At 37.5% G+C, this 144,179-nt stretch overlaps 6 protein-coding genes across 19 annotated transcripts in view; 2 read left to right on the plus strand and 4 right to left on the minus strand.

Moving 5' to 3' along the window:
* On the plus strand, positions 14,149 to 56,704 carry MYPN (myopalladin). Its single transcript, XM_021399909.1, has 19 exons — positions 14,149 to 15,047; positions 24,383 to 24,558; positions 26,163 to 26,214; positions 27,884 to 28,031; positions 29,442 to 29,513; positions 29,864 to 30,005; positions 30,912 to 30,935; positions 33,017 to 33,133; positions 33,889 to 34,258; positions 36,304 to 36,888; positions 39,016 to 39,163; positions 47,858 to 48,079; positions 48,569 to 48,718; positions 49,425 to 49,504; positions 49,983 to 50,112; positions 52,087 to 52,294; positions 52,965 to 53,130; positions 54,799 to 54,932; positions 56,457 to 56,704. Exons 1-19 carry the CDS (start codon positions 14,149 to 14,151, stop codon positions 56,624 to 56,626), a joined length of 3,993 nt encoding a protein of 1,330 aa, XP_021255584.1. The 3' UTR covers positions 56,627 to 56,704.
* On the minus strand, positions 67,198 to 67,653 carry ATOH7 (atonal bHLH transcription factor 7). Its single transcript, XM_021398714.1, has one exon. The coding sequence runs from the start codon at positions 67,651 to 67,653 to the stop codon at positions 67,198 to 67,200; it is 456 nt and encodes a 151-aa protein (XP_021254389.1).
* PBLD (phenazine biosynthesis like protein domain containing) lies at positions 75,900 to 98,539 on the minus strand. The gene is made up of 9 exons (XM_021399213.1): positions 97,982 to 98,539; positions 95,894 to 95,993; positions 94,713 to 94,811; positions 94,219 to 94,328; positions 94,037 to 94,066; positions 93,438 to 93,526; positions 92,106 to 92,284; positions 90,359 to 90,421; positions 75,900 to 83,539 (listed from the first exon to the last, which is right to left on the minus strand). Exons 1-9 carry the CDS (start codon positions 98,063 to 98,065, stop codon positions 83,427 to 83,429), a joined length of 867 nt encoding a protein of 288 aa, XP_021254888.1. The 5' UTR covers positions 98,066 to 98,539; the 3' UTR covers positions 75,900 to 83,426.
* HNRNPH3 (heterogeneous nuclear ribonucleoprotein H3) lies at positions 98,656 to 105,333 on the plus strand. 6 transcript variants are annotated; one of them, XM_021399211.1, is made up of 10 exons: positions 98,656 to 98,870; positions 99,797 to 99,932; positions 100,434 to 100,572; positions 101,100 to 101,287; positions 101,665 to 101,751; positions 101,971 to 102,086; positions 103,053 to 103,188; positions 103,453 to 103,533; positions 103,617 to 103,703; positions 103,976 to 105,333. In XM_021399211.1, the coding sequence occupies exons 2-10, from the start codon at positions 99,815 to 99,817 to the stop codon at positions 103,987 to 103,989; spliced, it is 966 nt and encodes a 321-aa protein (XP_021254886.1). In that variant the 5' UTR covers positions 98,656 to 98,870; positions 99,797 to 99,814; the 3' UTR covers positions 103,990 to 105,333. The 6 variants fall into 6 exon arrangements, with proteins under 6 accessions (XP_021254886.1, XP_021254885.1, XP_021254882.1 ...); XM_021399210.1 differs by having other exon boundaries at positions 101,100 to 101,242; positions 104,011 to 105,333; XM_021399207.1 differs by having other exon boundaries at positions 104,011 to 104,087.
* Positions 107,118 to 132,062, minus strand: RUFY2 (RUN and FYVE domain containing 2). Of its 7 annotated transcripts, none has more exons than XM_021398204.1 (18): positions 131,947 to 132,062; positions 130,071 to 130,244; positions 129,525 to 129,642; positions 128,370 to 128,471; positions 127,075 to 127,198; positions 125,548 to 125,609; positions 124,961 to 125,026; positions 124,158 to 124,227; positions 122,902 to 123,003; positions 120,125 to 120,241; positions 119,362 to 119,529; positions 117,902 to 117,999; positions 113,867 to 113,986; positions 111,971 to 112,100; positions 111,285 to 111,379; positions 110,269 to 110,317; positions 109,465 to 109,542; positions 107,118 to 108,727 (listed from the first exon to the last, which is right to left on the minus strand). In XM_021398204.1, exons 1-18 carry the CDS (start codon positions 131,948 to 131,950, stop codon positions 108,584 to 108,586), a joined length of 1,821 nt encoding a protein of 606 aa, XP_021253879.1. In that variant the 5' UTR covers positions 131,951 to 132,062; the 3' UTR covers positions 107,118 to 108,583. The 7 variants fall into 7 exon arrangements, 5 of the variants coding, with proteins under 5 accessions (XP_021253879.1, XP_021253880.1, XP_021253878.1 ...); XM_021398205.1 differs by lacking the exon at positions 131,947 to 132,062 and adding an exon at positions 131,677 to 131,917; XM_021398203.1 differs by lacking the exon at positions 131,947 to 132,062 and adding an exon at positions 131,475 to 131,661 and having other exon boundaries at positions 124,158 to 124,224.
* Positions 132,763 to 144,179, minus strand: part of DNA2 (DNA replication helicase/nuclease 2) — a 15,111-nt gene continuing 3,694 nt past the window's right edge. For 2 of the 3 annotated variants that reach the window (XM_021398199.1, XM_021398201.1), the window contains 16 exons: positions 143,582 to 143,801; positions 142,955 to 143,072; positions 142,478 to 142,643; positions 141,686 to 141,880; positions 140,638 to 140,868; positions 140,164 to 140,280; positions 139,960 to 140,069; positions 138,656 to 138,765; positions 137,478 to 137,702; positions 136,772 to 136,965; positions 136,579 to 136,668; positions 136,288 to 136,480; positions 135,702 to 135,791; positions 134,902 to 135,084; positions 134,614 to 134,760; positions 132,763 to 133,993 (listed from right to left, as the gene is read on the minus strand). In XM_021398199.1, coding sequence (XP_021253874.1) covers positions 133,937 to 133,993; positions 134,614 to 134,760; positions 134,902 to 135,084; positions 135,702 to 135,791; positions 136,288 to 136,480; positions 136,579 to 136,668; positions 136,772 to 136,965; positions 137,478 to 137,702; positions 138,656 to 138,765; positions 139,960 to 140,069; positions 140,164 to 140,280; positions 140,638 to 140,868; positions 141,686 to 141,880; positions 142,478 to 142,643; positions 142,955 to 143,072; positions 143,582 to 143,801 — 2,446 coding nt within the window. In that variant the 3' untranslated portion in view covers positions 132,763 to 133,936. Of the gene's footprint in view, positions 133,994 to 134,577; positions 134,761 to 134,901; positions 135,085 to 135,701; positions 135,792 to 136,287; positions 136,481 to 136,578; positions 136,669 to 136,771; positions 136,966 to 137,477; positions 137,703 to 138,655; positions 138,766 to 139,959; positions 140,070 to 140,163; positions 140,281 to 140,637; positions 140,869 to 141,685; positions 141,881 to 142,477; positions 142,644 to 142,954; positions 143,073 to 143,581; positions 143,802 to 144,179 lie in introns of all 3 variants that reach the window. The other variant, XM_021398200.1, reaches the window with a different exon arrangement.

The following is a 144,179-nucleotide window of genomic DNA, read 5'->3' on the forward strand; positions in this document are numbered from 1 at the left end:
CTGTCAGCACTACTTCCTGCACTAACCCCTAAAGCCAAAAAATAAAGCTTTGAACATGTGTAACTGTGAAGTTGAGGTAGCTTGAAGCAGATAATTTCTCCTTACAAACTAATATGGCAAATATATACTATATGCTAGGTAGATGAAACTGTCCTATCTGTGGAGTTAATGGTGACCTTGGAATTATTGCAGCCTTATGCCCCAAAGAAGTGCTTGTGTGCTTCTGTTACTCTGGGACAGCAAGCTAAGCCCTGCTTCTTCTCCAAGCTGTTTCAAAAAATGATTAATGTTGGAAGGGACAGTGACTTCTTCAGATCTTCAGATGCTTTTCTTTTTTACTTTCCAAAGCTCTGAAATTCTCTTATACCATGTTTCAGAGGGTACTTCCCAGCCACAGCCATATTTGCAGGCTTATTGTCAGTCCAGTCAATATGTGTGGTATTAAGGGATGTTTTCAAATGGCCACCAAAAAACACTGCAAGCTCTTTACATAATTTTGGGCAGTCCACATGAATATCTGCCAGTTGTCCTATGCTGAATAATGTGTAAGCTATCTCATTTCTCAATGAATGGTTCAGCACATGCTATTAATAGGATTATACCAACTCCATCACAATATCTAGAAGATCAAGTATTTTCCAATAATCATAAATGGTGGAGGTTTACAGTTACTGTCTGATAATCCTACTGTGGAATAACAGCCAGCCAGCCACATATCAAGGTCCATTTTAAGACTCACTCCTTGCACTTTTAAAGGTTCTTCGGGCTTTGACAGACAAGATCTGGTGAGAACTAGTGCTCACGTATTTTATTCTAGAACACTAAGCCTAATGGCAGAGAGATAGACGTTCCCTTCCGCTAGCCAGCAAAGTCAAAACAACATAAAGCTGGAGATCATGATATCTTCAAGTGCCCCAGTACGACTTCTAGTGCTCGAAAGTCAAAGGCCGAAGCTGACTGTCCTCTAAAAACAGTCTCTAAGGTACATTAGTATTTTCATGGACTCTATGCTGTTATTTGCAAACTGAAATTTTCTGATGTTACTACTCTCTGAAGATGATGGCTCTGTAGTGACCTGCACATTTAGCATATGCCCTGATTTATTCTGCTTCGTGGAGGTTTTACCCTTGTACCACCTGCTGTTAATATGCTCGGTCTGTTAGTCACTCAATTTTAAGGTTTCTCAATGCTGTGCTTTCTGCATAACCCTTAGTTAATTTGTCGTACAGGTTGTTAAATGCTTTTGAAATTCTAGCATCTTACATAAAATTCTCTCAAAGTAGAATATTTTTGTGGGCTTTTTTGGATCAGATTGAATAGCTACTTTAGATTGCTTAATTTTGTGTGTTATGCACAAACACCAGCTCACAGCTCCACAAGACTCCCTGCACATTTTTTAATAATTCTGTTTCAGCCCAGGTCCATGTGGATTTACAGCTATTTTATCAGATATGCCAAACTTTATTTTCGGGCTTCAGACTTTGTAGCTTTCACGTACAGATATTTTAATGTTCAAGCCACAGTAGTATGCAGTACTGTATCCACGTGTCATTCCTGCCAGCACTGTATGGATCACATCTACTGTTACAGACATTATAAAGAATACATTAGATCTCTGATCCAGGTGTAAAGTTACATTAGACATCACTGAACCCATAAAATGCCTATCCTGTCCCCAAAAGAAGGTCTGAGTTCAACTATGCAATTCTACCATATCACTGAAGAAACAAAATCACAAGATGATGTTCACGAGCTGTTCTGACAACGGTATTTACAAAAAGAGAGAAACAAAAGATAACCACCTGCAGCACACCAAGGAAAATTTTCAGAAGAGAACTGCCTTTACCTTTGATCTTTCATACTGCTACGCCTCATAAAACTTCTCTCTGAAGAACCACAGGAGAACTTCTTTTCTGGCAGGAGAGCTCACTTGGGAGAACTAAGATCAGATGGCCAGTTAGTTACATCATTAGTTGTCAAAATGGCTATAATTCAACTCTTCACTATATATGCATATCATTTTACTAATATTTTAAAACTAGCATTGTAATGAGAATTTTTAGTAATATATCAACATTCAAGCAGCATTTTTTGTAAGCTGAATGATGTAGAATTTCAGATTCTGCTGTTGTTGTTGCTGCTAAGATGAGTAAAAAAGAAAAACTATTCTCTGCATTTTCCACGTGATGTGGCAGGTTTTAGTCACTCATGGTTTTAACTGGTAGCTCAGTTTTGTAAACTATATTCTTTGTATTGCTTAAAGTATTTTTAAATTCTTTCTTTTAAATTCTTCCACATCTCAATTTCATTTAAAGCCAAGTTTCATTTGTCTCTTTTAATTACTTTTCCCTCAGGAGTTTATTCCTGTGCACTCAGTAACAAGTTTAGAAACAATATTTTTTGGATTTGTAGCTCAAGGATTTCTGCATAGTTGTTCTACGTGTTTATTAAATTAAACACTTGAAGTCAGAAATATTCTACTATTAAATCATGTTTGCTGAGTTTGCATTTGGATTTACAGAACTTTTATGTTGTTACCCACTAGTATGTTTCCCAGTGACTATAATCTTAAAGTTCTGATCAAATTGTAAAGACAACAGCAGTAATAAGTAATTCTAAAGGCTGAAGTATACACCAGATGACAAGGTGCCACAAAAGTGCCTCTTGGATGCATCTGCAAAACCCATATAAGCACCTGTAGGGTCTGTTTCATGGGTGAGCAGAAGGCACTCAGTGCCCATAGGTGCTGTCGGAGCAGTGGATTCCCTGTGCTCGATATTCTCCTGTCCAATGAGGTGGAATGCTCTGCAGGCACATGGTTTACGCTGCTCAAAATAACTTCGGACCTGCGAACTGACAAATGCTATTGCTCCGGTGGTGACAGGTTGTCCAGCTTCTTACAGCCATCCTCATAACAACAAAGGTTAACTTCTTTCGCTGTATGGACTCCTAGCTGTTTCTGTTCCTGAGGACTGGAAGAATTCCCTCGCTTCCTTATCTTTAATCTCACACTTGTGGATAATTGTCATCGCTACTAACTGCCAGCTTTGAGCAGCAACACCTGGAGGAATTAAAAAAGGTAATGCTTCAACTTTAGATTGGTCTACATTTTGATTTTGCAGCACAGGTGCAGAGGGGTTTGATGAGCACGTATCTTTAAATGCTAATTATTGCTGATAAGACATGTACAGGGAACAAATCATTTTTAAACTGATGGACTTAAATTACGCTGAGACGTGTGTATTACAGTGAAAGAGAAACAATGTTCTGCAGCATTAGAAAGGGCTTGAATAGCATTGGTGGGGTTCTCAAAATCCCTTGGAGCCAGTCTGACTCCTCCAGAGTCAACGGAAGATAATAGTGACCTGAAAAGTTCATTGCCAGGACAGTATACTTCTTTCAGCCTTTTTTCCCTCCGCTTTCTGAAATATTTACAATCTGCTGTTCAGCCTTAAACTGAGATGCCGTAACTTGGGTTTCCTTCTTAAACAAAATCAAACCTAATTTAATGCGACCCCCATAGTTAAATACTTTTTATTTATTTATTTATTTATTTATTTATTTTGTCGTGTAAAATGACCCCACTGGCTATATTTAGTGCTGGGAGATCTGCTCTCTGGATTAATGTACACAACAGCTGCAGAAACAGTCCTGCTAGAAGGGCATAGCTCTCCCCCTTGAGCTCTGACTATCTCTCCTGCTCTCTTTCTCTCTCTCAGAGAGAGTATTTGACTGTCAGTAGCAAATGTTTGGCTCAATATATTGCAACATTAAGCAGTAATCAGAAGCCCATCTTAAGTTTTACAAAATAATATGCCAACAATTAAGAAGACAACAGAATAGCTCGAGTTTACGTCAACAGAACATTATACAAATCACATTAAAGACACTGATTACTTTATCAATAGTTTTGTTTTGGTCATGAGGCTTAAATTTGTGAAGACGCTGTAGGGTGTAAGAGTGGAAACAAAATCAGCAAGTGTTAATGGAACAATTTCACAAACTTCAACACTGCTCTTCTCCCACTTCTACACCTGCTGAAGGTTTCTAAGGTCAGGATATTTCCTTCTTTCTTTCTGTTTTTCGTGGCTTTTTTTCAGAAAAGGCTAACAAAATTAAGCAGTGATAGGAAGCATGTTAGTTCCCATAGCTGAGCGGTATGATATTTACATATAAAAAATAATTTATAGTCAATTGAAGAGTTAGCTTTTATATTTGACAGACTATCACGGAGAAAGAAATATGTGCTGTTTTGCTATTCTTATGCATTCTCTGGAGTTTTTACAAAATGTCTTACTGTGCTACTGAAGAAATATTTCTTATAAACTTCTACTAAGAATTAGCTATCTGGTAGTGTTTGTAAATAAATACAAAATTAAGATGACTTGATAAAAATGTATTCAGTACTCTAAGAGCAGTTGGACGGTGCAACCTAAATAGTCATCAGAATAACTGGCCAAAAAAGAGAGTTTACTTTGCTGTGTTTGTTTTCATAAACAATAATATCCTATGAGGATGAGCAAATTATTCCACTTAAATCTCATTTAAGCATGATAGTTTATAAATATGATTGAAAACTGGAAGTTTTTATATTACAATGTTCTGATTGGTGAAAAAGCGTAAAAAAGAAGAGCAGATAAAAAGTACGAGAGTTTGAGAAAAAGAAAGGCACAACTGGGGCTTGTTAGAAAAACTACAACCAGATTTCTTTTGTATCTCATTTAAGGCCTGAGTTTCCTTTTTCACTAGGAGCCAATATTTATATGAAAACTGAATGTCATTCTAAAAACAAAATGCCCAATAGATTTAAAATTACCAGACAAATAGATGTGCAAAGGCACATCTATTTTGTTTGCATACCATTGCTTTTAGGGCTTTTCTTTGTTTAGTTTGTGCTTGTTCAGGCTGGCTACACAAGCACTCATTTGTCTTGTCTTCAGATACACGTGCACAATTCCTTTGACATCAGTGCTGTTTACACGCATGGGTAGAATAGAGAAATCTGCTCAGCATTTAAGTTGTGCAAATTCTCATTACAAATAGCTTATGGAGTGTTGTAATTTGTCAGACTAGAGTGAGGCTACGCAGTACTCAAATCACTTATTAACTAACAGAGCTAAGCTGTCCCAAAATAAAACTTTGCTGTAGTCCTCAGCCTCATGCACATCTGGATTTTTGCACTGCTTACACATACTGATATCAGGAATAATAGAAATGACCTAGTTTAAATCATTGGGGTCACTGTCCGTGAAAAGGGATTTGCAGTTTAAGCCATGAAAGGTTTGCAGTCTAGAGTGACTGTGTCTGGACCCGGATAAAAGAATAGTGTCGCCTGTTCATTTTATTTTCCATTGTGGACTTTTGTATGCACATGTAGCACCAAACTGTGGACTTCTGCTCTATCTTTTTGGGCCTTTTGTATAGACTCTTTCTCATATGGGCAATCTCTGAAGGAATCTGGGTTGCATACTTTACTTAAATTAATAAAAACTTGTCCTGCATTACCACCATTTGAAGTACCACAATCAGAGCTTGTCCTAACAGCTCTGGCCCTGCCTTCACAGGTCAGTGGGAGAAGAGGATGAAGGAGCATCCCAGTCAGTCCTCAAAAACTACCGTCATCTCTTTTTCTTTTTAACCTTCTGATTCAAAAGTCAGATGAAATTTCTTTCAGTTTCAATTTGACTTCGCATGGAATTTAATAAAGATATTGTTTAACCTTGTAGTTCAGGCAGATTCACTAAGGAGCTACGAGAATTTGAGGCATGGCTTAAGAAAGGGTCTATGTTCTCATTATGAGAACTACTGTGGGATGATACTAATTGTTTACATATAAAGAGTTCTTTGTGATAAGAGTAAAAAAACAACAGTCTTTTCATTATGATAGTATGAAGGAAATGTTGACAAAGTTAAAAGTCTTTGAAACTGCTTTTTTCCTTGAAGAAGGGATGGTTATTTTAGACTGTTCAAGGTGCCCACTACTGCAACACTGAGGTCATAGGGCAGGTGAGCAAGTATTCAAGGGCATGAGTCCAAGAGCACAGAGGCCTATTAGAGGGTCTTCTGCAGAATTATTTGGAGGTGGGATTTATCCCCTCTCATTTCTATGTTGATAAATCCCATTTTTTTCTTTTGTGGGCTATGCAATTATGCTATCAGTAGGAAATGGAAGAGAAATTAGGGAAAAAAGTACAGTAGTAATTAAGAACACATTTCAACTCTCACATTCCTAGCACTATTTGCTTGCAAAACTGGTGATCGTAAGTCTCATCAGAAGTTTCTTAAAGCAAAATAGATGCTTTTAAGTCTCCAACATCTGAACACTTTGAGTTACATTCAAATTTCCATGACTGAAATAGTGAACTTCTCCAAACAAGATAAAAAGAGCTGTGTTAAAGGAGACCAACATCACCACAAAAAAAATCAAGGTAGATTCTCTGCTAAAGAAAGAAGAGTCTAGAAGTAGCTTGGAATATTTAAGTCTAGAGTCTTAAATATTCCAAGCTACAAATCACTTGGATTTGGTTTGATATTATTTACATCATGTTCATTAAAAAATCACATTAAATTATATTTGACTACATTTACATTCTAATTATTACTTCAGCATAATATTGTTTAATATAGATTATGTATAACTGCACGTAGATAATAATTCAATTCTATATTCTTCAACTCCCAAGCCATTAAAGATTTATTAAAAGTAATAAATTTTCCCCCAAATTCTAGAGAATGGATACTCTATCACTACTTTTTTCCCTTCTTTCCTCCCTTTAGCTATACATAGATAACACTAGATTTGTATTTGTAAAGAAGAATTTTTCTCATTACCTGATAAACAATTAAAACAATTAACTCATTGGCATTTACAAACACAGAGGCTGTGAGGCCAGCATGGGTAGTTCTGTTCAAAGCTGCTTCAGATAAATCCTGGGCAGTTTAAGGGAAGTCACTCCAGATTTATGCTGCATGGTATCCAAGGGAGAAGCTGGCCTATACAAAGTTTTTGTTTACAGAGGGGAGTCTGACACTACTCCTTTATTGAACAGAAGCAGTAGTAGCAATATATCAGTTATAACTGCAATTAAAAATCTTTTAAACTGTCAATATTTACACAAAAGCCAGGTGCAGCAATTTGTGAAGATATTTAAAACACCACCACTGTTAACAAAATAATGTTACAATGAGCAGTATAAAGCCACCGGCCTCTTTCAGTCGTGCAATCAAATGAAGCTTTAAGATCTAGAAGTTATTAAATGGATTAAATGGAAGAAAATAAAAAATATACTTAGAATATTAACAAGATGTTAAAAAATACACATGAAGAAGTAGAATATTTCCTAAACATGGACCTGTAGCATGCTTGTTTTCAGAGGGATTTTATTTCCATCAGAAGCTGTTATACTCTTGGGCATGGAGGTTCTCATTTTCCGTTATTTAATTGCAATATTTCACTTACTTGATTCATTAGAATGGAATGAATGGAATGAATGGAATTTCTCATTGGAATGGGCTGCCCAGGGAGGTGGTGGAGTCACCGTCCCTGGAGGTGTTCAAGAAACATTTAGATATAGCGTTGAGAGACATGGTTTAGTGGGGTTATTGGTGGTAGGTGGATGGTTGGACTAGGTGATCTTGTAGGTCTTTTCCAACCTAGCTAATTCTATGATACTATGATTACAAGAAACGGAGTCCAAAACTACTAGTGTGTCTAAAACAGAAAAGTCAATCAGCTTTCTAAATGCAATTATTAAAAACTACCATACTCTCACACCCCCAAACACACACAAGACTGCTAACCTTAGTCCTCAGTTCCAGCCTGACCTTTCATCTTCTGGAGTCTCTTCTCCGTCCTCCAGCAGCTATAGCACATCAACAGGCAGTAACTGGAAATGGTGACAATGGCAACTGCCAAGTAAGAATTCCTGCAAGCACTTAAGAATGTGATTGTGATTTTTGAGCATGTGGGAGATAGACCACTCGTGTCATCTCTTAGCTTGCTTTGCATCACGCACTCCTACAGTTGAAACACCCATCTAACTGTTAGTGTTTAACAATGGATGTGTAAGTGCAATTTATTTGCAACTAAAATAACTGAAAAAAGGGTATAGCCTATAAGATGCTAAACTTTCTAGTTTCCAAATGGCAGTGCTGGACATACAGGTCCAGAATCTTGATGTGTAAAGCCCACAGAAGTGCCATTATGCAAAGAAAGAAGCAACAGTTTGGTAGCTGTTCTGATCCTGGGGTTTCATACAAAAGCAGCCACAAAGTAATGGTAGCTTGAAAAGCTAGAGAGAAGCAAAATATTTTGACTAAAACTATTCATTTTTTAACTACAACTGAAGGCCAGAGAAAATGTTTAAATTTTTTTTGCATTAAATCTGCTATTTGTGGATAACCTATTTTTTTTTTATTATGGTTAAGACACTGCGGCCTTCCAATACTTAAAGGAAGCTTACAAGCATGAGGGAAACCAGCTTTTTACATGGGCAGATAATGACAGGACAAGGGGGGATGGCTTTAAACTAAAAGAGGGGAGGTATAGGTTAGATGTTAGGAGGAAATTCTTCACTCAGAGGGCAGTGAGGCCCTGGCACTGCTGCCCAGAGCTGCGGGTGCCCCATCCCTGGAGGTGCCCAGTGCCATGGATGGGCCCTGGGCAGCCTGAGCTGCTGGGGGGCAGCCAGCCCACGGCAGGGGTTGGGGCTGGGTGGGCTTTAAGGTCTCTTCCAACCCAAACCATTTGGTGTCTCTATGTTTCTTTAAGTGAAGGAGTGTTTGAAAAGAACATCTTTAGGGCATTAAGCATTCAACGCTGTTTCAAGCCAAACAGAATATAGGACCTGCACTCAGATATACCTGTGATTCCCTTCAGTTTCGCTGAGATTTCACTACCACAGTTTTGTTAAGAAAAAGCTTCAATTCTTTTAGTGATGACTTAGCAATAGGAAATGAAAGGGTACAGCATCCTGCTGCATAAGCTCCCCAGGGCAATTTTCCTGCCTTCCATATAATGATTTTCAAGCCAAACCATTGCCTAAACAATCTTTGGAATCTTATTCTACTTCTGTGCATATTTTATCTGAAAGACTGCTTGGCTAATGAAAGAACATTGCTGTAAGTGGAGGCTCTTAGAAAATCTGAAAGCTTATGCAATTAGTTTTCTCATGGAAACAGATTTAATGAACTGAAGAAGTACATGCCGTCAGTTTTTGCAGCCAGTTTTGTTCATGACATTCTCTGAGGCCTTTCAAGATGACAGGTGCCCAGTGTCACTGCTGTTAGTGTCCTGGGAAAGCAAAAGAAGGTGCCCCCAGTGTATTTGTTTGCTGCTGTAGGTAATGAACCAGTCAAGACTGGAGAACTGCTGACTGCTGGAGTCAGTCATCCCATTTTAAATCCTAAGCAGCTCCAGTTTATTGCTATTATTGACAACTAGCAACGCAATTCCTCCCCTTGATACCAGTTCATAAATAGTGGTATTTTCCCAGCTCGCAAAATTCTTGGTGCTTTCATTGACACTACAGATTGCTGCTTACTGTATTTGTACTAATGTCTGTCCTTCCTACTGATTATTCTTTACAGCTCAAGATAGATACCTGCAGTTATGGTGTACTTGTTGCTTTCCCCATGATATTGCAGACATGTGCCATGCACTGACTCGCTCCCAGCAATCTGTGCCACTACTGAGGGAGCGTGGGATGGTTCCTCTGTAGCCACAAAGAACCTTTTGTCCCAAAGTCCCAATTAGGAAAAATTAAAGGGAAGACTCATGGCATATTGAGGCCAATTCCACATCAAAATCTAAGCAGTACAAACAGTCCAGCAAAGAGAAAGACTGGATTCAAGCCCAGGTCTTAATTTTGGAGTTTAGATTTCAACTATATAAAAGCTGAATTGTTATTAGAAAGTATTAATCAAACATGTATAGCATAGTTTTGCTTTTGGCGATATATTTTTGCTCTCAGGAAAGACAGTCTACGTAGGTATTTTAGAAAATATATTGAATTTGGCGTTATTGCTGTCTAGCCCCCAAACCTTGTCAGGCTGTATGCTTGGTTCATTTCAAACAAAGCCAATCTCCACTGACTGTGAAATCTGACTGGCTTCAGCCTACCCAGTGCTTCTTTCCACCATCAACCTTCTGTACTGCTTGAAGAGAATAACTCCTTGTAGGAAAAAAAAAAAAGAAAGAAACTGGGCATCTTGTAAGGCGTGTTTGTAACTGGATTGTCTCTCAGTCTCACAGCAACATTAGAAATATCACATTATTCAAAATATCTTAAAACTTCTGTTGCCAAGTACAGCTTCAAAGTGCTACATTTGATTAGTACCCAAGTCCTCCCCTACTAAAAATAGAATTTAAAATTGTCTTCTACACAAGCTGAAAATAGAGAAGAGTTAGATATATTCTGATCCTGAGTGAGCTCAAAAAAAAAAAAAAAAAAAAAAAAACCCAAAAAAAAAACCAAGGCTCTCTGAGCTCTAAGAATTTGGCATCAGATTTGTTCTCATCAGTATCTTGCTTCCCAGCTCCAGAAGGAGCGGTCTGCTCTTTTCTACCCCTGCTCCAATGGGTATAAGGAAGGAAGTTGTTCCAGCTCATTTCCTGGGGAACTGTTTGTTTTCTTCCACCCATACCTGCTCAGCTGTCCTCAGAGGGACAGAGACAAGGTTGAAACAGTGATTTGTTCATTTGCTTTCTACATGTCCACTCAGAACCGTGACAGACAAATGGGTTTTACTCTGCCACATAAAGCTGTGCTGTCTAGCCTGGTCATCTGAACAGAAGATGCTTTGTCCAACTGTATTACAACTAGTCAAAATGAACTATCAGTGCAAGGAAGTTTTGATTTGATCACTTTCGTTTCCTTTATCATTTTATATTTTCATCAGCTATAAGTACCCCAATTTTGTTATTTTGCAGTAATTTATATCTGTTTTCCCTCCTTTGGCTATCAGGTACTCACTTATTCACCCTACTTTTTCACAATCTTGAATTATAAAACTATTTTTCCCAACTAAGCACACCTTCTTTGAGAGTGTCTCCCCATACTGCAGTAATAGCCCTTAGGGAAATTAGCAGAAATTATTCCTTTCATGTTTCAATGCTTTGTTCGAGAGATTAATAGGAGACATATTAGGCCCAAAACAAAATCTCAAATATACAGAGCAAACAGTTGCTTTGCTACGGTTATGTGCAGAAAATCTGCACTGTGATTAACAACCTCTGCTGAAATAGACTTAACCCCTACATGAGAAATTAATTCAAGCAATGTCTTTACAGCAGAGGAAAATGAAACCCGGAGAAGCCAGTCAGATGATTTTTATACACTCTCTCAATAACATTAATGCACAAGTTTTTCACTTGATTTCAGCAGGTTTTGACCACACAATTGCATTTCCTCTGTAGACTTTCCACTGTTCTCTAAGGAACTGCATAGCCCTTCATCAGCTCTGATGACATTTGCAGACACTGGGGATCAAATTACAACATGCCATTCTGAATGTTTCAGAAAGAATAGCCAAGAAAGCTAGCAATTCTGCAGTCATGGTACACGTCTCCAGCCTTGTAAAACACAACCTGCAGCTGCAGCATCTAAAACTACACAAAGATACCTAATGCTAGATGTTACCATTTAGCCATTGCCACATGTAGAGGTTACGGTGGAGCTGCATCCTTCCAGAGGAATGCTGAGAGACTGTACTTTCTATGACATCCCACTAGAAACACATGCTGCTCTCTTTTTTTTCAGGCTAAAACAACTGCATAGTGCAGAGAAAAGAGCTGGCTGTGGCTCTGCTTCTTTCCCTCTGTTTTTAAGTAGAATAGAAGAAGGCACATGGGAAGCAGATCCAAAGCCAATTTGGTCCTACATTACAGCTAAACTCTAGGTCTCCAGTTCATGTGCAAGCAAGGTTTGCCTCCCAAGCTGTAAACTCCTTATGTTAGAAGGTATTTAAACCCTTCAGAGCTGAAACCATAGAATTCGCTTTGACCTTTACAGTACAAAGCGCGCAGTCAGCACATAAACAAGATAATACAGCCCCTTAAAAACATTCAGCTACAGTAAGGTTGCACAGCTGTTTAAGAAGTAAAAGCTGAGCAAGCAAAAGTGGTGTCCATAGATCTGGAACTGTATGCCTTAGGGAGACCTCTGTTCTCTGATGAGGTTACATTACATACTCTATCCAGTCATGAAACAGCTTATAGCATTACCTCATGTGGGCTTCCCAAATCAATGTTCTCTTATGCACCACAGCTTCACTTCAACACTGTGCCAGATAATCTAACACCAAGCATTTAATCAGTATTGCAGACCCTGGCTCGGTTGCAGGAAGCAGGTGGTGCTTTAGAGCTGGAGTTTGCACTGGGGACTAGATTGGTTGTTTAGAAGCATATAATTTATATGGTATTTGAATTGTAATATTTCCTATAGGCACAAACTTATCAATATCATGGTTCGGTGCCTTTATTCTCTTACTGAGCTTGATTGTTTAATATTACCAAATCAAAACAATGAAATCAATACAAATAAGTTGTTAAATGTTTACATAGGAAATAGAACTTCATCACAACAAATTGTGCATCAGCCAGAGGCATTTAGGTCTCGAAACACACATCAGAATATGATAGCTTTACAATCATTCACTGATGAGTATAAAAAGTTTAAACTGATGAGTATAAAAAGTTTAAACAGAAGCTTTCCTTTTTATAAATAAGGAAGAAGGGCTATTTCTCATTGTCCCGGAACAGATACTGTAGCAATACAAGCTATTACAATCTCATTTACTTTGTACCATCCCTTTTCCAGGGACTCTATTCCTCCAGCAGAGCAGAAAGGCTTTCACAACAGAGATACCTTTTTTACTTCTCTTTCACTGGCAGCTTAGGCTATCATATAAGGCTATGAATGGAAATGGCTGAGGCAAGAGCATGCATGTTCCCTTTTCTTGATGCCACTACAGGAACAGAACCTGCAATGCGACAAGGCAGATACCTTGGAGTAGGAGTATTTGAAACCACCACAGCAAGGCTTGCCAGGCCATAAATGAAGAGATCCTATAAGAGATACCGTGCACTGCATGTTCTGAGAGACAGATTCCGTAAAACCTCATGCACTTGTTTCAGCATTTGTGAGGTATCAGCTCTGAAAGGTTGTGAACATTATTTATTTGCCTCCATATTTAAGCCATCTTCAGATGACCATGTTAATAGGATATCTGAATCACTGTACATTTAAATTGGCTCTTGTGCAAATAAAAAGAGAGAATAATATACAGAAGTACTGAATTAGGTATCAAAAGGAATGACTTGGCTTCACTTATCAGGAACACAGGTTAAAAATGGGCTTTCTGTCTTCTCATCTGTGGTACATTTTTTTCAGAATCTGGATGACCTAAGATAATGATTTTAAAGACCCATACTACAAATTATGTTTGTATTGAATAAAATTCTCTACATTACTTACTTTAAATAGATAGCTTATTAGAAATAACGTTTAATTTAAGAAGGCATAGTACATTTAACATAATTATTGCTTCCAATAATGCAATATCTTTAAGAATTTTAAATGAAAAATTGTCATTATAGAATATATTTGTTCTTCTCTCCCCCTTCGTCTTCCTCCCCTCATCCCTCAAATGTTTTTTTGAGGGTTCATTTACTTACTACTTCAGTGTCTTTCAAGCTCAGATTACTTAATTTAAAAGTACTGTTATTCCTCCACAACTTTCAGTCCTTGAAATACACAGCATTTAATCTATCTGATGAGGTTGTTTCTAAGCTCACTCATCAGCAATGGTAAAGATTTGACATTGAAACTCAGTTAATAGCTCTGTAGTTGTAGTTTTGCCCAGAACAGAGTATAAACTATCACGCTTGCAACTGCTTTAGCAACTCAAGGCTACCAGTGGTAGAAAGTTATAAATGATGGATTTCACTGAGCAGAGGTGATAGTATCTGGCAGTATGTACAGAAACAGGCCTTTAAAACAAGGCCATACTTGCAAGTTAATGTCTAGCAAACAGCAAACAGTTGTACTTTGAAAATGTTGTGTTCTGCTTTTCAGAAGCCTGTAATTCTGTGCAATCAACAAATTTGATATTGATAAGGTGGTCCTATTTGTCCTTTTTATCGACAGCATGCAAGACGACAGTTTAGAATCTTCAACTTCAATATCTCAGCTTCTGAGAGAAAGTTATTTAGCTGAAACTAAACATCAAGGGAACAGTGAAAGAAGCAGATCGGAACCAACTGCACATAACTTTCTTTACGGCAACAGTTCTGGTGATTCAGATGAGGTAGCTGCCCAAGATGACCTTCCAGATCTCTCTGCCTTTTTGAGCCAAGAAGAGTTAAATGAAAGTGTAAACTTAGCAAGACAAGCTATTGATCAGAATCCACTGGAAGCTAAACAGGATGAGCTTCATCCCCTGGATCAACTGAAAAACACTGGAAAAAACAAACAAATGGCCCACTCTACAGCTTTAAAAACATCAGACAATGGCCTGCCTGCAAACTTTTGCCAGGACCATGGCACAGATACAAAAGGTTCCAAAGGGTGCCCTCAAGATCTAAAGAAGCACCCTCCATCTGAGTCAGAATCAAAAAAGGAATTCCTAAATAAGGCAGCAGATTTTATTGAGGAGCTCTCTTCACTTTTCAAAGCTCACAACTCTGAAAGAATAAGACCCCGAACATGCAAAAATTACCGGAGCAAAATGGATTCTAAGAGTAAGTCTGCTCAAAAAGCTAGCTCTAGCCTCTCTAGTACATCAGAAAACAGAGAGAGGCTTTCCATTCCACTACCTCTAGACTTGGAAAACAAATCAGAGGAAACATTTGAAAAAATAGAAAACTTGGAATCTATCAACCAATTGACAAGTGCGGAACTAAAAACAGAGTCTGAATCTGCATATTCTGATGAGCCTATTGGACAGCCACCACGCTTCACTCAAAAACTGAAGAGCAGGGAAGTTCCTGAAGGAACCAAAGTGCAATTGGACTGCATTGTGGTAGGAATCCCCACACCTGAAGTCAGGTAAACATATTCTGCATAAACATATTGTCATTTTGTGTATCTGTGTAATGGTAGGTATATGCCTTACTCTTTCCAGATATTTTAATGCATTTATTTCAGTGATCTGTGGCAGAAGTGCCTTAATCTTGGTTATTGAAATTGATAAGAGCAAATGCTTTCTTTAAATCACAACAAAGGTTATTTACATCTTATGACAGCACATTCTGAGGCACATTATTTTCTTCGAGTTTTAGAGAACTGTTTTTAAATATTGTGTTTCCATAATAAAAAGAAATACTAACTTCTGAGTGAGAAGTTAATGGAAACCAAGACTGACTGCGTAAACTGGCTAATAACACCAATGACTGTGAGACCTGTGGCTGATGTCTGAAAGTATTTGAGATTATGGCTTTGAGATGATGATTTGAGATTAATGGCTTTAAACTGGAAGAGGGTAGATTTAGACTAGATATAAGGAAAAGATTGTTTACTGTGAGAATGGTGAGACACTGGGACAGGTTGCCCAGAGAGGCTGTGGGGGCCACCTTCCTGGAGGCATTCAAGGCCAGGCTGAATGGGGCTTCGAGCAACCTGGTCTAGTGGGAGGTGTCCCTGCCTATAGCAGGGGTGTTGGAACTAGGTGATCTTAAGGCTCCCTTCCAACTCAAACCGTTCTATGATTCTGTGTGTGAACACAGTTTCCTATAGGCCAAAGCCAACCATAAACAAACAGAAAAGAAAGGAGTGCATCTGAGTTATTAAAAAACCGTCAACAGTTCAGTTCTAAGTCAGATTCTGACAACAATTCTGCTACAAGCTCAGAAAAATCAGTTCTGTTCTATCAAGAGTAGGACGCTTATTAATTGACACTTATCCATGTTGTGTGACTAGCCTGCTAAATCTAACCACTTAGTTTTCATCTTTATCTATGAGGATTTTGAAGGTTAAATAGGTAACATTTGCAAAGATCACTGAAGATGAAATATGGAAGAGCTACATTTTATTCATCAATATCATAAATGAAATGAGAAACAGATGATTATACATTTTAAATTCATCTTGAAAATTCTCAATCTCATCAGCATTTCTAAATCTAAATTTGTTCTCAGAGATAATTAGCCAAATTTACCCCTCACTGATATTGGTGGAATTACATTTCCTTTGTTGGGATTGTATCAGTACAACACAAAGGAAAATTCTATCCACGTTCTACAGAAGTACTCTACTTATTTGCGACCTGCTGTCTGCAGTATCAGAAAGAGATTCCCTTATAGGCGTTGTAGAGCTGTGTTATTTTTCTAAACATTGAAGAGAACTGATTGTGTTCAGCATCTAATTAAGGGACTGGGAGTTTCACAGATGGTCCACTTTTTCCAATTGTCAGCTCATTACAACAGTCCTTGTCTTTCTTATATACTCAGACAATGCTGGATACAGCACTACTTCAGTCAGCACTATTATCATCTTTCTCACCAAACTAACAGCCATCAGCATCAAATGAAAAATACTTAATTTTTCAAAGATGGAAGCTCCAAAGATTTCTGTGGTAAAGAATCCTTGTCTTCCACTCCCTTGGTTTTCCAGCACATCAGATATTACTTTTCAGAAGGGAGAAGCTTTTACAACACATTATTGAGTACATAGGAACAAGGATTTACAAATGAATGCTCTTGTATTCACCTGTCTGTAGTTATGGACAATCTTGTCATGAAGAAAAATTACCAGATATATAAGATCCCTGAACTGTGACAGTCAGATCATTTTGCCCCACTAGTGCCTTCATTAGAATCATGTAGGTTCTCAGTCCCTAACACGACCTTGACCCATGGTGCCATATTTTGTCTCTTGTCCGTGACAGCAGTAGGAAGGACTCAATGGATTGGTTTTAAAAAGAGGTGTCTGTGTTGAAGCTGTAGAAATACCTTGTTTGGGAAGATTATGCTTTCTACTATGCTTCATGTTGAAAATCACTGCTAAAATGAACCTTTCGAGGCATACTTTTGGTAGAGCTCGTGCCATTATAAATTTTGTATTGCATTCAGCCATTAAATGCATAGAGGAGTCTGACCAAAGAAGAAAACTGTGCCAGAAATTTGCTTTTTTAACGGAAAATAGACAGGAAATATCATTCCCCAGATACTAGCATGCTTCTCTGAATACATCACTTACTTATAAAGGCTTTGAGACTTATCTGTCCAGGCACTTGCCTTGATAAATCTTTCTGATATTAAAAATGCCACCGGAATCCATGGACATGAGCAAGAATTTCTTTTTCTTCTCTCATCATCCATAATTTATAATACAAAGAGAATAAAGAAAATTTTCTCTTATGTTTATGGACGTGTACACAAACTCAATCCAGCTTTCTTTGTATTTAGAAAAGGTGAACACCTATTTACTTGTTACTAGGCACATACTTTGGTGCACAGTATTAATAATCTGTTTTCCTCCAGAAGGCCACAACATCGTCCTTTCAAAAGCATGTTATATTCACTCCTTTGACACATACATAAAAATGAAAAGGTATTCATGCCATCTAAGTTTAGGTGTTAAACAAGTATCTGAATTAGAAGCTGACACTATAAAGTTACTGAAACCTCACAAGGGCAAATCAGAGAGCCCAAGAACAGTGACTCATCCTATGGAGTATCCATGGACATTCAGAATGCCTACCCACCTTATTCAGGGACCATTTGATTCCATGGAATTGGATGATGAGTATCCTTTTAACTTGGTTTTATTTTTGTTCAATGGAAAACTTAAGGTTTTCCATTGAAATTTCTGTTTCAACATTAAATGTTATTTTAAATAATAAAATAATCTATGTAAGTGCATGACAGTCAATACAGGAGCTGTTACACTTTCATAGAACAGGTATCTGCCAGAGTTGTCCAGTGGTAATACACTGCTGTCAGGCACTGTACTGCTCCATCAGAAATGTGTACATGGTTTACTGGCTCATGCTTGTAAGAAGGGTAGGGTTTCAGAAGAACTAATGCAGAAGACCAGAAAAGAGAGAATGTCTGTGTGTCCGTGCCCCTAGAAAGGCAAGTTACCAGAGAATACGAAGCATCTATCTGCCAGTTGCATTAACTGCTCTACTGAATGCTTTTACTGTGAAGTAGATGACAGAAGGGAAGGTACCTTGCATTCAGCACAGCATGTTAGGGCATGAGGGTTTGAGTGCATGACAAAAAAGAGAAGTTATTTCAGAATTACTCACATGCTGAAGTCCCAAGGCCAAAGTAAATAGAGACATGGAGAAAAAAATCCCATAGAGAAAGTAAGTCCCAAGCAGTCAAGCTCAAGAAAAACATCAGGCTTCACAGTTTCACAATTCAAACTAACAAATGAAAGGTTAACCACAAGGGTGCAAGTATAAATCCTCCCTTTGTGTTTGTGTGTATACGCTTGTGTATGTACATGCTGTCAGCTGGGAGAAAGCTGGGAATGTTAGCTGATCATAATCATTTCTTATCAAGATTCTTGTCCTGTTCATCCAAGATTCTTTCAACTCCACCCATGTGTAGGAGTAACAATAAGAAAGTGTAAAGAAAGTATTTGCATGAGTAATACATATTCATGTGCTTTCAGTCATCATGGCCTTTTTAATCAATGCTACAACAAGAGGGATAAAGAAAAATGTAACAAATTCTGGCGTATGTGTTCCATTAACCACCGAGACTCTGAATGCATGTTTCTTCACTAAAAATAGTGCTCATCTTTGATCTGCTGTGTAGTGCTTCCAGAATAGTGATGAAAGCATCTTGTTGGCCATAGCTGTGGAAATGTGTCCGGAATTGTGCTCACAGCTGGCAACTGCCCTGATTTTGAGGTTACAGTTTTCTGAGGTTTGCAGTGAATTTGTTTGGCATCCATGAAGCTGTGCAAGAAGAATTCTAACAGATAAGCAAGACAGATACAAAAAAATCAGTCATCTCAGGAATTCAATAGTTAGCAAGGTGGCAAACTGAGGAGAGAAAGCTTAGTGCTGGCTGGTTTTGAAACATGATTTCTTCTTTCCTCAATCTAGCTTAGTGCCCACAAATAAACAAGCATTCCTTGGACACTTGTGCTAATTCATACTTGCTTGTGTCCTGTGAATTACACTGGGCTTCCTAATCACAAAAAATGAATCCCAAGTTATTCATAATGCTTGTAACATATACACTTACAATGTTGTAGTGGTATTGTGGGAATCCAGAGCAGTATGAAAAAAGAACAAGATTTAGCAAGCTCTATAATGTCATTTCTCAGTCACCACTTGTAGCAATCAGGTAGTTAAACTGATGTAATTGTAACTATAAGGGAGGACATCAGAGACAGGAGATTTAGAGAGAAGCTGATCACAAGAATGGATAGGACTAGAAAATATGATGAACATTCAGATACCACATTTGAAAGCATGACAGTACAAAACCAGATGATGACATAAAAACTGTAAATTACTTTTATGATGTATCAGGGTCAAAATATCATTGGCAATGATAGAGCAGTATAATTTACAGGCATAGTGGGTAGCTGTCCGGTGCATAAGAGAGCTCACTGAGGGACAGAAAATTGGATGGAGAAGCAAGAGAAGAAACTGGGAACTGATTAAAGTATCACTGCACGGAAAGCTAAAACCTTCCTCAGTTAATCCAGATAGACCCATCCAATTGCTTTTAAGATAACTCAGCTTAATGTAATGAGCTATTATGGTAGAGGAAGCTTTTTAAGTCCATCTGTCTAGAAAGAAGTTTCAGTTAAATGTTAGCCTTTTTCAGTATCATCAGTTGAATGCAGTGACACAGAAGAGGCAAACACTGATACTACAGTACAAGGGCCTGCAGTTAGTGCAAACATTAGCTCACAACTACAATTACTGATAGTTTACTCTGACTATAATACAGGTAAGGAATAAGTATTTAAGAGACATGTAGCATATTTGCTCCTTCCCATGCTTCCTTGTATAGCTCTGTTTCTTTATGAGTAATGATAGGTATGATAGTCACTTCTTTCCATGAGGCAAGCACTCCTTATTCTCTCAAGTTCAGAGGTGCCTACATTTTTCCAGACTGTTTGGAACATCACTCTTAGGTTAATTTTATTTATGAATCACACTGCATGGCATACACAGCCATCCTGGAAGTGTCATGAGGATTTAAAGTTCTAAAAACAGGCTATATGTCATAAGGTTTCCATGAAAGCATTCTTTAACATAGGCATACAAAGCTCAAAAAGTGTATGTTAGTGCTGCTTTGTTTCAGACTAGATCTGCAACCAGTTGCAGATTTTTAAGATTCTGGAGTCACATCAGATTAATTTTTTTTTCCTGGCTGCCAAATGAAAACATCTATCTGTTTTAATGCTCAAGACCTACAGAGCCAAACTTCTCTTACACAGAACTCCAATCGAGTAGATGGATTAATACTTAGGATGACTTTGGCACAGTATATGACACTGCTAGTGCTTCACGTGAATGTGCATTGTATGATGAAGCTATCGTTACAATTCATGGCAGGAATGAAATGTCAGTGACAGAGAGTATTGCTACTTCAGTCATGCCACGTATCTCAATGTCAGAACTCTCTTTGTAACTGACATTTAATTGCTACCACGTACAACATTTTAATCATAAGAATAATATAAAATGTTAATGAGCAAGGAGTATATATGGCCATACCAAAGATTTAGCTGAGGCCTAGTTTTACAAGAGAGAATTGTTATTCACCTCTAAGAACTGAAAACAAATAACATATTTAGCACACAATCAAAATCAAAATAATTTCACATTAGGGGGGAAAGAGCATCTAAAGAACACACTGCATAGGAGAACTAAACCCAGATTTGAAATAGAAATTAAGTCTTGAAGTTTTAAATCACTTATGTTGCGAATTTTGGAATTGAAGGGAAAAAATTAATTAAAAAAGAAAATTCTTCACCATCCATGTGAATCTGTTGAAGGAATAGATACTCATATACTACTAACATAACTGCAGGAAATAGCTTATACTACATGTTTAGTTTTGTTTAAAGGAATTTAGAATTTGCATCACAAAGGCATGCACTACAGACTTATCCCTACACCAACACAATTGGAAAAGCTCATCAGTAAGAGCACAAAGAGTTCTTGCATCTTACTGATGATTATATCACAGCATTTTGTGTAATGTGTTTTGCTTTGTGTGTCACTTGGCTGAGGAACCACATTTAGATGACACAAAAATATAGTACTATTGTACTTCATAAGTTACTTTAATGTTCTGAGAAGATGCTGCTGAAAATGAAATCAAATTCTATAACATGGGTATTCTCTTTGATAGTTTTTCATATCTGCTAAAATTAACATGCTAAAACAAGAGTACATTATAAGGAAGAGGCATGAGGCAGGTATATAAAAAGACATGAGTAAGTGGCATGACTCAGCTCCCAAATGTATACAGTTGCCTACATGAATTACCCTTCTAAAAGTCTGCTTGTACATCCAAACACACAGTATGTGCTTGCAGTAACGCAGCTGTGTATGAGCATTAAGTTCTCTTCTGAAAACATAAACATTGCCAATTATCACCAATTGCAAATCTTAAAAAGAACAGAAGAATAAACCATATTGTATACAGAATTAAAAACACACTTTGAGGATCACAGGAATCTATATCATTTCGTAGTCTGGAACCTAAAAATGGCTCTAATCAATTTCAAAGGATCTTATTAATCAACCCTCTGGTGCACGTTACTGCATTTCTCCCTTGGGACTGCTAAAAATTTCCTCTACTTACTCACAGCTGCCAGAGTTATTCTGTTATCGCAGGCATTAGAAGTCTGTGTTCTGAATACCAAGAGCCCTGCATTTCATCTCCACTACGAGCTGTGATGTCTGTATCTACAAATTTGTAAGGACATCACTGAACAGATAAGCAAAGGTAATACTCCTGGGGAGACAGTCAAGAAGAAAGCTTTATCTTATTACTTACAGCACAAAGTCTGCTCCTGTAGCCGCTTGACTGCCCACTCCTTCTTTTATGGTGACTAGCAGGTATCAGAAGTGACATAGAAGAGAACTGGTATAGTTCAGTTATCCTAGATCCACATGTCTGGTTCTCTTGTGCAAACCCATTTTCATCAGACTAGAACTGGGGCAGATGGGCCCATGAGCACATTTGGACCTGTCATCCTTTCCTCACTGAGAGGCTTCCAGGAAAAAAAAAGAACATTAAGATAGCAACATTTTACAGTAATGCTGCCAGTATCAGCAAGAGCTTATCTATCAGAGCTCTAAGGCTCAAATGGAAGACAACTGGGTAACCTTGGCTGAAGCTCTCTGTATAAAGCACCAGTTTCACTTTGGTAAAACCCTGCAAGAAAGATGTGGATGTATTTTATTGTAGTAAATCTGTACTTCAGCTGTGAAATGTCATGAAAGAGAGACTGGGCGTTTCACACCCTACTGGCATTTTCTTTTAACATGATGATAAGTACTACATCAATTTCACAAATGTTTCATTAGAAGAACTTTCACTTCTCATTACAATGGAAGCTTGTAAAAGATGATAAGCAAGCAAATGTAGATGCAAAACAAGAATTTTAAGTTTTAGCTCTGTCTACAAAGGATTGTCTTTCTAAAAGGGGAAATTGTGTTAAGCAGTATAATTCATTCTACCGTGCAGAAGCTTCCCACTATAACAGGTCGACCTTTACGGTTTCCAGGCTGTACACTCTAGTCAGTAAACTGTACAGCTACAGATTACAGTAATATGCAACTTGAGGTGGACGGGGGAATACCCTGTCTACTTTAAGAAAGCCACGTTGGACAGCTAGTATTGATAGTGCACAAATAGTAGTTTACTTCTTAACTATCTAATCAGTATTTAAGTTCCAGTTCTGTACTCCTTTATACCTCACAGTCCTTTCCAGGCTCCTTTTTCAATTTTACCTTATACTTCTATTAAATTCTGGTTTTGCACAGTATGGACTACCTTATAGCCTTTTTCTTTTTTTTTTTTTCCCACAGCATATTTATTTGGGGTTTTCTTCATTCACAATTTGTATCACAAACTGCTGTACAAAGTTGTTTCCAAGAGGTGAATATAACTAAATGGTTAAACAGATTTATTTGTGTTTTTCTAAGTGATCTGAGATAGAAATGTATCAAAACACTTTATGGTATGAGCTAGAAAATAGGAATTATTACAATTTAGTAATCAAAATTCTATCCTTAGTCTTTCTTCAACAAATCCTATTTGGTGCAACATATAATAGTAAATGCATTTCTCATTGCTTTGATAGTATCTCAGTGTGGCTTTTTAAATTTAGCTAGTTATCTAAAGATAGTGGTATTTCTGAATATTATCCCAAAGTTTTAAGTTTGGATCCCTATATAGTACTACACCTTTTCTATAAAACCTAGGTCATCCCATAAGATTTGAGTCTGTTTCTGCAAACCCACATGCTTTCTCTCTTTTTGTTGTGTATTTTCCATTTTATCAAGCAATAATAATTAGGACCGTTCTCCCCTGCTGCTAGTTCTCAAGTTGAGCTGATGGTTGCTGTCATTAACACAGCTCAATGAGCTGTCTGTTTTGGTGCTGCTTTTCCTTTTCCTTGGATTCCTGCATTTGCTGAAACCACCCTTCTGAAAACTGAGGGAGTTAAGAGCACTTGGGAATGTCTTAGATGAGAATGTGAAGTTGCTAAAGGGCCCAAAACACGTGTGGATATGTAGCTGGGTTTCAAAGAGAAATACAGCAATATCATGCAGAAGAGAACTGAGGATTCAGATTTCTTACAGGCCATTGCCCTGTAAGGAAGCGTCTCCATATTTTAATAGATCACTGGTCTTTCCATATTTGTGTGCTTTTTTGTTAAAAGCAGATTTTCTTAACTATGTGACAAAATGAAGAGTAATACTACAGAAAATTTCAGTCATGTTCTGAATCAACATGAACTTTGGAATCACAAATCTGAAGAAAATTTGTTTATTTAAGGTTTTTTGCTACGCTTTAAGCCACAACACAGATCTGAATGTACCTCAAGAGAAATACAGAGCTGGACTGACAGTGTTCCAACCTCATAGCTTCCTTTCCTTCCACCCTACTATTGAATTCTATATACAACGAAGAATATGTCCCTTATATAAACTAGTTTGTTAATATGTTTAAAATACTGCAATGAAAGCTCTATTATTTGCTGTACCTGAATATTGTGAAAACCATAAATATTTTATTCGTATGACTGTTGATCCGACTTGCCTGCAGTACTCTGTTGAAACCTTCAGGCTAAAAACGACCTATTTTATCATCAGAAAGACTTCCAACATTATCATTCTTGTTGTCAAGTTGCTTGTACGGATAAAACCATAATTTTTTACCTTGCAGGTGGTACTGTGAAGGGAAGGAGCTTGAAAATTCGCCAGACATTCAAATTATCCAGACAGGTGATCAACACTCATTGGTTATTGTTGAAGCTTTTGAGGAGGATACAGGACGTTACTCGTGCTTTGCTTCAAACATCTATGGAACAGACTCCACATCTGCAGAGATTTACATAGAAGGTAACATTATAAATTGTTGCAGAAATTGGTTGCTGAGATAAGTAATACAGGATTAAGATAAAATTATGCATTTTGTATGTTACCTCCTTATTAGATTTGTCACAAAAATACATAGCAGGAAGTCATTTCAGTCGCTACTAACATACTCACTGTTTCTCTGTAAAACATCTTGCATACAAGTGATTGCTCTTTACATATAATTTTATTATGTTGCTTCCCAGAGATTTTATGTATTTCATTGCAAGGTTGAAGTTTAAAAACACTGAAATTCTGATGCCAACATATATATTTTGCATGTAGTTACTCTACATAAATAAAAAGAATTACACACAAAGTTGAGATTTCTATCAGACCCTTTTCCCTAGAGTCACTGTAGATTGAATATAGGATAGCTCTTGTCAGAGCTGGTCTTTTTCCACAAGAAATATTTAAAAGTAGCTCGATTCTAACCCCTTATTGGGATGTTGTAACCAAAATGAAAAACTACATAGCAGCAATTGGATCTTTTACTTGCACAATAGATGCTGTAAACAAAACAAAGTATGTATCTGCAGATTTAAGTCTATTTTCTCCTTTGTCTACCTAGTTTCCCCTACTTTTCCTAAGGAAGGTCTATATGTTATCTCTTTTTAAACACCTTTTTGGTAAGGTTTTAGATTGCATCCATCACTATGTTAAGAGGATTACAAATTTAAAATAAGCCTGTGGAATTTTTTTCCTTCTTTTGTCTTTTTTTTTGCAGACAAAGATATTACTATGAGTAACATCACTGACAACAGTGTGACCACTCAAATTAAAGCACCTACCCCACTTAATACAAGAGTACTTTCACTATGTTATTCTTCCTTCGCATCTCTAATCTGACAGTGAAAGGACGAATCCTTTTTTAGTATCAGCACTGCCTCTGACATTAATGAGAGATGTCTGCGCTTGGCAGGGGTTTCCTAGTCCTTAACACTGGGGCCAAGGCCTGCTTTTACCTAACTCAGTGGATGCTGGACAGAAGCCATAGCAGATGGAGGTGCTCACTGGCAGAAACAGAGAAAAATGACAATTCCAATTGCAGTGAAGGCTGAATTAGAAGTGTAAAATGTCTCAGGACTACAGCTGTTAGTAAACCGGGCTGATGTCTTCTCCAGACTGTGCTACAAGGCATTAATGTATGATATAATAGCTATGATTCCAGGTGTCCCTTTTTTTTCCCCATTTTCTTCTAACTGGTGCTTGAGAAAAGAAGCTCTTATTTGATCCACAACAACAATTAAAGACTAATCATACTAGTGGCATTTTAATTAGAACCTGAAGAGTACTCAGGTATGCATTCACTCATGGATGCTGCTTTGCTCATTTCAATTGCTCCTCATTCTAAATCTATCTTATATTAACAGCAGTTCTGCATTTTGCCCAGTATGTAGTGAACAGTATGGTTCACTTCCACTGCAACATGATCTTGTGTTTTGGCATACCTTTGTAACAAATACCCTGATACAGCATCCTTGAAAGGCTCTAGAGGAATTCTTAATAATGGTTTGTATGATTCTTAGATAAAATTCTCCAAAACCCACGCCACTAAGTGTTTTTTCTTTCTTTTTGGGTTTTCTTAGGAGCTTCTTCTTCTGACTCTGAAGGTGAAACTATCAAAGACGAAATGGATCAGTAAGTTCTATTTCCTTATTTTTTACAGCTAAAAAAAACCCCAGAAGTCTAGATATTTCCATTTCCATTAATATTTTGCAGCTTCTAGGCTTTTGCTTTGGCTTTGTTTGGTGTCAGATATAATCCAAAATCTGGGAAGTTATTTTATTTTTTTCCTAAATGAAATCCATTTCCTGTGTATTTAGAACTCTATCCAAGGATGTTAGTCTTTCAAAATCAAAGTTTTTCTGTTAACTGGAAAGGGAATCAGACAGGTTGAAAACCAAAATAGTCTCTCTATTTTGAACTCCTTTGTATGCACTAATTGAATATGAAATGCAACCAGTGCTTTCTTAAAAGCAAACTTTAATCGGATATACTAATGCTGGCTTTTTCCCCCCATTATTTATCAAGGAGAGTTATACTCAGTACAACTTTCATTTTCTTTTAAATCACAAATACAAAACACTGCAGTATGCTTGAATTATTTCAGCCTGATATAAAGCAAATCTTGTCATAGGTGATTTTTACCTCAGAGGTATAAAATATACCATAGTAGAATGGTTTGTGGACTGTGATAAAATTAGAAGTTTCATATAAAACTTAAGGTCAAGAAAATCTCACAGGTTTGGGGATTAACTGCTAAGTTTTTTTTGTTGTTCTATCTCAGAACTTTCCAAGTGTCTCAGGAATGGCAGTTTTTCTCATTTAACTCATTAGTTGTTAATATAGTATTGATCCTGATCCTAATTCTGATCATCATCCTGAATACTTGATAGCATCTCTTGAAGCTGCTAAGCTCATTAAATTTTGAATGAATGTATCACATTCTGTATTGCTTATGGAAGAACAAGAATGCTGTTCTGACACTGAATCTGGATGTCCTCAAACATTAGAATTATGAAAGATCAGGCATAGGTATAATCAAGGTGTCTTTTTTATTTTTGCTTAGTTTCCAGCTCTTATCACATACATCTGAATACCTATAGTATCTCAGACCATCTCCTGGGGTTTGAAGGCTGGCTTTCCTGGAGGAATTTGTGGTGCAGTCCAGAGTAGCCAGTACATGTCTCAAAATGAGTTTTTTAAAAATCTCATAATTTTCTGCATCATTTTACGTTGTCAAAAAAATAAAAAGAGTCAACACTTCTACTTCCATACAGAAACAAATAGAAGTGAACAGTTGTCAACTCTACAACAGCTCTGAATGATTTGTTGGTCAGAAAACACACACCCCTTTTGTTTTATATTGTTTTTTAATTTTTCATCAGGGAATTATGAATCTGTATCTAAGTGGACCACAGTATTTTCATTACTTTATGATGGGCTCATACAAGCGCATGCATAGAGATCTGCCAAATCTGCATACAAGCTCAGGAAACAGTGTAAGAGAAACTGGCATCACCCTTTCATGCTGCTCAGAGCTGATAATAGCAGTTTTCAAGCTACAGCTGGGTTAATCCAGGCCATTTTGTTACATTTGGAGTAACTGAGCAAGATATGAGTGATTAATGTGTCAAGATATGCAGGCTGATTCTTACAAAATGAAGTTTATCTGGTTGTATGTACCAGTTTGGAGTTCAGAAGAAGTGATGCCAGGGTTGACTTGTAGCTGGTAGACATAACCAAAGGACATACATGTAGCTCTAGCTTCCAGTTAAATAACTTCTTTCTGGTTAATATTACACAGCAACCTAAAGCCGGCTGACACCTCCTTGAAGGTGGCACCTCCTGATACCAGAGCTGCAACCAAGCCTCAAGAAACCTCCAAGGCACCATCAGCTGTGGTTCAGCCTGTGTCCGTACCTGTCCAGCCTGTGTCTACGCCAGTTAATCAGGTAGTGGAGACAATATGTTTTGTTTCAAGAATCAAAAGCAAGCTCTTAAAATGGTGTTTAGTCTGCAGCCTGAGACTCAAAATCCCATCTTTTTTTAGTTTTTGCTTTGCTGTTGTACTTCAGCTTTGAACCTTGCAGCCATATAGCAATTGCATGTGCAGATGAGATTTCCAGGCTGCCAGCTAACCTTTAACACCTGGCAAAGGGAAGGGAACCTTTCATCCCTGGGTACAGGCATCTCTGCAGCAGTGAGCAGAAGGAGCAGCTGCTGCTAGCTCAGCCAGCGGCAGGAGCCTGTGTGCACTCCAGCAGGTCAGGCACTGCATGCCGTGAAGGGCACTTGGAAGCGTAAGTCAGCTCACTGGCATCTTCACATTGCAGACTGACTCAATCACTTTCAATACCAGCAGCCTATAACTTTTTCCTCTCCCTGTCCCACAGCAGTTTCTCATTAATGTTAGCATGTAGTTCTAGACCTTTTTGTTCCAAGCTATCAGAATAATCATAACTGATTTCTTTCTTAATAGGAAAGAACAGTTATATTTATTTAAAAATGAAACTTATTTAAAAGTTGTTAATGAGAAATTGCCTCTATACTGCCTTTGCAATGTTTACAGCCTAGAAATAGGTGGTAACCAATAAGAAGATACAGAATAGATGAAGCAGCACAGTTTTACTTTTGACTACAAAGAAAGTAGAACTAAGGCTTTGTAATGCATTTCGGCAGAGGTAGCCTAAGTAAAAAATGATAGTCATCTCAAAAACTTATTACCACTTTTAAGCTTCTTGGCCTGTAAGACACCACATACAAAATTTGGCTGTGTTCTCTTGAGATGCTGAATCGCTAATTCTGGTGTTCTGGGGCAATTTCTATTTCAATTAAGAAGAGAAACTCTATTAATCAAGTTATATAACTAAGTTTTCCAGTAGTCAACAACAGAGCAACATCTATTCACTGCATTGTTTATTTTGTTCTGGACTTCACTCATCAAAATCTCTTTTGCATCATTCCATGAGCATACAGCACATTTTACACTCCTCAGTGACCATACAGCGATTTGCCTTGCAGTCCGACATTCACTCAGGTATCCTCTTCCTTTCAGAGCCTATATTTTCTGTGTTTCTAGTACACAACGTCTGAATAATTCTCACATCTAGGGTTTTGTAATAGCAGTGCTTTTTAAAATTGGTATATTTTCCACTATTCAGTCCCAGAAATTGTTTAATCTCAATTTTTATTTTATTTTTTCCAGGAAGCCCTCTTTATTTAAAATCCAAGAAGGGGGGTACCTGAGCCTTTCAATTTTCAAAATATTTAATTAGCTTGTAAAGGATGTATCATGTTCCTCCTACATGTGAAAAAATATCCTCTTTTCACCTGAACATCATGTGATATTTTTCAATCTACAGGCTCAGAGCCCCACTAACTATTTGCAAGGATTGGATGGAAGACCTATAGTTGCTGCTCCTGTATTTACAAAGGTAACTTGTTTTATGAAAAATTTCGTAACTAAAGAGATCAATTAATTGTATAGAGAGTTCATTAAAACTTTCCAGCTGCGAAAGGAAATACAGGAATTAAGCATTTCTATAGTTGCTGCTCCTGTATTTACAAAGGTAACTTGTTTTATGAAAAATTTCGTAACTAAAGAGATCAATTAATTGTATAGAGAGTTCATTAAAACTTTCCAGCTGCGAAAGGAAATACAGGAATTAAGCATTTCTTAAGGATTTCAAGAACTCAAGTAACTTTATGAAACCTTACTGAAATCAGTATTACTTCCAGTCCAATAAAACATTTACTGACTGTATGTATTCATTTTCTTTGTTAGATGTTACAGGATATTTCAGCTTCTGAGGGGCAGCTTGTAGTCTTTGAATGTCGGGTGAAAGGAGCTCCTTCCCCAAAGGTTGAATGGTATAGAGAAGGAACACTGATAGAAGATTCTCCAGATTTTCGGATATTACAGAAAAGTAGGTTTCTTATAGGCAAGCAACAAATCTGCTAACATAGGAACACTTTGGGTTTCTTATTACAATGGTAAGAGCTACGTAAGCCATATTTTCAGCAATAAATCTGGGTCTCAGAAACCAAAACTATGGATGACTTGAAGAGCATACTGACAGGTAGTATTTGTCTCAGATTCCCCAGACTATTGCATTGTTTTGCCTTCTGCTTTGATCTCATTTATACTTGAAGTGTCCTTTCAAGTCCCAAACCTGCTGTTTGTTTTTCTTTCTGCACCATTTATGTAGAGTTCCATTGCCTATAAAGTGCTTCATCTTTTACTTAAGTGCCATTATATTAGTGCTTGCAGACAGTGGATTGCTTACTTCTCCACAAAAGTAATATTATGTACACGTTAGCATTCTCACATGTACGTGTTTGCACATGATACATGATAAGTTATAAATATAAACTTCTACTTCCCTTGTTTAATACAGCTGAAATGTCTGTGGTTTTCACATAAGTCACTGGAATGCTAAAATTGCTAAAAGTCAGTAGAAAATCGTTAACTACCACACTAAATCAAACCTAAATGAAAGTCTGTTTTGTCATAACTTGATTTCATGTGTGTAATAGCTTCAGAAATCATCTTCAACACACACTAAAATAATACTAAGACTGCAAAAATCTCCTTCTTGCAGAATTTATTTTCTGTTTGTAAGTGCACAAAGGTGTTCATAATGTGCCATGGATTTGACATACAATTGAGTACAAGGCTTGACTGTCTCTGCCACCCCCTAACAGAACATTGCTTCAGAGAGAGTATTCTATCATATAGAGAAGATCAAGCTTTATAGTTAGTGATCAAGAAAAAAAAAAGTTGGCAAAAGTAAATATATTTGATGTACTCATTCTGTTTTTCTTCCCTTTAGAACCACGATCTATGGCTGAACCAGGTAAGTATCAAAAAGCTCACACTTTTTCATTGTACCAATATGGTGATTTAACCTCACAAAATATGAATTATTTAAACTCTATGATTTAATTAAAACAATTTATTAATTTACTCACATTGTATAGCTACTTGTGAGATGTATTTAACTGTAGAATGCTCTATAAACATACAACTTGAATTAACAGCATCACTGTTGAAGAAAATAATGTTCCCGTTCTGCTTTGACCCAGTTCTGTCTTAGGACCTAACCATTACATGTTTCTGTGCTGAAGAGAAACAACATTAATGTATGAGGGTCCCCTATATCTGAGGGTCAGAAGTGCACCAGATGATGTAGGACTGAGATATTTTTATCTAGTTCACCAGTTGGGGATATTGCATCAGATGTTTAGCCATGTCAGCCATTCCCTTTGCTCCCTACCAGTGTAATACGAGAGTATCACATCAGGTGTTCCACCCCTGATATCAGCAAATCCTAAAAAAGTGACTGGATTTGCTAACTTTAAGGGTCAGAGCAAAACATAGACTACTCTGCCTGATTTGAGCAAAGGAGTCTTATAGATTTTGATTACTTCTCCATAAATCAGTCACCTTCTGTTACCTTTTTCCACTATTAAAAAAATAAAGTAGCCCCTCTTGAGACCAAAAATTACCAATTATGGAATACAGACTTGGGTAACTTCTCTCCTTGCCACGTTAAAAGATTTTTACCCCCAAAAGTGTCTTGGAATAGACTCTTGTGAAATTTGTGGGATTATCCCTCTCACTGCAATGTCTATACCTCTTAGATTTAGGAATGAATAAATTGATCTTCTACCAGAACCTACTAATGCCATTCCTTTACCGTCCAGTGGCATCACTGCTGAGTAATGTGAAGCAGTTTTTAGTGGGTAACCAGTCGGGTGCAGTTGTCACTGCCCCATCACCTGCTGCTCATTCAGAAGGAATCTGGATTTCCATGCATGCAGTGGTTGGCAAATCCAAGTACTATAAACCAGATACTATAACACCTTAAACGAGTTCTATAATCCTACTACTATAATAAACTATTATTCTCCTATAGTTGTTAGCAGATAACCTCTTTGCTGCTACTAGATTCTCCTTAGTGATGACGTGAAACAACCATGTTTAAGTGCAGTATGGTCTTCTACAGTAATGCTTATAAAACATTAATCCTGTCAAGTTTAAGGAACATTTCTTGCAAAACGGTAGCAAAGTAGTCATTGACTAAAGAAGAAATACTATCACCCCATGTTTAGGCACCCTTTAGATCCTACCCCTCCCTCCTCTTCCCAGCTTCAAAAGATGTAAAGTCACAGAATTATAGGGGTTAGAAGGGACCTCTGGAGATCCTCTAGTTCATTTGCATCATCATAGCTATTTATCAGCTGGTACTGCTGCCTGGATTTCACATACTGCTCAGGCAGGAATGTCATAATCTCAGACTGAGTATTCAGGACGTCATTTGATTTTTGCTACAAAGTTTTGCACACACATTTTTCACTCCCACAAGAGCCTTCTTCACAGAAGAAGAGAAAAAGCAACTTTCTAAAAGTGCAATCAGTACGATCACCTCTATCTGCAAATCTTCACTAGTACTTTTGAAAAATGCTGGCCATAAATTATGTGTTTTATCTTTCTTCATCTTATAGAGTGACTCTACTTGAATTTTCCCAGTTAGTTATAACTAATCTTTCAATTTGCAAATATATATATATATATTTAAATGACTTGTGAACAGAGTGCATTTTAGTTCTCCAAATTCAATTCTAAGTTCTTCACAGAGAAAGTCTACTTCGTGTGATTAGGAGGACATTCTCTAGTCTTTTCCAAACATTGCTGCCACCTGTTCTCCACTTCTGTTGGGCATGCTGGAGCACAGAGCGTACCAGTTGCTGCAGACAATGCTGATAACAGCTGCTGCACAGAAAGGCTGCCAAAACTGTTAAGAAAGATGAAATAAAAATCAAACTGAACAAGGTGGAAAACCTTAAGGAAATGTCCCCAGTGGTAGTCAAGACTTTGTGTGTCTGTTCAATGTATGCTCATTACAAGTAATAATACTGCTCCAATGTTTTGCAGAGGAAATTTGTACTCTGGTCATTGCTGAAGTATTTTCAGAAGATTCTGGCAGTTTCACCTGTACTGCAAGCAATAAATATGGCACGGTATCTAGTATAGCTCAGCTAACTGTCAAAGGTAAGAGATTGTTTTAGTCCTTTGCTTGCTAGTAAATGCAAGCAGGGCACGCTGTTGCACTGTGGGGTCCAGGGAGAATATCAGACACACAGAATGCTACATCTTTTCAAAGTGTCTTTCCCCAGTTAGAAATGTGAAGGAAATAGGAATGTTAAGGAATAATACCCCACAGCCCTTCCCACAACAAGGCTCTTGCTAACTTTAAGATCTGTGCACTAGCCATTTCTGGAATCCATAGGGCTGTCTAGTTGGCTGTTTCAAACATCCTTCAGTGCTGAGCCAAAGGAGGAAATTTCCAGATTCTTTCTTACTGCCAAGAGGATTCATGCTGTCAAGGCACTAAGCAGATAGGTAAGCGAAGAACCAGTACAAAAAAGAAAAAAAAATACACAGCACACTTTTGACTCCAGTTCAATTCAAGGCCTGTGAAAGTACTCTTCATAACTAAAGAGTTAGAGAATTCTATGAAAAGAAAGTTTATATTTCAAAGATACTGGTGGATATCAGAGGGACATGGCTGTAGAACACTACTGGATCTTCCAAACTAGGGCTTTGGCAGCTCCTCCTGCCTCTCTCCCCTCTTTCCAATATTTCCTTGTTAAGGGAGTTTATTGTTAAAGGAATAAAGTCAAATTACTCATTGTAGCTGGCCAAGACATCAGAGTGAGTTTTACAAATTGTAAATTCTCTGATTTCATTTCACCATAATTTATGGTATTTATGTACCACTGAAAGTTTCATATTTGTTATTTCAGCATCTGAAGACAGTAATAATGCTGCTGCCCTTCACACAGTGAGCTCAGTCAACTCAGTTGCCGCTGAAAATCAATCACCCCCACATAATTCTTCCCAACGTGTAGTACCTGAAAACCCCAAACCTAAACTTGAAGGTGTTCTTGTTAACCACAACGAACCCAGATCAAGTTCCAAGATAGGTCTCCGTGTGCACTTCAAGCTGCCTGAAGATGATAAAGGAAATGAATCACCACCGGAGGATGGACTTGGCACTACGAACAAAACCAGACCCAGCTATTTTCATGACAAGATAAATGGACAGCCAGTGAAAATACCGGAGCCAACATCACCATCCAAGGAACCCCCCCCAGTACTGGCTAAACCAAAGCTGTAAGTAAAAGGTATTCTAAGCCTCAGGAGCATCACTGATATTATTTAGTATCTGCATTATCGCATGTCTATTCACAGACCAAGAGATCATTGCACTAAAGCACAAGATCCAAACATGGAACAAACAATATCACACAGTGCTAGTCTAATTAGAATGTTTTCTAAAAGTACAGTTAAAGAGATGGACTTACTTTTCTGTATATCCCTCTTGAGAAAGGTATTCTCCAAATTTAAACAGAAAATATTTACCCCTTTAAGGTTTATTTAATTCTACAATGTTCTCTGCTGCAAACAACAGATTAACAACATTGCTTCTGTGCAGGCAAAATAAAAGCAGGTTCTTCAAATATACCTCACTCAACTCTCAGTATGCAGTTTTGCCAAAAGCGGACATTTTCTGTCTTGCACAAAGTATGGGAAACGACTAGCTAGAAACTGTAGTCCCAAAGGCCATGCTTCATGACTATGTCTCACAAACATAACACCTCCTAAAAAACAGATAAAATACTTAGAAGTGTTTGGTAATGTGAAATCAATTGAACTAAAAAGCGCCTACATGATTAGTGAGCTGAGTTCAAAGGAAAATTTTTAACACTAGTGTAATTTTATTACAGAAAAATCTCTGGAATATATACTACAGTGTATTAAGAATCCTTCAGCATTTTTAGAACCTCCAAAATCTAGTTTAACAAAGCACACTTCTTAAATAGATAGCAGTTTTAACTAAGGGCTAGGAAAGGACTTCATAAAGTAATTCACCAATGCTCTTAGGCAGAGATGTAATTTCATGGGATGAAACATTACAAAGGAGAAAATAACTTACTATGGGGCAGAGGAGGAACTTGGAGCAGTGCTTTTTTATTATTATTTTTGAAGCCCAGCCTCACAGTCCTATAGAGCTATAGTTTGTTTAAGAGGTGAGCAGTAGCAGTGTTAAAGTTGGCCACAGCTCGCATCACTGCTTCCATAAAACATGATTTCTCTCATAAAAACCTGCAAACTGTAACAAAGGAGTACGTTATTATGCAGATGTACACAAAGGAGAGAAAAATCAGGATTGCACAACTTCTAGTCTCTCTCTAGTTCCGGAAGCTTGAAATTCCTGTCTTAACCAGCATTTAATGTGATTTTTGTTTAGTAAATTATAGAAACAATAATTCTTTTAAATAAAAAGAAGTTTGGTTAACTTCATGTACTTGGTTTAGCAGTGCCACTTAGTTTCCACTTCTACATTTTTTTTTCACTTGTTGACAGTATTTATTTGATACTGGACAACAGATTACATGTTCATTTCCCCTGTCTCCTATGATCTTTCTGGTTGTTTTTTGTTTTTTGTTTGTTTGTTTTTTTGGAAGAGGAGAAGCTAGAGTATTTTACATATGCTGTATTACCATATACATATGACAAAATAAACCAGATGACAATGTACTTTTTTTCTTGATTGGAAAGTAAAAAAGCCCAGAAGACATATACAATAGATAGCATCTAAGAAATAACGATTGCATGAGTACTCTCTGATTGATCACTACGGCCTGTCATCAAATGTCAGTGTGGATTATCACAAAGCCTTATTAGCCAAAATGCTGTTCTCAGAACTCACTTAAACAGGAGGCGAATAATTCTGGCTTGCAAACCATCATTCCAACAAACCCAGTCCTACTCTTTTTTACACAAGCAGAGATGTAATTAGGAAATATACAGCAGAACTTGACAATGCTAGCTGTTAAATATTTTCAAGTAAGATCTTTAATTACATTTTATATGTTGAAATGCAAGAACCATTTTCAGTCAAATAATTTTCAATCTAAGCACTTGGATCATTATTCTAGCAAGGAACATGGAGGAAGGAAAGTTTAGTAGCCAACTAACATTATACTCTTCTCATACTGTTAGAGAACACGTCATTTAGCAGCTTTCCCTAACTGTTATTCTACCACAGGACACAGGTCTTTTCTCTTGCAATTCACATACAGAAACATAGCCAATATGTTCAGGTTTTCACCCTGGCTCATGACCAATCTTGCTCATCTTTGTTTTGTATGCAGTGATCTGACCCAGTTAAAACAGCTCCACAACCAGGTCTTGCTTGAGCAACAGCAGGTGCATCAGACATCTACAAGAGAGTTGTCATTCAACACGGCTTTACTGAGTTCTGCTACTTCACTCAATCAACAGTCCACCTCAACCACGTACAAGCAAAGCAAAGCCTCTGTGTCACAAGCGTTCAGCTATACCCGACCTAAGCAGTTCCTACCATCACAGAGCACACCACCTATCGTTTCCTCTTCTAGCTCCTCGGTGACAATATTCAGCAGTGTCTCTCAAGGAATTCAAAGAACAAATAGCAGGGAAAATGTCACAGGAAATCCTCCACTTGTACAGTCGAGGTCATCAGGAGGATTTACAGGCAAAAGTGAACAGTCTTTACCAAGCCCTAAAGAGTCTACGGTCCCATTAACACTGTCTACATCCAGTGTAAAACAGTTTCAGCCACAGAGCGTGACTCCTGCTCCTGTCTCCCCAACCGGCTGGATTCAGAATCCAGTAGCTTTCCTTAGCGCTGTTCTTCCTTCACTTCCTTCTCCACCATCAACCAATGCTATGGGGCTGCCCAGAAGCACACCAGTCACGTAAGTAGCATTAACTATATGTGCAGAAGCAGGGACATTAAGGGAAACTAAGATGCATTTCTGTTTGAAGGTTCAGTGAGGAGTTTCCTGAAATGCAGGTCATTCATGAAATAGAAGAGTGAGTGACATACATTCTCGTCATTTCTTCAAACCTTTACGTTTAGTTAAGAAAGGAAGAGAGAGAAGTTTCCATAAAAATAAGCTTAAATTTCTTACTTATGTTCTCTCTCAAGGGTAAGATAAATTCAAGATACAGAGAGTTTTCAAACAGATGCCTACAAGAGTTTTGGGGCTCAGTCAGAGATTAATAGGACTGTTCTACTGGGAAAAAAGAGTTTTAATGAGCTTGCAGGTTAAGTCACTCTAAGACCATTTGCCTACATCAGCTACAAAAACATTCTTACATATTGTAAGCACTTAGTGTTAGTATTATTGTAAGCACAGGTTTTTTAAAGTACCTTGCAATACGCTATTTCCTAAGCATGGTAGATCTAAGAAATAACTTATGGAAAGTTATTTTTCTGGTTGCAGTACTTTCCATATTTAAAGCCTCCTAGAAAATCTCAGAGGTGTTAATGGTTTGCACAGATATATTTTAAGTGACAGCCAGCATGATTTCTTGACAAAATGGCTATCACCATACAAGCAAATCAGGGTGCTGATGTGCTAGAAAGGTTGTGGCCTTTGCAGTTCCTTTTCCACTCACAGAGGTTTTGCAGATACCGAACTCTGTGTTAGCATGGCTAGCATCTGTAGATTGGTACAACTATATTCTTACAACTCCAAATTCTGCACAAAGCAAGCAAAATTTCACACTTTTACCATCAGTACGCTTCAAGTTAGTGATAGCCATCAGTAAGTCACAGTCTCCTACTTATCTTGCTGATAATACATCCATGGATCTGTAGTTATAACAAAAAAAGCATTCCTGTATACACAGCATTCACCACTTCCTGTGCCAGGAAATCCTGGCTTCAAACCATTATTGCATCCCTGCTCCTATACTTCCTAATTGCTCAGCACAAGCAGGTAATCACAATCACCCTGAGGCACATGCCTGGAATCTTTCATGGCCCTGCCATTGTGGGCAGGCATACATAGTAAAGTCAGAAGGCTTTAACTATACCCAAGTCTGGTCTTTGTCCTGCTTTTATAACATTGCAACAGTAAGAAAAATCAAATGTAATTACTCATCCATTACCTTTCCTCCCATTCAGAAATGGTGCACAAGTGCTCAAGCACTATTCTTTTTGCATTAATAGCACTAGGTGCTTTTCTTTTCCTAACTGTCATATCAAATAAACCATTACAAAGGCATTACCAAGAAAATCCTTACGATATGCCTGCAAGATAAACAGTTTGCTACATTTTCACCTTTCCCATGTGTGCTGAATTCTTACATAATCAGAGCTCCTTACACCGAGATTCCAATCTCAGAGGTTACCATGCCTGCAGAACAATCCACAAGGAAGATACTTTGCACAGCAATGGCTGGTTATGCCTTTTACCTAGACCTCCTGTCATTAAGATCTTAGTTACTGTAAATCTACTAGAGCATTGCACTCCCTCTAATATTGTGTGGCTGCTGTGTTTCAGCAATCTCCAGACTGTCATTTCAGAGCTATTTTCAGACCTCACTACAAGAAAATATGCTACATCTATAAAATAGAAAATTAAAAGAACTGATACATATAGGTGTCATAAAAGGGTGAGAGAAATGAAAGTGATGGAAAGAGTAAGTGATCACTGAAGATGTGAGATAAAGATCAATATGAAATTATACTAGCTTTCTAAATTATTGCATGATACAGTAAAAACTACTAATTGTGTAATGATAGTAATAATTCATTGCAACATCATTATTCTGAGACGCATCAAAAGGGAACTTTGAATTTTATTATAGTATTATAATGCTTATTCTCTTTAAGATGTGTGTATTTAATTCTTGATAGCATTAATCAGAATGGGAAACACCACGAAAGTAGTACCAAAAAATCAGATCCTATATTGTGCTTTGGCTTATATGTAAATAGTTTTTCCAGACAACTGAAGCTTAATATATTGTATTACACGGGTGAATATATGTGTATTAGTATGCATATAAGTATGAGAATTTTCTTTTAATAGCTCAACCCAGGGAGTAACAAAGAAAAATCTGAAGCCTTTGCAGTTACCAACAGATGAGTCTATTCGGGAAAATAAAGCTGCACTTGTAAAGGACCTGGAAAGAAAACTACATTTCAGAGAAGATATTAATCAACAAAGTAGCCAGCAGGTAAGAAAATCAAGTATTAAGATATTTTTTTCTTGTGAACACAGCATGTATTGCAGCTTGTGGGAGAAAAGATGTTTGCACAATTAAGCTGCTATGCTACTTTGCAAAGTAAGCTTTTGTGGTTAGTACTGTTTTGGAATAGCAAAGTGAAGTTTTAAAAGGGAAGTATGAGGGGATGCAGTTCTAGAGGTTTTAGTTTGTGACTGTGTAGCATTTTTCATTTCTGATAATCTCTATCAGAGAATGGTAGGAATGCAAAACTTTTCTTCTCATAGAAGCTAATACACATTGGATTTCATTTTTTCACTTCACAAGTGGTTCAAAGCTCAAGGAATTACTAATCAGTTCATTCTTAACTGGAATCAATAGGTACTCCAGTCTGGGCAGTGTTTGTAAAATTACGAAAGAAATTAAAAAATGAAATAATATTTTGAGGTTAAGATCACTGTAAGTCAAGTTCATTCACCCTTATAGGGTGCACTAGGGACTTCCAGATAGCTGTTGTGGCCGGAGGTGATCACTGTTCTCACCTCAGCCATGGAGCCCTCCATAGTCATCCCATCAGCTCAGACTTAACACAGCAAGTAATGGTTTATCCTGATCTGTCATCAGTAAGGGAACTTCTCACATTTATTCGCCCTTCTGACAGAGAACATCCAAAAATAAGCAAAAAGCCATGGAACCTCTGGAATAAATGACTCTCTCTGGACAAATGCACCATAATATCTGTTTGGTTTTTTCTTTGTTTTGTTTTGGTTTGTTTTGGTTTTTTTTGTTGTTGTTGTTGTTGTCATTTTTTGTGTGTGTGTGTGTCTGTGTGTGTGTGCATTTTTTTTTTTTGCTCTTGACCTTTCCTTCGGACAGATCACACTGCCAAAGCACTTTGAGTAAAACAACTGGCAAGCACTATGTTTTGCAGATGAATCACAAGTGTTACAGTTTGTACTTGCTCTGGTAGAAAGAGAAATAATATCGGAAGCTACTGTGAAATACCAGTCAGTCTTTCAAGTTAACTGCATGATAATCTCTTCAGAATCAGTGATCACCACTAGCGTCAAAGTTATCTGCTGACAGCAAAAGTTATTTATATACTTATTTACTATTCTGTATGACACGAAACCAAAATCTTAATTCCAGAATCCCTGAAACACTGATAAATTTGTCTGCTTTTTCTTCTCAGTGAAAGCAGTGATTATTTAAAGAGACTACTTGAGTAGTATTTTTCAAAATTCCTCTCGCTTTGCCATTTATAAAAGAATCAACAATGTGAGAATAATATTTTATAGATCTGGATTTGCACTCTTAGATTTTGTCCTCTTTATATTTCTTGCAGTTAAAATAAGTTTTAAAATGAGATGTTTTCATCCCTTATGTTGCACATTTGCAGTAAGTTGATTATTACAATGTGAGAAAAAACCTTCTTATTCACTTTCTCTTAAATAAAAGTGCAACTCTGTGTAAGAGATCGCTGCACGATGGAGTTAAACATCCAGTAAGAATCCTCAACTGTTGGCTTCCTTGTATTTTCTACATGGAAATTCAGAAAGTCCTTCTTATAGAAAGTGTCCTATAGCATTCTCATTATTATAACCCCAAATTTCAATAGCAGCATTTGATCTCATTGACAGTATCTGCAGAACATGTAGAGGTCACCCAGAATAAAGATGCAGATGACCAACTGTGTCTGAAAGTACTGGATTGCAGTGAAGAATATGAGTGATTTACATCCTGATGCTCTATTTATTATCTATTATTGACTTCCATATGAAGTGTTTAACTTACAAGTCAAGATTTTCCTATGTGTCAGCATTATGCACTCAGCATGGTATCTAATAATCCAGATGTACTCCTTCTGTTTCATCCAGTACATCATTCATCATCACCACCAAAGAAATCCAGAATCAGAATGTAGTTGGTAATTTTGCTGATGTTGTATAAAACAGAACAGATTAGTCTCCAGACTTCTACAGCTAAGATAGTCAGGCAGTACTGACAGAAATACAAATATGATTTTGCTAAGATTCTACCTGCAGTTTTGATCAAGCACATACAATAAAAAGCTGTCATTTTTACCAGAAAAAAAAACACCATACTTGTAATTTCTGTGGATGGTAGCATGTTATATTGCCAGATGAAATTTGTACAATTAGGAGTGTTGAAAAAAATGTGGTTCAGTTATTCTAAGCATCTGAAGTCTGATTTGCTCCGTTCTTTCAAAAAGAAGATATACCAAATGAATATCGGTTTTATCCAATTGCAGTAAGAGGTAAGGGCAAATTAGAGACTTAACTCAGTTACTTCCTTGGTCTGATCACAGTCAGGTTTACAGTTTTTAACTCACAGAAGGACAGCCTAACTCCTTGCCAGGGGGTACAGCATATTATCCCAGGTTGCACAGATAATTCTTTATCAGCAGGATAGAAATTTGGAAATTCCACCTTTCAGAACAGCTTCCTGACTAGGAGACCCAAGTCCCTCTCTCACCTTTTCCAGCTCAGTGAACAAAAAAATAAGAGTTTCAGGCAGTGTGGAACAGGCCCTCCTTTAGCATTTCAGCTTAATGGTTAGGGCTGTCTGAGGAAGCTGCTAGAGTTCTTTCTTCTAGTTAGTGCTGGGGAAAAGAAAGAGAGACAGACACAAAGAAAGGAGGACACAGGGAGAAAGAGGGTGACTATCCTGCCTAGGAACTAGTACAAACACCTGGATTCTTGTCCTTGCTCTAGTGGATATTTCAGTATTTATGCAAAAAGAGGACAAGAACTTCCCTGTCCATTCATCTCTACCTCCGTAATGCCTTAATAGAACAGAGCTTACAGGTTCCTCCTGGAAACTGAGTTTGAAATCCTGTGAAACAAAACATCCAAGTCTCATAAGCTCAGAGAGCATCCAGGCCACTGTGCTGTTTGATGATCAAGGAGCACAGCCAGCATTATCTCCACTTCCCCAAATCTGTCACTCTAGCTCACTGGGCCTTTCACCTTCCTTGCAAATAAAATATCTTCACAAATTCAGTCAGAATATGCCATGTAGAAACAAGAATAAGCATGGGAAGGAAGAGGCAGACATAATTTGAGGAGATTTTGGAGGTGGAAAAAATATATAGCTCTGTAATGAAAAGTGATTGTTCTAAATGGCTAGTTGAAAACATTTAGTCTTCACACATATGAGAGAATAAACAGGAAATTATGCTTTACAGACAAATCTTAGAAATGAATGACATTATCTCCTTAAAACTTTGCTATACAAGTAATATAAAATAGAAAATGGAGGTAAATTAAGCCTCAAAATTCTGTGCAATAATAAAATTAAAGGAATTAATTGTGCAAAAATAAAGGAAGATTTAAGTATCTACGCCTGCTTTAAACCTTTTTTTATTCCAACAAGAATTTTAAATTGTGCGCACATATCTATGTCATTTCCTGTGAAGAAAATGACGTGGAACTGCTCTTTGGCTGTGTTATGCAAGTCTCAGATAGCGGCATGGACACTGCCTTACTTTTAGGAAAAAGAGAAAAGCTATAGCTGTTTAGAAAATAATGCCATTATTCCCAGCCATCATATGAATATTCTTTAATTATGCTAATGAATACTTTACAATAAATTTGAGATTAGAATAGATGCAGGGTTTGTCCACAAGCTCTATTAAATAGATTTATTAAATAGCGTGGCCTCTAAAGCTGTACGCAGAACCCAATTCATCACACAGGCCACATCACCACTAACACTTATACACAGATAAAACAGAATCATTTCCCTATAGTTCCCATACTAAGTTGGCATCAGAAAGGTCCCAAGAATCACAAAAAAGTCTGTTCTTCAAAGCATAATAATTATACTTAATTCAACCATTCCAAAAAGCCCGCTTAAAAGCGTACCCATTATATACCAAAGTCAGCAAATGTAGGTAATTTTGGACTACAGGTGGGAATTAAGTCCCATGGAGTCCTCATTGAAGCTTGTTTGCTCTGAACTAGAAATGAAAAGGGATTTAAGAACCCAAAGACAAATTACAAGATCTTGGTATTAATTGTTCTGGTAAGGATCCTGGCTTGAAGAAGTCATCACCTAGGAGAGGAATCCTGAGTTCCTCCTGCTTTTAAGCTGATAAGATTGTGGGAGCTGGAGATAGAAACTTCATTTGCCTTCTCTTCTGTTTTCCTCTTGTTCAATCACTTTGAGCTGAGCTGTATTTTGACAATTGTCTAGCTGTGTACCACAGATGAATTGCTCGACTCGTCAAGTGTTCATATTTAGTTATGGATAGTATAACAGTCGTGCTGTGCCACGTAAGAGGGCCAAAATAATTCATTTGCAAGAAATAAATCGGTTCGGTGATAATGATAAATGATTAGTTGTATTTTTTATCCTGACTGCCAGGACAGTGGTATGGGGAAAGTCAGAGAGGAAATCCAAACTAAAACAGAGACTTCAGTCAGAAGCCAAGTTGTTACAGCTTGGAAACAGACACTTAGATGCAATGTTTGCCAGTTTCTTAGACAAATTGTTAACTGGATTTAGAATAACTCTGCCAAAAAGCCAATCTAGTGGAAGTTACAACACTGGAATTAAACTGGGGAACTTATCTGGAGTTGGCAATGAGTAGTAATCAAAATAAAGTTTTTATATAATATATCAGAACCATTATTCAAGTAAAGTTTCTCTAACCTTTACATCAGTAGTGATTTCCATGATTACTTGAGTGTAAAAATTTTACATTCCAGAGAAGTTGCCAAAGTGTAGCTGGCCCTCTACATTTTTGACCCAAAATCAGAGCTGGAACCTTTGTACTCATTCCCTTAGTCTCCTCAGTATGCTGAACTCTAGCCTAGTTCTAACAATGTACCCACTGACCAAATTGACTTGTTCTTTGTTCTTGTTCACTTGATGAAATACTTGTGTGAACCACATCAACAAACACAAACACTTTGCCCTACTACACTTATGTAATCATATTCAGAAATAGTTTTATGGCTTACGTGATGAAAACAGTTCTTCAGAAAGCCATATTAACAGTCATTTTCTGTCCTTGCTTATCCTAGAAGGAAATCTATTAACTAAGCAAAAATTGTGAAGATTATATTCTCTATGAGACTATGTATTTCTGCTTACTTCAGGGATTTCTGTTCTTTAAAAGAAGTTTCATGTGACATCTTCAATCTATGTATGCTGGTGTTAAATTTTTTTACAGCAGTATTAATTTAGTCTTGTTGGTTTATGTGTAGACATACAAACATATATGCATACTAACAACACATTTAAAAGGCTAAGACTGAAGTATAATTACAACACACTGTAAGAACAGTAATATATTTTAAACTAGAAAATATTTATATTGCCTTGATTATAAGTCCTTAAAATGAGCAGTCCAAACACATACAGTCAGCCTGTACAGTTTCTGGCCTAGGAGGCAGGTTCATCTGCATGAAAAGAAAATTACTCTTGTGGCTCCCATAGACAGAGGTGCAGAAGCCAGTGATAATAGCCCCGTGTTGATGGAGACAGCCTGTTCCAGTGCCTCATCATCCTCATGAAGCAAATAATTTCTTCCTTATGTCTAACACTTTTCATCCTCATTCATTTTATTCTAATCTGAGCTCAGAGTTGTCTTCCAAGAGTATAAAGTCACCCTGGATTGACTGCGTCTAGTTTCTGAGGTAATAAATTTGTGGGTTACCTCACCTTCTCTGTTCAGCCCTGTTCCCTTGAAAAGTCTTAACAGTTCTAAAGTGCTAGACATGACAAGTGAGAAACATATATCCAAAATGCTGTGTTTAGCTTTATAATTATGCTGTCATATGACCATTATCCAGAAATTACACAATTTTTAGAGGTTCCTTACCTAAAAAGAATTAACACGTTTAAACAGGTAGTCTCTACCACATTTGCTATATTTTATCATGTGACAAGTCATTGGTTGAAGGAAAGGGAAAGAGGGAAAGCACTTACTTTTAGCTTTGTTAGTTCTTAATTAGTGTACACATTTCCAAAGGCCACACAGCATGTGAAAGCACTGAAAATAATTTCATTCTTAGAATTACATATAGAATCAATAGGTCCTATTGAGTGACTCAGGCAAAGAAATCCTTTCTCAGAAGAATTTTTTTGCCGCGGATTTTGCTCTCTGCTGCCAAGAACTGCATGAGCAACATGAAGGAATATATTAAAAGTTCTCAAAGGAGTGGAAGGAAAAAAAATCCAGATACGTTTTTCAGTACACTGGCTGCCACAAATATTCACATTTGAATTACTTAATTTATGGGAGACTCTAGAACCAAAATATGACTGCAGTACCTTTTGGTGATCAAGCTGTTTCTTAAAACATAGTCGTCACTCCCAGATTTTTAGTTGACTCTTCCTTTCTGAAAACACACAGACCTTTTCTTAGTACCAAGGCTAAAAGACTGATTGCTTAACTTTTCCTTAGAACACTATAACCGGCTCTTGCCATCTAAGGGGAAAAATGATAGTATTGGTTGGTCAGAAATCAGAGCATCTCTGATTTTTACACTGTCTTAGCTGAGATTAAAATTCGATCTATTAAAGTGATTTGTTGAGACACACTGTGTGAAACAACGAAAGCTCAACAATTTGAAACTTTTTAAGATTGTTTGCTGATTACCAGCAGTTCACCAGCCCACAGAGCAAACAAAGCCTACTAAGAAAGTGGATGGTACCACCTAGTGGCTGACTTCCATTCTGTGGTCAATGTCTTGCACACTTCTACAGATCAGCAAGCTCAAAAATTCCTGTTTGGCAAAGCTGTACTGGCAGTAGTATATTTCAAGAGATTGTTTGGATATAAGAAAGATGTTGTTTGCAATAAGAGCAGTATGGCACTGAAACAGGTTGCCTGGAGAGGTGGTGGATGCCCCATCTCTGGAGACACCCAAGGTCAGGCTGAATGGGGCTCTAAGCACCTGATGGAGCTGCTCTTTTCCTACCAACACCAATGTTTACCAGAGCAGACCTTACAGCAACCTCCCAAAAATATATTTTAGATGAAGAAAGCGTTAAACAACATCTACCCTTACAGTATCAAAGACAGATATTATTAGAATTTTTATTCCACCACAGCAGTTTCCAACTTTTTTTTAACTTAGGCTTCATGGCTGCCATGTTTTCCATTTGTCACCTCAAATCCCTGAACCCAGCTCCTCAGAGCTCCCCTGTAACCTCTCAACCTTTGGCCACTTCTGTCTCCACAAGCTCCTCAAGAATTCAGAAGACATTTTTAGCTAGCAATTTGTGATGCCTCTCCATCTTTACTCCTTGGGAACTATTAGTCAAAAACACAATGGAATAGCTAAACAATCAAGGATGTAAGTGTGATGGTTTAGAATCTTTGAAAGTTTATTAACCAGCAATAAGACTTTGGATAAGATGAGTTTTCTGAATCTTGTTCATCATCAAATGGATTAGATCTAAGGATCTTTGTCCTTACTTGATTTAGTATTTTAGTTTCTAAAATTCTATTTAAAAAAAAAAGAGAATTACACTTTTGGAATTGCTCAGATATTTCTCTTCCAAGCCATAAATAATATCCTTCATACAACAAAGCAACAAAACCTATCATAACAGCAATATCTGACAGATTAAAGTGAGATTCCCAAGATCCATGCTTGCCATAGGAATTGAATAAAACAGAAGCATGCTCTCAGAGATGTCAGCGGTGAGACTAATATGTTCTTCAACAGAAGCAAGAATGCAAGGTCTGGACTTACAAACTGTACAAAAGCAGGCCTAAACAAAAAAAAATGCTGTTATTGTTAAAGGTCTACATATGACAGTAACTTTCTCACAAGTTATTTTTTAATGACTTAAGTAAGATATTCTTGCAGCTGTCTGTGTCAGTGTAGTTAGGAAGCATCTGCTCCCAGAAAAGTCCACTCAGGTGTATCTGTAGTGCTTCACCATGCCCAGGATAAATACAGGTTTGGTACCAAAAACTGAACCTGATAGTTGGCATGAAGCTTAATGTCACAGCAACACATTTAATCAAATGTTTCTTGGTCTTGACAAAGAGACCTTCTCATGCAGATCAGTGCTGCTAAGTAAGGAGAGATGTCTAGATTACATTAGAGGATTATGGAAAAAGCTCATAATTACAAAAAAACTATCTGGAAGTGGTCATTTATACTGAGGTATACTGGTTTCCTACCTATTCAGTGCTCTAAGGGTTTTTGATGTGCTTATGTTTGCTTTCTCTGCTACAGCAGTCAGAAACCTAGTCAGGTTTTATCCTGAAGGTAAATCGCTCTGAAAATATTTCACTTATTTTTCCAGCTTTCTCCTTTAGTGCATATACTATTCCTTATTTGATTCTCAATTGAAATATATAGCAGTATTCATTTTAATAACTAGCAGGTGACTAATTTTTGAGTTCCTTAAAAATTCTATGTTTCAAAATTATTTTTTGAAATATGGTGTACAACAATATGGTTTTTTTCATGGGAATTTTGAGAAATGATTTTTTATTTTTTTGCTGCCTTTGAAAATACTTAGTTTCATTAGTTAAATTTTGAAAACCTCAGGTGCAGCAAGAATCTGTGTCTGCAGACTAAATTCAGACTGCTTCAGAAATCTTATTTTACATAGGCTTTTTTATTTTCACTCATTTATCATTAGTCCAAAAGTGCAAATGACTGCAAATACCACAGAATTTTGTTCAGATGCCATGCTTCTCTCACTCTGCAGGAATACAGGATTTCAAGCTTTGAGCAGAGGCTGATGAATGAAATAGAATTTCGCCTTGAACGTACCCCAGTGGATGAATCAGATGATGAAGTTCAACATGAGGAAATCCCTACAGGCAAATATATAGCACCCATCTTTGATAAGAGACTCAAGCATTTCCGGGTCACAGAAGGATCTCCTATCACATTCACTTGCAAAATTGTTGGGATACCTGTTCCCAAGGTAAGTCATTCTCAGTGTTAGCTGTAAAGGAATAAAAATCAATTACCTACTATTTCCTGTACATCTCCCTCTAAAGTTGCATTCAGAAGAACATATTTCTGTGGAGAGAGCTCTAATACGAATTATTTCCCTCAAACTGCTAAAGTAGCAATACCTCCTCCTGAGCCTCAATGCACTGTATGGACTGCATCACAACCACTTGACTTCAAGAAAAAGTCATAAAACAAAAAATTAACTTCTCCAAAAGATGAGAGCTGATCTGAGGTAACCAAAAGAGCCTGACAATCCCAGCTGTATAAAAGAGCCGTACCACTTTCTCAGTTCAGCCTGGAGTCATTCTATTTCACATTGTGACCCATTTGGAAGTTTTTTACTATTCTAAAATTTGTACAAGCAACTGGTCAAATTCTGTCATGTTTTTATCTACATTGTTATAGTCACTATTTGATTTCAGAGCAAATGTGAGCCACTTTTTGTTTTCCTGAACAGATATACTGGTTTAAAGATGGCAAGCAGATTTCAAAGAAAAACACACATTTCAAAATGAGCAGAGAAGAAGATGGAACATGTTCTTTACATATTGAAGCTTCTACTAATGATGATGATGGCAATTATACTATTATGGCTGCAAACCCACAAGTAAGGCATTTTATTTTCCTCCATTAAAAACGCTTTGTCTTTGTCTAATAATATGTTAGAAACATAGATTAGGCCATCTAGTCTGAGTGGTGACTGTATCAAAATTCAGATTCTTCAGATAATAAGAGAGGGAACCACATTACTGAAAATGCTGAAACTACTCTCCTATTCATATTCATGTCAGTCACAATGACCCAGGACATTTTTTCACATTAGTAACTCCTGCCCTACTTCTGACACCCTCCCCCCACTGTTGCGGTCAGATATCTTTTGGGATATGGTGACAAGGCAGACATGATATTTCAGGCAGAAAGAATAGAGCAAGGGGAAAACAAGTAGGTACATCAAATCTGAAAGCATTATCAAACAATTATTCTTTATCTAGGCTGCAAAAGTGTGGATCTGCAATTGGTCTCGTACCCTAACACCACTCCCCTTCACTCTGTGCTAGTTCAGCTTATTATTTAGTAATACAGACAACTAAATCAGAAGAGTTTGAGGAACACACCACTCTAAGCAGACAAAGAAACCCCTGCCTCACCTGCAGTCCACCACACACTGATAGCACTTGCTTTTAAAAAGTAATTATTCTTAGTTCATTTACATAATGAAAATAAATTGTAATGCATTATAAATATTAAATATTTATACTTTACAATTGAAAGAGCTGTTAGCCAACTATTCTTTTTCCATTGTGATTTTGCAGGGGAGAGTAAGTTGTTCAGGCCACTTGATGGTTCAGAGTATCCCTGTTCGGGGCCGACTATCAACACTTCAGCCTCACAGGTAAAGGCATTCAAAATAACTGGCAGCTATATCTCAGCGCATTCCACTTCAGTTCTCAACCAAAATGGGGAGATAATGGTAGCATTTCCCTCCCAATAATTCCGTTCTAGAATGTAATGTTTTTGAAGGTCATCTTCAGACACTTGGGTAAAGTATTATTTCAGTTGATGCATTGGAGTTAGAGGAAAGGGTTGGATTAGCAAGATGAAATTCTGCCAAGCATGGCAAAAAGAAACAAAGAGCAGCTTAGAAACCCAATGATACTATATGATGTAGTTCATTTGATAATCTCTCTAAATAGAAAATATGCAATATTCAATTATAATGTAATTTTAAGTTACAATCTGTGTATTTCTTTCTGCCCTTTAATTTAGCTCAAGCTACATTCATAGTTTTCTACAATTTCCTTCTTTATTCAACATTAAAAAAGAAAAAGGATTTGGCTTCCAAACATATACATGCAGTTTTTGTGTTGCAGAGCACGCTCCCGGGTGCCAGAAGGAGGGGACAAAGAAGCAGTTCAAGAGCGCTTTTTCAGGCCATACTTTCTACAGGCTCCAGGTGACATGGTAGCACATGAAGGGCGACTCTGTAGGTTGGATTGTAAGGTATTAACTCTTTCCTCTGTTCATTTTTTTTATCCCTGCTTCTATTTATGTATTGGTAGGTGTTTTCATGTTTTTATTGCTTGCACAAACACTTTCTGTTAAAGTGTCAACGGTTTACGGTTGACCCGGTTCCATGACGAATGGGACGAGAGACCCATGGGCCCTCACCCCAGGAAAAGGGAAAAGGGAAAAAAGGGCAAGGAGATGGCCCTGAGAGCAAAGAACAGTGGCAACAACCTGAGGAGAAACAAACTAATTTACTAAATAAGGTATCGGAACGCAAAACAACACACTATAATACAATATAATTACAATTTAAGCTGATAAATCCAATACAGAGAGAGAGAATGTCCAAAGTCAAGGTAGGCCTTACTCTACTACCGACGATAAGACGGCTGGAGAGCGAGGTGCTGCCAGGACGAGAGACGGGCAGAAAGGAAAGGGATGAGGTCTCGTGATCTGCAAGTTTTTATCTTTTCCCTCTGGCTGGAAATGGTAACAGAGGAGCAAAGTACCCTGGGGAATGTAGTAGTCCTTCTCTTCTGAGAACCAGGTATATACACTACATGATGTTATGATGTGGAATACCAACAACCGAAGAATCATAAAACCATGACATAAAAGTTTAATGCTTCATGTTTAAAATTATTGCTTATTGCCATCCTCTCTGAGCTGATTCAGGGGATTTCTTTTCAACACTGCTATGTGGTATGAAGAATGCAAAGAACACAATCTCAAAAAACAAAGGTCCAGTTCGTTTGTTGTTCAAACTACTAGATATGTTCACCATGTCCTTTGAACAGTCTGAAGAGCAGAAATTCATCTGGAAATGTCAGGTCTTTTGACTGTATTATCAGATTCTTGAACTTAATCTATAATAGCATAAATCCACAAGGAAGAGAGGATTTAGCACGTATTCTGTTCAAAATAGTGTTCTCATTGTATTAGACTGAAGATTAATACTTGCTAAAAAGAGGGAACAAAACCCAGTTCATTTTATGCTTCCCTAGCTTGAAACATCTCAAATTACATATTCAAATCCCCACATAACAGAGTTGTCACAGATTACAGTACACAGTGTGCATCCAGTTATTAAACAGTATTAAGAAATTCATCTGTTCCAACACAGATTGGTAGTTCCTCTATATCCCAGCACCGCAGACAGGAAGGTGATAGTGCTGACCCTGACTTCTTTAATGCTCCAAAATATCTCCTACTCTGAAGAGAGCAGAAGCTATGGAACAGATGTTAATGCTTCCCTGAAGATGAATAAGGTCAATTACTACTTAATTTATAATGTAAAGTTTGCTAGGGAACATGCCAAAGAATTTGGCTATTCTTAGCTCTGCTATCCAGGCAGAGCTTGTGAAGCCTTAAAGCATGTCTGGTATTGCACAGACCTGGAAAAAAGCAGTCCTCGTTCAGGCAAATTCCACTTCCTTCTTTCCCTAGTTTGTAGAATATTGTTTGGAAAGGAATATTTTGGACATGAGTAAGTACTTTTATCTATTGGAAAGATCTTTAAAAGTATAATACAGTCTTCCAATCTTTCTAAAATGCTTCATTTGTCTTGTTACAAAGCATGCAGCTTTACAGCTACAAAGGGCCATATTCTTCACCAAAAATTATTAAATACAAAGACATTTGTATAAAACACTGTTAATGTCTATTAAATTGAGTGGGTTTGATTTACAGTCATCATCAACAACAACAAAAAAAGTGGCATATATTTAGGAGTGAATCTGATTATCTAATCATGTTTTGTGCTTTCTGACTAAGAAATATATGGGCATTTCATGTATATGTTTTTCCTGGGATTTATTTGTTTTTTGCTTTTATCCTTTTTGGAACTAATCAGCAAAAAACAGAAGCTGACATTATTCAGATTGTGTCTGAATTAAAGTTCACCCATTAACTTAATAAAATATGCTTGTCAGTTTGACATTTGCCTCTAGCTATTTCATTGTCTGTTAGGTGAGTGGATTACCAACGCCAGACCTGATGTGGCTTCTGAATGGCAAACCTGTGTTACCAGATGGCACCCACAAGATGCTGGTCAGAGAGACTGGAGTTCACTCTTTGCTTATTGATCCTCTCTCACAAAATGATGCTGGAACTTATACTTGCCTTGCCACTAATAAAACAGGACAAAATTCATTTAGTCTGGAGCTGACTGTTGTAGGTAAGAATCACTGGAAAACTACTAAGAGTTTTCTCTACCTAATTTTCATACAGACAAGTATTAAAAAATAGTTAATTCACTGATAGTAGTTAAACAGCAGTGTTACAGCTGCAGGAGAGAAATGGATCTGGTAGGTGCACTCCTATTACTTGCAGAGGGTGGTAAGAATTCTGAATCTTCATTACTTTACTTCTCTTGTCTTAGAAAAGTGACATTCTTAACTTTCTCCCCAGAAAATGCCTGGAGTCCGAATTCATAAAATATGCAAAGGTCTTCTAGATGCCTGTTCTAATTTCATTGATTTTAAAAGTATATTTGAATAAAAGAAATTAAAATTTGAATGCTGTTCTGTAACAAAGCTTTGCAAGGTGTGAGCTATTGAAATCCATAGACTGGGCATTGATTTCCTGCTATGGTATTAGGTTTAGACCCATGTATACATATAGGCATACATTCTTTAATCAACGACAGCTCTTCATGTTACTTGTTTTATGTTCCCTTGCGGAGGCTACAGTCATGCCTTTTCACTTTCCTTCCACTGTCCCATTAAAAAATTCACAGCCTATATCAGTATCACAGGAATCAGTTTTTGGTTGGATTCTTCCATATTGTTCTCTGACAAACAAGGAATACAGTATCTATTGTTCAATAATTCTGTTTCTTTTTCCAGCCAAGGAAGTAAAAAAAGCTCCCATGTTTTTGGAGAAGCTTCAGAACTGTGGTGTTCCTGAAGGGTACCCAGTCAGATTAGAGTGCAGGGTTGTGGGAATGCCGCCTCCCGTATTTTACTGGAAGAAGGATAATGAAACCATCCCATCAAACAGAGAGAGAATGAGGTACTGTAACATCATACCCATGACTGGAGTTTCTTGTGGCCAGATCAACTGTTACAATGAAAAGCTGTGTGATAAAAACAGGTGGTGCTCTTCTTAAAACTATTTCTTTCTCCCACATAAAGTTTTAAAATGGTGGCTTCACTGTGAGGCAAAGAGCTATGTCCCTGGTACAGAAAAAGGCACGGAGCATAATGTGCCAATGCTTCAGAGGGTAGCGATAAGCCATTTGGGCCACAGGCATGATAAATATCTTGTTATGGTATTTTTCATGGGTTTTAGCAGCTTCTTTGCTCTTTAAACTATTTTTCCCTCAGTTTAGTTCTAACTATAAATGAATTCAAACTCAGAACAGTTGGAATATGGTCGTGAACGCTACACAGCATGGGATAACAGAGAGCTTAGCACATCAGATATGGAAGCCAATAACAAAGCTTGGTCACAAACACGGGCAAAGACTTTGATCCACACTTAAAAAAAATGCAACAGTGATCAGGTTCAGCTCTTCTATTCAAATACATCACTATTTTTTATTTTTCAAAAACCTTATTCATGTTTGTAGCTGTGATTAAAATAATCATTTGCTTACTTAAAAAGGTTGATACCTCAGCATAAATATGATTTTAGTTGTCTCCAACTACTGATCTTATGCAGCCATTGGCCCTTTGCTATCAATTACAAAAAGCACTACATTTTCACATGGTGGTGATGGGTTGACAGTTGGACTAAATGATATTAAAGGACTTTTCCAACCTTAATGATTCTATGGAGCCAGGAGACCCTTTTTGTATCAAGATATAGACATGCATGAGTTTCTGTACTACTCTGTCTTAGCATAAAGCAAATTATGTAGTGGTGATAGCAAAGGCTAAATGTTCCTGTTATTAGGAGCTGCCTAAAGCACAAATTGTCATCTTGACATGAAACTTTGTAGTTTGATGTTTCATTCCAGTTTACATGAAAGCAAAATGTCAAATTTCAAAACATCCTCCAACTCCAAGCACGCTGATGTGCTTATCTCCCACTTCTTCCCTTATAGTGAGGGAAACACTTGGAGTGATAAAACAACCAGCCACTGCCTAGAGAACAGAGGAATTACAAAAAAAACTACAAAATAGTTTTTTTCCTGGAATTTATCAGAAAGTCATGGATTGCTAAAGAGCAAATGAAGAGGAGGCAATAATGAAACAAATTTCACTCTGAATGTTGTCCAAATTAATCTTGAAGATTTTGCCATTCATGCATTTTTCTCATGGAAAAAGGTGCCATGAGAAAGTTTCTGACTGGCTTTGATTACTGTTATGAAAATATCACAGCTGTGTACAAATGTTATTCTTCCAGCTTCTGTACTAGAAAAAAATACAGTATGACTCACCAGCAGCTTTGCATGGGCTTATTTCATTGGAATTCAATAAGCAATTCCAGTATTAACACATAGAGAACAAAAACACCATGGCTTTGCACAGCTGAAAGGAGCAAGATTTCAGCTACTCAGATTATTGGCTGGAGCTATCCTGAAAGTAAGTCTGTTGAGTATAAAGGTCGTAGTCTGATACTTCGTTGAGAACAGAAGTTGTGACTTTTTTATTTCATAGTTGACATACATATTGCAAAATCTCAAAGTTGATTTGCTCTTGAGAAATTCTAACCGTAAAAAACTTGTTTTCCCAGCATGCACCAAGATACAACAGGGTATGTCTGCCTTCTGATTCAGCCTGCCAGGAAAGCAGATGCTGGCTGGTACACCTTGTCTGCAAAAAATGAAGCTGGTATTGTCTCTTGTACTGCTAGACTTGACATATACGGTAGGTATTGGCTAGTAAATAAAACAAATCAGAATTTATTTTCTTTGACAGTCCTAGCTCTCACCTAAATCTTTGTTCCTACATTGCCAGTTTTGCCATGGATTAGACATTATGGTATCACTGCATTACTCCAGTTTAATATGGCCACCAGGAGGAGATAGAACAATGCAGTTAAATTAGGAGATTACTTGCCATTAAACTGATTTGGGAGAGGAGAAATGTTGCACAGTATTCTTTACTCCTGCTTTCCACCTTCCACAGACATGTGAAAGTACAGTAAATATGTATTCAAATTAAACTTTACCTCTGTTGCTTTAGATACACATAGCAGTGCTACTGCACTGACCTGAGAAAGAGTAACAAATTGCATACTTAAAAGTAGACCTCTTCTTCCAGAGAGCACGTATGATGCAAACTACACCTAATTAAAGCAAGCTAGCTAAGATAATAGTGTGTTGATCCAAGACTCAAAAGGCCTAAGCCTAGTTCAAGACCTATGGTACAACATTTAACTTCTCTGTATCTCTGCAAGATGCATGTCCTAGTTAAGGTAATTTGTATACATCAACAAAAAATAGAGAGAGACTGCTTTGATTACTTAAGCAATGTAAATAAAACATAAAACACATGCCACAAAGCATGAGGTTATATCCATACCCTCAAAAATGGTTTTCAATCTTGTTTTTATGTTAAAAAAAAAGAAGAAGAAAACTTATCAGGGATAACCACAGGTCATAAGTGCATCTCTGTAAGTTTTCTGCCACCTTGTGGTGATACAAACAACAGCAATGCAACATTCAAGAGAGGGCTGATGAGAGATTGATTCAAAAACAAATACACACAATGAAAAGTAATTCCCCAGGTGCCTAAATGTAGCCAGACAGAAATTAAATTTTTATATGAAGGATGGACACTAAAAGCAAAAAAAAAAAGGGAAGTAAGAAATGTGTCTTGATTCCAGCCATATTTTCTAAAGTCTATGTGTCTTGTATTCCAACATGACAGAAACCACTTTTCTTCATGCTGTTTCAAATGAAAGTTTTGTCTAGAATTTACAGTTCTATTTGCAAAGAAACAGGTACAGTAATGAGAGTATTGATTTCAAAAATAAATACCACCGAAAGAAAAAGCCAGAAAGAAAAGTCCTCCAAGGGATGGGATGGTACAAAATGAGAGTTATATCCCATTTGTTTATCTCTGCTCATGCTATAATGTGTCTTTTGTTTTGCTTGCAATGAGCTTGGAGAAGGCTTCAAAGGTTAAATGATTCATTTTTGAACATACTGAAATTCAGGTAAATGTTGCTATTGAAATGAAATGGGGTGGAAGTTCACCCGTTTAAAAATGTTCAACACATAAATTATGCAGATGGTAATATTTGAAGGAACAGACTCTAAGACAAGGAACAAAATGCTGTGCTCCCTTTAAGGATGTTGGAAGGAACATAGCATGTGTGCACATTGACTTCTGTTGTTTCATTGCTAACAGAGGTTTATGCAGCCTATTCTGTTTTTGTTACTGCAGCTCAGTGGCATCATCAAATTCCACAACCAATAAAGCTTCGACCTGGGAGCACCCGGTATGCAAACCTTACTGGTCAAGGACTTGACATTTATTCTGGCTTCCCAACTACTGAAAGCCCTGTGTTGTTTTCGTCCCCAACTCAAAAGATGGTGGAAAGCGATGAACTTTGAAAAAAACAAATGAACAATGGTTCCAGTTACACTTGCGGAAATACTAGAACTGAAAAAAAATAAAGAGGTACAAGATGCTCAAGGTTTACAAGCAACCTGTTTGTAATTAAGTGTACTGCTGCTGCAAATTTTGCAAGTAACCTATACAAGACTTTTGCATAGTATTTTACTGCAGGATAATTGTGGTATGGAGTGTTGTGCAATAAATTCAGTACTGTGTAGTTTACTAAGAATTACATAGTAAACATAGTTTTCAGCACTTAACAGCCAATACCACTAGTACTGCTAGAATTAAAGCTACTCTCCTGTAGCTATGTTAAGGATTGATGATGTTTTGCTGGAATACTGCCCAGTGAAAACACTGACATTACAATAACAACAATCCTGAATGAGGGTAAACAACATGACTTTGAATGTAATTCTAAAAAAATGCCAGATAATCACAAAGCACAAGTAAAAGGAAAAAGATGTAACTCATTTTTATATATGATTATGCCAGATAATCTTATAACTGTTGAACTCAAGTCTAGATAAGTATAGAATTCCATATAGGTACAGCTGTATACCTTATATATTTATATCTGTGTGTGTGTGTGTATACTCCATGAACTGTGTACTCATGGCATAATGATTTATAATGTAAGGTACAGGACATATGCCCAGGGCTCTAACATAGGAAACTTATCTTCCTGTAGTCTGAAGCATGTTCTGTAGAACTCATAGCTGAAACTATTTTCCAGATGTTCTTTGTATTTTTTTTTTCCTTACATTGGTAGTGATTCTCTGCTTTTAAACATAAGTTCATACCAAACTTGTAACTTCAGGATTTTCAAGTATCAGTCTCTTTCTTCTCATTTTCAGTGTGACTGAAAGAAAAATATCTACCATATACCTCATTTTTTCCTCTAGCTGAAAAGGAATTATGATCTGGTGGAAATCAATGATTTCATCATCATTTTGGAAACACTGACAAGTATGGTGTCTACTATTAAGACAGAAAATTCCACTAATACACAAAAATCTATTAACTTAAACAACAAGAATGTGCAAAGAGCTAAAAAAAATCTACTATAACTAATAGGAGTATATAAGGCAATCTAATGAAAGTGCAACAGAAGGTGTTAGGAACACTTAATAATTGATTTAGATACATTTAGCATCTACACAGTTGTACGGCATTTAGAATCTGTGACTATCTAAGATGATTTCTTGCCTCTTTAAGTTATTGTTATCCCTCTTCTTTGGACAAGAAAAATTAAAAGATGAAAAATGGAAAGAAAAATTAACAGATGCTATTGTTTTAGATCTTATTTGGATTTTTTTTCAAAGTTAAAAATGTGACTTAAAAGATAACAAATGCAAAGAAAACAGTGAGGAGTTACTTTAAGAGCAAAAGGATACTGGATATAGACAGAGACTTGAGAAAGAGAAAGCCTTTCATCCCTGGATTTCCTACAAAAACAACTTGTGATATCACTAACTGCTGGTTCCCTAAACATTCATGGGAAGTGAATTTATCGTATTGTTCCATTTCCTACCTGAGTACCATAACACATATCACAAAACCACCATAATATAAACTCACCATTATAACTTCCCTGCTTTGATAGAAATCTCATGTGATTCACCCCAGACTGAGCAGATCAGGAAGTTAAAATATATTCTCATCCTGACAGACAATACAAGATACAGTTACTTCAGTGAGAAAGCAGAAATGCCAGTTGTCGCTGATTTTCTATCCATCTCCTTTCTGGCAAATAAAATGCAACTAATCGCAATGAAAAGTGATACACTGATTCAAGTGACTTCAGTTATGAGATGCCCAATTGCCCAAGGCAAATTGTGGGTCTCAAGAATAGAGAAGCCATTGTTCCTCTGATTTTCCCTTGTTTTTAGGATGGCTTAGTGAGTCAAAGTTGGAAAAAAAAAATTAAAACATTCCCATATTTGTAACTTCTCTTGAGAAAATAATCCAAAGAAAGTTATTGGATTTTGTTTATTTAATTCAGTGCTGTCGGGAAGAAGGAAGAGAGAGAATTAAGACACAAAAGATCAAATTCCGGTCTTCCTATTACTTCCTGCCAGAACTGAAAACTGGATTTTGATCCAAAGTATTCAAAGTTGGATATCGTTCATCAGGCTTTGAACATAGCAAAGGGTTAGTCAAGCAATTTTCCTGTTTAGAACACAACGGTGGCCCCCTTGCCTAGCTTTAAGGGACTGGACCAGATGATTTCCGGAGGTTCCTTCCAACCTGAATCATCCTATACGTCCTACATTATTTTACTTTCCACTGCCTGTCTGAATATCCTATATGGATAAAGTTTCGTATTGACTGAGTAGAAACTAAGAAATCAAGCAAGCACAAGCTTCTCCTTTTGACTGTGATATATCTCACTATGCAATCCTAGCAAGGACAGTAATCATGATATCTGATTTTTTTTACATAGTTTAAAAGAATAATAGTACCTATTAGTTGCAAATACTTGGTTACCAGTGCTAGAATCATATTTGTGAATATTACTGACATTAGTAGCAATTCTCACATTTTCTAACATCAGACTACATGTCCAAGATCTTGGCACAAACCAAAAGACAAAGAGCACAGAGTAAAAGACAGAGACCATATCTCGTCATCATTTTTTCAGTGATTTGAGTGAAATATCTCTTGACTTATATAATTATAATTTGAACAGACAAGCTGAAGGATAAGTGGTACATTTTTTTAAATGTACTTTTTGTTGTTGTTGAGTTGAGGCCAACAAAAGCTACTGCTTTTCCCAAAAATCTGTATAAGAAGGATTAATTCTAAGTCATTAAATAAGAGGCCCCTGCAGATTCACAGCGAACTAGGCTATAGAGTGCAACACCAAAATCTGTCAGCTGAGCTATAAGTATTCTCTCTTTGATAGTATTTATTTGCAGAAGGATCAAATTTTTATCCATCACACTTCCCTATATAATGCATAAGTCAGAGGAATTACTTTCAGTGCATCTGACATAAACAAAATCAGAATCTGATCCCAAATAGTCTGTAGTCATTAACTTTTGCTTATTAATCATTACAAAACATTTCTCCTTTGCATATTCTGAGCCCAGACAATGAATGTGTAAACAAAGCTTAGTGAATGGATGTAAATGCTGTTAATTAGCAGAACTAATGTGCTCATCATAAAGAAGACGCAAAAATGATGCTTATGTTGTTGACTGATGGAAAAGCCAGCGGGAAAAATTGGTTTGCAAACAGTAGAGACAACACTGAGTTGTCACAAAACTTGATGTTTGAGTTCATGTGCCATCAGGGTATCATACTGTGTCAAGATACACTACACACTATTCAGTTGTGCTCTCTTCCTGAACAGCTTGACTTTTCATTGTTTTTGTTCAATTGAATAGCTGATTTGATTTCACACTAACATGGTATTTCATTCTCTTATTTAGGGCAGGCTGCTGCAACAATAAAAATCAATGTTAGAGCATTTACTGGAATCAGTGTTAGCTATTATCTTCCAGAAGTCCATTAAATCACCACAATGTGAAGCATAACATTGTATCAATGAGATGCAGAAATACTCATTTTTGTAAACTCTCAGTAACAGATCATTTTCTGATTGAGATTTTTGTAGGTTTAGTTTCTTATTCCGTTCCAGCCCTGGTTTTGTATGTGACCAGATACACAATATATTTCAAAGGACAGCAGAAATAACTTCTATGTTGCGATTCTAGAAAGCAGAACTATTATCTTTGCTTAAAAATTTGGCCCATCTTGGTACAGACACAGTCCTCAGCAGCATCATATAGCAGTTTGCATTAATACCAATAGACTTCTTGCCTTAAGACAGCTGGATTGAGGTAATTTGCTTGCATGCAGACAGTGGAACATATGTTCTGAATGATTCACGTACACTAGTGTGAAGAGGAGAACACACAATCTAAAATATGAAAAAACAAGTCTGCAGCCTCTTTAATAATAGCTAAACAGCTGCCAGTTCCAACTGCTTACAGTAAAGACAGGTATTGCAAAGAAACAAATCTGAAATAAGAGTTACTAAAAGAACTGTACTCTTACTGCTACAAGGTTAGAAAACAGTAGTTTCAGGAAAATGTCTTCATACAAAATGATTAGCAAGACCTAATGAAATTTTTTAATTGTTAAATATTGAATATGTGATTCATTGTTAGCTGCCTTACTATTTCCAATACAAACTTGTTCACTTTGAGCCTTAAAATTCTATTTTATATTTTTTTCTTGATTAAAGTTGATATTCTTTATTTTTTGATCCAAAGTCATTCTCTATGGAAAAATAGCGCTAACATCAGCTTTAAAGTACATTAAGTGCATATAAAAGGAAGAAACTAATGCCCAACTGATCAGGAATGTATCTCCTTTCATTTCTTCTTAACTTAAATAAATGCTTCGGAGTTGCGTACACAAGTGTGTCTTTGATGTGTTTAAGTAATTGCAGAAGTGTGGAACGAAACCAGAGTTTTCTACAGAACTTGGCTGCAACAGCTAATGAAATTAATGCATTTAGACTTTACATTATTTAGAAGAAGATCATAAAGTACCGTCAAGTCAGAGAGATAGTAGGCACAATGCTAGCACATAGCTGTGAAATACAGTTGCTGTTTTTTCTGAATATCAGTTTGCTCTTATTTTAAATTACGCTTTCTTCATCCAATAACCTCGCTCCTCAATCAAATGTTAAAAGAGCAACTATTCTCAGGGGAACCAGAGCAGAAGCTAAGGAGTCTTCAGGACAATTTGCATGTTCAAAAGATCTATAGGGTTGTCAGATTATCAGCATCTTGTGGAATTCATCCCCAACACCCGTATTTGGGTATATCCTTCTACTTTACAGACTGGCAGAGATGAACTCCATTGTGTCTCAAAAATTCTTGTACCATGTTGTATCATGTTCAGCCAGCACCCACACAACACCCACTGAAATGCCCAGTTATTAGATCTAGGACCAAAGCTCCTCTGTGCTGTAAGTAGGGCACTGGAGAATGTTACAGAGGACTTATTTTTTCAGCCTTTAGCTCTGTATCCAGTTCTTCAATAAGTGAAAATTGAATGAAGCTGCAGAAGCAAAACTAATACTTCAAAGAAGATGGATTTTATAGCCTTGATATAGAAGACAGTAGGTGAAAAAAAGGATGCATTCTGTTACATTTGCTGGTCTCAATTTTGCTGTCCCATTTAACCACGTTTCTCCATTCCTGCACAGACTGTTTCTTACGTACATCTGTAACTGCTAGGTCAGACACAATGTTCATAAGAACATTTTAGCTCTGCTACAGCTCTATGAGCTAAAGCAGCTCCTACATGCAATATCACTTCCTCTGAGCAGTAAAAGCTGCTTTTAATAATGCCATTATACTTCAAGTCCGTTATAGTTAACGAAGAACCAACATCACACAAATAATTATTGGGCCATACATGCTACAAATTTAAGTAGAGGTCTCCATTTCTTTCAACTTGAAATTATGTTCAGAAACAGACCATTCACTAGGATTTTACCATCTTTTAACAGCATGTGACTACTTTTTTTTTCTTTTTTAAGAAAGAAATGGAGAAATATCAAAGATATTTTGAAATTTTGAAAAACTGACTGTAGATTTCAGACTGCAGGAAGCCATTCAAATATGGACTTCTTTTTATTATTTGGAGTTACATATGCAAACATCTTAAGCAAATTCTATGTAAGTTAAGATTTACTTTGCATGTTAATTTCTGTACAAATGAAAACTGAACTACATATTAGAAAAAAACTACTAGCATACAAAACACTAAAATGTATTATTTCATGGAAAATATTTAAATATTATACATAAGGGTTTTGCTTTGGGTTTTTTAAAACTGTTTTCTTGAAACTTAATTAAAGTTAAAAACATAAAGCTTTCTTTTTTTTAATGAAATCAAATGTCTGTAATATCTATGAAGAGGAAGCATTGGGCTGTTTCTTCAATGAATAAATGTGGTTTTGTTCTCAGTGCATTTGCTTTTTTTCCTGGATATTTTATAGAGATACAACAACTTAGCAAAAAGAAATTCTTAACTAATTTTTAAAGTCTAAAAAAAAGCCATTCCTAAATTAAAACTGAGAATTGCATCTGTATTGCTCAGCCAAAATAGACTGAAACCTGGTATTCATGGTATTCATTATCTTTAGGCAGAAGCATATTTTGGAATATTAAAAATATAGCAGTAGATCATGTTCTTTTTAATTTCTGCCTAGTGAATCACATCACAACAGTGGCTTCAATGAAGAATTCACTGTGGAACTTCTACTTAGCAGGGTACAGGAAACATAGCTAAAAATAAAATATAAAAAATACCCTAATTATATCCATGCTTCCCCATGCAAAGAAGCTGCAATGTCATTGACCTTACAAGGCTCTAACTAAAGCTACCGACGTTTTTATTTTTCATAATGCATGTACTGCAACAGCATTTAGGTATTACAGACAAGAACTGAGCTTTGTTCTTCATGTGTATAGTACCAAATGGTCCGTGCCTTAAAAATGGTGCAATAGAAAAGAGAAACCTAAAAAGCTGGAATTAATTGAAGTGATAAGATATACTAATACATATCCACTGGTAACCTCAATAGCTAGACAGGAAGAAATCACTGACTTTTAGTTGCTAGCATACATTTATGGAACATGCTACCCTAGTTTCATTTCCAGACAATGAAAAGTCACTGCAGTTAAAAACATCTCTCCAGTTCGAATTCAAAAATAACTGGCCACCTTGTAAAAAAAGGGTAGAATGATTCAAAGAATCACAAGAATAAGACCACCTACGCTTGTTCAAAGAGTAAACACCGGGATGCAGTGTGAACCTCTGAGGAGAATAGAGGTTAATTTCCCACAGATAGATAGTTTACTATAACTGCACACTGAATTTCAGTAGTGAAACACATATGTGTTCAGCAAGCAACAAGTATTTAATGAAGAAATAATTTCTCATCCTCACTGTATTCATAATGTGACTCTAGAAGTACTATGCACTAATACTACAAAAAGAAATATCTCAGGTTTGCACTTCTCAGTGGGACAGAAGTCTATAGGCAGAAAAAAATTCCACACGTAAGAATACATCAAGCTCTGCACATCTAAATTCATTTGGAGGCCAACTGGAAGCAATAATTTATTGGGGGGGGAAGTGGGGCCATACCATCAAAGACAAGTACAGAAGAAGGGTCACTGGTATTATCTGAGAAGCATCAAACAGTCAGCGGGAAATAAATACTCTGGAGCAACGATGAAACCCAGGTTAAATGGTCGAGAGAACATTTCACAGAGAGTCACTGAAATATTTGTGAAGAAAAGCAGTTAAGAGAAGCCAGTGACTTCCTGGATGGTTATTGAGTTTGAGATGTCTAAACCACTGCTTGCTCTTCACATTGCCGTCAAAAATTATTTTTCATGTTTAAAATTCCCCATCTCATTTTACCCTAGAAGAGCTTTGACAGACAATACACAGACAGCTATAACGAACTTACTCTACTGCTATCAGTGCTGTAGTAAATTAGAAAACACAACTTCCAACTCAACGCCGCACTCTCTCAAGAAAAAAAATTACTGAATTACCGCACCATTCTGTAAAAGCACGTCTCAGTTACTAATGAAATAATTACTAATTATTAGTAGCAAAAAGAATTAAACATTCACTTCTCAATAGCAAAACCAAATCTAAGAAAATGGGGATTGTATAATTCAGTGGCACAGACTGATCTACAATGTGTTCAAAAAGCTATCCTCTGCACTTAAGTGCTTTTTAGGTCTCCAATTGTTAACAATTCAGGTAATATAACCACAGATTTGGTTTGCCTCTCTTTGTGTGAGCTTACTGTCATTTAAATATTCACTGCATACTAATCCACTCTTTTTGTAATTATTTCTATCATCAGACTATCTACTATTAGTAGACAGTATTACAGTTCTGAATGAGAGAAACAAAATGGATGAGACATGGTGGTTTTGTACTTTTATATACCCTACATATAAACTGCAACATCACATCCCACAAAATAAAATTATATGCTAGCAGTGCAGAAACACATTGGTACTGTTCTTGTACACTGCCCTGGTATTTATACTTTCGTATAAATTTTGTACCTTCCCCACATAGGGTCTAGAATTCTATTTCTCAGTAAGCCAAAATTTCTGTGTCACAGAGTTGCACAATCTATTTCCATTGTATTCCCGTTTCAGTACAGAAATCCATTGCTGTGCAAGCAGCGGAGTTAACACAATTTCTACCCAAAAGTTTACACTAATAAATTAGTGTAGGATGGCATATCGTTCATATCATTTAATTATTTGAGGATTGTATTGATTATACCTAAATATGACAAAGAACTTCTTTACTGTGAGGGTGACAGAGCACTGGGCCAGGCTGCCCAGAGAGGCTGTGGAGTCTCCTTCTCTGGAGATATTCAAACCCTGCCTGGACACCTACCAGTGTAACCTACTGTAGGGAACCTGCTTTAGCAGGGGATAGGGCTTGATGATCTCCAGAAGTCCCCTCTAACCTCTACAATTCTATGATACAGAGAAATTGGTCACTTAACAATAATAAATTTTTCCAACAGTATTAACTCAAGTATGTGACAAACAACAAATACGTCTATTCTCTCCGTATAAACTTCTGTAAAGAAATCAGCAAATAACTTGGCTTCGTATTCCCAGGAAGCTGAAATCACCTGCACAGAGCCAAAGGACGCTTTCCATTTGCCAAAAAAGAGCTAATGTAATTCATAAGCAAAAGCCCGCATTTTAATAATTACCCTAATCACTACTAACCTTAGAAAAGCTAAAGTATACATTAAAAAATATTCCTGAATACCAGTGATAAAGGGAGAAATTTGCTCAGAATGCATCTGTTTTCACTTCTATATTTGTTTAACCTAGACCCAAAAGCCTGTCCCAGCAGCTTTTACACCAAAAACGGTCCAGCTTGTGGCTTTGGAAGTGTACTAGTCCACAAGACACTGATCAAAGGCAAAATGTAAATGAAAGTTCAGGGAGATGATAAGATAATAAGGTCAGGTCTCTCTATATAACAGTTCCTGTAGCAGAGTCCCTCTCCCCCAAAAGAGAGCTTAGTTCCTGCCTTTTTTTTTTTCCGTTGAAAGCTACAATTTTCTTTGCAAATAGCTCCTATCAAAACTTTCACTTTTATTTTAGGATTCTTTCAAATGACAAGAATTGGCAGCAGGCAGCAGGGAACCTGCCAGCCTTCCCTGCTGGAAATCCACCACCAGTTGTTTGGGGACAGCAGCTCCTTTTCTCCTTCTCCCAGATGGCTAACACTAGCAAAGGGCTTGTTTCTGGAAACTCCCAACAGTAGCACCAGCAGAAGTATCCTTCATCTTCACAGTCTGCTGCCATCACAACAGGCATCTGCAGTCAGACCTCTGCGGACACATCTGCTGTTCTGCTCCTACTCTTTTTTTTTTTTTTTTACCTTCCCAGTCTCCTTCCCCTAACTCTTCTGCCTTTTCTATCCAGATCCCTCTATCTTCCACAAGCACAAGCAGAAAACAAACAAAAGACAACTGAGGGCATCAGCAGGGCTGAAATGAAGTATGTCTTTCAACAAAACTTATATTTAAAGGCTGTTTTTTTGGAGGGTACACTAAACAGGCTTCCTTCTGTAACTGAGTGACAAACATCATTTGCTAGTTCATTTTTCTGCACATTAAGCTGTCAGGACTGAGGAAACAAAGTTACAAGTAAGTAATTTCTAGAGTTGGAATTTAAGGTAGTATATGAGGACATACCATAGATAACACTTTATTTATGATTTACAAAATCTGTTACTGTCTCTAGATAACATAAAATTTAAAAAATAAAATGCAAACAAATTATAAAAATCTAGATGTTTAGATTGTTTCCACACAAGCATGTTATTCACAGTATATAATCACATGTGCTTTTACAGCCACTAAAAATAAAAAACATTTTCATGACTTGAAGCTAGCTCTTTTTCGAGCATACAAGAGACACCGTAAGTTGGATTAAAGCAAACCTACACAGTTTTGGAACCCATATATCAAACTTACAAAGTTTAAGAAAGTTAGTTCTCCAAGGACTAGAACTCCAGTGCATTATAAAACATTTTCCATGGGAGCCATTTAAGGGAAAACAAAGAATTACTTTAAAGCTGTCACGAAAATAACAATTTAGAATGAAATTCATTTGCGATGTTACTCCATTCAGTTATAGCAAGGGTCAATTTGGCCCATGACTGGTAGGAAATACTATTGTGGATCGTAATTAAATAAAAATAATTATTTAATTAAAGGAGCCAAATTAACTAGCAAACAATAGTCTGTAAGATTTCAAACAACTTTCTATCAACAGTAAAGGAATGAAAATTTCTTAAATGCATATTGATTTAAAGTTCTCAAAGCAAATTTATTCTGTCAAATTAGTGTAAGACACGAACACGAATAACCTATCGTAATGCCAATATTACCTTATTCAAGCAGATTAACTCTTGCTAATTATTAAATTACACATCTGGCCTGCTGCGTATTTTTAGCTCGTAATAAGTTCTAATTAGCTATTTGAAACTGTTCAGGGTGATAGCTGAATATTCGCTGTGCATAAGGATCGCTGTCTGTTGCCATTTTTTGTCCCGTATAATGGTGGTAGCTCTCTGGATGAAAGTGTTCACAGTGAAGGTTAATCCATTCTCTTTCAGTACTGTATCTCTCTGCTTCAGCAAGTATTCGTGTTAGAGCCATGATATAACTCAAAGCCATCTGAAGGGTCTCATATTTGGAGAGCTTCTTATCCTGACCCCACTGTGGAACCACCTTTCTTAGACGATCAAAGGCTGTGTTCAGTCCTTGCATCCTTCTTCTCTCCCTGGCGTTGGCAGCCAGTCTTCTCTTGGCAGCACTCTCCATTCTTTCTGTGCTGCACTTCACAGCGCAGCCTGGTCCACTTCTGCACTGGATGTCTGATTCTACTCCTGAATCCAAATGACTGGATTTACATGTTTTCATATTTATTGCAGCTGTAGCTTCACACACATACACAAAAATTACGCTTTAAAAAATGAAGTGTCTAAAGAGCTGCAGAGAAAGCACTCCTATAAGTAGCCCGTGTACCTCTTGAATCTTTTACCAGGTATTGTTGATGAGATATTTATCTTAGCGTAAAAGGTAAAAAAATAAAAAACTCTTCTGGCTCTTCTGGAGGTGTCAGAAAATTGCCTATTATTTAATGAAAGAATAAAGTGTTCTCAATGCCTTATGCTTTCATTCTTTTCATTTCTGTAAACTCAAAGACATAGAAAACAATGAAATCTCCATTCTCAAAATACGAGTTACTGAAGTAAACGGTCCTTTTAAGCTGGAAAGGATATTAATGGATTAAAAACACATCCATTCCAACGGCCATTTCACTTGAAAGAAGTTCTGATTCAGTCCAGGAGGGTGTTTTGATATGATGAACTGTTGCGATCTGAAGACGTAACTTCATAACAGAAATCGCTCCTTTCTTGACTGCTGCCGGTAAGCAATGATCATGTCTTAGAGACTCGAAGAGGCTTTATAGAAATTGCTAAAGCTAAACAGGTGGTAGCAGGTGGGCGGGCGGCACTCTGCTTCCATCCCAGTACCTTCCCACCCTGGGAACCACAGGGGGAAAAAAAAAAAAGCAACAGTAAAACCCGAACATTACAGCCTTCATCTGTTGAGAAGTCTTCCAAAGCCATTCTGTCCAGCCCTAACAACTTGCCATCTGGAGCCGTGTCTGGCTGGCCCCACAAGACTCTGGGCAGTTAAGCAAAAGATCCTTTCAATTGATAATCTGTTGCAACTCAGGAGAAAAAAAATATAACTCTCACTGTGCATTGTAGCATTTGCACCTTAAAATATCTGAAAATTGTGGTAGATAGTATTAGGAGTAAAATAAGTAACTGTTTCAACAAATCAGAGGGGAATTAGCTGGTGATGCATGGCAGAGAATAGTACTGTGCTTCACTGTACAATACTGAAACAAACAGACTCAAATTCTCGAGAATCTTGTAGGACTCAAGTACAGACCATTGAGAAGAGAATAGTATCTCGAGAAAAACTGAGATTATATATTTGCATGTCGGCAAAGTTATGAAAATAATTCAGAACAAGTTTAAACAGTTAAAATGTAGCTAAGGACCTGTCTAACAATTTTTAAAGTATTTGGAGAGGTTGTGATACAGACATGCCAATACAAATAGCCTGAAAGCAATGCTTTTTAATACACTAAGCATAATGTATATATGCATATGCATATTTATGTGAATATAGATATAGAATGTGTCATTTTAGGAATATCCCCAAATAGGTATCGAGAATAAAAGGAGGTGTGAATAAGATGATTCTGCTTGCTGGCAGTAAGAGCTCATTTGTGCTACTAACTCTAACAACCGTGAAGTCACCGTTCAGACACACAGAATATAATCTTGGTTTCACTGTACTTATACTATTAAAACCATTATCTACATAAATTACAAAGAAAAATCATACGAACATGTTATCATATACACAAAAGGTTAAAAAAAACCCTGTCACGATGATTTATTATCTGTATTGATTTCAGACTTAATTAAACCGTTACCAGCCTTCATAAATTACCAACTTTTTTCATTAGACACTGAATACTGTATATTTATTTAGAACTATGACTCAATTGTTTTCATTATGACTCTAAAACTCGAAGTAGTTGTAAACAGCTGATTAATCTCTAGCAGAAGCAATGACAATGAAATGAGGTTGAATAATCCAAAAACAATAGGATGCAATTGAACACTAATGGACTTGAGCATGACAGATGTTGAACGTAGGCTGTTACGCCCAGTTGCTCTGCTCTTAATATTTTGAATCCTAATGGTCTTGAACAGAGATGATGGTTGGGGTAGGGAGTCTCCATTATTCCATTATCAAAATGTATGATGCATCTTCAATATTTAAAGAAGTACAACTTCATCATGTTTCATTATAATGTTCAACATTCCTATTTGTGTGCACTGACCTGTTCTCCCGAATATAAAAAAAAAGCACTACTGCACATTAACATGTTACTTTCTGAATGACAATTTCTGAATAATTGTGAGTGTGAGAGAGCTGAAAACAGCACATTTCCAAAAACCGCATAACCATATGTCTTTCACAGAAGGATCAGCAATTAGAACTTGTGAGACATTTATTTTTCTGAAGACACTACATGGCCAGCAATAAAAAACAGCCCACACCTTTAATCTTCATGCAATTGCTGCAGCGTATTTTAGTGCTGCAACTTAACATGCTCAGATAATTTTAGTTAAATCCTTTGTTGCTTAAAATGAATCTCAAGGGATTTTTAGTGTATAAGAATACAATAAAATTAAAGCATTTTGTAAGTTAATAAATACTGTGCATTCTCATGAGATATTTACTACTCAGTTCGAATTATTGATCTCTCTTATTATGAAAAAAGTGCTGCTAACTTCATGCCTTGAGTAGGAAAAGCATTTCTAACGTCATGTCCTGCAAGTATGAATTACAAAGATTTCAAATATAAAATCACAATTCAGAAAAACCTTACAGTTTACTCCACTAATGAATAGTAAGACAGCAAATAACAGTACCATCCATTTTCCTCCTTTCTAATTGATTCTCCATCATTATCATTTTTTGACTAACACATCGATACCACCTCAAGAGAGGAGCTGTGCTTTATCTCTCTTACTGAACAACTAACTTCACTTACTATGGAATCACAGGATCAGGGCACAAGTCCATCAGGTTGATAAATCTTAGGGCTTATAGGTAAGGTTAAAAATTGTTCCCTGGAAGGTCAAAATGCCTGCTTTTCATGCCACATTTTTTTTTAAGTTTCTGCTTTTTGATAGAGAAAAAATACATTATTTGAGCATACATTGTTTTTGTTTGATGATATGCATAGGAAAAAACATTTATGCTCATCTGAAATGGTGAATTTTTTTCCACAGAAAAATGAGTATCAGTGTCTTAACGTGAATTCATTTAATTATCTGCATAGTCCATTAGCCATATGAAAATACACCATCTCAAGCTAGAAAACAAACTGTTTTATTGCTCAGTTAATAATAGAAAGGGTATCAGTGACATTTTCCCAAGTTTCTTTCACCTGGCATGATTTTCTAATTTTTTCAGCTTGTCCTGAGTACTGTTTATGTAATTCTGCTCTCTCCTTCATTTATTTTCACTTACTTCTCAGAGATACTGTTCTTTGAAATTATTCATCAAATGGTTCTCAGAATATTTATGATAGTATTTTTCAAAAAACTGATAATACATTCTGGCATGGTATATTGCTCTTGTGCTAAAAACAAATCTAGATTCCAGCTCCTACTAGTTTCATCTTTATGGTATACCAATGATTTCTCAAGAATTTCCCTTCTACTCTTATTTTTTATGTCATAATATAAATTGAAGCCAGAAGAAACATTAGAATGTTCTGTGTCTACTCACTCACATTTCAATCTTAAGCAAAGCAGGTATGCATTTAGTGCTACTCCATAGCCCCAGCAGCATCATTCCTGACTTGCATTTTAATTCTAAAATGGTGTTTTAAATTAAGATACTGTGTTTTACTCGGAGAAAAAAGAAAAAGAGTGATGGTTAAGCATTATTTTTTCATTGATAAAACAACTTATTTTATCAACTTTAAGTCACCACTGATATTAGAAAAACAAGGGATACTTTCAGTCCACTGTGAAATAACCTAGGTTTGGGATTCATGACTAGATACAGAAATACATGAAAAATTTTTTGCTAGATACCCAAGGTAGTAAATCAGATGATAATCACAGAAACCTTTAAGAGGAATTTGATGTCTTCCATGTGCATTACTATGGAAAACACAATCCAGTTATTGTTATAAGGTACTTTTTTAAAAGGAAATGAGAGCTACACTTTGGGCTAGAACCTATTTCCAGAATACCTTCTCTCCTCCTATTGTACTATAAGTAACAGATGCAAGCAATATGTCAAAGCAAGAATCTTACCTTTTCTTTCTAGCCAGATAGCACTATTTCATTTCTGGTAGGTCCCTTCTAAAAGCCACATTAGGACTTCTTACCCCCTAGGAGCTTCAAAGGTAGTTTATACTGAGCAAGTCGAAAGACCAGAGTGCAGTATGCAGCTTAATTAATAGCAGGTGAATAACTACAAAATGTAACCATCTTTAAGAGTGCGTTCTTTCATAGGATTTGCTCTGAAGACAGACTAGCAATCCATGGTGCAGGGAATAATGTATTTTCCTTCCTTGGTTATTTACACTGTTTTCCCTATCACTCCAATAGGAATAATTCCCTATAGGACCATCAGCAAAAAAAAAACAACTCTCAAGTGAACGCTGTGTCCTCAAGAGAAATTTAGACACTTATTCTCTTTGGGAAGTTGAATAACAATCTACAGCAGTAAGATGAGTTTGCAGTAATTTTACCTAGCACTTCCCAATGGTATACTGCACGCTTTTTTCAACATGTTCTTACAACAGTTCACTTTATTGTACGTACTGTCTGGGGTAATCATTTCCTTCAATAGGTCAACAAGAAACCAAAAGAACAAGAATAGTTGGTCTAGATGATCTCTAGAGGCCCCTTCCAGCCCCTACAATTCTGTAATTCTGTGAAGAAAGTCTCCCAGCCACATTTAAAGGTCACTTGCTACTCCTCAACTATTGCTTCCTGTCAATTTATCTGTTTCTCTTTGCCATTCATCTTTTCTGATGCCACAGTTTCTAAGTAGCTTTCCCTCAGGTGAAACGTGAGACTTAAAAAGCACAACTTTCCCAGGGATTCTATAGAGCAGCCTTTCAGCGTAACTTAGTTTTTTAGCATGCTTCTATAACAGGAAGACTAAAACAAACTAGAAATAATCAAACACCAAAAAACAGACAGGGCTTGTTTTACCCCCGTATTACAAGAACATGTTTTGTACCTTTAACTATCAAAAACGTTTGCCACCTATATTATGTACAGATTATGATTACTATCCTACACATATAGATATATATAATTTATGAACCAGCGTATGTGAACTAGGATCTATTTGACCATTTTCAGAAGTTTTTAAATATAAATGTAATGAGATCCCTGACACTGAGATCCCAGCGTTACAAAAACAAACAACCAAAGAAACCCAAACAAAACATCTTAACCTTGTTACAAAGAATGGATGAATCAAAATTTAACAGGAAAATCATGGCAAAACATAAGAAATGAAATACATCAAATGATGTTAATTAGAACGAGGTTCAAAACAAAAACAAGGTAGGTCTCCACACAGTAAGTGGGAGAAATGTGAATCTCTCTGTAACATACTTGTGGATTCTAATAGTTTACATGAATTTGATGATGGACTAAAGAAATTAGAGCCAACTCAGTGAACCAGACAGAGCAGAATACAGTCAGGCTAAAGAGCTGAACAGATCTAACAGCTTGCGACTGTGGAAAACAGGAAGTCTTACCATTCCTTCTTCTCTACCCCATTCCTCCTTTTTTTCTTTCCAGGCTACACTCCCCCTCTGCACATTCTGATGCTTGTATGACTGGACAGTCACATTAATCTCTCAAGACAAGGAGAAATATTTTTTTCAAGGGTTGGCTTTCTGATAGATTAATAAATTGAATCAGCTGTCCATGCAGTCAGTTAAGTAGGTCTTGGTGTGTTGGTGGGACCACCTGGCTGATAATGGTAGAAGGATGGGAAGGATCTTCGCTTCATGGCCACAGAAAAGCTATCAGACATGCACATCTGCATCATGTACAGTACTCTCAAAAAAAAAAAAAAAAAAAGCACATGACTGCTATATTATCCTGTAATTCCTAAACTATTTTCTATGCTATCTGAACAGTAAGAAACACATTGTTACTGCAAAAAAATCACAGCTGATTTTTTTTTTTAAGTCTTAGTTGTACTATTTTTTTTCTAATTAAAATAAGAATACCAAGATCATTATGAGGTTATTCCTTAAAACAGATTTTTTTATTTGGAATTCAGAACAAAAACTACAAAAATTTCCAAATTCAGAAACTGAACAGGTAACTATGCTGAGAAACAGTTCAGAATTTCGTCCTGGAATGAAATGATTTCCCTAGAGCTATCTATACCCTTTCTTTTTTTTTTTCAGCATATTACATTTGCAAGATTCCTCATAATAATAATATATAACCTTGTACCTAAAATAATAAGTACTATAATTTCCAGTTCAAATATGCTTGTAATCAACCAACTAATAATTTTTTTATTGCTAATAATTGTAACAATGTATTTTACGTGGATTTTGTTGCAATCACTGAGTTCCAGCCTTCAGTAGTCCATGGGCAGCAATGCTAACTGTATGTTGCAGACAATGTGGCGGCAGGTTCTTAACCGTTGTGGGGCTTTAGAGCTCTCCTAAGCTACCACCTGAAGATTAATTATTGACATGTGAAAATACGACTTTTTTTTTTCTTATACTTTTATTTTCTCTTCATGTGTGGAGATTATCTTGCTGGCAAACAAGAAAAAGCAAAGGAAGACCATGGAGAAAAATAAGGGCCAGAAGATGAGATAGAGGGAGAGAATGGCAGGAACAGAAAGTGACAACACTAGGTAAAAAAGATGAAAAGTAAGGTAAGGATTCAAGTGGACTGAGCAATGTGAATTTACAGTGGCTGGGATTTAGAATCTAGAGTATCAGGAATTTTCTTATTTTTTCCTTTCTGACTTGTAATTTCAAGAAGAGAATGTAATCCACCTTGGAAATAGATTGCAGTTATAAATCCGGTACCTAACCAATTAGGAAGAAGACTCTCAAAACTCTTTGACTTCAAAACATAATTAATGCTGCAATTAATGTGGAATAAAAATATACGAAGCAACAATGGAAAGGGTGATGACACATGAGAGTGTAAACTCTTTATATTTTTATTATTACTATTTTTCTCTTCAGGGGGAGCTATTTTCTTGTGCAAATAGGCATAAAATTTCTACCAATTGCCCTGCTTCTCATCGATTTCTCCTTGGCACAGTTTGCCAGATGCTGTTTGGTCTGAGTGTTGCCTTGACCTCCACCGGTGACGCTGGCCCCTTTTTGCTTTGTTGCCCAGTATTTTCCCAGCAGGGATGTCCCACCCCTCTAATAGTTCAGTTGCAACTTTTGCTAAAGGCTTATAGGTTACCCATATGTTGTACTGGAGGGGCCAGCCTGACTGGAATTAACTCAGAAGTGGCGTCCAGCATTGTCGCAGGAGCTTGCCCAGGGGAGATTATAAATGCCCCAAAACTAATTAAATATTTTGTCTCCTGCTGGTAAACAAAAGTGAATGAGGGCAAAAATATGAAATGCCTGATTTAACATGTATCTTTAAGTAGCTTGACAAGAGCAAGCCTGAAGTCAGTGATGCATGATTTAAAAGCCCCTAATGGGTCAAAGCTGTTAAATAAATGAGACTTTTGTCTATTATTCTTCACTTCATATTCTTGCAAAATGTACTTACAATTGGTTTTCTGAGTATTTCACAACAGCATTTCTGGAGTAAGAGCTGCACAGTCCAGGCATTTAGAAGTATTCTTAACTTTCAGTTTTGCACTGAAAAGAATACAAAAAAAAAAAAAAAAAAAGACCAAAGACATACAAAAAGTGGGAAGTGATTATATTTACAGAAACATTTCAAGTAACATTTCAACATTTTGGAGGTAGTGAATTCAGTTTAGTAAATTAACAGTCTTAAATAATGTATAAGGATATATTTTAAAATACACTACTGCAGACTGAACTTCTTTTACTAATATATAATAATAATAGTTATCATCTAAATATTCCATGCATATGTTTTAGAATGTTAAGTGCTGCCCTTCAAAAAGCCTGTTAGTGAGGATGTTAATTCTAAATAGAAAGTCCCGCATACTAATTTTACCACTAATTTAACCACACATGTTTACATAATTCTACTGCAGTTAATGGGACTAAACAAGCGCACAACATTAAAAACAGCTGTATGTTTTGGTTATCTTCAATTCATAATGCTGTTAGTGTGAACCAGGCAGGGACCGGTCTAATGAATGAACAGTATTCACCTTTTCTGGAAGGGCACATGTAAAATTTTTCTGTTTTCCATAAACATATTTTTACTTACCTTAAACAATTATTTTTAATGACAAAAATAAAGTTATCTTTATTTGCTGAAATATGAAACTTGCTGAAAGATAGCAAGAATCACAAACACGGGTAAAAGAAAATGAAACATGAAAACAAATTGGCGTACACAAATATATGTGTATTTTTTATAGATATATACACACACGTACCTCATTTCATTCTTTAGTGGTACTTTACCATTACATTTTGACTTTATAATTAAACTATTATGTAAATTAAGTAATCCACACTCAATTTAAAAAAGGTTTACACTGTTAACTGTAAGGCTTGATGCTGTAATTAATGCTTTCCAACTTAACAAGGAACTTTTGTAGCTCTATTTTTTGTATCCTGCCATAGGCAGATGAGCACACACGCATTCACGCATATAACACATCTGCTCTTTTGTCCAAATGGACAGCAGGACGCCACAGAGGTTTTTCCATCAAAAAGAAATGCAGTTCTGAAAGATTAAGATGTTGTAGTCAGGCACATGGTAACATGCGATGTTTCAAATTTTCAGATCTCCCAAGTGTCACATTTCCAAACTCTAATGAATTAGATGTGACGGATATACTTTAAAAGCCAGTACTAAAGACGGTTGTGAATAGAGGAACAATGTGATGATTGGTCAGATATAATGCTGGATGGATTTAGAATGCACAAAGAACAAAGTTTCCCACTAGGTACAAGAGAATAAAAACTGATACAGAAAAAGGATTGAATATTTACTATCAACAAGCTTGTTATTTGTTTACTGTTCTCCCATGGAGCTAGCTGATTCTACTAGCTAGCTGATTACTATTCTAAAGATACCAAGAATCTCAAGTGACAGCATTATATCAGATTTTACCAGCATTTTCTCTGGAATGATCCAAATTCCAAATTCAGGAAGTTTCCTCGCCTTAATTAATATCACAGTGGAAATTTCAAATAAAAAGATTTTTCAAGAATACATGCAGCCACTTCTGTTAAACACATGTGCTTTGAAATGTACAAAATTATCGTGTTCATTTAATTGGATGTATCATCACCTACTCACAGACTTTAATTCCTAATACAAAAAATGCAGTGAGGCAGCTATACTTCTATTGTAACTGGTCTTCCTCATATACCATCGAGAATCAAAAAGGTATGTATCACTTTGTTGTTCCTTATAGTTTAAGGAATATTTGAATACGGTAATAACTACAATTTTGTAATCTAGACTGGCTGACATTTAATAGTGCATTTAATAAAAGTCCTATCAGTTAAAATTATTAGTGATGCTTTTGCAATTAAACACCAGGAAAACTTCCAGGCCAAGTTCTAACACATCAAAATGTCAGGAATGCAAGCTTTAGAGCAATGGCTACTTAATCTAACAGAAAAACCAGCATGAAGTTCCAACAGGTTCAGGACAAAGTTCAAAAATCATCAACAGGAAACACAACTTAACCAGAAAATGCAAACATTTCCTACACAGTTTACCAAGCAATATAATAGATTCTTCATAAGCTTACATTTTCATATCAAATTTGCACGTCTTTCTACTATACCTAAATCACAATGCATTGGCTTCAATACCTAAATTTCTTTGTGAAATATTACTTTCTGTGATATGCATTGAGGCCATAACTTAGATGGTGGTTTTTTATCTGTGCATCTATGAAATGCAGAAAACACTCAAAATTACCTAAAAATCCAAGACAGCAATCCAACAAATCTGAATCTATGAAGAATTCAGGGAAACTGCACACAGATTAAATTCCCTTACCCTATCTTCTTCTTCAGGGAAAGAACACACCTTCTTTAAGCCATTAAATGCCAATCAGTCATTCAGAGAGTAAAAAAACTGTAAAATTTAAGTGTTCAATGAAAAAGAAACAAAGCCAAATATTTTACTGGTATCGCTGAAGCCCGAAACACACCAGTACATCATTCATTGTTTTCCTCTGAGTTTTGCACAAAATAGGAATGTGGAAGACTGAACAGGGAACACAAACATGTGTCCATTTTTATCAGAAATATTTTTTGTTTTCCAGAACAGATTTAACGAATTCTACAAAGACAAATGGATGTATTGATTAGATTGGACTCAGTAAATTGTACAAGGCTTCTACATAAGTGCACACTGGATAATGCACATGATAGAGTTTGTCTCAGCTAAGAACAGCTTGGCATAATTAGTCTCAGGCCTCAATAAGAGAAGTAAGATAGAAGTAAGATGCTCAAAAAGAGAGGAAAAGGGAAAATGAACAGACAGAATTTAGGACCTCTCTTTTTCTTGACTGGCAGCATATGAATTCATGCTGTATCATTTTAGTGATCAGTGTTTTATTTCTTCTTGTCAATCTCATAATCCTGGGGCACAAAGCAATTTAACACATACTCCCAGTTATCAGAGAAATCTAGCAAGGATTATAACTTTTAAAGTACAATTCCGAGTAATTCTTCCTGGGACTGTATGATTGCACTGTCTTCCAGTCAGTGCTGGTGCTTGATGAGAAAATTTATCCTTTATGCTAAAACATTCTTTGTTAAGAACTTCTAAAAATGAAAAAAAGTACCAATTAGTTGTTATCCTGACTGGGACTAATGCAAAGGTGTCTTCTAGTACCCTGGGATATGGTGTGCTCTACTTCAGAAAGAATCAATCAGTCAGAGATTGATGAAGGTGTGTTGAGGTCAGGTTTGCAAACACACAACCATCTGCAGAGTCTCCTGGGTTGGTACCTGCAGCAGAGTAATTTACAGGAGCAGGTGTTTCCTTTTAATCTTTTTTTTTCTGCTGAAATTGTAACTTTATTGAGAAAATGCCCACAGTTGTTTATTAATAGGGGACTTCATCTATTGATGCTATTAACTGCTAAGGTTGCTGAAAGTTACAGTTAGCATACTACTCAAAAATACGGGTAAGAATGGAGACGGTGATATTAAATGCCTGCATCAATCAAATGTGTCTTCAGAAAGTTACTACTCATAAATCCATTAAAGTCCAAAAAGCTGTTTTTAAAACAATTATTTTTGTTCAGAAAAGAGACATTTCCTTCTGAATATGGTGGCAGAAATTATCATAATTATTATCATTTATTTCAGTCTATAACCATAAATATTTATGAAAAAAGGAGGCTTTCTGAAACAGAATAAAAATTCAAAAATTCCAAGTGGAATTGAGCTTGGCTGGACAGGCACTCAAGCAACACCCCTTTGGTTTGGATCCAAAATGTGTAAGCAATAGGTCAGTAGAGAACACATCTGGATTCAAATTTGTGTTCCTGGATTTCTTGTGCCTCAGAGTTTGTTCCAGCTCTGCTGCAATCTGCTCAGCCTACATTCCCAAAGCATCCAAACTGTCAAAGCATCATTAACTTCAAGTAGTGACAGAAACTGGGAACATGACTTTTAAATATACTCACATAGTAGTCTCTATACAGAGGATACATATCCTTTTCCACCCCACAAACTCACTTGATTTATCCCCTACAAGTTCTTTCTTCTGCTCAATTATTGAAATGTTTGAAATTGTCTTGTGTTTGCCTAGTGTATTTTATCCATACTAAAATTTTAATAGGACAAAAATAATGTATGGGAAAGTGGTTCCTTGGTTTGAGAGTACCATAAAAAAATCACAGAACATTTGGAAAGTGCACAAAACTTCTGTGTATATGATTCAGGATCCTGTAACCAGGTGATGTTCTATTTCACCAATGAATAAGGAAAAAACACAGCAACCAAATTTAATTTCTCTCTACAGAAAGCAATGAATTTAGAAACATTTAGAATTCAATGTTTTAGTAGTGTGCTTTAGATGCTAAGTCTAAACATCATGGGCTGAAACTGACTCCAGTCAACTTTTCTCGCACATTCCTACTATTTAGGACGATACTTCCTGTTACTTTATTTCCACGTTCTTTTGAAACTTTACAGTTGGAGCTTGCAGCAACTTTTAGGAAATGTAGAAGGAAATAAAGGAAAATAAAGAAGGAATAAGGAAGGAAGGAAACTAAAGAAAGGACAGTGACTCAGCAAGTAAAAATATTCTTTGTTCTGCCCTTTTTTATAAGTTTGGTAATGATCTTAAGACAGATCTACTCCTCTACAAACACAAATTAATAAAAAGTTCCTGAGGTCAGAATGAAACTGCTTAATTTGGGTATTTCTCAGTTTTTAATTGAACTAATTTCATTTTCATTTGATACATCATCACCCACAATTTTCTTCTATTTTCCATTTCTTCTCCTGGGAAGGTTCCCTCTGTTTCTGGCATGTTTCCTTGTCACTCTAATGAGTACTGAGACAAAGAAATCTTTCATTTCCTAGAAATAACTGTCTCATCTGTTGCTAATTTTCCTTCCTATCCCTTGTGAACACATGGCTCCTGTCTATGGCCTCCTGTTGTGTACACATTTGCGAAATCTTTTATTTCAACTTTTCGCAAAATTTTCCAATTTCAGAAGAAAACTTTTTAATATATGCAGTCTATTTTCATCCAGATAACGCAGAAGAAATGCAAGGTATTTTCATGAATCCTTAAAGAAAAACTGTAAAAAGGCTTACTATATATAAAACTGGATTTCTGTTTTTCTTTCCTCCCTTTTACCTGTACATTCATTTCTGTAGCAGCAGAGTTAATGGTTTCTATCTTCTGATTGATTATTTTCTTATTTTGCTCCCTTCCTCTAAGTCATGTACGCTTTCCCTAGCTCCTACATGAGCTGGACTTCTGAAGCACGCAAGAAAGAAGTGAGCAAACGTGCACTTAAATTTTCATGTCTTGACTCCTGGATCCAGCCAGGTCTTTATTCAAAAACACAGAGTGGCTTGCAATGATCCTATGTCAGAAATTTGCACAGTAAACACTTGAGTTTTACACTGATAATTTTAATAATACTATATGGTCAGTCCAACAAAAATGTCTCTGAAACTAAATTTTATTTAATTAATGTGAAAGGCCTAACAACTCGCATTAAAAAAAAAGACGGAAGTCCACAGTGACGACATCTCCATGAAATTCTGCTGCCCACAAATCTTATTTTTAGAGTTACAAAGATCTAAAAAGTTGTGCTGCTTAAGCTGAAGATGAATTTTCTTCACAGAAATCCGTCTTTAATTAATGTCTCCCATCTGCTTTTTCCATACTGACGTTGGCCCTTAGAAACTAACTTAGTTTAAACACCACTTTCCTCTTTTTGGTGTGAAACTCGTGTAACTTTGAGTCACAGTACTCATTTCAAGTGTAATGGACATTAAATTTGGTACCACAGTAACTTAACAACTATCAAGTAGCAGTAGGTGAAATCTTTGAATGAAAATGTGAAACAAGGCCACACAAATTCTAAATAATTTTGTTTGAAGTTCCCACAACTTACTTTTTCCATTAGGAAAGACAGACAAAATTTGTTCCAACAACTAATCTCCTTTACCGTTGACTGAAAATGTGCAATGTGCTAAAATAAGTCTTAGTGAGTAATTAGGATCACCAGGTCAACTGTACAATATTTCATTACAATAAAGTTGCTACTTAGAAAATCAGCGCTCTTTTTCTTGCCACTCTCAGCAGCCTTGCTTGCTTTGCATATGGTTGCATGTTTAATTAGCGATCCTTCTGTAAGTGTCTGCAATTAGCACAATGATGATTAATAAAATAACTCCTTTAAAGCTCAATTTAGGCAGCAGAACTGCACAATAAGGTATAATTAATTCATCATTAATTAATCATGGCTGATTAACTAATCTGTTGATTAAAAACACATTACTGCATAGTATCCCACCTGAGCTCTGGTGATTTTTCTATCCAGAACTGAAAGAGACTAAGTAGTAGTAAACCATTAAAAAAAATGCATTAAGCAGCAAGTTTATTCATTTAGTCAGGAAATTTAGATAGCAGAGATATATAAAATTTCCCAGCCCTTGTTCATTATTAGCCCCCCTGGGTAAAAAAAAGAAAAAAGAAAGAAAAAAGTACTGTTTGTTAAATGTCAACAGATGAACAATAATTGCTTTTTTAGATCATTTATATTCTTAAAGAGGTGGGTTGTTTTTTTTTTGAAAGCCTCTCAGACAATGGACTATTCTCACACTTTTATAAACCAGACTAAAGGAGCAAGTACAGCAAAACAAGCTTGCAGGAGGGCTCAAGCAGGTCTAAGTCATTACATGTAAAGTGATGACTTTGAGAAGACAAGGTCAAAGCGACTGCAAAATATGCCTCTGCAGCATTGCTGTTGAGTTGCATCCACTGCAGTGCCTTGCATACAATGATTCCATATTCATAAATTGTATGTCAGGTCCCTGAACTTCAGCAAGCCTGAATAGAGAAAAATACACATTTCAATTTGAGATTTGCTTGCCACCTAGTTCTTAAGCTTTGTGGTGCATTTAAATCACATATTCAATAAGTCTTGTGTGGCCACAATAACAAGGAACTTTTATTTTAAATAAATTCTAGGATTTTCACACTGTTATCTGCCCCCAGATGCTTGGGCTTCAGTGAGTTATAAGTTGTGTTAAAATTCAAAATGGCTGGAAATACAATAATTGGGCACAAGTAAGTTCCTCAGAATTTATAAAGGACTGTATATAGGATTCAGCTGTTCCTACACTGTGACAATGCCTTTGAATTCAAAACACATTATTCTTTTTTTCAGCAATGCCCAGCAACAGCACAAGGGCCCATGGGCACAAACTGGAACACAGGAAGCTCCATCTGAACATGACAAAGAACTTTGTTACTGTGAGGATGACAGAGCACTAACACAGGCTGCCCAGAGAGGTTGAGGAGTCTCTTCTGGAGATAATCAAAACCCACGTGGATGCTTTCCTTTGCAACATACTGTAGAGAACATGCTTCAGCAGGGGATTGGACTAGATGGTCTCCAGAGTTCTCTTCCAAACCCTATGCTTCCATGATTTTACTAAAGAATTAATTCAAATTTTAGGAGAAAAGTGATTTGAAAGGAAAAAAAGAATTTTAGCTAGAGTAACTCCATTACTTAATATATTCCTAATAAATCCAGAGGAAGATAGGAACAATAAAGGAAAAAGTGACATCTGAAGCAGTACGCTCAAAGAAGAACATTAGAGAATAAATTTTGATTTAGGAGTAAATCTTCAGTCCTTCAAAAGTAAATGACATGACAGTAACCAATCACATTTTCTCTTTTTTTTCCAATTTTTTAACAGTCTTGAGGGGATTGCTATGTCAATATTTTTGTATTTTCTTCATGCTTTAATTCAAGTAAATTAAGGAACATAAGAAACATTTCAATGTGTGGCAGAGAAAGTAAGCTGACTATAATCAGTTTGTTTTACCAAATAAAGAAGTTTATAAATCAATCCAGGAGGTAAAGTGGCTTTTAATGTGGAAATTGGGAAAAAAAAAAAAGAAGAAAAACATTATTTAAGAGCAGAAAAATAAGAGGGCTGTCCTTGGACAATTTCTGAGATCAGTTTACAGGCAAAGTCTTGAGATGAAAGTGAAGAAAACAATACCAGGGATCTTCAAGATCAAAAGTGAACACTTTCAAGCAGTTTTAAAAAATGGGCAGTAAGTAATCAAAGATTTTTGAGGACAGTGGTAATTCACTGCCTAAAACTAAGACATAATCAACACAATATGAATAATGTAAAGGTGTGATAGATTAAATTGTTAGTGTCAGTTTCTTCATAAAGTCAAGTTTCCTTTCAATACAATAGCAAATTGCCCCGCAATTTCAACTCTTCCATTATTTTGAAGTGAAATCTTCAACTCTCCTCCACGTCGAGAACATTGAAAAGCTAAACGGAAACAAGAATAACATGAATCCAGAGTTAAAATTCTAGTATTACAAATCATTTTTTAGAAAATGCAAGAAAATTCAGGCTAACGTGGCCTCTGTCTGCAGAAAGCAAGCAACAACTGGGCAGTCACTGTACCAGGAACAATCTGGGCACACTGTCTTTCCAACTTACATGATTTTATGATTCTAATCTAAATAACCCAATCCTCTGCAGTCGCTCCCCTGATGACTTTTCCCTTCCTCAGCAGTCTCCTACCTCGTCTTACTGATGCACCTTTGCCTAGATGCTAGAATTAATGATTTTGCTCTGTGGGCATTTATTCTGATCCTATTCAACCTGATCTAGCTGTCAGTGTCCCTGTTCATCGCAGGAGAGTTGGACCAGATGGCCTTCAGAGGTCCCTTTCAACTCAAACAATTCTCTGCTTCTATGATTCTTTACAGATGAAGATTAGCTGAGGGTATATCTCAGACTAGAACTTGACATATACAGACTGACAAAAGTGCTGTGTAATAGCAAGTAATGAAGGATGATTTACTGTAATGTAATGAACTAAGACTTCTTTGTACCTCTAAATATGTCTTAATGCACCCATTCATGGGATAGACCATTTCCCTAGCTAAGAAGGAAGAATACTGTTATCTGCATAAGGCAAAGAACTACTTCACAGGTAGTGAACTAGAACTATACACAAGGTTCAAAGAACACGTTTGGTTAATGAGTAAATGAAGCTGAAGTAACAAGCAGAAAAAGACTGCGAAGAAACATAGATGTGCTTCAGCTGTCATAAACTGAGATGAAAATCTTACATAGACAGGAACAAATCTATATCATTTCAGAATTTATATAATCCTGAATATATCGTTTAATACACTTGGGTAAAGTTTAATGATAAAAGCTTTCCACTGATAAAAAAAATCACAAATCTGATTTTTTTTTACTGAAACTGTTCATAGTCATACTCAGTTGAGAAGATAATACTTAGCACACTGAGTCTGCAGTCTTTTTTCAGTAGTCCAACGTTAGTTGCATAACTACTTGATCAGAGAGTGGTCTGGTTAGGATGGCATCAGCAAAGGTTAGAGTTTCATATCCTCATAATATCCTAATTTATAACTGTGTAGAGATTGTATTCAGATCCTGTCAGAACATGAGATCTCTAACAGATGGTATCTATACTGTACACTGTCAGACAATTTCTCAGCTACAGATGACAAGGAAGCTCTTACTTATACAAGGATATCAGATTCTCAGACAAAGCAAAGACTCCCAAAACAGTGCAAATAGGAGCTAAATGACTGTTATGGATGCTTCCTGGTCTTTTCTATTTAAAGAATTACCAGTTATTGTTTTTAACTTACAAGAGCAGTATATATGTATGAACAAATGCTTTCAAATATAATATTTTGGGCTGTTAATGGTCCACAACATGCTAACTTTGATGAACTGTTATTGCCAAGTGCAGATACACAGCTAAACTCTCTCACTTCTTTGAGATAGCAGAGTTAAAGAAGAGCTAAATTATTTCTGATCTTAGAGGCTGGTTCGATTTTGTTTTTCCTTCTTTAAATGTGGGACTAGTGCTATCAGTTTCATGGCAGGCTTACTAATTTGATTTTCCTCCATTTTGTTTTATTTTTGAAGAAACCTACAAAAAAAGAAGGGGAAAAAATCACAACAATTTTGCTCAAGACTGTATGTAAATAATATTTTATCATCTTCTCTCTCACACAGAAATACTGATATTTCAACGCTGTGACTGAAAGGAAGCAGACCTGCACAGAACATTTCATTAACTAGATGATTTCATTTAATAGCAAAGCCTTCAGTGAGATTCAAGCATCTCTGATGCTTTTTGGACCATGCAACTATTTCACTAACATGTACATTCCGATATGTAACAATTATCTACAACAATTCAACTCAGTCCCCTAAATTCTTTTGTGATTAACCTGAGATAAAGTTCAATAGTATGTACAAACACAATTTCAGCGCACTTACATACAATGTTGCATTCAGAAGGAGGCCAGTAATCTCATACCAACACTGACCTACTGTTTTGAGGAGCCTCTTATTAGACTAGGCCCATTTAAATGACCATTGGTGAGAGAGTTTGAGAACTACTGGATTTTATTTGTGATGTCATGATAATGACAGATCAGGAAAAAGTGCAATTCTTGTAAAAAATATCTGGTTTTAGTAATCATCATTACTTTGGCCAAACCTCTAGTGCCTTCAAAAGGATTGATGAAAAAGTACTTTTTCCTAGCCTTTACTCAGTATCACTTAAGTGAAATTAAGACCTCTAAGACTCATATTCCAAAAAATAAGGTCAACAGATCTTCTGATTGATGGAGTGAAACACCTCTCCTTTGGCATAAATGTTACACCTCTGCATAAATCTGACGTGGCCCAGTGAAAAAGAACATATACTAAAAAATACAGTGAATTCTATCAATCGATTTTTCTAGTTAATCTCACCATATAAAAACTGTGATTATAACTGTGTGGAACTCTCTACTTTGTGAACCTTTGAACGAGCAAAAACCTAAAAAAGGTAAATTTATTCTGTCTTATGAAGCAACTTCTTCACAAAAAATGTAAGGAGAATAAAAAGTTAAGAGACAGGACCTTAAGCTGAAAGAAACCCTGGCTAAAGTTTTGACAGAGTGATCTTACGGTTAAAGTAAGATCTGCTTCCTCCCACTCCTCAAAAAACCTCAGAAGCTATGGTGAGCCTGTTCTGTACTGGTAAGGAATCACAGAAGTTAGAGGCAACAGCAAGAACCATTATTTACACACGTAAATTTAGTTAACTGAATTAAAGAGGTTCAGAAGGATTCCTCTAGCTTTACCAAGCATTAAGAATTGTCCTGAATTAAAACTCTTCTCTTTAAATTAATTTGGAAAATCTTCTACAATCTGTTCGAGTATACTGAATTTCTTATGCGTGTTCATAAACTATATAAAGATATAAATGATATAAAAGACACACAAAGGACTGTACACAGATACAATTGCTAAATAGTGTAAATACTATATTCACTGGCAATTATGAAAGTCTAACATACCTGATATTATAGATTATTAAAAATATATATAATACCATTTCAGGAATTCTTCAAATGAAAAAAAGGACTGATAGCAAATTCTCATTTAACACATCTTAAATACAAGTATATTTATATAGTTCCAGGAAAAATGAGTAAAGTGTCTCACCTTGTAAAAAGACTGGAATATTCTCTTTGTAGTTAATGGGAGTGGTTGTTTGACAGTTTGGTTTAACAAAGATAGGAAGAGAACCCAGACACAGGATATTATGTCTGATACTTCAGCAGAGATGTAGCTGACCTCCTCCTGGAGGTCACAATATCCAGAAAGATCTGATAATAAATTTAATGTTCCTCTTTTTTTTGCATACAATTTCATACCTCATCTATTTTGGAACTAAAAGATTTTCAATTTTAAATGGAAGAAAACCTTTATTCTTGAAATAAAGGATATTGCAGAAGCACTGCAAAAGTTTCTAAATAGTCAAAAGATGTTTTTATTTATTAATCTTTGGTGATACATTATCTTGACTGCCACCACCTTTTCTAAATAATCACATCACAAATGGAATTCACTCCAGTAATGCCTGATAACCCTCCATGCACACAGAAGGAAAAGTTTTTTCTGAACACATGTAAAAACCACAGGTTGATAAGATGTCGTACAAATTTGTTCTCTTTAGATCTGTTTTGTACTATTTCCATCACGCACAAAAAAAAAAAGAGACTGAAGGCACTGATGGCAGCAGTCATAAAGTATACTTGTCTATTAAGGGAAAAATACTGACAGCTAGCCTGAGAACAAGGCTTGTGAACCAGGAGCACCCCCGGAAAGGCACAGCTGGCTTTTCTGAAGTGTAGCGTGTAGCTGAATGCCTAAGAACTGTGGGCATCCTGAAAAAGCCATTCATAGCAGAAAAATAAGGAACTGCAACTGCAAATTATAGTCAGGAGAAACGGGACTGAGACAGTAGGAATCAGCAATTGCTATTGGCCACTTTAGCCAAAAGAAAAGAAAGTGGTAGGGAAAAAGTAAAATGTTCTCAGAGAGAAGCACCATCCTAGCTATACCAGTTGTCTCAGGTGAAAAAAACTAGCAGCATTTACTGTACACTCTAAAGACGTGGTGTCCCACACACTTTTATGTCTGTGATATTAAAACCACTCATTTTCTAAGCAAAATAGACCTTCTCTGAGAACTTCTTATGTTGTACAAACCTTTTCTTTACTTAGAGGATTTCCTAAACAAACTGAATCTTTGGTGGAAACGCCTGGATGATCCCAAAAGCCCATGACACAGATCATCTTCAAAGTGAGACTTTGTCTATTACTTATATGGTCCCACTTGCGGGGGTCAATCTCTTCTTAATTAGACCCTTCTGAGGTCTATTTGACTCTCACTTCTGGGATTGGTTTGATAGCACTTGCTACCAGTAACATTGTAAATACACATGCATATCTAGGCAATCAATTGTAAGTGTATTTGTTATTTTACTAGTGATATATTTTTAGTAACTTGTAATACCAGAATATGTATTTGTTGCTACATTATTTGCTGCTGCTATATTAATCTTATATATATACAAAATGCAGACACTTTATTTCTTGTTAAGAATTCATAATAGGTTCATACACAGTTGCATTACCAATCATAGGTATAATCTTCAGTGGTGATTTGTAATCAAGTAGAGAAATTTAGGAAATAAAACTACCGTGTCTTTGTATATTATAGAATTCCACAAACCCACTGTTGTGATCTCCATCCACCTACAGGCCAGGTAACCCTTTAGACTGTGATAGGCATGTGTGCACAAAATATGAAAAAAAACTATGTTGTGGCAATATGGGACTTCTCTCGCTAAAAGTATTAGGGAAGATGGTTACACTATCAATTGCCTTTGCAACTTAAGATAGTTTCTCTAAAAGAGGTAAAACACGGTACATATAAAATACATGAAAACACAGAAGTAGAAAATACCATCTAAAAATGCAGACAGAATTTCTGTCTGATTGTTGAAAGATTATTTTCTGATATATGACACTGTCTACAGGTGGGATGAAATAGTTTCTGATCTCCACATTACCGTCTGAAAAAGCATCAGATCTTAAGAGAAACAGCCAGTCCATCTGGATACAATGCCAAAGACAGTTTCTCCTCTTCTTTTCAAAAGGTATGGTGTTTTTTTCCCCCCCACAGCTTTACGGAAATTATAACAGATCTGTATGATGTAAATACAAGCATGAGATCTTCAGAACAGATTGCTAAACTTTTCCTTCAACTCATGATGGAAAAGGCTCAGTCATTGTGGATTATCATATCAAGCTACGGAGGGCTAACAGATCTTTTAAAGAGCTTATCAGTCTCAAAAAAAGTTCGGTCTGAGAGTCATTTGGCTAAATATAGGAAAGCTTATATTCAACGTAGCTGTTTGCTTTGAAAGGCATTTACTTCAAGGAACAAGGAATCTTATTAGATTAAGGATCTAATCTCAGTTTTAGACTAAGTGACAAGAATTTTGTCTTTGGTAACAAGCACATAAAAGAATAGTATTTCTACCACCACCATCATCACCCTCTAAGGGAATCAGAGGGTTAGTACGGTATTTCACGCTGCTTCTGTTCTTCCATTCTCCACCAAGGCAACAGAAACGTGAGAAGTGAAGAGACTCTCGATGCCTCTCTGTCTAGCCTTGTCAAGTGTAACTGTTTCTCCCAGGTTATCTTACCCCATCGTGGTCTTCATTTTTTTGCTTAACAACAAATATATGATCCACTAAGCCTATCATTTCCAAAGACTAAAAAATTACCAATAATAAATCTGTTCTTGACTTAAGATCTGGTCATTTCAAATTATTTTAAGGCCTAGTTATTTAAAAGTAAAACTGCAAATCTTACCCATGGCAAGCAAATGAAGTGGCCAGTGCCTATGCATCTTGTCTCCATTTATAAATTTAAGGTTAGATACATTCTAATTGGTTACTTTTTATTATATCCTTTCCTGCTACCATGTAAAACATCATAATCATGAGAAAACTAATCTTAGTACTGAAGAAAAAAAACTGTACCATAAAGCACATTTTTTAAATACAATCTGAATTTATCATCTCTTCTTATCTAGCTATAAAAATACTAGCAACTTTAAATCACAAGTTTCCTAAAGAACTCGCTGAAGGGATTAATCTTGAGCAATTTCCCTCTAAAAATCCCTAAATCAAATAGAACCATATTTTTTTCCATCTCATCTTAATATATACGTGAATGGAAAGGAAAACACCATCTAGGAGTTGGACTCAATGATCCTTATGGGTCCCATCCAACTCAGGAAATTCTATGATTCTATGATTCTAAATTGGACTGAGAAGTATACATCATGAATGAGAATACTGACTTGATACCTTCTCCCAATAAGAAAAAGCAAGCCGTAAGAAGCAAGAAGCAAAGTACAATTCCGTCAAAACACATGATGAACATCAACTAAAGCTCACCAAGCTTCATGATGAAAAGTCATGACAGCAAAAATACAAAAGTTGGGATCAAAAACCAAACAGATTGTTATGATCCACACACTTCAGATTCCCTACAGGCATAACGTGTCATGTTGAGAGGTAGGAAAGAAAGCAGTTTCTCAAGGATTATCTCTCAGGCAAAATTTTACTATTCAAGTTGAGAAATAGATAAGGAGTTCCTACTATATTTTGGATTGTAGTAAAGATTTCATTTTTTTTTAAATAGGTGAACAGCTTTGCAAGAAAACAGTTCCTCTTACCAAGCATTTCTTTCTTTCCCAGCTGCTCTGACCAGTAGCTGCTTAAAACAGCATGGGCAGATCCTTAAAAGAAATTGGAACACAAAGTACAGAATTAGAATCACTATTTTATAGAGCGATTACACTCAAAATGCAAATGCCATATACAAATTGAATGTCCCATGTGTGTACTTAAGAATAAAATTGCCTACGATTTTGCAAAGCAGACAGAACTCAAGGCCTTAGCATTTCATTTATTTACAGTTGAGCAGTATTACTTCCTCATCCTCTGACTTCAATGGAAATTTTGCCTAAGGGCTTTGTAATTAGCCTCAGGAATAACAGATAGTACAAATTAAAACATTTGAGTATACTTTGTATTGACTTCTGGAAAACAAGTGAGCTTTCTTAATAACTGAATCTCAAAACATTAAAACTCAATAATACTATTCATCTAAACAGAATGTTATTCAATGAAACAAATAGAAAAAAACTGAATCGATTTTTGGATATTTTTTAAGACTAGGAACAGGTGGACAGATGTCACTATGTAAAGAAGAAAGAATTCCTTCTCCTAACAGTTTTCACAAGAAAAACTCCGTTTGTTTGTTTGTTTTCCCCCAGTCTTGAACACTGTTAAGTATCTGTAACTCAAGATCTTTTAAGATCTTGCTACAGCCTCCAGAAAACCAGCTTATGGTATCCCAATGGGCAGATGTCTTCTGAGGTTCATGTTGTGTCAGTGCACATTAGCTGCTATGAGCAAAGACATTGTGCTGGAAACCCAGATGTGAAACAAGTGTAATTATCGAGGCTCAGGGACACCAGGACATATAATGATTAAGGAATTAACGCAAAAGAAAGATAATACAAAGTCATAACACTGTTAAAAGTATAATTCAGCAATACCGTGAAGAGGTTATTTCTATAAAAGGACTTACAGATGCAAGACAAGCAACTATGAGCTATAACGAGCATAGAATAATCTCAAAGGTTCACAAAACATCTAGCTTTTCCTATATAACAATAATAAAAGATCTCTGGGGTCAGATACATCCACCGCTCTGCCTCCTGGCTGTAACAGAAAAGCAGGACTGGAAGTTTAAGAAATAACTGAAATGCGTGGCGTATACTTCTTTGTAAAACCTTCTGCTAGAAGTGCAGTATAACTACCATCACTCCAACAAAGAATGTATTCTATTCAGCAAAAAATTTAATGAGTCTCTTTGATCAAGTTCTCAGCAGACTAATAATTAATCTCTGATTAACTTGTACCCAAGCAAACAACATTACTTTATTCTGCAGCAAACATTATCACAGAACAGAAAAGAAATAGAGAACTAGAATGTCTGCCTCTAAAAACGTAACTAGCTAAGTTCATATTACTTGTAAGGCTGAGAATATCCACAATAAAGAGTCTAGAGGAGATCTCAGTGAAGCACAACAAATATAAAACAATGACAGAAGTGTATGTGAACTTCTTTTGCAGTACTTGCTGAATAGCACAGTAGTCTTGCTTTTCTCTAATTGTAATACATCAGGAAAAAGTTATAAAAAAAGAGGCAGGAATATCTGTCCTGATGACAGCAGAAAGCTGATTTTTTCTGAATGAGTTTGGAATCAGTAATGAAAGTTTTCCAGCTGTCCACAGAAAACAGTACTTTATTAGAAGAGACACTTTGAAGTATAAAGCCACATTCATCATGTTTAATAAGCACCTTTAAACTGAAAAAAGACTAAGTCATTTACCATGCATGTGCTCACACACCTGTAACAGGGTCTTCCAGCACGCCGTACCAAGGTGCAAAATATCTGGAGTAAAAATCATGGCCTTTGTCTTTTCCATTGGACTTTCCCTTCAGAGTAAGTATGAGTCCTTTTACTTTTCCGGTTTTTTCAGCTGACAGAAAACTTTGTGCTCTCACTTGCAGCTCTTCCAGCACAGACCTTCAATTTAATCATAGAATTTTAATATTCCGTGTTCTTCATTTTACATTAATTTAAGTTTTGAAAAGCATCAGAAAACTAGGAAATTGTCTTCTCTGCACTCTCAAAACAGTCACAGTAAAGTGTTGGAGAAGAAAGATCCCTAGCATTGTTCTCTCGATGTCATTTGATATCAGACTGCCCAGAATGGATACTATACTCTTAGCGAGCAGAGGAAAGAGATCAAGCCATGAGTTTCCTATCTACTTATGAAAACAGAGTGGCCAAGAATACAACCTCCAAAAATGTATACTTTAATTTCAACATTTTCATCACTGAAAAAAAAAATATTTCGTCACTATAGAATGCAAAAAATAAGCATTCCACCTACTTTCAGAATAAGCAAACAGCTAATACTACTCAGATCAGAGAATTCTAAAGCACTCTACAACTGGCTCAATTATATCAAATTGTAGATACTTCCCTAAAAAATGAAGTCTTGAATGAGTAAAAATAGTGAGTACACAGCTGAGAATATTTCTTATTTGCCCATTAGCTCACTCTGTAACCAGAAGTTAGGCCAAACTTCAAGTAAAAACAATTGCAATCTAACCTAATCAAAGAATTCCGGTCTGGAGAAGATAGATACAAATCATACTTAACAATGAAATTCAGGTCTCCAAGATTAACAAACGCCGTGAAATGACTTGAATTGGTATTTCCTCTGTAAAGCTACTTACAATGCCATAAAGTATGTGTAAGCAGGTTACAGTCAACCGCACGTACAGATCCACAGCATTCTGTCAGCACATCCTGTCTCACTAAGCGCACCTGTGTAGCTATGCAATTAATACTTGTTCAGCTGAGAAGCAAGACTCCCAGTTTCTTGTTTGGACCACTTTTGTCTCAGAGGATTGGAAAAAATACACCACCATTAAAACTTTTTCCTACAGCTCCCTTTCTTGAAGACGGTTTTCAGACTGATCCTGTTTAGCTTTGCCAATTCTGTAAGCTCATGGGGAAGATTAAAGAATGATTTAACATGGGAGTTTAAATTTGTGTTTTCAATCTCCACCTGTTTCAAAAACAGATAAGTGAGCCTTATATGTAAATAATAGTGGTTAAACAAAAGGAATCAATTTGTGCACTCTTGCTTCAAAAAAGTATGGGATACCTTTCGTAAGCATCGCTGAGGCGGACTAGGAGTTTCTTTGTGTCAGGGGAATAACGGAGATCTTGAACAATCATGTCACCAGTGGCAGCCTGGTAGAAAAAAGTTAAAGAAACAAAGAAAAACAGTGTCACTAGAAAATAAAATATTTACTTACAATTTTCCTAGAACAACAAAATCCCTGCTAGAATAGGGCTCATGCAATGTCTTTCATGCAACCCTCCAGTACATACAAGCAAGAAATGCAAATGCATTACGTGCATGAATGGATACAAGTAGGTGCTAAGAGCCCTGTGTATGCCAACTTGGAAAGAAATCCAGGGACTAAGAATGGAGCAAGGACACTAGATTGCCCTCACATGCATGCAGCAGGCTGAAAATGCTCATGAAATACTGACATTCCAGCCAGCAGAAGACAAAGTTTAACTGCAGCACACTGGAGAATTTCATCTCCTGAACTACAGGACTCAGAGCTCTCAGTTTTGTCAATCTCTGTGTAGAGTACCTCAAGCAACATGAAGTAACCACTTTTCAGCCATTCTAATATATAATTATAGCTCATTTAAATGCATTTCTAAGAGAACATCTCTAGTTGTATTTACCTTTATTAACTCTTCTACTTCCTGAAGTGCCTAAAGGAAAAAAAAATGAAAAACTGTAGAAGATAGAGTACTCATACGTATATATCTATCCAAGTAAAGATAGGTAGATAAATATACAAACACACATAGAAAGAAACATACACTTCCCTTGAAAGCCTTTTATGAATAAAACTCTGCCCAACCTGTGGGTAGGTTGAGTAAAGCGGTAAGTCCAGCACAATATGGTCTTTCTCTTGTCTTGTTTTCAGTTCCCCGCTCAGAGTCACAAAAGTAAGAACTGAGTTCGGGTTTTCTAGCGAGAGAGAACATTGCAACAGTATCAAACATAAGAATTCGAATTAAATCATTATAGCTCTTACAGTAGCCCAGTAAGTTAAAAATAAGGTATGCAGCTAAAAATCTAATAACTACTGTAAGCTTGTACTGCAAGACAAAACTCCCAGATGACATTTGCACATTCAGCACTGTTCTTTATTAGGAGGGATGGTGGGGCATCAGAACAAGTGCAGACGTCAGACTACAGCCTGACAGCATTTGGTAAAAGGAAATACCTACGACATCTCCACACATGTTCTCTAAATGTTCTGAACATTTAATTGTAGAAAATAAGAGATTTTCTTAATTAGAAAGAATTTTTATAACATCTACTATAATAACAAATGGCTTGTAAGCCTACTTTTTACGTGAAATAAAACAGCAGCTGAGGCAAGTGTAGCATGACCACAGAGAGGAACTTCATTGGCTGGGGTGAACCATCGGAGTCCAAAGCAGGAACCTTAAAAATAAAGTTTGTTTTTAAGTGGAATAAATTTTGGTTTGTTTTCCTTTTCAATTTACTTATAGATTTTTATAGGGACTCTCTTTGTACTGACTTTTGGAATAGCTGTTGCCCTTGAGTCCCCTCTACAACTGGAGTCTACACCCAATAGAGGAAAGCTACTTTGTTGCAAGAGAAAAGAATGTACAGAGTGGAGAGAGCTCTCTACTTAGACGAGAAAAAACAAATCTTTGTCCCCACGTGAGTGAAAGAAGACATACCAAGGGTTTTGCTGGCATAGTGGAATCTATAACATAGCTACATCAGTCCTGAATGATTTTGCTTAAGCCACCGGCAAAAGACTAAAGTATTCTAAGCCTTCATTTTACTAAAAATCCTATTCCTATTAGTTGATTAAAAATGTAAAATCAAAGAGAGGTTATGCTAATACAGAACCTAAACCTATAATCAAACGGCAGGCTATAGCCATGGCTGCAAAGCAAGCAGATCTGACAAGCTGATTCAGCTGAGAACTAGTTCTCCAAGCGATTCTGGATGGGTTCTATGTGCAATTTCAGGTTCCTTGGTTTTGCTGGAAACCTGTCTTTTCCAGTATCACCTCCACAGAGAGTTTCTGAGACTTTGTGACAACCTCCAATAAGCGATGATTTCCTGAACAGCCAAGCCAGATTCTACTCGCTTTGCAGTCCTTCGCATACGGAACAAGCTTTCCACCTCTCTTCACCTGCTTGTACAACAGAATGATCTCAGGAGATAATTAGCAGAAATAGAAGTACTAATGGAGGGACCTTTGCATAGCACTTTCAGGAGATTTTCTGTACACAACTTGCTTATTTTGCAAAAGGCACTAAAACAAATGATTAGATTTATGAATAATGTTTGTGTACTCTAAAATGAATTGGAAAAGCTGAACAAATTAATCTATGTGCAAAAGGCTTAATATTATTATTAAAAGATGCATCACATCTCCACAATTTTCCTTTCGCAGTCTTATGCATTAGCATCATTCCTGATAAATGCACCCATAGTTTCTTTCTGCTTTTTCTAAGAGACTTTGCAGGGTACACAGAGCCACTCACTTTTGGTGAAGTCATCCGTAGGGTGCAGTTTTCTGATGAAGGCAGTTTCCGAAAGGTTCATTTCTGTCGCGATTCTCTGATGCAAATCTTCATCCAAGTCCTAACAATGAGAGACAAATCCATTTGAAGGCAGCCCATAAAAAAAGCAGAATCAAAATTTCTTTCAAATCAATTCAGTCATCTCATTTTTCTGTTAATAATACAACGCTCATTTTTAGTTCAAAATATTTTGAGGAAAAAAAATACAAAAAAAACCTTGCAGCATAAAATAGGCTAACTAGTTCAACCATTGTGGCACACAGGCATTTCCCCTACCTCATCTGCAAGCTCACAAATCCTTGAACGACATGGAGGATAGTTACAAAAATACTAAACTCAGTCATTCTGGGAGTACAAATCTTTCATTTTGATTAAAGTCACAATGAGAAGCCGCTACTAATGACCTAAAAATAGCTACAACTCTCCTTTTTAACTCTGAGAAATCCATGCTAGCAGGGGGAATGTTGCAATGGCCAGGGCAATGGCCAAGGCAGTTTATCAGCACTTACTGCTGTACCCTCACTGTTACTCATTGAGCAAGAGGAACAACATGATAAGTCAGTAAAAGTTGGAATGAGAAACTGAACTGAAGGAAGAAACATGCTGGAGCTCACTACACCGATAGTGGGGCACACAAGGTGGAGCGACAGGATAAGTTGTTACTTCACTCCTATTCCTTTCCCTGCAGTCACACAGACTGGCCAGGTAGGAGGGTCTGGCCTACAAAATACTAACATACAAATGAAAATGTACTAAGTGGACCTGGGCAAGTTCAACCTCGGACAGATCGATCTTTGTCCTGCTAACTAGACTTCTTTCCCTTAATAACCTTAATCCTTTGAACCAACGATCCCGTGCTATTGACACAGAACAGTTAGTGATAGGCATAACAGACTGCTCATTCCAGGGTGAAATCTATACAATGAAACAACATCCTGACCTTTCACAGTCTCTCCCTTACTCCAGGAAAGTAGTTCTTGCTACAAAAATACCAAATCAGAACTAAGACCAGCCAACATTTTACTGAAAATAATAGAATTTTACTGAAATACTGCCATCATGTGGCACATCTGAACCTCAGAAAGGGCTTGCATCACCATTCCTGCTGTACTCTCCAGTTTTTATAAAGCAGCTGTTGAGGCTTGGAAAGGAACAGAGAACAGAAGCAGTGCTAACTGCTCCACATGTTCTTGGTGCTCAGAATAAAATTAATTATAACTTCAGCTTTTACGACCCTGAAGCCTCTAGCCACCCCACTTCCCCCTCAGTACCATAGAGAAAATGTTAAAACTTCAACATGCCATAGGCAACACGTAAGTAACTCTCTGAACATATTAACATAATAAAGTAAAACTAACATGAAAGCACAATTAGAAGATTACAAGTTTCAGGTAAGTGCATTTGGAGAGGGCACATTTAGATTTTAGATAGCCAAAAACACCTCTGAAGCGAGATGTTCTGTCCCAAGTTTGCTGACTTGGTAAGCGTGCTACATGGTATGAGATCGGTGGCGGATTAGGACGAGTCGGGCAGGATTCAGAGGGCCAATGCGAACCACTAACAGACTGCTCCATTTGCCTTCTCATTCTTAAAGTTTTCATCAAGTAATACCACACAAATAAGACAAGGAATACGCATTTCTAATCCGGTTTAATAACCGGTTTTGGGGAGTAGTGAACGAATTAGCACCATCTGCTCAGAACACCTTCATGAGAACGACTGCGGTCAAATGCACTACAAGCACCGTGCAACCTGCAGTCAAAGCTGGCTGCTCACAGTGACACAAAGTGACTCAGATCCAGGTCTGTACGTGTCTCCCTTCTCTTCCACAGGAAACAAACAAAAAACACCACCTCATTCAAAAGGAAAAAAATAACGAGTACCCGTTGTAATTGCTAACCCCGCTGCGCCCGGGGCAGCAGCACAGCACACCGTGCCTGGAAGCAGGAGCCCAAGGCAACCTCGGTCCTCAGAGCTCGGGTCAAGAACGGCGAACGCCACCGCCGCAGCCCCTCATTAAAGTTCTGTACGTTTCTTTTTTAAACTTACATTTTCGAGCAGACAAACTGCCGCGGGGTTTCCACAAAACGGCCGGTTTGTAAAGGCATCAACCGTGAAAATGGGGACCTGCATTGCCGCACCGCCGGCACAGCCTTTGCCCGGCGCCGGGTGCTCCCTACCGCGCCCTGCCGCCCGGTTATGTTCCCCAGCAGCAGGAGGAGCCCGCTCGTCACTTCCGAGCACAAGGGGCTCGAGCCTCCTTCCACACCCCCAGCGCTGGTTCTGCCTTAACCTCCCTCCTCCATCCCTTGCTCCTCAGTGCCCCAACGGGCCCTTCCGCCACCTCGCCACAAGGCGATTCCGCAGGCGGGAGCTGGCGAGGTTCCCCCAGGCCCATCTTAGCCTTGCACGGCTTTGCCACAGCTGTAAAATCGAAGAGAAGCGAGCAGCCGGGCTGTTCCATTTCCCTTCCCACGCCGCCGCTGGGAACTGAGGGGAGCAGCACCCAACGAGCCGCCGACCCCTGCGTGTGTGAAGCGCCACCCGCGTGAGGCGACTCGCGGCCACTTGCTAAGGGCGGCACGAACCACAGCTCGCGCTGCTGACAGATACCTTGGCGCCAAGCGAGCGTAGAGCGCGAACACAGGGCGCGTGCGCCAAGCGGCGCTCAGCCACACTCGTGACAGGAGGGAGGGGGCGCTGCTCGCTCGCCGCGCATGCGCTGCTGGCCCTTGTTACCAGAGGCGCGCATGCTCTACGGCCGCCCGGGCGGGTTGAGGTGTGCGGCGCTGCTATCGCGATAGCCGCGCGGTCGGGACGCAATCCTGCCGGTGGCGGTTGCGTAGGCTCTTGTCTGCTGGCCGCTTGGAAGCGAGGAGCTTCCTTCCCGGAGGCAGCTCCCGCCGGGGCTCGTCGAGGAGCGTACAAAGGTCTCCCGGTGAGTGTGGGGGGGAAGGAAGGACGGCGCCGGGCCGCAGTGAGCTCCCCTGGGCTGCCCGCTGGGTGGGCGTGGAGGCAGCCCGCAGCCGGGGCCCTCCCGGCCCTGTGCGCGGCCCGGCCCGGCCCGGCCCGGCCCGGCCCGGCCCGTTGGGGGGCGGCATGGTGCCGCGGGTGGGGGAGGGGCCGCGCGGCTTGCGGAGCCTCGCTCCCGAGCGGCCGCCATTTTGAGTGCCGGAGTCGAACGCGGCCGCGGACTCGACGAGCCCCAGCGGCGTGCCGCTGGCCGCGCCTCGGTGCTGGGGTCGGGCGGGAGGAAGCTCGGCGGCTGTTCGGAGGCGGAGAGGTGGCGGTGGGGCGCGGGGCGGGGGCGGCGGGCGGCGGCTCGAGGAGGCGCGGTAAATGGCGGCGGTGCGGGGCGGGAGAGAGCTCCCCCTCCCCCCTCGAGAGAGGAGACGGGCCGTGCTGCGCTGTGGGGCCGCGCGGCCTTTTTGGTTCGGGATTAACGGCCGTGGTTCCGGAAGGGAAAAAGGAGCGGGAACGCGGTCGGCGGGGCTGGGCTGGCAGACAAAGGAGAGGCTGCGTGCGCGCGCTGCGGCTCTGCGCGGTTGCGGCCCCTGGGCTGGCACGCTGCGAGACAAAAGGGTACGGGGCGAGAGCGCGCCGAGCGGATGGTGCGCGCCGCCGCAGCCCGCGTGCTGCCGCCCTGCCCGGCGCCGCCGCGTCCTCGGCTGTCCACGTGCTTTAGATACGAGCGAGTAAAACTTAAATATCTCCAGGGAGTGGAACGAAATACCTGTAATGTTACTGAACGCTGCTTCACTAACTCAAAGCTACCTGATTTGTTGTTGTTGTTGTTTTTTTGAGGGGGGGACTTAAGAGTACGTGGAATTCCAACGTTTCTCTTTTTCTCTTTTCTTTTGTTAGCGTTTGATTTAGACGAAAATGGACTGGAGTGGAAAGCACAACGGGCCCACCGATACAACCAACGATGGGACGGTGGTGCGCCTCCGAGGCCTGCCCTTTGGGTGTAGCAAGGAAGAGATCGTTCAGTTTTTCCAAGGTATCTCTAGTATAGTCAAAGCATTAACACTGTGTAAAAGATAAGTCGATGCTTTGCAAGCCTGTAACTTTTAACGCCCATTAGTGGGGTGGAGGGGGGATTGTTTTAACATAAATTGCCCTAAGTAAGGTGTATGCCCTGCTCAAGTAACTGTAGATATAGTAAAGTTGAACACGTCATAATTTAGTCAAGGTAGTGAATGTATTATGACTGTAATCTGTACGTTAGCGTTCGGAGCGGTTAAATTGCTTGATTGGTAGCTTTGTGTTCTTCATGTAACCTAGGTGGGTGTATGTGCGCATAGTTAAAACAAAAAACAAGTATGGCTAAATCCATAAATGTTTAATGAAAGATCGATGGCTTGTATTGTTGGGTGATGGGGGAACTTAAGAATTTTTTTCGTTGTTACTGTTTAGATGCTTTAAGTATTTTCTACAGATGGGAATGTTTCAGCCTTTAACACTGTTCCCCTTGATGGGGTTATTTGTCCTTGGGTTAAAGGGTTGGAAATCGTGCCAAATGGGATAACATTGACGCTGGACTACCAGGGGAGAAGCACAGGGGAGGCCTTCGTGCAGTTTGCTTCAAAGGAGATAGCAGAAAATGCTCTGGGGAAACACAAGGAAAGAATAGGGCACAGGTGGGGATGGAGAGTTTGGGATGGTGTTAAATCGTTATTTTTGGGGGTTGTGGGACAGTAATGCTTTTGGGGGGCTGGGGACTATTATATGGAATGGGGTATTTTAAAGAATTTTTATAACTGATCCTAAATTAACTTGGGAAATATGGTAGATTTGGGGGGTGGGGGAGACAGTATTACTCTGTGTAGATTGCTAAACTTAGAATGTTGTTTCAGTCGTTTTTTGTGTAGGGTAATTTGTGATAAGTGCTGCCATAGCCAGACATTGTTTTTCAACAGTATGTTTCTCATACTGGAAAGACATGTTTTATGCTTAATTTGTACGACTAGAATTTTCATGCTGTAATTTTTGCCATTGTAAAGTTTATCTTTGATACACTTAAGATTCTTACGGTTTTGAGGAGGAACTTAAGTTCTATGGTATCTGTAGTCATTTTTATCACGTTGTTCATTTAGTTATTTTTCTAATGTTCAGACAGCTTACACATGTATTCTTATTTCTACCTTGAAAATCCTCTCTTATTTAGATACATTGAAATCTTCAAAAGTAGTAAGAGTGAAATCAGAGGATTCTCTGACATGCCAAGAAGAATGATGGGACAGCAACGACCTGGACCATATGATAGACCATTAGGAGGAAGAGGGGGTTATTATGGAGCTGGGCGTGGAAGTATGTATGACAGAATGCGTCGAGGAGGTGGTGGATATGACGGTGGTATGTTTATCTAATGATAGAGGTTCTGTTGTCAGTTTCATGTTTCTGACGTCTTTGTCAAGAAATAAAGAAATGGCAGTAGCTTCCTGTTAGGTTTGACACGCTTCTCCAAAAAGGACTTTTAACTTGTAATGTATTAAAAAAAAAAAAAAATGCAGCTTAGTATTTAAGAGTAATGGATGTTACTAGAAAACTGTATTTTCAGCAGAATTGGATATCTCAGTTGGATGTGTCTGTTCAGAAATCTGTGTTTAACATTTTGTAGTGGCATGTGTAGACTTCCAGGTGCCCAAGGACTGAAAAATTGACTCTTGTGCATCACTTCGTGATTTCTCAGTAATAACGTAATCGCTCTTTTCTTTCTGTCAATTATATAGGATATGGTGGCTTTGATGATTATGGTGGCTATAATAACTATGGCTATGGGAATGATGGCTATGATGACCGAATGAGAGATGGGAGAGGTAAAAAAAAAAAAAAAAAACTGTTGAAAAAGACTTTGGTTAGAGTTATAAGACATTATATTTCCAAGGCATAAATAGTTCTGTTTTTATTTTCTTCATCAAATTATTTTGTAATGAAAGATGGTTGTTTTTTGTTGAGGTGGGGGTGCTTTTCTTTTTTTACAATTAAAAAAACACCAAAGTTGTGTGTGTTGTTTTTCACTTATCTTTCTTTTGTAGGCATGGGAGGACATGGCTATGGAGCTGGAGATGCAGGTTCAGGTTTCCATGGTGGCGGTCATTTTGTTCACATGAGAGGACTGCCTTTTCGAGCAACAGAAAATGATATTGCAAATGTAAGTAAAATACCAAAGTCAGGCTATCTGGTACCAAGAATTTGCATGTTCTTCTCTTTCCTATTCCAAACTTGCTTACCGCTCTCCAGTGAGTGATTGATAGCTCTAATACATCTGCTCACTGAAGTCTTAAGTCACTTATGCAAGTTCTACAATACTTAATATGTCGTAAATTAGGTTTTATAAAGGTAATGTCTGTAGTAAGGTTACTGAAGAAGCAAGCTGAATTACATTTAGTATTAATCCCTGTACTCTTTCATTTCCACAAAAGATGGAGACCATTGTTGAAATCTGTATCCTCATAAGACTCAGAAGTTTGTTTAAGCTGAACTGAAGGTATTAGCGTTATTTTGTGGGAGGCTGATAGTAGATATGAAAATTCTATTATGGCTTGAATGTTTGTATGTTGCCATGAGCTTTGTTTTAGGAAGACAAGGTGGGAGAACTGTAGGGAGCTGTGTTCGTTTGGAGTGGAAAGCTCACGTTAACCCGTAAGAGTTTGGGGTGGCGGATAAAGGACGCGTACGAAACGCCAGGAATAATGCACCACTGTATCTTTCTGATAACTCCTGTAGGAAGGAAGAGAAATTAATTGACAGGGTTTTTTTAATTCCATAAATGTCCTTACTTTGAGAACCTTATTTGGCTCTGTTTCTTCAAAATGAAGTTATGATCTTCCATTTCCACGGTGGCATCATAATAGAGCACGTTTCTTAAAGAGATATGTGTAGACTAGTACTTCGTTTGTACCTCTGTTTTATAGAGTGCTCCTCAAGCTCTGTAGCTGGAGTTCTTCCATTTGTATGATAGAAACTTCTAAGTAATACTTTAGAAACAAGTAATGAAATCTGTGCATTAGGATGAGACAAAATTAATGCGGCGCTTCACGAACTACTGGGGCAGTAGAAAACATACTGGCTTGAATTCTAAACTCATTTGATTTTTTTCCTTTGTTTTTATTCTTAGTTCTTCTCACCATTGAATCCTATAAGAGTTCACATCGATATTGGGGCAGATGGAAGAGCCACAGGCGAGGCAGATGTGGAATTTGTAACACACGAGGATGCAGTAGCTGCTATGTCCAAGGATAAAAATCACATGCGTGAGTGTTACGTTCAAATGAGAGTTTAATTGACTAGATTTCAGTAGACTGTAAATCAGTATGAGGGTTTAAACTGAACTTACAGTGCTTTAAATACACTACTACACTACTCATAGTAAACTTTTTGCTGTTGATCAGAACAGGTGATTGGTCATCTAAAATTTATTTCTTAAGGATTTTTAACTGTTGTATGGAGGGTGGATTTTTTTTAAATTTGTTTGTGTTTTTTAATCAAAATACAAAGTAAATTTTTATTTCCTATAGAACATCGATACATTGAGCTGTTCCTGAATTCAACTGCTGGAGGTGGTTCTGGAATGGGAGGCTATGGCAGAGATGGAATGGGTAAGCATCAGTTCCAGATGTAGCTTGCTTTGCCAAACGTTATGGAGTTCTAAACTTGTAACAGTGCACCTTCTGCTTTTCAGATCAAGGTTATGGCTCTGTTGGTAGAATGGGAATGGGTAATAATTACAGTGGCGGTTACGGAACTCCTGATGGCTTGGGCGGATACAGTAAGTAGATATTCTCTTTTAAATGTACCTCACAGTAATGTTACTGCCTCTGTTCAGACAGAGGATTTGGAAGGGTGGCTTTTGTGGGCTGGGAGAAATGGAAGGGAGTAACTTAAATTGTAAATCACGAGTGGGGGGGGGGAGGCTCATAATTTTGGCAATTGCAGCAAATGCTTTTTTTAGAGAAATATTGTTGAAATATTGTTCTAGTATATTTTAAGTTAATGCCGAACAGTTTTTTATTACCCATCACATTTTTTTCTTTTTTTAAGGTATGTATACGTGACCTTGTGTCAATTGTTTGCAGGTCGTGGCAGTGGAAATAGTGGAGGATACTATGGGCAAGGCAGTATGGGTGGAGGAGGATGGCGTGGAATGTATTGAAGGATAGCCTTGCTTGTACAAAACACCCTGGAAGAAACAACAGTCTCTGGTCTACTAGACTTTCTTACAAAATTTTAATTTCTTTTGTATTTTAAGAACTTTATAATGACTGAAGGAATGTGTTTTCACAATATTATTTGGTAAGCAAGAGCTTGTGATGGGAAAATCTGTTTTCTGTAGGTTTTATTTGTTGCATACTCTGACTTTAAATAAATTTTTATATTCAAACCACTGATGTTGATACTTTTTATACTAGTTACTCCTAAGGATGTATTACATATTCAAGAATACAGTTGGTTTAAGATGTTGTACTATGGTTCAATAAAGGTGGTTGTACTGTAACTCCTATGAACACTGAGTTCTATGTACTCTTGGTGTAGTAAATGAGTTTGATAAATTCTCTTGTTTAAGGGGAAAAGGGTAGATAAGTAGTTCAGCTTACTTGGTAGCAATCTTTCCTCAGTCTTTTTGATAAGTTGTATGTAATAATTTTTCAACATGGCATTAAGCTCAAGCTGTGGAGGAGTCATAGATCAGCTTTCTTCCCTGTAATGTCAGCACCAACTATGCTCTTCAAATGGCGTGATTGCACAAATGCATAGTTCCCAAGTTCTGTCATTCACAACACCAAGTTACAACCATTTGCTTCCATGCTTTGGTGTAGAGCTCTAGATACTGCATTTCACACGTTTAACCTGCAAAGCCCTTGCTAATCAAGCACTAGCAAATAGGTCAAATATGAGCAAGTGGAAGGTACCTTTGCTTCTTTTCTTCACAAGCTGCTTTGGGAAGACTATTAATTGAAGCAAGCTAGAACTTTCATAACACTTGTGTTTCAACACCATTTCGTGTTTTTTTTTTTTTCCCTGCACATAGCTGACTTGTCTGTATTTGTTCAAAACATGGCAACCATTATAGGAATGAGCTTGTTAGAAGCCAGGCATCTCTGAAATGAAAACAACTGTAAGCCCAGTATTTGTTAAGTGACACAACCCCAGCCACATTGAAAAAAAGTTTTTGTGCATTTGTGACATGTAAGATGTGTAAGAAACAATTGTTTGAAGACACTTAACATACCTGATGTGTAATAAGGTATTTATTCTTCTGAGCCAGTGTGATCTCCCAAATTAACTGCTTTGTCCTCAGCGCCTCCCTTAAAATGTCAAATGTGATCATGGGTATTGAAAGTCTGTCACCTGTTCTGCTAGTACTGTGTTATATATGTAATAAATGTCTTGCTCTGGGAGATAGTAGAATGGAGTTTATTTCACTAGAGAGTGCGTGTTTGTGTCAACATAATTGGAAGTAGTAGCTGAAAGGCTTGTCTGCTATAGGAAGTATTCCAAATACTTTAGGATGGGGGCATAGGAAGGGGAAGAATGACTTGAAGTCATCATACCGGTGATGGCACAGGGCTCTGTTTAAAGTTGGTGCCTGCATTAAGTAGTGCATTCTTAGTCAGTTGGTGAGGGTTGTATGTTTTGTAAAATTGAGATAACTAAGGGTAGGACAAAAGTTAATCCTGTTGCAGGAAAAAATACCTTACAGTGAGGTAGAGTACATCTACATCTGGCAGATTTTTCTGTCTCTATAACAGCTACCTAAATAGGTATAATAGCTCTAATATTTTCTCAAGTATACTTTGCATTCAGTTTTCTGAGAAGGAACGCTTAATACTGATTTAAGACTGACATACCTGAGAACAGAGTGGGAGCTGTACTTCAAGCTATTTGGTGTCACCAAGTAAGTTACCAAAAGGCATGCTGAATCTGGGTCTTGAATAATGCAATTCTGTACTGGAGAGTGAACGCCTTATACCTGTCCCGTCCCTATTTACACATCATCCTGTAACGAGAGCAGCATTCAGTACAGACCCTTTCAAGGAACTTAAGCAATGTTTAACTGTTCTGAGAAGTAAACATGAAAAAAAGATTTCTTGAAGTTTACATTTGTTGTATGCAAAGTTAAAATACTTGCTGCAGAGTGCAGTTCTTCTAAAGTGGTTGGTTGTCCACTGAGAAGTGCTGACTGGTTCCTGCAATCACTTGTGTGATGTGTGCTGGCCATCAGATGGATTTTTCCTTTGCTGTCAGCAAAGGAGGCCCAAGTATGTAAACCACCTTTGCAAGAAGGTGGGTCAGCTAGTAAAATCACTGAGGGGGGAAAAAGAGAAGCATATTTTCTATTTGTTAATGCCCTTATGTTGTTAAGTTAGAAGAAAATACCCCCCCAAAATATAAAATAGGCTGCTCTGACACTGTGGGAATGGTTAACTTTTTTTTTGAGGTATGCGTTAGGTACACCACAGATCTCCCTATGCTTGGCTCAAGGAAGATTATTTAGAATCACAAGAAAATCTGTCACAGAGCAAAGTTTAACAGAAAGACAATATTATTAATGGAGTAATGGAAGTGTGGTCCAAAAACCTGTGGAAAGTTGGCCAGATAGGTAGTTTGATGCAAAAGGAAACCTGGTGCCACCTGGAACACCATCCAGCATTCACCATTTTGTTCAAGGCAGCAATTCCTCTTAACATAAAAGCAGTCTAAATAGGTTATATACCATTCAGTGACATTTCTCCACGTAAACAGCATGGTACAGAGGAATAGAAGAATTCATAATTAAGCAGTAGATAATTAATTGCGTCTGTATATTACTGAAATTTCAGCACTGGCAGTGACTGCACTATATTCTTATTTTAAATGATTGCCTATTTTAAATGGTATTTGTCCGGTTGCATAATTTTTGAAAAGACACTTACTTAAGCAGGGCTGACAAGCATGCTCTATATCCTAGATCAGTTTGCCTTCACAACGGCCCCACAAAAAAAAAAAAAAATACTACTACAAAACAATCTCAGATCAGAGTACCTTAACGAAGCAAGTAAGCAGCACTTACTTACATAATTAGCAGGGCAGCTCCCCCATTGCCCAACATAGGCAGAGACTTTCTAAGCAACATGAGCAAGTCAGTAAAACATTCAAAGTATTCTGAATTGCAAATATAAATAAAGTGACATTACTCCCATGATTACATTGAAGATCAATTAAATTTATTTTTTCTAAAAGCTATTTACAGATTTACAAACATTTGTATTTTACAAAAAGTTATACTAGGTAATTTTAAAAACATTTTTCTTTACAAAAGCTACATAAGCAACTACACTGATGTGTCAAAAAGAACAGTTAGTTAGCTCTTGGAATATTAGCTAAATACCTCTCCTTAAAAGACAGCTAAGCTAAATGAAGTGCAAGAATGACGAAAAGACCTGTTTCCAAGCTTCTGTGCTTCTGTCAGTAGGAATTCCAGGCCCATACATGAACTACAGAGCTGATAATTCTGCTGACTGCTCATCAGTACTGACGGGTGTGGAGATTTCATGGCTGGACCCATTCACGTGAAGGGCTGAAGGGCAGAGGGTAGGCTGGTTCTAGAGCAGTGACATGACAGTGAGGCCGCTGCTAAATACAACCTATCAAAGGCTATTTTTATTTGCCTACTAGAAGAATTGAGATGTACATTCCAGCAGAAGTTACCATGGAATATCAATGTGTATAGCGGTGGGATGTGTCAAACCTAGCAGTACTCAAATGCTCTCTGGAAAAAAAAAGAGAATGCTTAGGAACAAACTGACCTTTGAGAAAAAAACGACAAACTTTCTGGTCCAGCACAGAAAGGACATGGTCCACAGCTTTTAATCCTAGTGTCTCTTGGCAGCAAACTGATGCTACCTCTAGAGCTAAGCATGACTTACCTGAAAATAATACAAGATACTTGCTTGAGGCTACAGACAACATAAGGCATAAAAAATTAGGATGGACATCTCTCCATGAAAACACTGATAAGGTCAAATTAATAGCTAATTTTATGAAATAATTTGGCGAAAAGCACCTCCTTTCTCCCAGTGCCTAAAAGAAGCCGTTTCTCACCTATCTGACACAATCTCCCTTCTACACCTCTGACTATAGAGTTCTCAGTGCAATATTCTTTGAAGTTTCAAATCTTGATAACTGAGAGGAAGCAAACAACTATGGTATTCGGCAACAATTTACTAGGCCACCTGCATTATTTTCCTTTCTTATTATAAAATACAATTTAAAACCAGATAGTTCCATTTTGCTTCACAACAGCATACTACAGGCAAATTTTGCAGCAGAATTAGGTTGGACTAACCTGCAAAAGCAGGTAAATAAATCACCCTTTTCAAGATCATAACAACTAAGATACTTATTAACACTGAATCTCCTCTATAAACTGCCCTTCCTTCCTCCAGAAGAGCTTCCAAGTAATTTGTTAGACTAACACTGTAATCTGTAATTTTAACACGTTCATTTTTAATACATGCATTTCATGGTTTTGGGTCCCATCTTCTCTATTTGTATCAACAGAAATAGTGCTGTACATTCTGTAGTTGGTTTTTGTTTGCTTGGTTTTTTTTGTTTTGTTTTACAGAATTAGCTAAATACACAGGGTAATAAATAACTTATAAAATAATGTTATGGCACATTAGAAGAGCACCTCTGTATAAGTATTGCATGGCAGGAATCACAGACGCGAACAGGCTTTGGTGAAGAAGGCAGAGGCAGTTCATTGTCCGAACAAGCATTACAGAAGATCTCGCCACAATTTCTACAATGGTGCTAAGTAATGGGGAGAAGAGCAGAGATAAAAAAATCACAAAAATAAAAAATACAACGGAAATACACTTGGTAATTGGATACCAATAAATTACATATAGAGAACAATCTGAAGTGCGATTCCTTCCAGTTGTTTGGTCTGAGCATGGAATCAGTTTTCAAGAGAGAATTCATCTAAGCCCAAATTTATGGTGCAATCCTAGACAGACTAAACATATAAGCTTTGGATCCCTAGAATAAGGCAAACTAATATGCTTTGCCAATTAGGAATATAAGCAATGACAATGGATGAGATTCTGTCAAGCAGCTCTTAAGATTGAACGTAAAAAGTAGGTGAAATAAAAATTTCTGCATATGTTAGTAAAGCTTAACAATTAACACTGCTTTAAAGCCCCAAGAAGCTCATAACTTCTTAAGTCTATTATATACTAAAAAAAAAAAAAAAAAAGTACTAAGACTTCCATGTGTCAAATTTTAATGGTGCGACTGCTGACAAGTACATGAGACGATGATTCCACAAGGTTGGTTAAGTGTGGTCCTCCACAGCACTACACTAAACAGGCAACATTTCTTTTGAAAGTAGGGCCCAGCTGTGCTACACATATCAAAGAACTTCTCAAAAAATACCTATGCATTCATCTGAAGGTTGACATTTCACGCTGCATCTCATCTCTAAGACAACTGACATATATCTCATACTACACGTAAATGAGTTGGAAGAAATTTCATTTGAGTTTTACCTTCCTTTTGGAAAGTGAAAATTCCTTTTCACATAACTTGCAATGCGTAGCCTCTTTGTCCTTCAACCAAACCTGCCCCTGGAGAAAAAAATGACCATAAATATGTGTATGTGATAAAGGCAAACTTTAGGTTCAAAAGGACAAGACAAATCAATAGGAGTAATGTTTACTGCCTGCACTGCTGAATGTCCTGAGACCACTACAATGTCACACAGACACTCTGATGCAGTACAAGTTTGCTCCAAAGCACTGCTAACAGTGGGAACAGGTACAAAGACGACATGCTGAAGGCATTAAAGATGGTCAATGGCAGAGCTGGGAAAAGCAGTAAGCTATCCAAGTCTCAAAGCTGGCACCTATTTCCCTATTCATTGAAACAATATGTGAGGTCACACACGCAGACACAACCTCTGCTCTCAAGACGCACAATCCTTAAGTTCCCAACCTTTCAGCAGTGCAGTTCATATTTTCACTGACTTCTGGATGATCAAATATTTATTTATCACTAAAAAACGCCACGTTGTTGTCTACACTGTCTCAAATACATTTTGTAAAATAAAAAGGATGTACCATTGCGATAAAATGCAGCAGAATGTGTAACTTTATATCAAACAATAAAAATCAGAAACCACTGAGTATTTGCTTTTGCTGAGTCTACAGGGAATCTGTGCTTCTCTCCCACCCCAGAATATCATGAGTCTCTTCTGGATAGCTGCCGTTGAAGAGGAGTCTTTTCACACTTGCAAAACATTTCAAAAGGAACAGTAAATAAAAATATTTCTCTTTTCTCCAAGTCCTACCAACCTGCAATGCTTTGTTTGCTTCTTTTATATCTTCTATTTTCAGCTTTGATCTAAAAAAATAAGACAATATTTCAAACTGTTATATTGTCAATTCCAGTCTAACAACCTTAGGTTTAGGTATTTAAAAACTTAAGTGATGTATTCTGAACTCAGTATTTTCTATTACATCAGCATCTAGGAGATGTTGTACTAAGCACTACACAAAGACAGGCTCTGCACTAAGAGCTCAGAATCCTTTGAATGGCTGCAGGCATGTTTGAGGTTATGTGGCTAAGGGAAATAATTAGAAACAAGCTAACACACAGCATTGGTATAAACCAGGAATTCAAACTTCTGGATTATCTTGACAAGAAAACCAGCCTTTCCACAGCCACCCAATGCCAACCCACTCAGAACTGTCTGAAGTACAACACGTACACTAAGTTATTCTACAGGGCATGAAAGCCCACACTAGTCATGGCAAAACAATTTAGAAGGCACATCCTTAAATTAAACAGAGAGATGTGGAGAGTAACAATTCCTGTGCTCAGAGCTTATTACTCACCATAGTCTGAGGGGTTTGATAAGGTAATCTTTTTTACATAGCCTGAAGACGTAGCAATAAACAATGGTCTAAGACTGCCATACAGAGAATATTCATCTCTTCAAAGAAAGGAATCCATGAGCGTGCACCCTCATAAAAAGATAAGCACTATCTTGCTGAAGTAGAAGCCATTATCTGCTACTTGAGTTATTCTTCAGCAAAACCAAGACATGCAAACTAGTCAACTACTTTCAATGCAAAGACACCTCCTAATGCCTCCTAGGCCCTGTTCTAGCTAAGATTTTCTTTCCAGTGCACTATAATTGCACAAGGTCACAATCCACAGACCAAAAATTTCACACAACTAGAAGTATTTCTTCTTGTTAACTGGTTTGGTAATATTACCTTATACACAGTAATTTACACGACTGCCACCCTATTCTTTCTCTTAACTCAAGTTTATAAGACAAATATAATCAGAATAATGAAATTACTCGCTCAGCTTGGATGCCAGTTCTTGGAGAGCAGCTTCTTGGTCTTGACATATCCTTTTCAGTTGTTTGTTCTTTTCCTGAAGTTTAAGGAACTCCTTAAAAAAAAAAAAATATATATATAAATATACACACACACACATATATGTACATACACATACGCCTAATGCCCAGAAAACTGGTCCTAACCAAAGCTGATCTTACTGAGAAAACCAAGTGAATGGATGACTCATCCCCCTCTCTACAAAGATTCCCAAATTGAATTCAAGCAGCAACAACTCAAGATCACACTCTCTTAGGCCCTAATGATGCATATTTACTTCTTCAGAAAGCAAATACAATTAGTTGCAGAGATCAATGGCACTATGTAGCCATGTACATCAAGTTAGAGAGAACCTGAAGCAATTTCTGGCCTATCATGAGAGGACTGAGTCTTCGATAAAAATGAGAAAGAAAAATAAGGATTTCAGTTTTCTTTAGTCAAAGGACTGAGTTCTAATTTGAAGAAGAAATGAGTAAAAAGAGGAATGTTTCCAATCTCTTTTCTTAATCTACTTGTGAGAAAACATTAATCTAACCTTTCTTATCTAGTTGCAGAAATTCTTAAAAGTCCTATGTCTAAGTTCATAATTAACTTTTCAGTCAATTTCCAAGTTTTTAATCTATTCAAGTTTTATTGCAGAATTTACTTTTTTAAGGTTAATTATTTCTTGGGTCTCTATTCGCAGATGAGACACAGTTTCTTTTTCCTTTTGAAGATCATCCTCCAGAGTTTGCCGCCACTCCTTTTCTATCTTCAAATCTGTTTCCAGCTGGAGCCTAAAATATGCAAAACAAAGAACACAATCACATGCAAAAAAGTACAACTTTTTAAAATAATAAAAAGGAGTTTATTTCTGGGTGCAATACACTGTCGCCACAATAAACAACTGATCAGCTGACATGTTTTTTTAAAAAGAGAAATAATGCAGCAACATCCTAACATTTCAGACATCGCAATAGATAAAATACCGTCACCTAGAGAGTGCTTTTATAAAGAAATACATTTAGAAGGATCAAGACTGTGGCAGCATTTTGAAGAGATGACCTTCATAATAAATGAGCAAGAGAAGATTAACCACCACATTCTAAACATTCTATTTTTAAAACATGAACGCAGGAAAGCCCTCCCCTTAACTTTACAGTTTGTTTCTAAAATAAAAAAAACAACCACACTGCCAGTGGCGATCCAAAGGATTGCACACATCCTTGGTGCTCATAAAAGTTGTTTAATATTGTATCTTCAGGTGTTAATGTTCTTGTTTAGGCTAAGGCTTATGAAAATTTGAACAGAATCAAAAATAAAGAAGGAAAGACTTTGAAGTGCTATTTTAATTGAGCTTCCTACATCACTGAGGTTCAACGTAAAGAGGGATCTAACCCCTATCAGTTTAACTGACATCCAGTCATTGGCACTAGGGTTACTCTGATGCAAAATCGCTCTAGCTGGAATTTCACTATTGGTTTCATGGAAGAGTTGGTGTTGAGAGCGTTACAGATAAAACAGGACAGAAGCACACTGCTCAGCCTTCTACATCTGAATCTCAACAAAACAACAGAAAAGGAAAAAAATCTGAGTAGCCATGCAAGGTTTTTTGATGGAAAACCTGTAGCCACATTAACTTTCCTGTTTGTTTTTTTTTTAACCCAAAATCATTTTTAAAGGGAGGACTTACATTTGGGACACTACCTCAGCATCTGGTTGGAAAAGATCAGAAGTGAACATGACCTTGAGGTTTCAGAATTGCAGAATTCTAAGGTTGGGGTCTGAACTGTTCTTTTGCCAAAATCTGCAAAGATGACTGCAGTAGTAAAGTGAACATTTGTCATGACAGTTAAACAAGTTTATCGACATTCAGAGTTGTAAGAGGGGCAGGGTGGGCTAGTAATCAGATTGGAAATCACTATGTTTTAAGCTCCAATCTTTGCATCACAGATTTGCCCTATCTTCAATAACGTAGCTGTTATCTTCCAACAGGCTGAACACCTGCCCCCCCACAGGGAGCTTTTTACTCTACATACTTATTTAGATCAGTAATTAAGAATTTATCAGGAGAAAGGGAGAGTGTTGGCTTCTATGTTACGCTTTAGTCTTTATGATTCCCATGGATTACTTTTTCTGCCGCGGCAAGTTAAACCACTTTTTAAAGGATTTTACCTTATTCATAAGCCTCATCAATTAAACTATTCTTGTGCCATTTCTCTTCAGGTTCACGCTAGTATGTAGCTGTGGGTTTTGTTAAAAGTGTGGATTACTACTACTACGCTACATATTTTCTCTTGCTCACAATAGTTCCCTCCTGAACTAAGCCACCACCTTCAGACAAAATATACTGTCATTCCTCCCCCTCCACACACCCTTCAGAGGTGCCCAAAGGTAGCCTGACTTTCTTGGAATGGTGTACTTTCTTTCATCTTACCAGTATGTAACATTAATATCTTTAGTATTTACATTCTGTTCAAAGCCAGCTATCAACAGCCAACTTGTATTAATGCACGAGACATAACTGCTAAATATTTTTCTCAAACAGAAGAGATATACTTACAGCTGTTTCTCCTTCTGGGAGAATTCTTTCTGCAGAGTTTCAGACTTATTCACATATTCCTGTTTAAGTTTGTCGTCCTCATTCTCAGCTTCGAATTGAGCCTTCTCTGCTTGCTGCAATCTGGTGTAATTCAAATCAACTTTGGGTAAAACTGAAGCTAGAACTAGGGTGTAGAGGGTGAAGAAGACAAATAAAAAAAATGGGGAAATAGAAACATTTCTAAATAAAAACAAAGTTTGGGGGAAACTCACAAACTCAAACGAGAAATCCATACAATGCCTAGAGAACTAGCTCCTGTTTTTCATACAGTCAGAGATTATTCACTGTAAGTAATCACGATTTTTATTTTATGCTAATCAATAACAAATGTCAAAGCATGATGATACATATTTTAGAATTGCAGCATATATCTTAATGCTTTGTTTTTCTTCCTCTTTAGCATATGTTTCTGTGTTATTTTTGGAAGCTTTTTTTTTTTAAATAACCCCTGTAGAAGCACTTTGCTTGTACTAATCACCCAGGGTAGAATGTGTGTTGTGCAAAAGCACTCAAAACAATTCAGGCATAAGGCTGAATACAGAGCACTGCAATCAGACAGCAAAACACTTAACTAGCCTAATACAACAAGACACGCTCCAACAGGTCCCACTACATTTACAGAACTACCTCAATTACATCACGTTTGTAAATGTAAACGGTTTGTATTAAAAATAATGCATTCTTACACTAGTTAAAATAGTTCCGTACTATAGACAATTTAAATAAAACTGATTAGTCAAGAAGTGAGAGGTTGTTTATTTTAATTTTTCCTTTCTGAATGCTAGGGGTTTGTTTCTGCTTCAGGTATCAATGCCCTTGGAATCCACTAGCCCATTCTGGTTTCTCTCTGCTTCACCACCTCTTCAGTCCAAAAAAAGATGGGTGTACTGTAATGAAAATAAAGGTGCTAAGATGGAACTTGTGCTATTGTGGCTACACTTGTCCTGAACAAAAGGCAGGAAGTAGAAGTGCCTTTTGTGCCACCTGCTGCATCTTGTTTAGCAAAGTGCTTCAAGTGCCCACCCAGGGAAGTGGGGCAGAAATCTGATTCACTGTGCTTGATTTCACAATTCCCAGCAGCTAGCTGAATGCAGAGTAACTCACAGCTCCCAGTGTCAGCTAAGAAGATATCAAGTCAGCCACGTGTCTACATTTGTGCTTCTACTGATAATGTTGCCCCGGTGGGAATTTGCAAAAGCTGCTAGCAAACAAGTGATAAAAGACTAGAACTAAATACTTCACAAAGCATGCACTGTCCCACTCAACTATACCTGCTGTTGTGAGCATCTTCCCATACACATTTGCAATGGTAGATCACAGAGGCCCAAACCAGATGTATGGAAAGGAGTATACTAGGACAAAGCAGGGCCAATTAACTGAGCGAAAGACACTATATCAAGCTGCACCAGTCTCTAAGTTAGAAGATTAAACTGCAGTGCAGTTTCCACAGCCAAGCTAGAAAGGGAGCTTGCTGCCCAAGGAACATGCTGGCCAACTCACGCTACAGCACTGTCCTCTAGACTAGCACCAAGACTGACAGCACAGCTGCAGTGCAGACAAATGCTGAGTTGGACTGATGTCTGCAGCAGGATTGTAGATTCAGATGACACTGAGTCAGATAGATACTTGTTTGCATAGAGTGACTGTGAGATCGTTAATGCTCCCATTTCTGCTACAGTCTAACCCCGTTTCATTCACTGTTTCTGTTTTGGACTTTCTTCAAGGATGGGGGATATATATTTTTTTTTTATTTAACAGTCAGACCATGTTAAAAGCTCCTTCTGGTTCCAAAGCAAGGGAGAAGATAATATAAAATCATGCAGCAGAAACCCTTCTTGTATTATGGTGTCTTGCCCTCACTTCTGCAAACTCATTCCCTCCTGCTGAAGGACTCAAAGATTCTCTTCCCAGTCAACTCCACGTTTGCTTTTCAGAGGAAATAACAGGAAGCACATCAAGGGCAGCCAGCAGCTAAAATTCTTATTTCAGCAGTACAGGCAAGCAGCAATTCAATGCAGAAATATGATTTGTAAAGACTGCCTAATGATGGGTGGAGAGAGAGAAAAGGGGTTGGGCAAAACCACGGATTAGGATTACAGTACAGACATAGCCACTGACAAACAAGTTAGACAGGCACCCTAAATGTATATCCCATCTATTACTACTGCTGTCACTGCAGCTGCCCTGGAGCAGCTGAGGCAGGAGCTACAGCTACAGTATTTGCTAGGCCCTGCTTCCTTTCCCTTCTGGAGCCCTAAGTCCAGGCTCCAAACGCAACGTACCTACACGAAGATATGCTACCCTCCATCACATCAGGAGAATGGAACTGCGCTGTAACTGCTTTATAATCAAACCCTGGAATTCTTCTACTGTATTGAACATATGTTTATACCTCCTTCCGTTCTTAAACATACTATTCCAATATAGCCCTCAAACCCCTTCACCCCTTTCCCCAGAAGCCCTGTTCAAGCTGTTCAAGAAAGCAGTGCTAGTTACAAGCGGAAAAAAGAAATAAGAAAAAAAAAGGACAGAGAGCTTGCTTTTGGGATAAACATAGCTCCTGAAAGTGAAAGAAACAAGCAGAGATGAAGAGAAGTATTACTCAGAAGGGCAACTTTTTAAACCTTTCACTGTCATAAAGAACAGGAAAAAAATGCTAGATAAAAAAAATGTCATAAGTATGCATAGTCCAAATGAAGATAGCTAATATAAGCTTTTTTTGACAGTTGAGAAGTGAATAAATCACATTAGAAAACTAGCTTACATTTTCTTAACAATAGTGCAATAATTTATGTTCTCTCTCCTTTTGTTTTTAAAAGAGGAGTAAAGCAAGATCAGAAATGATGATCTTTCAGAAAACAAAATAGAACCCAGCTACCATCAGTTACAGTGCAGGATTTCTAGTACCACTTTCTATGTCAAATTATTATTTTACAATTCTGAACTTGTACTTTATCAGTAATATTTAAACAGAAGAATGCTGGAGGAGCTTTCAGAATGATATATCTTTGACAAGTTTATATTGGTGCTGAGCTTCATTGCTGGCACATTTGACAAATGACATTGCAATAGTCCTAGTTTGAGTTAACAGATCTTTGTCACTTCACGAATGCAGTAGACAAAAATCAAAGACAGATGAAGGCAGCAAAATAGTAAAAACAAAAATTAGGATAAAGGATAAAAAGAAAAAGAAAAAAGAGGAAAAAGGATGTCAATAAAACAATATTCATGTCACTAATTTTTTTAATATATAACCATGTTTTTAATAACCAGATTTAAATGAAAAAAGATGTCAAACACCAAGATGACAGTGCTTATGGATGTTATATTCTACAGTGTATTCTATGAAAAATAATATTCTATTAAAAAGACCAGTGCTGCACGTAGGCCACTCAATTAAACATCTGAATCACATTTCAATGTTCCGTTACACATGCAGTCTAATGACAACGTAAATTTATATAGCAGATTTTTAGTCTTTCACTTTTCAATCTTTCAGTGTAAAAACTCACTATAATAAAAATAATGGTAGTGCTGAAGCAACTGAATGATTTTTAATAGCTTCAGCAAATTCAGCTGAAATTCAGTGATCCATAAAGGCAGTAAACGCTTATATCTCATAATATAAGCGTTATAATATATATAAATGCTTTGGTCTCTATTGCATTTCATTAAGATGGAGAAAAAATTAAAAGGTAATATTGAATCCAAATTTGAAACAGCTGAAATAGCAGCTTTTGCTATCAGCAATAAAACCTAGGAAAAGAAGAAAGATAGCAGACGAAGAAAAATGAAAGATTAACTTTTTACTTAAAATAAGTGCATTTGTTAAAAAGAAAAAGAAAAATCAATCCATAAAGCACTAGTTAGAGTTTCAGGAACTTTCTTTTAAAATTTTCTAGTTGAAAGTTACATTTCAGTGGCAACTGTGTGGGAATGCAGTAAAATATAAGGGGATGGAGAAATGAATGAAGAAAAACAAAGACGGATCTGTACCTTTGTTCGAGTTGTTTCATAGTAGCATTAATTTGATTGGTCTTATCCTCTAATCGACCAATTATTTCATTCTTTTCTTTCATAGCATCTTCAGAAACCTGTGTCATAAAAAAGGTTAAAGACAAAGCAGTTTTACACCGGTACTCCAAGGAGATTTTTTTCTTCTGAAGAGAAAAATGTTAGAATGGCACTCGCACAGAATTTCCTGCCTACCAAACTTGTAGTTTACTAAGTATGAACTTTTCATATTGGTTTCCTTTCTTAATCATTTTGTAAGTCAACTTAAATTCACTGATCACCTTTTTAAGTAGCTCACTAGACCCTTACCAATAATAAACCATGATACTTAGTCCTGGAAATCGCTAAGGCTCTCAAACTATTATCAGACTTTAACCAATGTGCCTGCAAATATTTTAGGAATTTCACTAACACGTTGTACAATTTTGATTTCTTGCATAGCTGTCACAATCTCACCCTGAAGATTTAAATACCAGGGAGAGTATCATCCTTGCGATACAGATCAACACTATAAATGGATCCCTGAACATGAAATTGGGCATGATTAAACTCCTTTACTTGTTTGACTGACTCAAAAATGGGTATGATTATTACGTAAAATCACCTTCCCTAGAAGTAGAGCTTTAAGAAACAAAAATCTACAAGTCCTGATTATTGAAGATCATTCCCATCTTACTTTTCTTTCCAGATCTATTTGCATTTCCCCTTTTCCAATCCAGCTTCCTCACTGTTTTAAGTGGAAAAGTACCATCCTGTGTCCACTACCACACTTATCTCTCTGCAGCATTCTTATTTTTTCTCCACTCATTCTGACAGAGGTATGACTGTTTTCTTGTGTTGCTTTTGATCATTTCTTCCCTAAATCAAACTTACTTTCTGCATAAATAATTTAATGCTCAATTTCTCCGATGTTTTGTTAAATGAACACTGGGTCTCTGAAATCCACACTCGCCCAAAGAATTTTTTAGCTTTGCGCTGTTAGAGATTTTATTTGTTAACAGATTTTAAAAAGCTGTCATTAGCTTTCTCCAACGAACAAAATCTTATTTTCAAAATGCTCTGCCTTGCTTTGAATGCTCACATCTTCTCTTTAGTATCACACTATATGGCTGCATCTTTCTCATTTTCCTTACAGGACAAGTCAAGGAGCGTGAATATCACTAGATATACTGCTATTCTATTCCACAAAAGAAATTAAAAGGCCATGCTCTTATTTTTATGCTTTCATTTTCTATAATCTCAAGAAAAATCAAGTGAGTGCCTTAAATAATACTTTGTGTTAAATCACACTGGCATCAGTAGCGTTCCAAAAAGACATGTTGACCTAAGAAGCAGAAAGAAAGCAGTAATTAGGCAAATAGCAGTATCTAACTGAACAAAATGGAAATGAATCTCTCTTACTTCTGTCCAAGTCATCTTACAAGTTCAGCAGCAGACCTTACCTGCAGCTTTTGGTACATTTCCATGTTAATTGCTTTAACTTCATCAAGCTGCTGTCGAAGGCCAATGAGTGCATCCTGCTTCTCGTGGATGTCCTTCTCCAGTAACTTCATAGCAAGTTCTATCTCATGTTTCATGCTAACTTGAACTACTAGCTCATTCTCCATATCCTATAAAACATACAGACAACACAACACAAAACCTTTCAACAATTATGCAATGTTTTATCTATGCTTTGAGAAAGAAAAGCTAACTAACAGAGCTGCAGCAACAGCTATTGCAGCACATAACCCTCTGTAACTGTGCTAATTATCTACTACAAAAACATTGCACTCATGTACTTAGCGACTTATGCTTGAAAAAAAAAAGAAAAAGAAATAAAACACTTTTGGGAGAAGACAACTCACATTACACAATACCACATTATTTCTCATAGATACAGAGTTGAGTAAGTATTAATTACAAAAGTAGAACTACAGGATTTCTATTTTTGCAAGAAATACTGAACATACCTACAGACCATGCAGTGCTCCTTATCTAAAACATTCTCAAAGAGATTCTATTTTCTAGCAATCCTGTTACAGAAATGCTAAGGCATTGATTGCTCTTTTAGAAAACCCCTTATTATCTGCTGTTAGAGAAACAACACTCTGGATTTAAAGCAGAGCCTAACCTGAGCCAAAACAAAACTAGAAATAATTACATACCGACTTGAGTAAAAATCTTTCCTAGAAATGCCATGTACTCCAATGAAAGAACACTCACTTGTCGAAGCTGTGATTCTTCTCGAAGCTGCCTACGTGCCTCATTGTACATTTCATCTAATCCCTGCCTGGAGTGTTTGTATGTCTGAAGTTCTGCTTCAACATCCACTTTAGTTACCTAGGAAGATATACAGAATCTTTATTCATGACAAGTTTAGCCATTAATACCATAAACTCCAAGCACGGTACAAACAGGAGAATACCATCTGTTTCTGCTAAGTGGTTGTCAGTTTTAGGATAATTGAGTGAACTAGTGAAATAAACCGTACTACAGTATACCTTATCCTTCAGTAAGTCAATCCAAAACACCACTGTTTCAATACTGAGCAATCCAAACACACAACAAACCTGTACTTTTACCTGTAAAGAGAGTTTACCTCTTACTCTGTACAGTGATTTACATAAGGAGTTATGTAAATTACAGCTTAAAAAGCAACTGCACACAAAATTATTCATAGAATGGCCTGGATTGAAAAGGACCATAATGATCATCTAGTTTCAACCCCCCTACTGCGTGCAGGGTCACCAACCACTAGACCAGGCTGATCAGAGCCACATCCAGCTTAACCTTGAATGCCTCCAGGGATAGGGCATCCACAACCTCTTTGGGCAACCCGTTCCAATGCATCACCACTCTCTGAGTGAAAAACATCCTCCTAACATCTAACCTATATCTCCCTTGTCTCAATTTAAAACCATTCCCCCTTGTCCTATCACTATCCACCCTTGTGAACAGTTGTACCCCCTCCTGTTTATACGCTCCCTTCAAGTATTGGAAGGCCACAATGAGGTCTCCCCGGAGCCTTCTCTTCTCCAAACTAAACAAGCCCAGCTCCCTCAACCTTTCCTCATAGGAGAGGTGCTCCAGCCCTCTGATCATCTTGGTCGCCCTCCTCTGAACTCTTTCCAAGAGCTCCACGTCCTTCTTGTGCTGGGGCCCCCAGGTCTGGACACAGTACTCCAGATGGGGCCTCACAAGAGCGAAGTAGAGGGGGACCACCACCTCCCTCTCCCTGCTGGCCACTCCTCTTTTAATGCAGCCCAGAACATAGTTGGCCTTCCAGGCTGCCAGCGCACACTGCTGGCTCATGTCCAGCTTCTTGTCCACCAGGACCCCCAAGTCCTTCTTTGCAGGGCTACTCTCAAGGAGTTCTTCCCCCAGTTTGTATAAATACCTGGGATTGCCCTTGGCCTAAGTGCAGCACCCTGCATTTGGCCTTGTTGAATCTCATTAGGTTCTCATGGGCCCACTTCTCCAGCCTGTCCAGGTCCCTCTGGGTGGTTTCCCTTCCCCCTACTGTATCGACTGCACCGCTCAGCTTGGTGTCACCTGCAAACTTGCTGGGGGTGCACTCAATGCCATCGTCTATGTCATTGATAAAGATGTTGAATAGCACTGGTCCCCAGACTGACCCCTGAGGGACACTGCTTGTGACTGGCCTCCACCCTGACACAGAACCATTAATCACAACCCTTTGGCTGCAACCAGCCAACCAGTTCTTAATCCATCAAACAGTCCATCCTTCAAATCCATACCTCTCCAATTTAGAGAGAAGGATGTGGTGAGGGACTGTGTCAAAGGCTTTAGAGAAGTCCAGGTAGATGACATCAGTCGCCCTTCTCCCCTCCACTGATGCCATCACTCCATCATAGAAGGCCATCAGATTGGTCAGGCAAGATCTGCCCTTGGTGAAGCCATGCTGGCTGTCTCAGATCACCTCCTTGTCACGTATGTGCCTTGACATGTTTTCTAGGAGGATCTGCTCCATGATCTTCCCAGGCACAGAGGTGAGGATCACTGGCCTACAGTTCCCTGGGTAGTCCTTTCTCCCTTTCTTAAAAATGAAAGTTTCCCTTTTTCCAGTCACCAGGAACTTCACCGGACAGCCATGATTTTTCAAATATGATGGACAGCGGCTTGGCAACCACATCAGCCATCTCTCTCAGAACCCTGGAATGGATATCCATCTGGCCCCATGGACTTATATACATTCAGTTGCATGAGGAGGTCTCGGACTTGTTCCACTGTTACAGTGGGACGGAATCCGCTCCCCACACCCTCACCTAGAGGTTCAGGGTCCTGGCAGACATGGGAAGCCTGACCACCAGTGAAGACTAAGGCAAAGCAGTCATCGAGTACCTTAGCTTTCTCTATGTCTGAGGAAGCCAGCTCTCCATTACCTTTTATCAGAGGGGGAACACTCGACCTGTCTCCTCCTGCCTATGTACCTGTAGAACCCCTTCTTGTTATCTTTCACATCCCTCACCCATTCAGCTCCAACTGTGCCTTGGCTTTTCTAATCTTATCTGTACACATGTGGACAACAGCCCTGCATTCCTCCCAGGCCACACAACCCTACTTCCACTTCCTGTACATTCCCCTCTTTTCCCTCAGTTTAAGCTGCAGGTCTTTGCTCAGCCACATCGGTCGCCTGCCTCCCCTGCTCGACTTCTTCTGCTGGAGCTGGAGAGCCATTGTGCTCTCAGAAGGGTGTCCTTAAAGAGCTGCCAGCTCTGTTCTGTACCCATGCCCTTAAGGACAGTTTCCCAGGGGATCCCATCCAGCAATTCCTTGAGCAGCTGAAGTTCAGGGTCCTGATTCTACTTTTTGCCAGTCCTGCATTCTTCAAGATCACAAACAAGCTTCCCAGATCCAGCAGGTTCTTCCCATGAAAAAAAGCTGTTTTAGATTTAGCCAGCTAACGTTTCCTTCAAGCTGTAGAGTAAGCACAATCAAATGACAATGAACCACACTATATTAAAGTAAAACTGACATACCTCAAGATGATGCTGTGTTTTCATTAAGATCAGAGTATTTTCACTTCTTAATTGATGATTTTCTTCCTGAAGTTTAATAATATTGTTTTTGGCTATTGCTAACTGGGATAATGACAAAAAAATAAAAAGTAAGAAGTGAGCACTCTTGTAAGTGGGGAAAAAAAAAAAATCAAAACATTCTGATGAATGCAAGACCAAGACATTCTCTGCTATTTTCTTGCAGTCTACCAAATAGAGGTTTAATTATTTGTAACAGCATACATATCCAAGGTACTTCATTATTTCATGTCTGGTAAAGAAAAATATGCTTTCTTCTAATCGCTTCAATTCAAAGACCCTCAATCCCCTTTTCTCATCCTATATTTTTCTCTTCCTGTTTGGATTCAAATATATCCAATTTTGTTCTTTCTGAACATCTTAATATATCATATGAAGCAATTTACATAAGAAAAGCTCTCCCAGACATAGAGAAAACATGTATATAGAAGAGAAAACATTATAACTGGGCCCTTTATTATATATCCTAACATCGGGCCTACAAGCCAGCTGATCAAAGCAGATGGATGGCTAAAGATGACAGTTAGTAAAGGAGCCTGAAAATTTGGAGAATTAACACTCAGTACAAAATGTTTTCCTCCCTCTGAATACATGAACACCCACAGTAAGCTAGCTATCCCTTCAGCGGCTGAATTCAGACATTCACATTTTTCACCTCATTGACTATTTCTTCAGCTTGAGTTAAAAAAAGATGCTCACTCCTACAAATCTAAATAAATTGGAACCTAGTGAAGTATCAAAGGTAACTGAAAATATAAGAAATCAGTACAATACCAGAGCTAGACAAATGTAAAAACTGTATATAAGCATACGGTAAATAAGCAAGAAAGAGTCGTTTGGCTAATGCTGAGAACAGTAACAGAAATTGCTTACTGAACTACTTTCTGCCTCTGTATATCAACTGGTGTCATCCATTGTACACTAATGAGCTGCACAAAATCGGCCTGACAGCTGGCATTAAGAAAAGCTTACTTTCTGTTTCTGACCCCAGTGGGAAATTGTCATGTTCTGTAGAATTCATTTACTGATGCTGCGTGCTACCTTAGCAAGCTGACTGCAAATCCCTGCAGCTACTGCATCTTTTCTCCGAGACAAATTAGAAACATCTGAACATACTGTAGACTAGAATAATTTAAACATACTTATTAAAAAAGTGTGATGACAAATAAAATGTACTGTACGTTACTAAAAAATAATACCTCTTCAATCAGTTTAGTGTTTGACTTCTCTAATGAATCGACTCTCGCATGTAGACTGCTAACTGTGCTACTGAGAGAGAGAAAGAAACCATTATTCAAAATTATGTCAAAACTCATTTAACCAAGCTCAAAAGCTTTAATGTGAGGTACAGTCATTAACCATTAATAACTGCTAAAAGGTCTTCTCCCATTATTTGAGGTTTTCTTAAATATAAGGAAATTGCGCCCCTCCATTGAATGTTTATATACTTCTTCCCAGTTCCCAATGTCATCCTGGTCACTTGAACCATTTTTTGGAAAATATTGCATAATATGAAATGAATAATTATGTCAAACATGTCAAAAAGATCAGCTATATTACAGATTCTACAGAAGGAGTTCTGCACAGTTTTTTTTTTCCCAAAGAAAGATGCAAAACCACATAGATTCATCCAGAGCACACAATAATACTTACTGAAAATTATTAAACAGATTGCAGTTAAAATGGTATTTCTGACAATGCATTAAGATCAAGCTTTTCATTCCTAGGAAGTTATAAATCCCAAACACCCCAATCAATTTTGCCCTGCTATTTCTTTCTCTAAAGGTTCTGACTATCAAAAACAGAAGCATGAAAACAGATTTCCTCCCTCAGCCTCCCAGAAGAGAGACTTCTTTCAGCCTCACTACATCCTCAGTTTAAGCATGAAGAATATTCACCCGTTTCCTTGAAGTTCTCTCTCACAAAGCTGTGGTAGAAAAGGAGAAAGCGGCATTTTACCTGTAAGCCTGAACAGACACGCATACTTCAAAGTAATACTTACTTCAGTTGTCTGTTCAGTTCTTCAACATAATTCTTTTGGTCCAAAATTGCAGCAATCTGTACATTTCTAAAGCAAGAAAATCATAAATTGAGCTTTAACAAAATGACATGGGGAATCATGTTTGAAAATATCAAATGCAAATGTTCACATTAATTGCACTTTAAAATAAAAAATAAGGAAGAAATTTAATCTCACAGTCACAAAGTCATGAACTTGTAATGTTGTGACCAGTGTGAGAGACAAAGAAACCATTTCTTTAACTACATATAACTTCTGTTTACTCTGCCATAACTCTAGCTCTTTGAATTACTGCATGCTTAGTAAGCTCCTTTACACAGCTACCTCGCAATCCTTCAGTACTGTCCATCAAGAAAAACGTAGGAGGTGATGTTGCTTAGACTTGCTCCAGAGAGCACATATTCTGAGAACACACTAGTAATAGGGAACAATGTTACGTGACATTCTTCTAAAGACTGTGAGATCATAAAATTTCATTTTTAGGAAACTTTGTTTCTACAAAGAACAGTGCATTAATCAACAAATTATTTGTTAATATCCAAAATCTGAGGCATTTAGGGAGGACATACCTCTCCTTTCCTCCAATGTCATCATCACTCTTTAAATACATAGAGAAATCGATCACCCCAACCTAGAAGAAAACAAATGTATACAGTTTCATATAATGGAAGTAACTCTTGTTGATATTCAGGGTTTTGTATCTATTTACAAAAACTTCAGTTACATCAGCTTTTCAAAGGGTTTCAGTATATTTAAGTGAAGCTCAAAAAAAACTGAATAGCAACATTTTAAACCACCAGGCCCAGTCTCATTGATTCCTTCAAAATGTTTCCTTTGAAATAAGAACAACAAACTGTGAACCAAATCCTTCTCATTACTAAGAACTGATGATCTCTTCTACCTGAATGAGCTTAGCCAAAAGCTTGTAGGAAAATTTCTGGTACTACTGAATCCTACCAGAGATTGAGAAGGCTTGAGATAATTTGTCTGCAGTATCTCACAGAACAACCTTTCACAGCACATCTCCCAGAACTGATGTTTCTCCCATGCGTCACTTCTCAAAGCTCGTCTTCTTCTTTCTGCTTAATACAGCTTACTCCTTTTGGCTTCTCTGAAGTAGATGCCTTATTTACACTACTCTTCACCAAGATAATTCCTGTAAAACCTCACCATGACATCCACAATTACCTTCTCAAATCAAGTTTTCTCTCCCCTCATAGAACAAAGCTACCGAGTGACCTAGATAACAAGCTATTTTCTAACCTATAATACACAGTAATTCTCAGTACTGAGGAAAGCACATTGATAAAGTATCTAGAATTACATGCGTTTCAGTATCGTGTCTTTTGGTAGGCACTATCAGTGCCTAAAACCTTAGACAGTAACTAGCATGAACACTGAAGGCAAACTAACCCTATGATTCAACAGCACACAAAACATACTAGCTAGAACTTTTCCTTGACATCAAAACTGGTTTTTCATCAAACATGCTGAAATAAATAACAATCACTTAAACTACTGTGAAATTCTCCAAATAATCTGAACAAAACCAATCAGGGCTGAACGCAGCTTACATATACTTATAAATACTTGCACATATGCCTTTAAAAAGATTCCATCAAGATTTGCTTAGAAAAGGTCAGAGTTGGAAGTCAAAGCAGTCTGCAAAGCACACAGAGCTCTACTGATACTAGGCTTGTTTTGCAGACAGAAAGCAGTGCCCCTCTTGTAAGGTCTTTTATTACACTATGTGAGCATACTGGTTTTTCTTTTATTCACACTCCTGTTGTGTTCCAACAATAAATGGATCAAATAGGATAAACTGAACGTGGAACTATACTCAAAGAAAAGGATGAGTTACGCAATTAAAACGGAAACAACTCCGCCACTGCTAGTATTCCATCCATTTGACAACGAAACCTTTGCACTCTGACAATCATCACCATCTAAAGGTCTGATCCAACTGATACTGAGGTTAATACAACATCCCCACTAATCCAGGATCATACCCTGAACAGTCTAGTCAGATTTCTAAATTCTCTGTACACAAAATTCTCATTGACTGCACGTACATTACTTTACCTGTATTGACTTACTTGTGAATCTAGGTCTTCGCCCTTTACGCACAGGTTAGCATCTATTACATTTAGCCCAACTAGCAGTCCAACAATAACTGCTCCTTCTTCTTCCATCATTAGCGCATGATACTCATAAAATTCACTGTTAAATAAAAAGATTGTCTAAATTGGTATGCTCCATATATCTACATGTTATCAGTTAACAGTAAGTAACACCTGAATCTGAACTTTCTTTTATTCTAACCTTACTTCAATATTCCAAAATAGGAACTAAGTCTGCCCACATTTTGATTCCATGAATGCTTACAATTAGGTAGCACACAGTTTGTCTCACAGGCCATTCAAAAACATAGATAGAACCTTTGGCTCTGGAAATGTAACCCACAAGCTGGTGGAGGACTGGGAAGTTTTGGCAGGAAGACTTCTACTGCTTTTTAAAAAGGGTCTTCCCTATACACTTGTATTAGCCACTTTGACAGAAACCTTACCTTGTGATAAAATGGTCTGGACGTTAATGAAGACATACTTGGAATTAAATAAGCAAAGTAACAGACTAAAGGGGTTAAGAAAAATGGAAAAGAGATGAAATTACATAAAGGTTTTTAAAAGAAAAATACTCCACCAAGCCACAAAATATCAATATCCTCCTTGCACTTTTAAAATAAATGTTAGACTCTATGAAACAAACTACTTATTCAATGGAAAAGTCCACCATTGTTGACCACCAATGTCATCCTGACACACCAGCATTATCTGGGATAAACAACAATTCTTCAAAATATTTATAAGCAACAGAACTGAAAATAAGATGGTAAGTCCTTCTTTCCTTTGTGCTTCACTCATCTCACCACAAAGAAGGATTTATACTAGAAGAGAGCAATGCCAGATTTAGAACTGTGAAAGGAAGGGCAAATTCAAGTCAATAGTCCTCCACACCATGGCCGCTTAGTAGCAAATCACACATATGGTAAGAGTGAATTAATCTCCTCTTCAGTAGTTTCTAGTCCATATTCTGCATGGCTGAGGAACACAGCAGAAGCCCTTCCCTATCACTCTCACCAATGAAAGAACAGTCAGACACGCTGCAGATGACGGGGGAAAACATCTCCTCATCCATCAGCTGGCCCTCAACCTTCATGATACAACAGGGTTTGGTCTCTCTACCACAAGGATCGGAGGAAATCAGCCCAGAGGCCAGAAACTATGTCTTGTTTTTTTAAGATATATTAAAAGGTAGAAAGTAGAAATACTATTTTTGCAGGAGACTACATCTATAAAAATAAATTCTAAACAAAATCTACTTAATTGTTTACCTGAGAAGATCTCTCTGAATGATTAAACAGCGAAGATAGTCAGCCATTTTCTTCTGCATTAGTGCCAGTCGTAACCAGGCCCGGGCACGGCCCAGTGGTGTTCTGGAAAAGGGGATGGAGAAGACAAACGGTCCAAAATCAATAATATATCAATTAATTTACTGTCTTGACTATCTTATCAGTCTACTAGTAGAGCAATTTACATTTCTGAAACTATTTTAGTTTCAGAAATATAGTTTTTACACTACAGAGCAGCACAGTACAACTCTATACAACACACACCAAACTCTGCCTTTAACTCTTACATCGTCATAAACTGTGGGACCTTAATAAGATAATTCAAAGAAAATGATGGCAAATTTAGCTAGTAAACATTAATATCTAACAAATTAAACCTGAACCTTCACCTGTAAGTATGCACTTGCATACTTACAAAGTGATATGCATATAAATGGAGAAGAGGAAAAAAACACAGTCAAAATCAACACCGATATGCTATATCAAGATGGAAAGCGCAACAAACATAACCAAAGGTATTTCATCAAGCTTGATACAAAAATAAATAACAACTGATATACCTATACGCTTTAGATAAGGTCTAAAGCTAAAAATTATAACCTTTACGCTACCATATAACCAGTCTCAATGTAAACAAGCCCTTTCAGAATTGAATATACAGTCAATTGCACAGCTAAATGCAAAATCAGAGAGCAAAGGGATGGAAGGAGACTGTAGCTTACAGCATAAATTCGTATTTCAGAAGGAGGCTGCACTGGAGGATACTTCTGCAAGAATCCAAAGAGCTGTCCAATTCTTTCCACATCAGTATGGTACCTTTTCTTTTCATACAGAGAATGTGTTTGCTACAGTTCTAGACTGTAGACTGTGATACACAACCTACTCCTTTCTGTACTGTTTTTGTCCACCACTCGGAAAAGTTCTCTCCCAGGAATATCAGAAAAGCACACAGAATTCCTACATTTTTAGCTCTTTTGCGTGGAACATAAGCAGCTAGCAAGATCCCCCTGAGCACTCCCCCAACTTCACGTGCTAGTTGTTTAAAGGCTTGATTAATGCCAAATTAAATAATGATAACTGTAGATTCTCAATCAGATCTTATATTTTCTTGCAGTATATTTTACCAGTACAACTTACTTGAGGCCAGGCAAATCTCTGACACTTGCTGCTATTTCCTCAGCTTCTGGATATAACTTCTCCACAAGTTCCAAAGGACCCCAGATAGTTTTATTGTAACTTAAAAAGGATTTTCTTACTACGAAACAAAAAACGTAACTGCGTTAGTTGAAATGCTGGAGTGGTTTCCTTCAAAAATAGCTGGCCAGTTCGCCAGTGTTCAGTCATCTTACAAATTAATTTGCTGTGAACATAAAATTGCTGCTGCTAGAACAAGATAATACAAAACAATGCATCTAGTTAAACATATGCACTACATACATGCAGACGTGGAATCCCTGGATCACTCACAACAACAAATGGTTTACAAAGCAAAGAGTCAGCAGATGTAGAAATGCAAGTTGTGAAGTACTAGTAACAGCATCGATTACAAAGAAAGAGAATTCACATACTTTATTCTCTTCTTAAAGCAACATGGCACACTTAGATCTTATCTCAAGAAAGAAAGAAAGGAAGAAAGACTGTTCGTTTGGGATGAGAAACACGCATCTAGAATAACCACCACACCTTTAAGGCCATGCTTCAGGCAGTGCTCCATGACAACAAAGAACTGCTGCAGAGGAGGGTAGTCAGAATCCAGAGTACGGCCAAAGCTCAAAGCTGATTCAATCAGTCCTTTGATACTCAGTTTGGCCATGTTCAGTAAATTTGCTCTTTCTACAGCTGTTGGGTCTTTTACAGCTAAAGCAAGAAAGAAAAAAAAGTTACAGTTCAAGTTTTAGAAAGGATGCAAAACGACGAAATGATGCCTATGTTGTTTTAGTAGGTGAATCAAAAACGGAGGCCAGAAAGGTGAGTTCTCAGTTACTTTGTTGTCCCTTGCACCTCCCAGTAGCGCTCAGAGACAGCAAGTTAATACGGCCATCAATGCTGTGCTAAAACACTCGGCTGCTTAAGAGCAATCAGTGCCCTCACCACCATATACCTAGGAAGCATTCCTACTTGGTATATTACAGTATACTATGCTTATGATAGACAGACATGACAGTTCTCTCCTATCATTTTCCACAGTGGCCCTAAAATCACAATGATTGAAGCAAATTTTTCTGTTTGAGGCTGCAGCTAGTCTCAGTGAGTAAATCTGGAGCAGATTCATGAAAACATTACACATGCACGCTTGTTTTTTTCGGAACAACAGCAACAAAATTAAATAAAAATAAAAATCTAAGCTCCTTGTTATGGCTACAAAATATTTTCTAGGCAGGAAAATCTACGTACAAGAAATAAGGCTTTTGCCTGAAGTTCCACTTAAAAATGCTTTTAGTGCGCTCTACAGAACGTATGCTAAAAAATTTATATTTAGGGGTTAAACCTAGCCAGTAAAATTCCCACAGCTTTTCAAAGTCAGTCTAATCTGACAGAACAGACAAGGTTCCTCTTCTTAGAGCTCCAGCTACTGAGAGCAGTGTTCAGGATATTCTTAGTTTATTTTCACTCGTAATAAAGCATGTCAAACATTCAGGCTGCCATCTATTTTACTGAATGGAAACACGAAACAAAGCCATGCCGTCTATTCACTGGGGTTCAAGGATCAAAAGGACTGGAAAGAAGCAAAATAAGTTTACAATTTAATAGTTTCTGCTGTTTGCAATTAAATATTATATATATATGTGTGTGTGTGTGTGTGTATTTTCTTCATAACAGCCAGACAGTGTCTCATTAGGTTCCTCCAAGAGCAATCAAATCACTTGTCTGACTTCTTCAGCTGCACTGCTCTAGGCGTTTAGGTATTAGAAGCTTACAAAATTATCTTCTAATGTTTTCTATTCCTAACTGCCCATCAAGCACCGAAGAAGCACACAACCCAGCCTACCTCTCACCTTCTAGAAAAGAAGCCTGACTGCGTACCCAACATAACCTTAAAAATACTTCTACGTCGCCTAAATTTACAAGCACTTCAATAGAAAATACCGTCACCCATGGGGACAACTGGAGAGGTCCTGAGGCAGCCCCGTCCCACTGGCGGCCCCCGCCCGGTCCCTCCTGGCTCTGTGAGACAGCGCGACCCATCTGCACGGAGCTCTTTTCCCTCACGTGGCTGCTGAGCACCACCGCGCGGGCTGCACAGGCTGCTCGCGGCCGCTCCCAGGGTCACCACGAAGGGATCCCTCACCCTACAGCCGGGACGAGCCGCGCTGCGGGCAGCATCCGTGCACAGAAATCGGGCGGTCACCGCACTAGTGTTGCGGCGGGGTCCCGCCCGCGCCTCCCACCGCCGCCAGACGCCGCTCCGCCCTCCTCTGAGGCAGCAGAAACCCCTCAGCTCCCCCACAGCAACCACCAGCCACTACGGTCGCGCCGCCGCCCCTCGAGGCCCCGCCGCAGACATTTCCTGCTCGCGCCCTCCGCAGCCCCCCCCAGCCCCCGGCCCGGCACCGCTCACCCATGGCTGGAGAGGAGGAGCTACCGCCCCGGCCGCTCCCTCCGGGCCCCGCGCCTCCTCCCGCCCGGCTCGCCGCTGCCGGAGCCCGGCCCCGCCGCCCGCCCCCCAAGGGCGCCCCCTGCGGCGGGAGGACCGCCCCCGAATGCAGCTCGCGGTTATCGCGATACTGCGGCCTTGCGCGTGATGTTACTGGGCCTCGGCTCTCTTCGGGCGAGAGGCCGCGCCCGAGGGAGGGACGGAGCTCGCACTTCAGCGCGGAGCAGGCTTTAGGTCCTGGCTTTGATCAGGCTCGTTTTTAACTTTAGAATTAGCCCAGGAAAACTTACAACACTGAGGCAGTGCTCAACCCTGGCCTCACAGACGGTACCTGCGTGAGAAAGCCTTGTTTCAAAAGTGACGCAGGTAAAAGGAAGATTAATCACTTCGTTCCTCATTTGTTGGATTTAAAAGACTACCAGCCCAAAACATGGCTGCACTATCGGCGGGTATCTGCTCCACTCCCTTTCTTCCCCTTTAGGAGTAGGTAACGAACTGCAGCACTGTTCTTTTGTACTCACAACAATTCAGTGTAAGAGAAAGGCTACATTTTAAGACTTCTGCACCCACAGATCCAAATCGTAGAATGAAAAATTATGCAAGAATATGTTACCCTGAAATCTCTACTTTAGTAAGAGCGTATTTGAAGAGCAATTTCCCCTGACCCCCGGCCCCGTTATTTTACTTTCCAGAAGACCCAGAGCTGCAGCCACACTGCCCTCTTTCACCTTGGTTTTGTACTGTCCCAAGATGTCTGTATTACAAAAAACAAACACCAAGTACAAAACCAACACCAAAATTTATTATTCCAGACTTGGCAAAAGGAAAGAGCAGTTTCAAGAAGTACACAAATTAGCACTTAACATCTAAAACTGTGTGCAGCTCTACACACAACTACTTCACATCGACCCAAGAGGAGCTAAGCACCAAGGATTTTGAAGAATCAAAAACTGGACATTTCCAGCCGTGACCTCTGCAAAAACATCTCAGTATCAACGTAGCACGTGAGGTAAAGGACAGTTTGTATTGAACACGACACCGCTGCTCAGAAAGCACCTAATTGGATGACTGAGGAGTTTAGGTGCTTTCTGAGCAGCGGTGTCGTGTTCAATACAAACTGTCCGTCATCCAATTGCAACTCTAGTTTTGTTTCCTGGGAATTGGATGCATTTGTTTTGGAAGAAAAGACTACGAATCCACGCATGAAAGCAGCAGGAGTCTCACTGTGATCTTCCGCTGGGCAGCATTTCACTTGAGCAAATCCAGCTGCTCAGAAAAGGGAGTTCAGTGCATCAGTATCACACCTGTCCCAGATGCATGGAAAAACCAAGGGATTATGCAAACTAGCAAGGGAGCTTCATCTGAGAGATTCATTACATTATGAATATAAATATAAAACTGTTCTGTACTTAAAAATCAAAGAACATGAGGCTTTGAAGAAGATTTTCCTTAATTTTTCTCCCCAAAACACACAATACAGCATTTTAACTAGGAATGTTAATAACGGGGATTACTGGATGTAAACTACATTTTAGTGTGTAAAATCAAACTGAGCCCAGAAAACTGTGACTCAGTACAGCACTGAGTTATGCCCACCCCTCCTTTTCAAGTTTTCCCCTATTCACATTTGCAGAAAAGCGTTTAACCAACATAAAAATGAGCACAGAAATAGCTCAAACAGGACCTGAAGGAACTAAATACTCGACATTCCTGGTTTGTTACAAATACCCTGGTACTAAAACAACCAGCTTAACAATCTGTTTATTAAAGAAACGTGTATTGTTACTTTTACTGAAGGAAACATTTAAAATCATTGAAAATCATTTCAGTTTTGGCTTTGTTCAGATTGAATTGTGCACATCAGCACTCACATTCCACTAAGTAATAATTTACATTCAGCAGCACCAGAAGAAAACATACAAGAAATGTCTTCTAGAACCCTCAGTCTTCACAATCATAAAATGTTACATTTGTGGATATTTTCATGAGCCCCTGCTGGGAGATTGAAGATGTAGCAAGTTAAGGAAGCAGCTCTTAAGCATTTCAGTAATGCATTGCTTTCAGAAACAAAACAAACAAGAAAATGTGTTTGAGTACCTACTGATGTCTGTAAAGAAAGCATCTAACTTTCCTATTTAAATAGAAGTAAGGAGCCAAAACAAGAACAAACTTGATACAATGCCAGAGAGAATGAAGAAAAAGATGAATAGGTTATTTGAGTTTTACAATTTTCCAATCTAGGAACTTTAATCCTGAACCATTCTCTCAATAGGTATTTAAATACACTGTTCTTCCAAAGACACATGAAGGTGTCCCAAAACTAAGATGATCATGGGGAAAAAAAAAAAAAAAAAGGCAGAAAGTGAAAGCATTAGAAATTTAAAATAAAAAGCTATGTCAAAGTTGATTTGCAGATCACCGTGGAGTTTTATTTCTACTTTTCAAGACAGAGTGAAAGTCCTAGATCCACCTATTAGCTCGACATCAAAGTGTGCTTCTGGCACATTTTATACCATGCTGTCATTTAGCATTACAAGTATAATCTAAGCGATCAAAGGACTTCCCATTTTTACCTCCTACCCAAAGGAGTCTTACCTTTCCCTTTCACAAAAAGGTGTTGAAAAAGGATATCATTGCCTCAGATTGCAGATGGCAGAGCAGCTTCTCCAAAGGAGCATAGCGGCGGAGGGATGGAACGCAGCCCACCATAACGAGTTTGTGCTTGGCTCTTGTGATAGCAACATTAAGACGTCTCCAATCCTTCAGGAGGGCACCAAGCTGAGAAATAAAAAATGCACTGTTATTTTTCCTATTTAAGTTGCAGAATTGGATGTAGATAACTTTCAAAATTTATCTAAGTTTAAGGCCCAGGATAGTTTTTAAAGTGGAATAAAAATCAGCTTAGGATGAACAACTCACATTTTCATCGTTACTGTTCCTAACAAAAGACACAATTATGATACTTTTGTCTCTTCCTTGGTACTTGTCTACAGTGTTGACTTCCACTCTGTTCTCCTTGAGTCTTGCCATCAAATCAGTGATTATTTTCAACTGATGTCTGTATGGCGATATAATACCAATGTCTGAAGGCTTACAGCCAGCCTAAACAAAACAAAAGGGAAAACACCGTCACTGCAGTTAGCTTGGGGTATTCTTTACAGCTTAAGAAGCCTTTAGGAGACTTTATTTTATTTTTTTTTTTTAACAGTGCTGCAAGCTTCCATCTCTGCCCTAAGAAGTCGGGAACTTTACATGAAGTTGGTATTAACCAAGGCAAATATTATTTACTGAAAGATCCCAAGTTTTGTCTTAACATAGCACAAAGACAGGTATTCTCAAAATCCTCATTTTATTTTCTTCCTCAGACTGAGAAATGAACATGCAGAACTATTCATTAGTCTGTAGTACTCCTCAAATTGACTAGATGAAATAAGGAAGGAAGACAAATCCCTTCCCCTCCCTCACAAGAAAGACAGCTCTCATCTCTTAAAGAATTTAGCACCCAGCTTTTTTTTCATCCCAAACTCCAACCAGGCATGAAACAGGGAACTGAATGCAGACCTCAGGCCCTTGTTGTAGTGACACATAGCCAACCATGAATTTATCCTCACAGTTATCCCTCCAAGAATAACCCCACACACGTGGCCAGAATTTCTACAGCGATATAAGATTAATTACAGAACTGTCCCTCTTGAGCAACATAATCAAGTAAAAGATACCTTAATGAATAAAGTCGTGAGGAAGAACACTAGTTTGGCTTCTGTCACATTACATACACCACCTTTTTCCACGTGTTCTGGTGCTGGGACCTTTAAAAATATAAATGGAAAATAATGACCATCTCCGAAGGCACACTGTATTCTGATCCTTTACTCACCATACCATGTAGTTTTTGTAATATATATATATTTTTTTAAATAAGAGTAAATGCTAAGTTTTGGAGAGTATACCTATACCACAAAATAATCTCAGAATAGAGTATTTACAAAACAGGTGGAAACAATCTGCCAAAAGGAGTTTCTATTAATAGACATTTCACAACAGCAAGTTTCCAGTAAGAGCAAGTCATCTCAAGAAACTGTCAAGGCTCATTCATCTGATTTCACAGTTCATACTATATATATATATATGTGTGTGTGTGTGTGTGTGTGTGTGTATGTACATAGACTTTTTTGGTGAAGGTTCCTTTCGTTTTGTTTGACTGCTATAATACATGAATCTTATACTGAAGATTAACTTGTACGTTTGAGATGGACCTTCTAGCAAATAAAAAATAAAAATGGAAGAAAAATAAATTAACTTTACCTTCTCAGTGTTCAGAAAACATACAGGTTTGTTTGGCTCAAGTACTTCTTTTAACCATGTTTTTGAAGCATCTGCAAGCTCCAGTTTCAGCATCTTTAGATTTGGCAAATTAGCAGTGGCATTTGAGACCTTCTCTGATCCACATTCCAGTTTTCCTTCATACACTAGCTTGTTACTCAGTGACATAATTTTACTAAGGATTTAGAAGAAAGAAATGGTGTCAAATCCCGCAGTTTCAATCCCACATTAAAAAAACAAAAACCTGCTGTAACAAATAAAAGTTTAACATACCTGTTCATTCTATATTGCACAGTTAACTGGACAACAGCATTTTGGTTTTGCTCCAGCCTTTTAAATAAACTTTCACTCATACCAAGATCTCTAGTACAAAAAAATAATTCACATGAACACATCAGACAACATATTGCAAGAGCCCTCCCAGAATTCATATTACGGGTATTTGTCCAGCAGCATTTTATCTCACCTTGCTTCTGAATTCTGTACAAGCGGAGGCAGCTGCTGATGGTCCCCTACCAGCACAAACCGTTTGGAGTAGAACAGTGGGCCCAGACAGATGGGCTGGCTTATTTGGGAAGCTTCATCAACTATACAGAAATCAAACTGCTTCTGAACAAAGATGGGGTGATTTATGCCCATGCAGGCTGTTGCTACCACTGGCTGAAAATAGAGACACACTAAGAATAAGAGAAAGCTTCAATCCTTCAACAGTACATTTTTCAGGTTAGAAAAAAAAAAAAACAACATATTTCTTTTCAATAAACTAAGTTAAACATAAAACCAATACATTTTAGCCCTTGAAATCAGTGCAATTCACACTGCACACATATTGACTTTGTGTTCTTAAAGTCTTGCCATCTTGAAATTTCACTCTTTCAACTAATTTATTTCAAAGGTGCCACCACCTGTTTCTTCAGCTCTTCGGGAATTATTAAAAGTAATAATTAGTTATTTTGTGTAAACATGACAAATGCTTTTCAGCTTTTAAACTGCTAACATTAGTCATTCTTGCTGTAATGAAATTGCAACAATGCAGGAATTGAGCATCTTCTTCAGCACAGATTTCTCCTGCCAGTACCACACCTCTGGGATAGGTTCCTAGCTCTGCAGCATCTGAACAACCAGAATACTAACAATATCCATTGCAGGCCTTGCAGAAACACTTCTCTCACCTGACTGTTGTAGAGCTCTTCCAAATCTGTTACAGATTTAATTGATTTGGACTTGCAAATTTCTTCTTCTGTAAATTTCCGTATATCTGGATGAACCTTCTGAGCTCGTCCCAAACGCAGGAAGCCTACTTTGAATTTGGCTAGCTTCAGCAGGATATTGTCTACAGCAGTGTGTGTAAAGCTAGTCAGAAGAACACTGAAGCCACAAGCAGAGAGAATTCTCACCTAGTGAGTGGAGAAGAGAAAGAAAAGAAAATGCTTTTAGCCTACATACAGATTCAGCAATCTTTAGTTTGACCAAGGCTGGGGTGGAACACTAAGTTTCAGATGGAGTCAACAGCAAGTATGACATCATTAATGTAATTCTTCCCAGCCAAATTGGCTATTGAGCCATTGTCAAGGGAATATGAGCAATGGATCTGATGCCTCTCCTAAACAGCAGGCTAACTACGTGTGCTACAGAACAGTAAGAGAAGAACATCTACACACATCTGCGATCTGCATTAAAAAGGCAGCGTGCCAAAGAATATCAACACTGTATGCAGAAGTCCTGCAGACCAATTCTAGAAACACTTTTCTCCATGACAGTTTAACATCAGATTCAGTAGAATGAGCTGATCTGGTAACAGCAGCAGCTTGCTCGCTCTCCATCTTCCTATTTCCCCACCAGTTCTCATGCAGAAATGAAAATGTCACTTCTTTCACAAACAACTTACTCAGCCCACAGCCCCAGTCCAGTAAGTTCCTACAGCCCATTTCTGGGGAGGGAGAACCACTAGCCAGAGGAGTTGGCTACCGGACCATGCATCTTTGGTTTATAACATTCCCATTGGGCAAGCTACAGACATCCCCAAGGAGTCCTTTTTTTGAGCTGTGATTCAAGACTTGAGGATTGGGGGACAAAGATTTTTAACATTAAAATGTCACAAAGTGATTCAGTATTACTTCAATTTCTTCCCTCTCACATATTCCCACAGAAGCAAAAGACAGTCCTATTCCACAGAACAGATTTTTAGTTCTACCAAATAACAGTTCTTACATAAACAAACATTTTCTTCTTTGAAGCTATGCAAATAGCAGTACACTAAGTTAGGGCAATTACTTGAGAAAAGCATAAAATGTGTTTAATGCTCATCAAATCTTACAAATCTTTTCAAAATCAAAGCACAAGATCTTACCAGAGCACATATTGTAGTAGTTTTTCCTGTTCCAGGCATGCCCACAATAAGTGTGTAGTCTTTTGAAAGTAACACTTGTTTCATCGCTTGTTTCTGAGGCTTATTCAGACCTTGAAAGAAGAAAAAATAAAATGTCTACACTTCATAATTATTATACTTGCTAGAGTAATAATGTTCAACATTGCCATACGCAGACAAGTAGTACAGGGTCTGTACTACAGTCCCAGAAACAAATCATTGAAGAAGTTTTGTGGCCTTTTGTGACTTATTTTTTCTGATATCCTAAACGACCACCATGTGATATCTTGTTTCTATTTTATTTTCTATTTTTATTTTATCATACATGCTTTCATGTTCAAACACGCAAAGTGAATTGCACAGATAGCATCATCTTGCTTGGAAAAAAAAAAACACCACAAGAAACTAGAGCAGTTTTTCCCTGTTCTGATGCAGATGAGCAGTATAGTCTGGTTATTTGGATTAGGAAAGCTCAAGCAAAAAAAATGAAGGAGCACGTAGAGTTATTGGTGTCTTACTGAAAGCCAGGTTTTGTTTGCAAGTATGGGGAGGAATTGTTACTCCCTGTCTTCCAGTACTTGTTATTCCATCATTCTTGAGTTCCAGCACATACACCTTCCTCTCACTTCCTTCCCTTTCATGGGTTTGCTAGGAGGCTGGGCAAAATTCTTATTTGAAGCAGACCTCAAAGCAACAAGGTGCATCTTTTAGTTTTCAGAAAGTTTTTATAAGTTATTTGTTTTAAGACAATTACGTTAAATTTCTGTTTTCACAGGCAACTCTGTCAGCGGTAATGAGTATTTTCACTGACTATACGACACTATCACATACATCCTTTGTTTTAAAAAACAGGAGTGCCACAAAGCTTCACATATTACAGAGTAGTCAATAAGTCAGCACCTATAGAAGTGAATATTTACACCAAAGCCCATTTCCTTCCTTCTGCAACCTCAAAGTCCACTTCTTCTATCCCAAGAGTCTTCCTTGTTCCCAATTTTGTAACGATTAGAGAGTACTCAAACCGCAAGCTACAGGAACTAATAAAAGTAAAACAAAATTCTAAGCAAACATCTGGTCATGTCTGCCAATTAGCTTGACTGATTTAATCACAGAAAGACATGTAATGCCAGAACTTGTTTTATTTTTAAACAAAAAATTACTACTAGACCCTGATGTAGAGAAAAAAAAAAAAAGAAAACCTGTATTTAGTGTAATAAATGCTTTGGCAATAGAGATATGCTATTAAACAGAAGACTTTGGGAGGAAAAAAAACAAAGACTTAATACCCTTTAAAATATTTGCAACAGCTTCCTTTGCTTCTGGAGGAAGGACTGAGCTCAAATGCTGAATAAAACGAGGTTTGCGGAAGTCAATTATCAAGTCGCGGAGCTTTTCACTTGGATGGAAAGAGAAATACAAGAATCATGAGTTTCTCATTGAGAAACCACCTAAAAATACTCAATGTCTGAAATTAATTTGATTCTTCATACCTGACTGGGGAATCTTTCATCAGTTTAGAGAGGTTTTCAAAGGGAACTCCTATACCACAGTCTCCTTCTTCATGATCCAACCTAAACGTAGTACTCTTGGAGAGCTTTGATAAATTCCTGAAGGATGACAGTAACATGCACGTATCAATTCTGTTTACAAACAGTATGTTGATGATGAAAGACTCATCAATAAGAGCACATTTCAACGCAGTGTAGTCTGAATAATTAAAGTTACTAATAACAACAATAATCAGAGTATCCGTAGAAACTTACATTGGAGACATAGGCAAATATCTAGGCATAGATACTGATCTGACATCTTCAGTCAGGATGCAGGACTTTTAGAGGCATACCTCCCCAAGCCAAACAAAAAGAGTCGGGCCATATCAGAGCTTTTTTGAGACCTGTAAGTGCATTTCTTGAAGCCCATATCACAGTGCTGTCAAGTAGATGTTTTTCCTTCTGTCCTATTACCTGCCCAACAAACAGGAGATTTTTGTCGCACTGATTTCTTTCACGTAGCCAGTAGCCAAACCAAGTAAACCATTTTCTTCTCCACTCACAACAACTCTATCACCAATCAATAGGTTTGCTCCAGGTACAGCACCATTTTTACGCTGGAAAGAATGCAGATATTGTCCTTCAGAAACTTCCTGAACTTGATCAATTCTGATCATGTTTCCAACACAGTCTCCAGCCTTCTCTCTGTGAAGATATTATGAAGAAATTAATTTTTCCACTATAAGATCCACTCAGTAAGATAATTTATATACGTGAGAACTTAAAAAATTAGTCCATTTACAATAGCCACTATGACCAGAAAAGAATTATAAAGATATATGAACACCTTATACTTCCTTCAAGAAGAGACCCTGATATCTAAAATAAAATTATAGATAACTTCCTGCTAAAAATTGAATATTGAAACATATGGATGCACTTCACTAAAACGTTTAATATTTGCTTAATAAGTTGCTTGTTTCACCTAAAAAAAACACAGTAACAAACGCATTGAAATGGGCCCACAAACCACTCATTAATTTTTGCACAGCTACTAGGTCCAGTAATGTAAGATACTATGTACTTGGGGCAGCAAGAGCCCTTAGTCAGTGTTTACCTGTGTTCTTAGGCAAGCATAGGAGCATGGCCCAAAATACCTCATTATTTGCCAAATAAACCCTCAGAAAACCAGTGCAATGAGCTGGACTCACAGTCAACATCCAGCCTCAGCCCTCAGGGACTGAAACAAAATGATACAATTTCTACTACTGAAGGCTGAGACTGCAATTAGTTTACTGCTTCCTGTACATGACTTAATGGCAACAACAACAAAAAACAACGTATATCAAAAACATAAAACCTATAAACGTAGTAAGCTAATGATTTCATCTGCTCACATCTCAAACAAACTCTACTTTACAAGAAGTATGTCTGACTATTTCTACAAGCAATAGAAAAATTACGCGTTGACAATGCCTCACTTCTAAGTACTCATTTGTACCAGGTTAGAAATTCACCTTACCTTTCCAAAGAAGGTATCAACCATATGCTTTTATACCCCTTCTTACTCTCTCCAGTTTGCATCTCCAAGGTTAACATCAGATACCACAGACTGAAATACTCTAAATGTGAGGGTTTAAGGTGCTGTGTCTCTTTTTCAATAATAGGTACCATAGCAGGAGGAAAAGACACACTCGCCATCCTTTCTTCTACAGCTCTACGAGTAGAACCAAACACAGGCAACAACTTCCATCACCTTTCTTCCAAGTCTATGTGTATATAACACTAATTTAAGTTTATACTGTAACACTGAAAAACATACCACTTAATTTGTCATCACTGAAATAAAGTTGATTATATGTCCTTTGTTCATATAATCTCATTCAATAAATTTACATCATCTCCATGATTTTGAATTAGGGACAATAGGTTAAAGACCAATTGAAGACAACTCAAAAATAGTTCTGCAAACATTCAAGTATTTCATCTTTTATTCCTTTTTTAGTAAAATATGAATACCAATACCATTAAGCAAATGGGATTTAACAGTTAATACAAAAACAGACTTCAAGTCAACTCACCTTGTAACTAGTCATCAATAGGCATTTATACGTAATCATGCATATAAAAATGTAAACTGTAGACTGTAAAAGTTACGCTGGAGTCTATGGAACACTGTTTTGGAGTGCAAGAGTTATCAAAGAAATAATAAGCCATCAAATCACAAAGATAAAACAGCACTATCGAAGGTTGCAATTATTCTTATTTAAAAAACAAGAGTCAAACTAGGGTATGGTTGTTGGTTTTTTTTTACCTGCTATACAGAAAGCAATTGTGTACTTGGGAACAGTATTTACAGGCTTGGCTGTCATCAATTACAGGAGGCAAAGCAGCAAGCTGAGAATGCTGTCTTCCCACAGCAGATGTATATGTACTGTGCATTAAGTAGAAGGCCACCTGGTTTCTTAGCTTTATTAATTCTGTCAAGAAAAGAACAAACTAAGCTGATATTTTAAGCGTAGCTTTTAATCATTCTTAATTCAAAAGAAACTAGGCATCACACCTAAGTCAGCTATGAAGTGGATACTCACATGGCAAAATCCTAATGTAGTATTAATAAAACATATTTAAGTTTTGAACATAACTTACTAGAATAAATTAATGACAACTAATACTTCCAAGTATAAATTGGTTCATGAGAGTAACTCCTGTAAGCTCAACTATTACTAAAATGCTTCATTATAATTAAGCTAGTTAAGTACGGGTTTCCAGGGCAGGGGGACAATGTCACCTCTTCTATCCATGCGAGTTCCAGTAACAGGATACATAGTACCAGTCTTAAGATAAAGAAGAAAGCCAGCTTCGGGATCCACTCTCCGTTCTAAATTCAACAACGTATACAGGACAACCTGCAAACATTTTACATAAAACTTATGATGTGTCATGTATATTAAAAATGCTAAATACAGGTTTTTAAAATAACTTATGTAAAAAGCCATTACTATTAGAAATAACTTAGAAAGCATTACTAAAAAGCATCTCTAACCAAGCATTTGAATTAAAAGACATCTTCCTTAACAAAAGCTTATACACGGCTACTATCTGTCAAGATGTGCAATGATAATTCTTGAAGCTCTTTGCCTCAAGCTAATAATTGAACGTGTAGTAAGAAGAGACTAATCAACAATTTTTTCAGGATAAAAGCCATAAGGATATTTGAAAGCATTAAATAAACATATATCCCACACCTCCGTTAATTTTTTATTCTGCAGCTCTGAGCATGTCAGGGTCGGTCATCCATAAATCCAGATTACACAACGTACAAACAAAACATTCCATATTCTTAAGACAAAGTAAGTCATTCTAATAAAACCGATTACTTATAGCTGCCAATAGACAAATTACACTTATTTTGTACCTGACTTCTGTGCTCTATAGAGTTCGTTTCCTTGCCAGACTTGAGCTCTAATGGCATTATCCTGGACTGTATGCCAGACTGGCGATGGATTTTCACCCTGGCTGTAACATCAATCTTTCCCTTCAATCCAAACCTGGGAGACCAAATATTCTCTTCAATGTCTAAGATATCTACAATTTCTACCTTAGAAGAGCAATCTCCTGCTTTATCTTCACTCGGTCTAGGAAGAAACCAAAGGAAGTGGGAAGTTAATAATTTTCCTTAATATTTCAACATTAAAATGCATTACTGCATGTACCCACTTAAGAAGTATATTAAGTCTCACAGAACCTATCTTTCCATTGGTGGAGGAAGCGTCATGAAGTTATTTTATATCGCAAGTTGGCATGTAGCTTTGCTATTCACTTAAGGTTTAAAGCTAAAATAGAATCTTAAAACTGCTTTTGGTAGCTTTATATCGATCATTTTTAATGTCTTTCCCACTATGCGTAACTGCAACTAAATACAGAGCTTGATACTAGCTATTTAGGGATCAAGGCAATGAACTGTTCCATATCACTGAAGAGATTTGTATAAAGACCTCTTCTAAAAATTAAAA

Source organism: Numida meleagris, chromosome 5 (genome assembly GCF_002078875.1).
Source record: "Numida meleagris isolate 19003 breed g44 Domestic line chromosome 5, NumMel1.0, whole genome shotgun sequence".
NCBI lineage: Eukaryota > Metazoa > Chordata > Aves > Galliformes > Numididae > Numida > Numida meleagris.

Excerpts from the sequence above, each read along its gene's own strand:
- MYPN (XM_021399909.1), top strand. The coding sequence starts at position 14,149 with ATGCAAGACGACAGTTTAGAATCTTCAACTTCAATATCTCAGCTTCTG. Across the intron at positions 28,032-29,441 it reads TGTCTACGCCAGTTAATCAG|GCTCAGAGCCCCACTAACTA; the intron begins GTAGTGGAGACA and ends TTCAATCTACAG. Across the intron at positions 34,259-36,303 it reads GTACTGGCTAAACCAAAGCT|TGATCTGACCCAGTTAAAAC; the intron begins GTAAGTAAAAGG and ends TTTTGTATGCAG.
- ATOH7 (XM_021398714.1), bottom strand. The coding sequence starts at position 67,653 with ATGAAAACATGTAAATCCAGTCATTTGGATTCAGGAGTAGAATCAGAC.
- PBLD (XM_021399213.1), bottom strand. The coding sequence starts at position 98,065 with ATGCAGGTCCCCATTTTCACGGTTGATGCCTTTACAAACCGGCCGTTT. Across the intron at positions 94,329-94,712 it reads TGTTTTATTTCACGTAAAAA|AAAACCCGAACTCAGTTCTT; the intron begins GTAGGCTTACAA and ends CTCTCTCGCTAG. Across the intron at positions 94,067-94,218 it reads TTTACTCAACCTACCCACAG|GCACTTCAGGAAGTAGAAGA; the intron begins GTTGGGCAGAGT and ends TTTTTCCTTTAG.
- HNRNPH3 (XM_021399207.1), top strand. The coding sequence starts at position 99,815 with ATGGACTGGAGTGGAAAGCACAACGGGCCCACCGATACAACCAACGAT. Across the intron at positions 99,933-100,433 it reads GATCGTTCAGTTTTTCCAAG|GGTTGGAAATCGTGCCAAAT; the intron begins GTATCTCTAGTA and ends CTTGGGTTAAAG. Across the intron at positions 103,704-104,010 it reads TGATGGCTTGGGCGGATACA|GTCGTGGCAGTGGAAATAGT; the intron begins GTAAGTAGATAT and ends AATTGTTTGCAG.
- RUFY2 (XM_021398202.1), bottom strand. Across the intron at positions 129,643-130,070 it reads CCTGAAGCATGGCCTTAAAG|TAAGAAAATCCTTTTTAAGT; the intron begins GTGTGGTGGTTA and ends TTTGTTTCGTAG. Across the intron at positions 125,610-127,074 it reads GCGAAGACCTAGATTCACAA|GTTGGGGTGATCGATTTCTC; the intron begins GTAAGTCAATAC and ends GTTTTCTTCTAG.